The sequence below is a fragment of the Parasteatoda tepidariorum genome, chromosome 2, assembly GCF_982258835.1.
Source record: "Parasteatoda tepidariorum strain Cologne lab strain chromosome 2, Ptep-v5.0, whole genome shotgun sequence".
Lineage (NCBI taxonomy): Eukaryota > Metazoa > Arthropoda > Arachnida > Araneae > Theridiidae > Parasteatoda > Parasteatoda tepidariorum.
Window position 1 is genome coordinate 22308967 of NC_141756.1, and position 129351 is coordinate 22438317.

Below are 129351 nucleotides of genomic sequence, written 5' to 3' on the forward strand. Positions count from 1 at the left end.
TAAATTTTTTTTCTTTATCAGTTTTCTGAATTTTTTTTTTTTAGTGTTCATAATATTAGGAATAGAAAGAAGTTGTCAAGCTACTTCTCTCAGAATCTGTCTAGAAGCACTTTGTTTTTTCATGGCGTCTAAAATTTTTCTATCAAATGTTTTTTTCTGGGGGTAATTAAGGGCTGCAAAAAATATTCCACTTAGTTTGCACATATTCTGTTTTGCTGGGGAAAAAATATTTTTTAGATTAATTATATATTCCCTAAACAAATTATCAAATATAAATGTAAAAATTTTGATAAACAGCATCTACAAATTTATAAGATAAAGATAAAAATCACCAGATTCATTGAGCATATTAGAAGCGGAATTTTATGTCTAATATTCTGCAACAAGATCTTAGTATTTATAAATATTCAAACACCATCAAAAATAAATAAGTACTATGTAGTAAAATTTTTATATCACTTTTTTTAATGATGTAAAGTATTATTTTGCAAAATAAAATTTCTGAGAAGCATTTCTACTTAAATTTTCTTAATTTTATTAGAAATGCTTTCGAATGAAATAAATATCAGCTTTGATCATAAATTGATCTGAAAGAGCTTTGCTTGTTCTGCGACTTTTATAGCAGTTTTGAGCATTTCTTGATTTAGGATTTAACATTAATCTGAGAAAAATTTATCAACAACTTAATATGTTTTAAATTACAACGCTATTGTATTTTTATATTTTCACTTACAAATTAAAATTAATAATTTTCCTATAAATTTAAAAATCCACTTTTTTTTAATTTTTTCACAACATAATGCATTTTTTCTTATATGATGTCTGGCACATCACAAGTTTATAACTCTAAAACTGCTTTTTTAGTAACTTCTTCGAGCAGATCAAATTCCATATAGTCATATGAATTAATTGGTATTATAATCATCGGAATAATTGACTAAACACACAATACACGAAATAAGGTTGGATAGCACACATTACCATCCAATTATTAATTAAATGATTATATGAGACATAAATCCTATATTAATGAATAGTCTGAAAAGATGCCAGAGGAAAACATAATAATTGTTAATTTAGTTCTTTATTCTCTTGTATATTTACAAATTTTAGTTACAAATCTATCACACTTTGCTGCTCTTTGGACCACGAAACTTGTTTCGAAGATCCCAACAGGATTCTCAACTTGTTGGTTTTACAGTTTCCCTTATATGTAAATGCTTACAAGTTTTGTAACAAGCTTCTCATTATCGATATAGAAGAACTTCTATAGCCAGTACCAAAATGATTCCTACAATTGAGAAAAAAGTAGAAGTTAAATAATATACCAACATCATAAAACAGTATGTCATTTGAAAAAATATGCAATATCACTTTATTAAAAGCCATAATTCAAAAATCTGTTTTTAGAAACCTTAAGTGCACATTTTCCTTTTTTGATTTTTACTTTACTTTATGTATTTAAAAAAGATCCCTAATTATCTTATCAACTTGAGCTCACATTAACTCCTGAATAGAATAAGATTAGTTGCGCTTCTTGTACATTTTAGAGTATGAAGACTTACACTACCAAAATATAATTGAGGAAAATATAACAGAAAACCTAGGAAGTGATTGATTGAATAGCTCTGTGCCTGGTAGCACAATTTATGTAACAGATTTATGTGTATATACATACATACATATTATAAATATATATATATATATATACAGTAGAACCCGTTTAAGAAGTTTTTCAAGGGAGTGGAAAGAAACGACTTATTAAACGGGAAAACTTATTAAACGGTGAAACTTAAAAACACATTAATAAAAAACTAAAAAATTTGAAATTGTGTAACTTATATTAAATTCTCAGCCTAATGAAATAAATATTGAATTCATTTAGAAAAAAATTGCTAATAAATAAAAACAAAGTAACCTACTTTATTTTTTGTTTCATACAATGTAATATACGTTGTTACAATAATTGACTAGATTTCTGTGAGAAAAAATCGTGTAAAGTGGTTTGTTTTTGTCTTTTCTCACCTACCTTTAAGTCAAAATTGTCCAACTGCTGTAAAAATTTAAACATTTCCGGGGGTACATTTTCAACAGTGTAAATAAATTTCCTAAAAGTATCCAGCCCTTTCCTGGCATCAGAAAAGCTAGGTGGTTTAGCAATATCTTCTTCAGTTTCACTGAATTCTTCTGTATCATTTGTAACATCACAAATATCCTCTAATGTCAGCATATCACAAGGTAAAATTTCGTCGTCAACGGATACATATTCTTCAAACGATGCTGTGAAATTAAGTTTATTTTTGAATGACTTCCAATCATTAACAAAATTTACGTTTGTTTCTTCGTCTTCATCTGATATTTCATATTCAGCTTCTAAGAGATATTCTTCAGTTGTATCTCCGTCAGAGAATCCAGCTTTCCGAAAACAGTTAGCAATGGCAGATGGTGTTATTAATTCCCATGCTGATACAATTAACTCAATCGCTTCTAACATATTGACTTTTTTTAGCTCTCCAGTATTTTCAAGTCCTTCCAGCATCCGTTTCACAAGTCGCATTTTATAATGCTGCTTAAATACCTTAATAACTCCCTGATCCATTGGTTGTAGAACAGAAGTAGAATTTGGTGGTAAGAACTGCAACTTGATGTTAGTGTACTTATTCTCCTTGGAATGAGCAGCGCAGTTGTCTACGAAGATTATGATGTTTCGTTTTTCTTTTCGCATCTTACTGTCTAATTTTTTCAAATACGTTTCAAAAATTTTAATTGTCATCCAGGATTTTTTATTACTGTCATAATCACAAGGCAGTGACTTAACATTTCGAAAGCATCTTGGTTTTTTCGATTTACCGATAACTAAAATCGGTAATTTTTCTATACCATTCATACTGGCCCCAACTAAAATTGTCAAACGTTCTTTACTGTTTTTTCCGCCATGACAGGGTTCACCTTTAAAGGCAAAAGTTTTATCTGGTAAAAGATTGAAAAACAGTCCACATTCATCCATGTTAAAAATGTTCTTTGGTTGATACCCTAAAATAATTTCAGGTAATTTAGCTTTCCATTCTTCAGCTTCTTGTAAATCAACGCTGTTACAATCTCCTTTAATTGTTTTATAAACTAGACCAGCTCTTTTTTTCATCCGATCAATCCATCCATTGGAAGGCGTAAAATCAACATTCAATTTCTCCGCAATCTCTAATGCTTTTCCTCTAAGAAGAGTTCCGTTGACAGGTATGTTGGCGGATCTTGCTTGTTTAAACCATATCATCAGTTTCTCTTCAATATTTTCGTATTTTCCTTTCTTCACTTTTTTTACTTTCTGGGATGCACCGGAACAAGAAGAGTTTAAGATGATGTCTTTCTTAGCAATAATGCCATTTAACGTAGTAACAGGAAGATCTAAATTTTTTGCTATTTGAACTCGTGTTAATTGAGGATAGCTGTCAACAGCTTTTCAAATTTTTACTTTGTCATCAATAGATAGAGCTTTACGCTTAATGCCTTTACAGGACATTTTCCACAAAAATCAAACTTTTTACGATGATTTTTAAGATAACATAAGCGCCTACACTAAGAAAATTTTCAACGAAATGCTGCTAAATGTTTAGATGTATCTTTCTCTTCAGTTATTGAATGGGTGTGGACAGCAGTGAAGTTCGTGAGTCACCAGGCTATTCATTTAAGGTGGACACAATGACAAAGGTATTCCCTACATTCTTATCAGTTTCATAGTTCATCTAAAGGTTCACATTCCTTTGCTCACACCTGTTCCTGATAAGTCACCTTTTTTTGTAACAAAGGAGTGATGAAGGTCAGTGGTCAGTACCCATACATGTGTTTGTAAGGGCAAGTTAAAACTAAATAAGACATTTTAAATAAAATTTAAAAAAATTGAAATTAGGAGTAGAAACTTCTTAAACGGGAAAAAAACTTCTTATAAAAGTAAATTTAACATTATGGTAATTGGTTTTTTTTAAAAATAACTTCTTACGCAGGAAAACTTCTTAAAAGGGAACTTTTTAAGCGGGTTCCACTGTATATATATATATATATATATATATAAGCATTGAGAAATTTGAAATTAACTTGAATTTTACACATTGATGTTTAAAACAGAGGTAAATAAATCCTTTTACATTAAAAGCTTATATCCAAGTAACAGAAAAATGTCCTTTTCTTATTCTTATAATAAAGTTCTTATTTTAAATAATGTTCTTCACTTTTAAATCTGAGATGAATAATAATTAGCAGATGCTGTGGTAATCTGCATTAACTGCTGACATTCTGGAGTGTTTCTGCTGTTTAGTTTATAGCATGTAACTGTTTAATAATAGCAAGAACATTTTCATCTACTCATAAGCTTAACAATGGCAAATATAAATACAGAAAAAGTAAGTTTTTAGTGTCGTCTTTAAACATACTTTCATTGTACAAAAGATGGAATTGTTTTTATGACTTTGACATTTCAGCATTAATTTTTTGAATTTGATACACATAAGTAAAATAATGTCCCCCCCCCCAAAAAAAAACATTTAAATATAGTACCCCTCCCTGTTAATTAACAATTAAAAACCCTATCTATATCATTTCTTTATTGCTCTCTCCTGAGAATTCAGTACACTTTTATTTTCATAACAGCAAACAATCTCCAGATTTTCTTCTTTTGATGGCAGAATAATAAGTATTTAATTCTTTATAAAAACAAACGTATTAAAAAAATACGAAACATATAATGTAAATTGTAACCTGTAATAATTCTGCATCAAGATAAAAAAAAAAAAAAAAAAAAAAAACTTCAAAAATATTAATCATAAAATATATTAGATACTTGGGAAAAAAAATTATATTTTAAATATATTAATAATTTTTAACACAATTTTTTTTGTGTAATGCCTTCTCATACAAAAGTACAATGCAATTTGTCTTCTAGTTTTTGTTACTCACTTATTATATAAATGAATAAAATAAAGAGAGATGTGAAATGCTGCATACCAATGATTGAGATAATGAAACAGCTGGTACAGTTCTATTCTTTTTTCAAAATTAGGCTTTTTGGGCAAAACATTGTGATAAGCTGTGAAGAATGCCTGAGAAAAACCTCCAAACATCTTTGCTATAGCCAGATCATATTCATCGTGACCATAGAATGAAGCAGGATCGAAAATAACTGCAATACATTTAGCAAGACAAGATAGTTATGGTTATTAAAGGAGAAAAAGAATATGACATAAATTCTGGGAAATGTTACATATCACAGCAGTAAAATTAAAAAATAAATTTGCAACCTAAATAAACAGGTTTTTATTTTTTGTTTTTCATTATGAGAAAATTTATCTGTTTTTTTTTATTTTTTAGAAAAGCTTTTTTGAACTTATATTACTGATTTTGCCAAGTTTCAAAATTGTAGTTTTACACCAAATTATTTAAAAATTGAAGAAAAAATATATTTCAATTAATTAATAAATAGATCCATTTAAATATAGATGCAAATAAATTTACAACCACAATTTAGTTCACTATAATAAGAAAATGAAATCGATAAGATCAAAATAAAAATCCTATACACATGGAAATTCACAATCCTTTTTTTAAATTCTGCTTTTTTTATAATTATTATTACTTTCTCTGTTTAAACATTAATGACTTTGGATTATTCTTCACCCATTTAAAAAGACTTAATTTGTAATTTATTAGAAATATAAAAACTATAAATAGGCATTATTCCATTTTAGCGTTATTATTATTTTTTTTTAGTTCACAGAGACAAAATTCTGCAATTTAAAAGGAAATAAATTGCAGAATTTTGTTGCAACAGTTGCAAAGGAAAGTAATTTGCAAAAATGCTAATTACTAAAGTGTAGTGTTTGTTTCAAATTTAAATAAAAAATCATAATCACTACAAAAAAAAAAATAGATTTCATACATACTGGCGCCTTCTGGAGCGCTTGCAGCATTGCCAGACCATAAATCTCCATGCAAAAGGGATGGGGTTACTTCGACATCCTTGAAAAAATTTGGCACTTTGAGACTCAACTCAGACCAAAGTTCTCTTGCTTCTCTGTCGGCATAATCTGATTCAATCAGTTTCAACTGACTATCGATTTTTTGAGCAAAGAATTCCTACAACAAATTTACAACGAATCTTCACTCATATCCTACAAATTATATTCTATAATTAGCACAGAATTGTTCATTAAAAATAATATATATCAAACTAAAAGTTAATCTCAATGTTATAGTTTTTTTTCCTTGGATATATAAAAATCTAAATTTATATTGCCTAACTTAAGAATTATATATAAAAAAAATTTTTTTAAAAAACGAGATTTTTTTTTGGGAGACTGGGGCACAGCTTAACAAGCAAAATAATAAATAAATAAATTCACCCATTCTTTTGAATTAAATTTAAAGCAATTTTTTTACTCCTTAAATTACAAAATATCACATTAATCAATTGTTTTGAAACAGACTGAGTGACTCATTTAATTTTTTAAAAAATATTTTCTGAAACCACAAGTTTTTTCTAGTCTACCTACACATTTAACAAAATCTCCGAAATTTGTTTTGTTAAAGAACAAAATTAAATTTGGACTTTTTTATGGGATTAAATATTCTCTCACAGGTTGCATTGGAATGAAGCATGGTTGATACTGTAAGCCTAAACTTGGCTAATACACTGCAAGCAATACTTTTTCTGCTGTTGACTTTTACACCACTTTGTATAAACGCTATTAAAAGAATGAAAATATATTGAAATCTCTTTGCACTGTAATGCACAAAACTGAGTTTTAAGAATATGAACAAACAAGAAACTTATTTTATATCTTGAAACTGCAACAAACACAGAAAAATAATCGAAAAAAAGTTCGGTGATCAAAAAAGAAATAATTGAAGACACATTTTGAAAGAAGAAAGAAAAACAAAAACAAAACAAAAAAACAGAAAATCACCCACTGGCCAGAGGTTCTAAGACTGGATACAAAAGCAAGACAGTCAAGCTAAAAGCCTTACACTAAACAGGACCCGCACCACGAGCTTTCTGGCATGGAGGAATGAATTTCATCTGGCCAGATTCCAAATGATGCATAAAACTCTACCATGAACAAGGCTAAGGAATAGGTGATTTCTAGTTATATCAACTTGTGTTGGGTGTTAGGATGTAGTTAACAATCAGTCAATCTAAGACGGGCAGTGGTACTTTATTTTTCAATGCTAAAAGAGGCTTTTCTGCAAGTTTTCTTAACTCTATGTTAAGGTGGAAATAACTTGAAAATAATAAAGAAAAATTACTAAAAGACCATTTTGACAATTTTGAAGCATTAATAAAAATTAAAAAAAAAAAAAAACTTTTGCTATAATAATTGCTCATTACAGCGATTTTGTAATCTAAATTTCAAATTGTATCCAACAGTTAATTAGCTATATCAATTACTTTTTGTATTAATTACTTAGTATAGCATGTACTTTTTAAAGTCGAAAAACTTCAAATGGGATTTTTTTAAGCAGTTAAATCATGCAGAGAGCTAAATAAGCTCTAAATTTTCCCTTACTATTATTATTATAGCAGATTACTTTATAAATTATCTTTGTAAGATTTTTTTCATGTTTGATATTAGTAACACAGCGAAATTCGGAAAAAAAAATTTTTTTTCTTTGCTACTATGTCAGATATTTAAATGTATATTGTACGTTTTATTGAAGAAATGTATTACTTGATCAAATAAATATTTAAAAATAATAACCTTCTACGCAAAGAATTTACAAACAACTTTAATTACATTTCTTAAAATATTAATTTTTTTCACCATTTTAATACAAAGTTATTGTCAAAATGTACTATAGAAATCCCCGATCAATAACTCTTGCTAAAAAAAATTTAATTTTATATTAGGTGAGAAATGTGGAAGTTTCAATAAATTCGGCATAACATATTTTTGGCACTCTCATTACGACTAAGAATGAACTTTTTTTAAAAATTAAAGCATAATTTCATTATTTTGTTTATGTTATTTACAACTATTTTTCAAGATAGGTTTTTATCATAAAAACGGTGAAAATATGTAAATAATTAAACACATTTTAATAGTTTCTCTAATTCCTGGAAATTGCAATACAAGAAATTTATCTCGATTTTTAAAAAATGATTATTTGATATGTTTTTACTTATTTTTATAGGACAGAAATAGTGTAGTTTATAAAGAAATTGAGTACTAGATCAACCTATTGGAATACGATTTATTTAAATACTAGACTAAGATGAAACAGCCAAACTAAAACAAGTGGTAATAAATTTTTGACTAAAGATGATCGATTTTTATTTTATTTTGTCGATTAGTTACCAAATCATATTTTATACCTACTGCATTAAAAATAATATAAACCATTAAAGCTGCAATAATTTTTAACCATGCAATTTTTAATCAACCACTTTAAATTTTAATAAAATTAGGATAAAGCAAATCGCTTTATCTTAGATTTGTATCTGATAACCATAATTTCTATAATTTTTCACAATTAAAATTATGGTTCAAATCTTTCTACCCTGCAAAGTATTAATGATTTTTGTCTGATAGTTAAAACTACATATTTTTTCTTTGTTTTAAAGTAGTTACTAATGAGCACATAAATAAGTAAATATTATATCCTGATCTACTTATATTGATCTACTTATTATTGCTTTCAATTTTTAATTAATTTGAGAATCATGTTTTAAGAAATGAAGAATCATATTATAATAAAATTGTAATTCTTTTAAACAACATTGTTTTAAACAACAGAACAAAAATTGTGAATAAAATTTTTTTTTCAAGCAGAAAAATAAAATGATAAAATAATATTAAGTTTGATGAACTATAAACAAGTAATTAATAATTTGTCACCAACATTATGTTGAATATCTGTAAATAAATACCAATGATTCCATTTGGAAAGAGTGATTCTGAGAGTCAGGAGGCAACTGAAATGAAACCGGAATTCATTACTTCTAGAATCAGTTTCCAGCAAGAATTATCATCATTTATCAATTTCCAGAGGGATAAGATAAATCGTTTCTCCACGGAATGTGACGTCACTCCATCTGGAATTATCATTCCAGTGAGCTCATAGTACGGATCCGAGCCTGTACTTATATAGCTTAAGTACTTTCAATTTAACCCTTTATAAGGCAGTGGAAAGTATAACTCCCACCAACTCTTTCCCACCCATGGTCTTTCCCAAACAATCTGTTGATAATTTTGAAAAATACTCTGAAAAAAAAAAAATATGGGCTTTGTTTACATAAATTTGGGTTACAATATGGGTTAGTGTAGGGTTAAGAAGAGAGGCCAACACAAGGAAGCTATATTTTCTCTTGTGTGACATGCATTTGCTCATTTTTCACCAAGTTTATTTATAGTTATAGACGCAATTTATAAATTTGGTCATTTATAAGAACAAAAGTTCAAGTTTGTGGTTAATTCTTTATTTTATGGTTAATTCCTTACTACAGGTAAAATTTTGAATATCCCACCCACCCTGCCACCAAAAAAAATCTTAAAAAGCAAATTAGTTTTAGGTAATAAGCTATATGAATTTCTTTTTCCAATTCAAACTCAGTCTTAAAAATATTTTAACTTAACATTGCTGGAAATAAATTGCTCCATAAAAGGAAACAAGAAAAAAAGTTTATAGTAAAATATCACAAAAAGACATCAATTATTAAAATATTGCTGATAAATCTTTTACTGACCGCCCAATTTTCCTTCCAAGTGTTATCTTGAATAATACGACCACAGTAGGTAGGACAATGAAAACCGTACTGATCAATGTACTGAACACCATCATTTGTGTTTTTGTGAATAGATGCCTCATTTGATTTCAAACTGCGGTTGTGCAGATGCATTCTAAAATTTAAAGAAACATACATATATGTGGTTATATCTATTCTAGTAAATTACGACATAAACTTATATCATTCATTAAATTAAGGAGTACCATATTTTTCTGTGATTCTTGAAGCTTTTTATAATTGGCGTAAAAGTCAAATAAAAATGTTTACTTTTTTATAGAATTATGAATTTCTAAATTTCAACAATAGTTTCAAATATAAGTTTGAATCTAGTTACTGCATTAAAATATTAATAAATAATACACTAGCTAGAACTGAAGCTAAAAAGAATTCAATATATTTTATTAAATTTTTATTGTAATTTTAATTTGATGATTTTTTATTTACAGGTTTCATTATTGATTATTTGTAAATATATTTTCATGCTTGTAACACAATATAAAATTGTAGCGTATTTACCACTACAAAATTACAACTATAATTCACTAGTATACAAGACATGTTAACTCGACTCTATGTCGGGGTACTTTTTCATAGATGACGGTTGACATAGTCGATTACTCCTCTCCCCACATTGGTGACCTTCGGACGAGATGTGAACACGCCTACCTAGGCAGTAACGCCCACTTCGATATGAACACGCCTACCTAAGCAGTATCTCCTACTTCGATGGATGATCCACATTGAACAGTTGACTTGCTACTTGTGACTGCGACATTATCCACCTCCTCACACTCTTGCTACTCAGTCTCGTCTCGATCACGCACAGCGTCGACTTGCATACTTGCGATTACTCGACTGCTAACAGCAGCAGAGGAGCGACTACGACCGTGAAGTTAATACACCTCTCACATTCAGCACTAAAAAAATACGGTGATCTTAATACAGCTCTCCCGGCTTTTCACAAAACAGCAATGAATCAACTAGTGGTATTCGTTCATCGAATTCTATCACAGATAAAATTCTAGTGGGGGAGTACTGTAGCGTATCTACCACTACAATTCACTAGCATATAAGACATGTTAACTCGACTCTATGTCGGGGTACCTTTTCATAGATGACGGTTAACATAGTCGATTACTCCTCTCCCCACAAAATAATGTTTATATAATTTAGCCCAAATAAATGTTATTAATTTTTATAAAATTGTTAAGCATTAAAATTGTTATCAGTTTTTTTTTTTTTTTTTTTCGGATTTTAATATTGAAAATCATTAGTTCCTATGGCATTTAAGAAATAAAGACCCTTTACTTTCCAGGAAAATGTTAACAAAATTCTAGACTGCATTTTTTTGTTATACACAGCAATTTTTCATCAGAAATTAACCATAATAAATACAGAATATTCTTGTTTATGATGTTACATCTCCTTAAGTCTAATACTTTGATAATTTTGTAATACTTGTCTAATTTTTAATAAGGAAACCACTAATACTTTGCCAGTTCATCTCCCAATTCAATAGCGGCTTTAGTAAGACTCCTCATGTCAACATATTCCATTACTAGACAAAGACCTTTGCTTAATTCAACAATCTGAAAGTTGCAAAAATAATAATTTTAATTATAAGTGGAAATATTAAACACTCAATACATTACAAGTATAAACTATACATAGTGAAAAACATTAAGGAAGTTGTGAAATAAAAAGACATAATACCAACATTTCGAAATAATAAACGAATTCTTGCATTAGAAATTACTCTTGTCCTTTCAAAAAAGCTTGTCTCATGATTAAAAAATAAATAAATAAAAAATAAATGAAGCGATTAAAAATCTACATAATAACTACTGGATAGAAAGAATCTTTGGCTTATTAAGAGTTTCTGCCCAATCTTATTTCAAAAAAAAAAAAAAAAAAAAAATTATAAAACATAAAATTATGTAACATTGATTTGTTTAATGAAATAAGGATTTTTTGGACATGTTTTTAACAGTTATGCTTAAATTAACGAATTAAAACAACTTTAAAAAAATATTTCACTCTAAAAATTCCTTGTTATAGGGAATTTTCAGTAAAGAATGGTATATAAATATGGAATTTTCTCAAAGATATATTTTAACTTTTAAATTAACATTCATAAAAAGAGTTTAGGTTCTCTTAAAAGTTTCCTATACACTATAAAGGTTTCATAATGATTACACTTAAAAATTATACTCAGTGTTTCGTGTGGGTACTCTTGAAAAGGGTTTAAAAACTGTCATTTATGCATTAAAGATGATTCATTTTCCCTCTAGCACTCAGAAAAAATTAACTTACCTCTATAGGTGTAGGCACTCTAACTGTTTTTGTGTTATGTATTGCTCTCAAACCAGCTATTTCACCTTCAAACAATGGTCGAGCCTTTCAAAACATAAATTTAATCAGTAATCATTACTCATTAAAAATGAATTAGATAAAATAATAGAATATAAGAATAAGTTTTAAATAGAAGCTGTCATAAAAAGTTTCAAAGCTTTAAGAACTTGCATAATTATATTTAACATAAAAATCAAAATAAACTGAAATGTGACACATTTTTTTTATTAACCCTAAACAGGCCGATGTTGAGCCTTGCATGGTGGCTACTTGTTTTTACTTTTTCACCATTTTATAATTGTCATGAATAAGATAAATAACAATATAAAATATATAATTAAATGCTTATACTTTATATTATTATTAATTATTATAATTCTACCAGGTGGGAAGTAAACTTGAAATACTTCCAGACAGTTAAGAGTTAAAACATTATTTCACAATAATCATGTTTGACTTATGAAATTCCAAAGTCAAGTTTTTTTTCAGTGAAAAAAAAATTGATTTTCTCAATTATTTGTACAATATAACAAGTCAAATACAGTAGACTGTAAAATTATCTTTAAGTATATGGCCTAAATTCAAAATTACATAAAATTAAGAAATGCTGTATTATTATTCTATAAAACATTTAACTTCAAAAAGTTATAAATTTCGTTAACATAAAAATTCTAACAATATAAGAAAAATATTGTTTGCAAAATTATATGATGTTAATATTTTAAAAGCTTAAGAAATTTACAAGCACTAATTACATAAAAAAATATATTTAATAATTGTCAGAATTCATTTTTAAATTATAGAACAAATGACTGAACTATAAGAATACATTTCTACTAAAATACTACAAGTGAAAGACACACAGAATTTGAATACATTAAGCTTATAAACTATAGGAGTCTATAAATTTTAATGCACACATGCACTGATTAATTTTAATGCACTGATTATCATTAAATTACAGTCTCAAATTTAATTATATTCTCAATTTATTATCTCAAGAAATAAAATTATATACCATAGGGTCTTTGCTAATTTTAACAAATATTGGTCCATTCTCTGTAACATAGATTTTCCCTTCATGAATACAACCACCAGTCGCCGATCCTCGGAACTTAACACTAGAGAGTTTCAAAGCAGCTTTTAACTCATTCTCCATAATATTGCCTGAAACTGTTGATAAGTTATGTTTAGTATTTTCAATCAATAATATATATAGTAAAAGATGTGGTTATTAAATATCAAGACTATTGCTGTAAAATATATATTTTTATCATTTTCAGCTTACATCCCCTTCGAACCCTACAATGCTCCATGTGACTTTTCTATTACTTGAAACAGTGCTGAAACTCTTTTTCAGTAAACTTCTTTAAGAAGCACACTATTTTAATTTCACAGCTTTAATGGACTGAAATCTTGTTCTTTTTCAGGCATATTTGACCTTGGATCGTATTGCGCAATGTCAGAAGAATAAGAAGGATGATTTAACACTGGGATATTGTACTTCGATACAAACCTTTTGCATTAACTTGAAACTCATCATTTCCTCTTCCACAATTCAGGTTATTTTTTTTTATTTTCTTTCTTATTCTTTCATGGAGTAAGCAGAGGAATGTTGATTAAAAGTTTAATGTTCTTTAACCTAATAAAAGCATACAATTACATGAATATTAAAAAAATCATCATAACTTTGAATTGTGATTTTATAATTCCATCCTTTTCAAGTTCCTGTAAAAGTTCAACTCTTCCACGGCATTGATTCAGGATCATAACTCAAAAGATTTTGCATTTGATATCACTCTTTACTAGTATGGGCAATTTTCAGAGATATCTAAATTGCCAGTACAGACATTTTTGCAAGCTTCTTTTTTTTAATCATCAAAATTTTAGGCAGCACATTTGTACAGTACAGGTTTCGGATGTTAAAAGTACTGCGTAAAATTCCTACCCCTTCTTTGTAAGTTCATATACTTTCATTAAGTGCACGAATCTTCCCTCAGATTAAATAAGATTACTGTTGTTTTTTTTTTTCCAAAATTTTTTTCTGTATTTGATCTTGAAGAGCAGGCCAAGGGTGAATCATCTTTTAGACGATCTTGGAAACATTTAAATCTCTCGAAATCTTGTGCACATGATAAACATTTATTGCTATGCCATTTTGTAAATATGTTCTTAGTGCAGTAGCACTTTCTCAAAGTTTCGTGGGAAATTTCAAGTGTATTCATTGATCTAATCCATTTTTCAAGCAACAAAAGCAACAGTTCTTATGAAACTGTTTATAGATACACTAAAAACTTGTTTTTCATACACCATATGTGTAGTTTTAAGAAAGCCTCAATTTAACAGTCACACCTAGTATCTCTGTAAAGCTAATAATTAACAAATTATAATTATCATATCTATCAAAAATTATAATAAATAAAACTATTAATTAAACATAGGTCAAAATTTATTCTATATAAAAAATAATGACTGAATAAAATTTCTAAGAGAAATATCTTCATAATGTAACACAATTTTCAGGTCCAATACTTTTTGAAAAAAATACAAATAGAATTTTTTTCTTAATTTAAATAAAATTTGAAAATGCCTGAATTTCTGCAAGTTTCACTGACACATGATTGTTAAAAATATATAATTATAGACTTAAAAGAAATTTCAGTGATGGAATAATAAAGATTACATAAATCAATATGTTTCTGAGCACTAATACAACAATACTATAAGACTTTCTTTTTACAAAGTATTATTCTATTTCAAAAACATCAGTTTATTAAAATTTAGTTTCAATTAAAGCATATTTCCCACTCTGAATCCAAAAACAACTTGAGCTAAAGATTGTGCAGATGGCTACAAAGTACTTCATGTAATAGCGAGAAGGAAAAGAAAACTCACAACTTAGTTTACTTCTTACATATGTCAAAATTTTTATTTTTGAACTAATGTAACTATAAAAATATAATAAATAATCATACATAAAAAATTTTTAGCAATTAAAAAAATGAAATAACAAAAGTATGATGTAATGACATTCGAAAATTAGGATTTTTTTCAGATATTAATATTCATTTAATGAATATAAACGGTGTAACATAAAATGATTTATTTGATATAAATAGTTTATAATTAAAAAAAAAAATTATTACAGCACTTTCATACATTAAAATACTTTTATTATTAACTAATACAATATTTAATTAATAGAAGTTATAGCAAGAGAAAATTACAAACTTTCTTCATGACACGTAATAAATGGAACATGAACACTTTAAATAATTCGTGCAATCACATTTGCAATAATTCGTGCAATCACTTGTATTTTACACAAAGAACAGCATAAACATAATCATGTTGCTAGTGTAAATTCTAATAGCATCTTCAAAAGACGATGTTTTCTAAGATCTCATGAAAATTCAAAATAGTACAAGCAAAGTTAGCAACAAAAAAAAAAAAAAAGTCAAATATTACATTAAAATCACGCCTAAATTAACTGCAGATAATTTATGCTTACTTAATTTTAAAAGGACAGTATAATCAAGTGTTACAAAATCTGTTCGCGTTAGTGTTTACTTGGGAAAAATAGATTCCTTTCCAGCTACAACTTCTGCAAACTTTATTTTAGCTGCCCTAGTGAATGTACGTATCTATTATTATGTCATTGGGAAATTTTAAATAACTTTTGTAATTTTTTTTGTTTATTTACATTACAAGATCGCTCTAACTTTCTTATTTCTGTATTTGTCATCCGTTTTTGCTTGTAAATATAAAATCAATGGATACATTGGCAAAGCTTATAGCTTTAATAGAGATAGCAATACATTTAGAATTAAATGACGTCATAAGAATCCGAAGGAAAACCCTCGATTGTTGCGCTCCGTGTGGCGAATTGCCAAACCATACCATAAATCAAAGGTCGCCAAAGTGGTCTATATAGACCCCCAGGGGTCTATTTAACAGAAGTGGGGGTCGATCTGAGCCAGGGGGTCGACCGAATCGGAAGGGTCGAAGAAAAAACAGTTCATAATATGCAAATCACTCATACCTTATTGAGTATGTAAAATTTGTGAATTTTTTTATGATTGACTTAATATCAGTTTCTTTATAGAACATTAATTAATAAACGTATATTTATTCGAGTGAAACAAGTATTTACGTACCAGCGGTCAGTGGCACGAACTCTGCACTTCTGGATTATAAGTCATATGCATATGTGCTCTTGTCCAAATGTCACTTGCGACGACGACAAAACTAGCACACTTTGTATTTTTTTACGAAAATTACAAAATTTTTGAAAATATTATTATTTTAATCTGGTGTGTGTTTTTAACTGTTCTTAATAACAATTTTGTATGAAATAAGTTTAATTTAATTTCCAGTTAGTAGTAAACAGCAATACAACAACAAAGCTGCAGTAAAAAGATGTAACAATTATCGAAGCTCAAACAATACTGTTAGGCTTCCAAGTAAAATTAAATTTATTTAGATCTTCATCGCTACGTAATAATTATCAGTATTTTTCAAATCTGCGACAATTAGAAATAAAAGAAGAAGCCTTGGAAATATATACAGGCCATCTTCAGAAATTGAGCGACGGTTTTAAACTGCGCTTTGTTGATTTGGAAAACATTGACATCCCTGATTGGATTATTGTGCCATTTTCTGTTCAAATTGAAAACATGGACATCAACCTGCAAGATGAGCTTGCTGAATTATTATCGGATCTTGAAGCTTTCTAAGACGCTTTTTAAAAATTTAACAATAAGCAAATTTTGGACAAATATAAATATAATGCAAAAATATGTAAAACTTTACAAAATAACTCAGCCATTTATGCTAGCATTTCCAAGTTCTTTATGGTTGAAGCCGATTTCAGTGACATAAATTCAATCTTAACTAAGTAACTTAACTTAGTAAGTAACAGAAATAAATTAAATGTGGAGTTTCGAGGGGATTTAAGATTAAAATTGACCAATTTTGAACCCAATATAGCGAACCTTGCAAAAAAACACCAGGAACAACCATCTCCTTGATTACGAAGCAGTAAATCTGTAGTTACTTTATTTATTACTTCTACATAATTTCTTATTATTTAATAAATATTAAGGCATTTAAATTTCAACATTATATTTTTCATAAAACTATCGTTACACAATGTACTATTACTTTAATAAATGTACAAACACAGTATCTAATAGAGTTTTATTTTAATTAACAGAAAATTACTTTTATGGGGGTCGATGGAGATTTCGAAAAATTATATAGGGGTTGATGATCCAAAAAGTTTGGCGACCCCTGCCATAATTTATAAACTTGGCGATTGCAGGTGGAATTGGCGATGGATTACGCGTAAATGTGGTGGGAGAACAAAATTACAAAAATCTAAAAAGTGTAAATCGATATTCTTTTTCTTCTCCTCGACTAGCCATGATGAGTAAAAATAACTCATTAATTCTTTTTAGTAGAGACTTAAAAAAGAAAATTACCTTTTTATTGTTAGGATCACTTTACAAATACACTGTATTTATATTTTATTAAACGCAATAATTTATATTTTATAAAACGATCTAGTTTTTTGAAATAACAGATTTTATTTTTTAATTTTTTTTACAAGAATTGTGTTTGCGAAGTAATAAAAATAATTCATTAATGAACCAATGACAAAAAATAACGTAACATTTTAATACCGTGTTTTATTGGAATTTTGAAGAATTAATTCTATTTAGCTTTTATTGTAAGAAAACATAACCTGTTTCATTTTAATGATATTCTCTGTTAAATCAATCTTGATAAAAGAATAATGTAAACTTTTTTATGAACATTTTTTTTTTTAGAAATTAACAAAGACATATTATTTACAAGAAAAAAAATTAGAGTATTCAAAAATGTTATCACACTTTAAAGTAAAAATTTCCTGCAAATGAAAAAATCGATATTTTTACAATTTTAAAGTAATCGGAAATTCGCTAGTGAAAAAAGAAATATGTGAAAAAAATTACAAATGAAGGGATTTTTCTTCAATTCCCTATGTCGCGTTTGTTTTATTACTAGAAGCATTTATTGTAAAAAAAAAAAAAAAAAAAAAAATTAAATTATTTCTTTTTCAATGGGATGAGATCTTAAACTTCGTGAAAAATTGATTCAATTTCTTAATATACATAAAAGTCCGTAAATACTTCATTTATTACGGAGGTCATAGATATCTTGATACTCTTTCAATATATAAATGCAATTAATAGATAATGCTCATTTTCAAAAATATATTTTAATATTTACAAATATTGCGTGCAGGTTTATACGTAACATACATACGTATCAGTTAAATTTTTTGAGTAATTAAAAATATAACATAAATAAAAACGCTGTAGCTGTCCTTAAGGTGTGCGAGTGATTTAGTTGAATTAAAATAATTGCAGATACTCCATCCTAAATAAAAACTCTTACAATTAATAAAGTCGTTAATAGCAACAAATAAAAATTGTAAAACAATAGCATTATAGTTATACTATAAAGTAAAAAATACAAGAAAATAATGAGACATTAATATTAAATCAAGAAATATATAGTTAATTGTTAGCACAAATTCATGAACAATATTTATAAAAAAGATTAGTTCAAATTTTCTTCAAATTTACTTCAAAATTCTTAAGAAAGCCGCAAATTTTTGATAGAACGGTAATTAAGGCACTCAGCTAAAATTGATACTATCCCAGATGATAGCTTGAAACCCAAATAACACTAGAACTACACCGAAAGAAACACGGATATAAAAAAAAATCGGATATAAAAACTTTGGGAAAAAAGCACTAGAAAGAAAGCACTGGGGGAAAAAAGCACCCCAATAACAATAATAGTGATTTTCGTTAAACACGAATTTAATGCATTTAAATAATTATTCAAGCGTAATTAAATATTTTAAAAAAAATAATAATTTAGATACGAAGTTTATAGTTTATAGAACGATATATTTTTTGAACCGCTGAGTGGTTAAGGCACTGAGCTTTCATTTTAAGGAACTGTGGTTCGATCTTCAGTGGCGGCATAAGGCCCCTCCCCATTTTCAAATCAATGGGTAGACACTTGCTAAGAAAGTAAAGGCGAGCTGTGCGCACAATAATGGCGATGGTCACGAAATTGTGGAACCTTTACCCCCTAGCCCACAACGGACTGTTGCGATAATACTTTACTCTAATATATATTTTTAATTGTAAAAACAATTAAATAAAGTATATATTATTGTTATACATATTATGTATCTAATAGAGCGTGTAAATTTAATGTATTAAATAACAGCAGTCTCTCAGAAAGTTTTATCGTTTGATGATTTTAATCTTTGCATTAATCAATTTTATCTTTACATTTATATAATATTTCTTCTTCTTTCTTGTCTAACTTTTTCTTTTTTTTTTTTTGTTCACCTTGAAACCCACTCAGTTCATGTTGGATACCAGTTTGTCTGGAAAATAAAGACGGTCGATGCGCAACGCTGACTAGATTGCCACCACCGTTGGTTTCAAAACTATAACGTTTAAACTATTATGTGGCTTAAAACTTTGTGTCCTAATTCTTGGGAAGCTTAAACTTTTACACCCTTCCTGATTGACATTCTGGCGTGAAATATTTAATGGAATTTAATTTATACCTTAACACTGCTGATTAAACTTTGACAAAACGTATAATCAAGATTATTTAAATCAATGGAATCAGTTTTCTTACATTTAATGATTTAGTTGAATACAATAAATGGTACTTAACTTTTAATGTTTGTTGGTCAATTATTCACATTAAAGAGCGACCTAAATTTAATGGAATATTATTTTGTATAAGTTAGACTTGAATCTATTAGATGTTTTTTTTACATATTTTGAATTTTATATCGGTATTAAGTGTCTATTTACTAAGTATTTACTTTTTTTATATTTTTATATAAAAGCAATATACATTTTGTATTGGTTTCAAATAATAATAGTAAAATAATTTAATTTTATATAATTTAAATGAAAGGTTTTTTAAAGACAGTATTTCTGAAAAGATGATTATTACTAATTAAAACAATTTTATTCAATGCAAAGCATTTAAGAATCTATGAAATAATACCAAGCATCATTAATGATCATTTTCAATTCTTTCGAATTTCATATTTTATCAAAGGAATATAATTTAACTCCTCACTCAGTTACGGAATTCCCACCGGCATATTTATTAAATGGCATAGTTCCATATAAAAATCCTTTAAAAGAGGATATTTACACTCCACTTGAAGAAGCTAGGAAAATAACTATCAAAAACACAAAGAGATACCACGAGAAAAATAAAGTTTATTACGATTCTAGATTTGTAGATATAAACTTTTCACCAGGTGAAACAGTCATGTATGAAGAGTTTAAATATCCTAACACTATAAAACTCTCTCAAACTTTTAGTGGTCCTTATAGCATCATTCAAAAGATGTCTGGTGTCAATTATGAAATAAATAAAAAGAATAGTCACACTAAAGAAAAAGCAGAAATTGTACATGTTTCTAAACTAAGAAAATACTATGAACCAGAGAAATTATAACTTAATCATGAATAAAATTTAATAAATAAAAAATGTTAATATTAAACAGTAAAACAAATATATGTTCTGTTTTGCATTATATGATATGAAATTGTTATGTACATGATTCATTTGAACATGTTACCAGTCTTCAAAATAAATATGGGGCGAAATTTCTCATATGATCCAACCAAAAACAAATAATATTTTTCATTGTTGTATATTTTGAGATGGGATCTTCCATGTCAATATTGCTGAGATACAGAACTGTTTTCCTCTTTTTGGGGACTACAGTTTCTAGAATCTTAAATTCTAGAGTAACGACACATTTGCGTCCTTTTCTTATTTCTTTCATTCACTTTAAAGAGATATGTGAATAATGAAGTACTGTATATGTGTTAAGTTTATCATTTTTAATTTGTTTTCTTCACTTACTTTTGAATCTCCACTTACAGCATTTTGTGATGCTATTAAGCAGAATTTTTCAAAAAAAAAAAAATAAATAAATAAATAAAAAAAAAAAAAAAAAAAAAAAAAAAAAAAATACTGAATAGTATTAGACACTTTAAATCTTTTTGTTTATGGTTTTGCTATGTGTTTATGTGTGCATAAACTTTCATACATTACTTATACAACATATTTTGATGTAAACATTACATAATGTTTTACTTGATGGATATGCATGTTTTCTTGTACACAGCTTTTACTTTACATTTGTTATTTTTGTGTTACTTGAAGGCTTTTTATTTGATAATTTAATGTGTATTTTGCTAAAATTTTATTGAAAATTCTGACGGAAGGGGTTGCAAGTAATTAACCATAATTTTTCCCCTAAGTTCTAAATTTAATAATGAAATAAAATTTTCTCGGGGAGGAGAGATGTAATATAGAATTCCTCATAAAGAGTCTTTCTATATTAACTGATAAGCTTAAAACATATGTTTGTTATCAAGTTTAACATGTAGAAGTCGGTCTCTCACAAAGAGCTAAGGTGAAGGTAAATAATGCGTGTTCGTTAATATATATATATATCATTATATATATACATTAATATATAATATTATTATATTAATATATAATATTAATGCATGACATGATCCAAACGTTTAACAAAACATTTAATGATAATCAAAATCACAACATAACGAGATACAACTGCTGGGAGTCCAGAACGAAAAGGACCGTTAAAGTTGATGTACTACCATCTCCATCGGAATGTCAAAACAACAGCTGATGATAGTGGAAGTTATAGTTGGGCTTACTTACAAGGTAATAGTGCATTTTATTTGCGCTCGCAGCGTCACCTTATTACATGTACTGGGAAGATGAATCACTACAGAGCCATAAAAAGTCAAGGTGAACCAGATAAGGCCAGATAAAAGATTATTTTCTGAAGTTAATGGGCAATAATTCGTAGATGAAATCACATTAAGATAGTCTCAAAAAGTTTCCAGAATCAGAGTGGCGCTATCCTTTTAGCGAATCAAAACCTTTAAGTTTTATCAATTGAATGACGTTTCATTGAGATAAGAGGATGCTTGCAACGCCCTCCCGTTCTAAACCCCACTTTAAAAGCTCAAGACTACCAAAAATGCGTCTCTTTTTCATATTTTCCATAGATAATCTGGGCCAAATCCAAACAATCCCTGAAATGGGGAAACCATCAATGTAAATATCCTACAAACACTGTTTTTCATACTCCATATAACTTAATAAAATGCCTTTTTATCAGAAGCCGCCTAAGTCTCTTCAACTATCTAGCCTTTAAAGGCATAACATTACATATATATATACATAATTATATGTGAAAACCTACTTTAAATACTTCGCTCTTAACACCTTAATGTTCACAAATTGGTTATGATACTTTTAGTTACATGGAGAGGTAAACTGCGAAAACCTCGCCAGGATAGCACGATGAGAAAGGGATTCTGATCCGTCTGTAACTGAGTATATTTTATATCAGTAATGTGGTTGGTGCAATACGGGAGCGAAATTCGTATCAACCAGCCGTAGCTGGGACTCGAACTTGGTTCATCGCATTGGGAGATGAGTGCTCTATTCTCTGAGCCACCGATGATCGATTTTACTTAATTGGTTTCATTACAGCAGTTTAGTTTCCCAAATTCGTAATTTTCCACAGTTATTTTATTTCAAAATATTTTATTTCTACTTCCGGCCCAATCTTATGTATCATTTTTCTCACACAGCATTTTTTTTTAATCCAAATTATATGTTATCTTTAATATTATTAAAAACAAAATTTAGTTTATAGTTAACACCCCTAAACCACTTTGCTAAATCATTTTTTCCCTCTGTTCTAATTAAAGGAGGAAAAAAAAAGATTTTTTCCAGTGCTTCGGTATAGGCAAAGATTTTTTTCAGGTCTGTTTTATATATACAATTCCTTGCCAGATTATTAGAAGCAGTATAAGATTCTATGTAAAATCTTAGTTATCAGGTGATACTACGCAGCCTTATTGTATTTACGTGGATGCAACTTGCATTTGCTTACGTTCGTGTATCAATTGGTTAGCATTGCGTTAAAAATAAATACAAGTAGGAAGTACATAAAAAGTGACCTTGAAAAAAACCCTTTACATGTATGTTTAAACAAAAAAGTATAGCATATAAACACGTGCAAAACATGTAATAATTAAAAAACTACAATTCATCTAATAATTTTGTCTAATTATTATAATATACTAATATAATACCTGGTATAATAAGTATTCTATATTTATATTATATACGATCTAATTTTTCCAATCATCGAATTTATATAACCCATTGATACACGAGCGTAAACTAGTGCAAACCGGTTTCAGCAGTTTTAAATAGAATATTTTAGTGCATCTTATAATTTGGCCAGGGACAGTGTATCCTAGTGACTGTTTTTTGGGAATAGTGAGGAAAAGTAAATCACGTATAATTTTTGATTTTTCTTCAGGTTTAATGAAAATAAAAATAATAAAGTTGTGACAGTTAAATTAATTATAGAAGTTGTGATAAATAATATATAACGGATATGGTTTCATTAACTTTAAACAACTAACACTCAAAAATGGAGTCACCTATTTATTATAAGACAATTAATCGTTTGACAGTGATTGTGCATTCAACATGATTTGTCAATTGACAGAGAATATGATTTTATTCGCAAAAAATGTTCAGCTATCATCTTTCTCAACAACATTCTCCAGTAAATCAAGGAGAGATGAGATCTGTGGATTCAATTCATCTTGGAAAGAGTGACTAGTTTTTTGCTCCAGAATTAGTGACTTTATTTTCGTGACTGTCTTTAGGGTTAGAGGTGACGACCACATTATAATTTCTTTCGCATGATTCCAGTCTACATATGTTAGTGATTGATGTAAGACCAGAAACTTTTTAATTCTTTTCTCAGATAACATTATTTCGTTTTTGTACCGCCTCACTTCAATGATATTATCAAAAGATGCATTCAAAAGCAAGGTGGCACTTTCAAAAAAACCTTTACTCAGTGCATACTCTATACAACTACGACAAATAAGTCGAAATTCTGTAATGTTTTCAAGAGAAGACAAGTTGTAGTTTATAAATTTTTGTAACACATCGCCTTCTCTTTTTGATGCAATGAACGGCATTGCTATTAATTGCTTGAAAAAATCATTATCACTTACTCGCAAAAAGTCTGCTTTAAATTGTTGAATCTCCTCTCTCGTCTCGAAAAAACAATTCATAAACTGTTGCACATGTTCATAGTTGGACAAAAATATTAAGGCCAAGTAGATAACATACGGAGATACTATTTCATTCTTCAATGTTTCAATTGACACAGATTGATAAGCCCATCTCAAGAAAGATTCAGCTGCTTGGATGTTACCATCGCATATCCACTCAATACAAATATGCCAATCTCCATATCCAATAAACCACGAATTCATCAGTGTATCAAGCTCTTTTTGCTCTAAAGCATTCCTTTTATAGGGGTAACATTCTGGTGGCAAGGTAGATTTTGATAATAACATGTGGAGTGAAATCAGATTGCTTGAATAAATAGCACGCTTAAATTCAGGCCGAAAAAACATAAAGCAGGTATATAGTTTAATCTCTTCTTCGGAAGCATCATTTAATATCCAAACAGCCATGTTTAGATTTTCTAATTGCAGCAAACGAAACAGCACTTCGTAGCAAAGAAATTTATTTTTCAGATATGATCGTTTTAGTCTCAATGAACTGGCACTCCATATTTCTTTAAAAATCATCATCTCATTTCCACTTTTACTCATCTCAGAACTAATATTATGCATTATACATGAATAAATGTCTTCTTGAAGATTATCCAATAGTTCCAAAATAGTGGACAAGAATATTCTTTGATATGGCCAACTTTTGAACAAAAACACTAATACGCGAGAATGATTCCGAAAAAATTCGGTCATTTGAGTTATACGATTGACATGAGATAATAAAAAACATAAAACATCAAAAAATTCTGACGAATACTGATTATGCGAGTCATTTTCAAATTCCATACATTGTTGAGTAGCTTGCAAAAGCCACTTACTCAAATGATCGTTTTTCTCCTGCTCCGACAATTTCTTCCAAAAAAACTTTATGGCGACTATGTTACCAATTTCGATCGAACAAGCAATCATATTTACATCAATACTAAGCTTATCATCGTATATTTTATCAGGATCAATGAGTCTAGTTAGAAAACTCCCTAAATTATTCTCGAGGACACATGTCCAATATGTTATCAAATCATCATCGTAATCATTATCTGAAGCGATTCTAAATCGGTTTCTTAATTCTTCTGGAATTTTCACCCACAAATTTGTAGCATATTCCCCTAAACAGTGAGAGCAGGCTATCTCATACAAATGGCCACTATCTAAGCTTCCATTATCGAAAATTTCCGTAAGGGATTTCACTTTGTTAATTGTTCCTTCAACTGTCCAATAAATTGTACCATGTTTTATGTAATACTCCCTGAGATTTCGTTGATATCCTGTCAGTCTACCGTAACTACGAAACGCTTTCCACAACTGCCCCATAATGGGTCGAATAACGTAAGAGATTTCGGTCTTCAGCAATGAGGGCAAAGAGCTATTGGACAATTTGTCTAATATTCTTCTCTGTAACTTTTCTATACTTTCGATATCTGCATGTAAGAAATAATACGCCATTTCATTTCTTATATCAGGCACCGTCCATAGCCCTATTGCAATCGACACTACTGCAATGCGCTGCAGGGAAGGAGGTTCAGAAAAATTGTTTATTAAATTAGCTGTTTTAGTCGATTCTGTTTTTGAAATTTTGAGTGTCCAGATTTCAGATCTCTTTTCTTTGCAGACTCCATCTGTAAAATACAATTTTTAACTTTAGTTTTGAATTAAAGATTCGAATGAAAACAGTTCAAAGAACATAATGCATACGTAATTTATCACGAAACTAAGTCATATATTTAATCTACATGTTACTGGTTAAAAAGAAATCAAGTATTGTTTAGAATACTCAGGTTATGCATAATGCGATTCAGTTACTATTTACGATTTTTTGCTTTTAACGCAAATTTGTATGCTTTTTTTTTAACTTAAGGTATTTTTTAACAAATCGGTTACTGAATACATTTTTGAATACCAATTATTAACTACGTCTTCGTGGAATTGCACAGTGGTAATTTCCTGTAGTTGGATTAACTGGAAATTGCAGGGCATAAAATATGAGTTGTCGCAGATTGATATCATTGACTCTATATTTTGTTTGCAGTATGATGAAAGATTTTAGCTATGGACATTACATAAAAAGTGATACGCATTAAAAACTCTTATCAATCGTATTTAGTTATGTTATTAATACATATTAATAACTTTAAAAAAAAGAAGTCAATGAACTATGCACATTTGTGTTCAGAAGTAAATAATTTTTGTAAGAAATTCAGAGAAAATACGGTTTAGTATCTAACTTCGTTACTATAAATATAGCCTGCACTAATTGATTAGCATATTCAAGTTCACTCCCTTGAAATATTAATAAGTTATTCATTGTGATTCGTTTTACCTTCTTTTTCTGCCCAAAAAAAAAAAAAAAATCACCATGAATAACTTTTTTTCTAATGGTCGGATTTTCACGTACTAAGTGTCAAAATGGTTTCTGGGAATAACCTCAAACTTGCTTATATTTTATCAATAAAGTTATGAAATCAGACATAAAATGTAATTTCTCTGAATAAACATATATTTTTTTACATGTTTGGATCATTGACCTGCAAAATATATGGGGTAACTGCGATCTGGAAACTGTGACCCTAATAGAGTGGATGAAATTTTGGTCCCCTTAATGTTAATTTCTCTTTTTGTGTTTCTTATTGTCATATCTTATTAAATAAGCAAATAAAAAAAAAACTCCCTTATGAAACTACCAAAAGATAATTTCAATTAAAAACAATAATTTTTAATAATTATTTATTATTTAATTTAATTGTGTATGAAAAAATTTAGAATTATGAGGTATAAATTTTATTTATAACATATAACCCCACGTATATTTCAAAAGCAAAATCTAAAGCTTAAACTGTTTTTATTTAGTAGAAGCCGAGATAAATTAAAATTAATTACTTTTTAAAAAATTATTTGTAGAAATGTAGAACCATTTAAATGGGCAGATTAATATTTAAATGTGGTCAATGTACGAGGAACTTTACTTATGCACGTGAAGCGTAAAATTTCATTCATATTTTTTTCGCTGATAGCCGAATGTTAATCTTTTATTTAAATTATGAAATACAATGTTTAAGTCATCTGAAAATTTACTCGTAATTTAGCAAAGAGATTCAAATAAAACGTTATAATTAACAGATGTTGAGTTTTATAAAATCATGTTTCAAATAAAATGTGGTTATATATACGCTTTTTTATAAGCATTTTTTTAGTAAGTTCATTGAATAATTGATAAAATTTCAATATACATACGTATAAATTGATATGATATAATATATTTAAAATTGTCAAGCAATTATAATCGTGTTTTGATATTCTATATCAGTGGTGCGCAAACTTTTTTCGACTGCGACCCCTTTTGTAGAGAGAAAATTTTCGGCGACCCCTAGAGATAAATGTTCACAAATACGATGTATATTTCGCGCATTTCTTTCGTTTCATCGAATAAAAACATCATCATATTTAACTCATATTAATTTTTATTTATAATTTTAAGAAAATACTTTTTGTATAACTCAAAAATCAGTAATTGCCCTTTAATGAGATGTATGTGGCTGCAAGTTTCTAATTATCTCATCGATGTTTGGATGTATGTTACTAACTGCAATTCGCATACCATCTTCAGGGTTTAAACGCGAGCGGTATTTAGTTTTTATTGAAACTAGTTTGCTAAATCCAGTTTCACATAAATACATAGATGCAAATTGTATTAACACTCTGATGGCATTCTTGCATAAAACGGGATATTGTTTTTCCACGGATAGCCAGATAGAGAATACATTACGCATTACGGTCAAAGAAAGAGTGGACAGCATGAAATTGCAATTAAACAGTGAGTGGCGGCGCTTCACTCTTTATATGTACACTGTATGGTATGCAGCATGCAGGGATAATGCATTTCATAAAAATTTGGCGACCCCCAAAAAACTTCTGGCGACCCCCACAGGGGTCGCGACCCCTAGTTTGCGCACCACTGTTCTATATCACTACCTAGAAAATAGAATTGCCGAATCGTGCCAAGTATTTTAAAGTTAAATATATCGTCTTAATCTTAAAATAAATTTTTTAATTACCTGGCAGCGCGTGTTACACACAACCATTTGACCAAATAATTAATTACATTTTTTTCATTTTTCAAAACTTTATTTTATACGCTACCACGTAGATTTTTTTTCAATAATATACTATTTTTTTTTAACATTTTAATTTAGGTTTTATTTCAAGTTAAATGCTCGTTTTCAAATCATCACTAACCTCTTAATACAAGAAGGCTCAGAATATTTGATAATCAAACTTGTTACGAAATTAAAAAAAATATTCTGCTGCTTTTAAATTTTTCGATGCAAAACAGCTGATTATTTTTTTGCATACTATTTTTTCAAACAATGAAGATAAATTATAGTTTTTTTTTATTGTTTCATATTTAATTGTCTAGTGAAAAACAACTGTCGTAGTTGTTTCATCTTTGGGTCCAACTGCCCTCCCTCTGGACTCAAAGCCTCTTTTGATTCCTGTGCTTAGCCGGTAAACTAGCTTGGCACGATTAGGCACAGGGCTTGACACAGGGCTTATTGTCAATGAAATATATAGAACAAAATATAAAGGAAGAGCATCCTTATATTTGAGATGCAACCTTTTCAACTAATTTTTAGCCATAAACTGTCCGACTTAGAACTGTGGAAGGTATTTAAAAAAAAGAGATTACATGATCATACACTTAGGATGTTTGAAAGAGCAAGAAGAACTAGCAGTATTATATTTTCAACAATCAAAAAATTTATTCACATTTTTCTTAAAATTTTATTTTTAAAAGCAACATTTATGTTCGAAAAATAAGTATTAGTTATTTATTTAAAAAAAAAGGCATTTTTATAGGAATTTCTTGTTTTAAAACACATATGTGTTCTTTTAACAGGGATTTCTTATTTTAGATAACAGTACTTATATTTTTAAAAATTTCTTATTTTCAACAATCTTATTAAATTTTAAAATCATTACTTATTTTTTAAGGGAAATTATTATTTAGAAAAATATTCTTATTTTTTTAAAAATGGTATATATTTTAGAAACATTATTTTTTTAAGTGAATTCGTAAGTGAAATTCTCAGGGTGATAATAATATATTCAGTGATTCTAAATAACAAGGTGGTTGTCTCAATATGGGTAGGTTAAATGCAGCAGAATTTTTTTGCTTACACTTTAATCTAAACATATTTTGTTTTATTTTATAACCGTCGTTGAACAGCCGTCGCACTTTTGATCAACTCCGTAACTTAGCAATTTTGAGCCCAACACGAAACAAAAGAGCTCCTGGATCAAACTAGCTATCTTGGAAAACTTTTCGATCAAACTTACTCTCATTACCGTTATATGGAGTAGAAAACTGCGAAAACCTCTCAAGGTTAGTCTGATGGCAAGAAAACTCTAACCCATGATTCTCTACCACTGAGGATATTTTACGTCAGCAGTCAGCACTGTGGTAGGTGCGAGCTTGGTGTGGAATTCGTATAGAGTAATTACATTTAACATCACTTGAAGTGCAACTTACTATTATCAAGTAAATTTCTCGGAGACAGACAGACAGACATATATATCCGATTCAATAGTCATACTTATTTCCACAGTATCGATATTAAAACTACGTTTAGCTTTAATACTATCAATTAATATTTGGTACTTATTTAAACTACACTGACATAGCGAATAAGAAATAATGAAATATTAAAGTACGTGCAATAAACTCAAATAGAACTGTAAGCAAGTCAAATATCTCACTCATATTGGATACAAACTTTAAATGTCGATATCTCGGTTACAACTTAAATTAGGTTGAAGTGTTTTTTTACCATTTTTATTAACTTTTTAAAAGGGACTATTATATTGCATTATTGTTTTAACACTTTTTGTCTTCGGGAGCTGTACAAAAATTTAAAATTTTAATCTAAAATTTAAATTTATGCTTTTTAACTATAATGGATGTGTTAAACAATATAATTTCCTTTAATCTTGTAGAAATATAAAAAAAATACGAAAAAAAATTTTTTATAGACACTTTTTTAGCGATTAATGTGCTGACGGAAAAAAAAATTAGCAAATGTACGGTTTTAAAGCGCATAAGAATTTATTCAAATACATTACGTCTAATTAAGTGAAAAATATTCCAGAATGATGCTTTTAAAAAATATTTAGCATCTTTGTTACACATAGAACTACAAATTTGTGATTGAAAATTTATTTTTGCATAATAAAAAAGAACTCGGTTAAAATCTGATGTATTATTATCAATCAGGGACACCACATGATTTAAATAAATAACATAATTGAGAGTATAACTCTCGAGAAGAAAGCCTTCAGAAAATACACTCTATAACAACAAAATCGACGCACCAAGAACGCACTAAGACGCGCAAAATCGACGCTCGATCAGGCTGGAATGATGCCGACCGGGGACGTATAGTCTTTAGCGACGAGTCTCACTTCCAACTGTGTCCTGACGATCATCGAAGACGTGTTTGGAGACGCACAGGGCAGAGGGGGGATCCTGCATTCACTATTGCACGCCACACCGGCCCTCAACAAGGCATTATGGTCTGGGGTGCCATTTCCTTTGACAGCCGGACCCCTTTGGTCGTCATTAGAGGTACACTTACTGCACAGCGGTACGTCGACGACATCCTAAGACCTGTTTTGCTACCGTTCCTTTTGCAGCGCCCTGGGCTGGTTTTTCAGCAGGACAATGCCAGACCACATACGGCATGTGTTGCTATGAACTGTCTGCAAGCTTGTCAAACTCTTCCTTGACCTGCCAGATCACCAGATCTCTCTCCCATCGAGCATGTCTGGGATATGATGGGAAGGCGATTGCATCTGGCACGGAATGCTGATGACCTCGTTCGACAATTGGATCGAATTTGACAGGAAATACAGCAAGAGACCATCCGGGAGCTTTATCGGTCTATGCCACGCCGTGTGGCAGTTTGTATCCAGGCTAGAGGCGGGTTAACACCTTATTGAACTTATTACTGTAACTCTTCAATAAATTATTCAATTGTTCTGAAATTTTAATAATTTACTATTCTGTACATTGTCTTTCTATCCACCAATTTTCGTTTCAATTGGACAACTCTTTCTTGGTGCGTCGATTTTTTTGTTATAGAGTGTATATTAGGCTTCAGCGTTTAAATGTGAATGTATATCAAAAAAAATGTTTCCTCAAATTAGGTTTCCAAAATTTCAGTATTGAAAAATAAATAAAATAAAGGAAGAAAGATGTATAAAGAAATTTACATTACATATGAGTTATTTTCATAATTGATCTCTTATTGCTTGCATTAAAAAAGAAAAAAAAATTCATCTTCAAGCCCAAGTCAAAATTCTTGATGGTACCATCAAAGAATTATGATGGTTTATGTTGGTTTAAATAAGATTCTTGATGGTCCAACATGTGTTGATGCTTTCCCTCATACAACAATTTCCGTCTAGTTTTGATGGTTTTTGATGGCCCAACAAATTTCCATCATTACAAAATGGAAAATGTTGCTTTATGTTACGATGGTAAACCATCAAGCAATGTTTGATTTTTGATGGACCAACATAAACTTTCATATTTTGATGGCAGATGTTGTTTTACCATTATGATGGTCTACCAACAAGTTATGTTATTTTAATGTTGGACAAACAACAACCATCGAAATATGATGGAAGATGCTGTATGGCTAATTTGATGGTCCACCAACAGGATGTGTTTATTAATGTTGGACCAACAACAACCATTAAAATATGATGGAAGATATTGCTTTACTATTATAATGGTTCAACCATCATGTTATGTTTGTTGTAGTTGGACCAATAACAATCATCAAAATAAGTTGGAAGATGTTGAAAGAAAACACAAATAATTAAGATCAAAAGGATAAAACTTCTTTGAAAAAAACGCTCTAAGAAGCAGCAGAAATTTCAGAAAAAAGTATCAATACAAAACAAATGAAATAAAATAAAAATATGACCACCGAAGCCGACGTCTTCAGGGGGTACCGGCCCCGGTAGCCATTAAAAACAAAACCATTTCTATTTGAGGGAGAAGCAAAAGCTTAAAATATCTCCCTCAGTACCCCGATGGTTTTGTATAGAGGTCCAGGAAAAACAAGATACATTCAAAAGAATAAACAAATTACGAAAAGAAAATCAATAAAAATCATCAGAAAATTAAAAACTCACAGTCACAGGTCAAGAATCAACTTCAAAAGCAAGTGGAGGAAAAGAAAACACTAAAAACTGAAAAACAAAGCCCCCTATAATAATGCGCAGTAGAAGTTTAAAAATGAAATGAAAAAGGTCAGGAGAAGGAGATACGTAGATAAATTAATAGAATGCTTAACTGGGGCTGCTCAGTTAAGACTAGAATTGCGCCCTGTTAAAAGAAAAAATATATAAAAACTTAAAAACCATCAATAATTTTTTTAATTAAAAAATTAACATTACAAAAATTAAAAGGAAAATCATTTTTACTCAAATTATTTAAAAAATTATCCACAGCTTCCCGAAAACTTTCAACATTATTACAAATTTTCTTGATCCTAACTAATTGTGAAAAAACAAGATTTTTGAATATTTTACTACACAAATTAGTTTTAAAGTTGCAGAAAAAAATAACATTAAAATTAAAGGCTTTTCTTTTATCAAACACACCAATTTTAATAAAATTGTTAACAATATCAATTTTAAAATCTAAATATTCAATATTAAAGCAATTTTCATTAGTTTTTTTCAGGACCAAATCACCAGGATAAATAGTATAAATAAAATTATAATCGTCACAATTAAACAAAATCAAATCATCAATGTATCGGAAAGCATTAAGTACTTTATGTTCAAGAAATTTAGCCTCGAAAAAGTGCAAAAAAATTTTGGCAAAAGCCCCAGAAAAGGAATTACCTTGTGGAATTCCAATAATTTGTTTATAAAAATCTAAACCATTAAAAAGAACATTCTCAAAAAGATTAAACTTGCATAAATCTAACCAGTTAAACCTATCAATTTTTTCATCAAATAAATACTTGTCATAAATACCTTCACAAATCTCAATAATTTTTTCATGTGGTATGCTGGTATACAAATTTTCAAAATCAAAAGTGTTAATGCTGGAAATATCATTACTTTTAATAAAATCCAAAACTTCAACATTACTTTCAATAATAATATTTTTCTCTTTTTTAATTTTAAGCAAAATAATTTTTAAAAAACAAAAAAACCTTTTACTAATATCAGAATTATAACTATTAGTACCACATGCTATAAACCTAAATTTAATCGGATTTTTATGAAATTTAACTATTGGAAATAAATATGGAAATGTAATCCTATTTAATTTAAATTTTAATTTTTTACTAAATGCTAAATGTTGTTTACCTTTATGATGGTCAACCAGCAAGTTACGTTTTAATTGTTATACCAACAGCAACCAACAAAATATAATGGAAGATGTTGTTTATCTATTTTGATTGTTCAACCATCGTGCTATGTTTTTTATTGTTGCACCAGCAACAACCATTAAAATAAGATGAGAGTTGTTAGTTTATAATTATGATGGTAAACCAGCAAGTTACGTTTTTATTGTTGGGCCAACAACAACCAACAAAATATAATGGAAGATGTCGTTTATCCATTATGGTGGCTCAAACATCATGCTATGTTTATTATTGTTGGACCAACAACAACCATCAAAATATAATGGAAAATGTTATATGGCCATTTTGATGGTTTACCAACAAGCTTTGTTCACTAATGTTGAACCAACAACTGCCATTAAAATATGATTGAAGATGTTGTTTATCTATTATGATGGTCAAACAATCATGTAATGTTTTTTATTGTTCGACCAACAATAACCATCAAAATAAGATGAGAGGTGTTGTTTTATTATTATGATGGTAAACCAGCAAGTTATGCTTTTATTGTTCGACCAACAACAACCATCAAAATATAAGGGAAGATGTTGTATGGCTATTTTGATGGTTTACCAACAAGTTGTGTTCACTAATGTTGGACCGACAACAGCCATTAAAATATGATTGAAGATGTTGTTCATCTATTATGATGGTTTAACCATCATGCTATGTTTAATAATGTTAGACCAACAACAGCCATAAAAATAAGTTGGAATATGTTGTTAAACTAGTATGATGGTTCAACCATTATACTATGTTTTTAATTGTTGGACCAACAACAACCATCAAAATAAGATGAGAGGTGCTGTTTTATTATTATGATGGTAAACCAGCAAGTTATGTTTTTATTGTTCGACCAACAGCAACCATCAAAATATAAGGGAAGATGTTGTATGGCTATTTTGATGGTTTACCAACAAGTTGTGTTCACTAATGTTGGACCGACAACAGCCATTAAAATATGATTTAAGATGTTGTTCATCTATTGTGATGGTTTAACCACCATGCTATGTTTAATAATGTTAGACCAACAACAGCCATAAAAATAAGTTGGAATATGTTGCTTAACTAGTATGATGGTTCAACCATCATGCTATGTTTTTTATTGTTGGACCAGCAACAACCATCAAAATAAGATGAGAGTTGTTAGTTTATCATTATGATGGTAAACCAGCAAGTCACGTTTTTATTGTTGGGCCAACAACAACCAACAAAATATAATGGAAGATGTCGTTTATCCATTATGGTGGCTCAAGCATCATGCTATGTTTATTATTGTTGGACCAACAACAACCATCAAAATATAATGGAAAATGTTATATGGCCATTTTGATGGTTTACCAACAAGTTGTGTTCACTAATGTTGAACCAACAACTGCCATTAAAATATGATTGAAGATGTTGTTTATCTATTATGATGGTCAAACAATCATGTAATGTTTTTTATTGTTCGACCAACAATAACCATCAAAATAAGATGAGAGGTGTTGTTTTATTATTATGATGGTAAACCAGCAAGTTATGCTTTTATTGTTCGACCAACAACAACCATCAAAATATAAGGGAAGATGTTGTATGGCTATTTTGATGGTTTACCAACAAGTTGTGTTCACTAATGTTGGACCGACAACAGCCATTAAAATATGATTGAAGATGTTGTTCATCTATTATGATGGTTTAACCATCATGCTATGTTTAATAATGTTAGACCAACAACAGCCATAAAAATAAGTTGGAATATGTTGTTAAACTAGTATGATGGTTCAATCATTATGCTATGTTTTTTATTGTTGGACCAACAACAACCATCAAAATTTGATGAGAGGTGTTGTTTTATTATTATGATGGTAAACCAGCAAGTTATGCTTTTATTGTTCGACCAACAACAACCATCAAAATATAAGGGAAGATGTTGTATGGCTATTTTGATGGTTTACCAACAAGTTGTGTTCACTAATGTTGGACCGACAACAGCCATTAAAATATGATTGAAGATGTTGTTTAACTAGTACGATGGTTCAACCATCATGCCATGTTTTTTATTGTTGGACCAACAACAACCATCAAAATAAGATGAGAGATTTGATTTTATCGTTATGTTGGTAAACCAACAACTCATGTTTTTATTGTTGGACTCACAGCAACCATCAAAATATCATGGAAGATGCTGTATGGCTATTTTGATGGTCTACCAACAGTTTTTGTTCATTAATGTTGGGCCAACAACAACCATTAAAATATGATGGAATACGTTGTTTAATTATTATGATGGTTCAAGCATCATGCTATGTTTTTTTATTGTTGAACCAACAACAGCATCAAATTGAGACGGAAGATGTTACATGGCCATTTTGATGGTCTACCAACAAATTATGGTTATTAATATTGGACCAACAATAGCCATTAAAGTATGTTGGAAGATGTTATTTTACAATTATTACTGTCCAACTATCAAGTTATGTTTATTGTTGTTGAACTAGCACCAACCATTAAAATATGCTGGAAACAGATGTTTTGCTGTGATGATGGTCAACCAGTATATTATGTTCAATTTTAGAGCAAAAAGCAAATAAATCTATATATCATGAAATATGCTGTTTTACTATTATGTGCACATGCGTCATACATTAGTCAGGAGAAGTTTTTTCTGAAATTTTCAACGCTTTAAATTGGAAGTATATGGTAAAAATTACAATAAGAGTCTAAAAATAAATAGTTTTTGTAAATAATGGGAATAAAACAATAGACTGCTTATTACGATTGAAACAAAAAATTAAGAAAAATTCATTTTAAGTACCCAAGTGATAACATTCAAAGAAGATAAAATTATTATGCGCACTTACACTATGCTCGAGCTTTTAATTATTAAACACGAAGTGAAATTACAATAGAATTTTTAAAAAAATAAATAGTTGTTGTAAATATTGACATTAAGATGAATTTGACAAATAAAGAACAATTAGGCTTTATATCAGAACTAATAAAGTTAAAAAAGATTAATTCAAAGATTAATATGAGAGAGAGATTTTTATGTGCACGTGCATTGATTGAGCATTGTCTCGTGACATTTTACTGAAATGTTTAAAGTTATTATTTAAATTATTAAACATGTGGTGAAATTATTATGGAAGTTAAAAAATAAATGGTTATTGCAATTAATACAATTAGGGAAATTTTAGAAACACAAAACAATAAAGCACACATCAGTATTTATTTAATTAAGAAAGATTTAAATTAAATAAAAATTTTATTCGTATTCGCTACAGTCGAGTATATTCTTATGATATTTACCAATTGGGTAGAAATTTGTGCTTTTAATCGCAAAAAATATCGTTTTTTTTTCAATTCCCACTTGGAGAATGACCTTTCGTCATATAGCCATCTGAAGGGTAGATTTGTTGGCCACTTTTTCAGGGGCACCGTATTAGGTGGACCAACGTTGCTCCCACATTAAAGACAGATAATACAGAGAATTGAAGAATATCCATGCCTTGACCGGGATTCGAACTAAGAACCTTTCTGACGCAAGGCCAGTTTTCTGACCCCTACACAGGTCATTCCACCCAAAAAAATATAGTATTATGTTTTAAATGGTTAAAAATTAATAGCAACCGCAATTAATATCATTCAAAGGAATTTTAAATTCAGAAAAACAATAAAGCTACATATTAGTATTAATGTGATTAAAAAAGATCATATGGATTATGGGTATACATCATTCATATGTGTACACGACTGAGAAATTAAAATATGAGCACGTGCAGTACTTGAACATTGTCCCGCGACTTTATATTGAAAGCTCGAAAGTTGGCATTTAAATTATCAAACATGAGGTGAAATTATAACTAATGGTTTAAAATAAATGGTTATGGCAATTCATTACATAATGGTGAATTTTAGAATCACAAAACAATGAGGTTACAAAGCAGGATTACTTAAATCAAAAAGGATTTAAATAAGATTGGGATGAAAGTTGCACTTTTAAATGCAAAATATGTAATAATATGTTATTAAAGGTTAAAAATTAATAGTTACTGCAATTAATATCACAAAAGTAAATTTTGATAGATAACATTTTTATGTGCACCTGCACTACTTCAGCATTGCCTGGTTACTGAAAGGTTAAGACTTGCTTTTTAAATTATTAAACATTTGGTTATAACATTATTGCGTTTTTTAAAAATGTAAGCAATGTAGCAACATATCAAGATTATTTAGATTAATTAGAAGAAAAATTTAAATAAAAAAAAGTTAGAGATTTTGCAATATTTATAAAAGTACTATTAAAGGTCAAAATATAAATAGTTATTAAATATAATAACATTGAGGTAGGTTTTCAATTTACAAAATATTGTGCATATTCAGATTAATGAAATTAGAATGATTCGTGGATTTAGGTAAACGAGAAATAGATTAAATGACAGGGGGGAAAAGTATTTTCCTTACTCATTAGCTTAAGTCGGGCATATTCTAATAACATTTTATAATGGCGTGGAAATATGAGATAATTCAAAATTATTTTATAGATATATTGTTTTTGTTGTCATAGGTCGTTAGGGCGAGGGGCTGTGATTGTATTTTTTCAGTCGCACCATCCATGGCCAAGAATTCTACCTCAAATATTTTTTTTAAACAAAACTATATATAAATTATGATGAGATAGTGGTTAGAAACAAAAGGTTGAGTAGATACTTTAATGTAGGTAGGTACTTTTATTTATGTCGCACTAGAGCTGTACAATGATCTATTGGCAACGGTCTGGGAAACATCTCTGAGAATGATCCGAAGAAGTTTGACATCACAAATTTCGTCACGCCATCTCCTCAATTTATATATAGATATGAAGGGAAAATAAATTTTCACCAGATCCCTGTAACCATGGTACTGCTAAGCGACTGACCACAGGACTTTCCATTCCAGAGATTTTGCAGAGCACGTATAATGCATGTACTTCTCGGTGAGAGGTTAGCAGAATCAGGGATCGAACCCTGCAATTTTAATTAAGAAAAATAAATAATAACAGTTTATATTGCTTAACTTAAAATTCCAGATTATGCCTTCATTTCTCACAAAAAGTATAGCGTTTTTGTTTCATATATGAGGTAGCAGTCGGTGTGAATGCTCCTTGATATACGTTGCTTCTATACATTCGACCCCGCGTCAAGGGCAATCAGAGATGCAGTGTGAATTGCGCTTGAGTGTTCTTTTCAAACTTCATGCTTGGGTCGAGTAGCAAAATATCAGCTCAACTTCTTATTCTCAGTTGTTATCCCTCACGCCGGCGTGGTTTAGTTAAGTAAGTTTATGTAAAATTATTTCTTCTTTTAATAATTATTATTGTCTTTTTCTTCTATATAATTTATTTGCAATGTTTATTGCATTTTGTGGAGATCGAGCTATTAATTGATTGCGGCAAATCAGAAATTCCATTATTCTTCCATCAGTGTTTTCCCTAATCGTTTTTCCATGCTTTGCTTGCCATTTGATCCCAATAAATACGCTCTTTTTGTAAAGATAAAACGAAATCTCTTAAAAATTTATTCAGATTCCATTTTAAAGAAAACTAATTCACTGTTAAGAAATTAAATATTAATAGGTACACAATAGAAGGATTTATACATAAACGGTGGGGATCAAAATTATAAAAAAAAATTTAACTGTTGGTGTTATAAGATATTTGTAGCAAAGAAAGTGATAGATAAAATAATTGTTATTAATATTGTTATAAGTCTTTTGAATTCAGTCTTACTTTTGAGACTAAATTTTAAGACTAGTATCCTACAACACTAGTGATGCTTTATATATTAATAAGCAATTTTGTTTTTCTTTCATTTTATTGTTATGATCTGTTTTTCTTATCTTTTTCGTCAGTTATTTTTGATGTGAGCTTTTTTGCAATCCACTATAATCACATTCATGTTCAAGAAGTATTCCTTGCTAAATTTTGTTAATTTTGATACACCATAAAAGGATTTATACATGAACGGTGGGGATCAAAATTATAATTTTTTTTTTTAATGTTATCTAGAAGATATTTGTAGCAAGGAAAGTGATTGATAAAACAATTGTTATTAATATTGTTAAAAGTCTGTTGAATTAAGTCTTACTTTTGAGACTAGTATCCTACAACACTAGTGATGTTTTATATATTAATAAGCAATTTTGTTTTACTTTCAATTTATTGTTATGATCTGTTTTTCTTATCTTTTTCGTCAGTTATTTTTGATGTGAGCTTATTTGCAATCCATTATAATCACATTCATGTTCAAGAAGTATTTCTTGCTAAATTCAATTTAATTTTTGTTAATTTTGATTCACCATTAAAGGATTTATGCATAAACGGTGGGGATTAAAATTATAATTTTTTTATTTGATGTTATCTAAAAGATATTTGTAGCAAAGAAAGTGATTGATAAAACAATTGTTATTAATATTGTTGAAAGTCTTTTGAATTTAGTCTCTGGTGTAAGATAGTCATTCAGATGTGGATGCATTTGTCGTACGCAAACGCTCGGTGCATATGGCAAAGAACCAAAGTCCTGAACCTCCGTCACACGGAGGACAAATATCTGTGTGGCTGACTGAATCTCGCAAGATAATCTCTTCTGAGATTAAGATTCGAAATGGGGTTCAGGTAGCCCAAAGTGTTGCAATAAGGCTTTGTGTCCCGGATCTTAGAATTAAGTCGCTGAGCACGTAACTTTTGAGACTAAATTTTAAGACTAGTATCCTACAACACTAGTGATGCTTTATATATTAATTAGCAATTTTGTTTTACTTTCAATTTATTGTTATGATCTGTTTTTCTTATCTTTTTCGTCAGTTATTTTTGATGTCAGCTTTATTGCTATCCACTATAATCACATCCTTGTTCAAACAGTATTTCCTGCTAAGTTTAATTTAATTTTTGTTAATTTTGATTCACCATTAAGGGATTTATGCATAAACGGTGGGGATTAAAATTATAATTTTTTTTTAATGTTATCTAGAAGATATTTGTAGCAAAGAAAGTGATTGAAAACAATTTTTATTAATATTGTTGAAAGTCTTTTGAATTTAAACTAAATTGAAAGTCTATTATTGAAAGTCTTTTGAATTTAGACTTTTGAGACTAAATTTTAAGACTAGTATCCTACAACACTAGTGATGCTTTATATATTAACTAGGAAGCTTCGCCCCCTATACTCGCTGGCGCTCGCCAACCCCCGGAACTGCTTTTGCAGTTCATTTCGGATTGCTTCACAATCCTATGCTCGCTCATTGGATACTTTCTTAGCGTCTAGCTTTTGTATACTTTTTTGAATACTGAAGTTCCGGAAACTTTTCACTGTAGAAAATTCTAAACCTGTACATTTCAATATTAATTTGAAATTGCAATTGTTAATTTGGGCATTTGGCGATACAGCACTTATAGAATTGAAAGATTTGTTACGTCAAGCGCTCAAGTATCATAATTTTGATCTAGTTGTGCTTCTATGTCATTTTGATTTTTGTTGCTAAGTTAACTTTCAAAAAATTCTATGGCTGGCAACAGCATTTTTATTTTTTAAGTTGTTTACTTTTATTTCTTTTAGAATTCGTTTTTTAACCTAGCAGAATTCTTTGCCGACTGTTTTCTCTATAAATGAAGAAAATTGAGTAAATATTTATTTTTACTTTTAAAGTACTTCAGAAAAGCGCTTTCGACAAAATACTAAAATAGAGATCTACTACTCACTTCTGCCTAGCTTAATAGTATGAGATTGCCGCAGCTGAATTGAACAACCTGATAATGCTCACTCTGGTTATTGTTTCCGTTTTTAAAAGCGCTATATGTTGAGCCACCTCATCTAGATTTGCCATGTGACATTTTTAGCAGCAATCATTGGTCGATTTTCTAACGTTGCCATTTGGGGAGTTGTAATGAGGCTTTTTTTTTGGTGCCGTGTAAGAGAAATATATATATAGATAAGCAATTTTTTTTCTTTCATTTTATTGTTATGATCTTCTGTTTTCCCAATCTTTTCAATTGTTATATTTGATGTGAGCATTTTTGTTATCCACTATGTTCATGTCCATGTTCCTGAAGTATTCCTTGCTAAGTTTAATTTTTGTTAATTTTGCTGCACAGTAGAAGGATTTATTGGTGGGTAGAAGGTGAGCATTAAAATTATTAAAAAAAATTTGTAATCTTTTAAAGTGACTGAAAATATACTACATTTTTAACATCATTTATTCCCATTACATGAGCGCAATTAGCTTAACGCTGTTGTAAACATAAATATTATTTCCTTTAAAATGTTAATTCCTTTCTAAACAATGTATTTCTATTTAAGGGAATAAAATGCAATTTTTTTTTTCTATTGGCTTACTTTTCAGTGCATTAGTTTGGAGGAGTTGAAATGAAAATTGGAGCCTCTGAATGTTGAGTTGATCGTTTGGATGAGAAGTGATTCCGATGCCTTTGAGAGGATGAGTAAGTATTCTAATTATTTTTCTTTTCTTTTATTCTCAATCCTGATAGTTTTGTTAGTGCGAAAAACAATCCTGATTCTACCTTTTTAAAATAATTTTTTTTTTCTTCAATTGAATATGTAAACTTTTTGTAATGTCTGACTTTTATTTCCTAAATATAGTATTTACTTCAATGTCTAGAGCAGTGATTCTCAACCACTGTACCGCAGCACTTTTGTTTGCCGCTAAATTCTTAAAATGTGCCACCAAATATTAGAAATGATACAATTATAATGCTTTTTTTTGTAACGAGTAAAGTTTAAATTAAGGAAAAGTGTTTACATACATATAAGTCGGTGATTGTCTTGTCTCTGATAATCTTAAAATAAGTTAATATAAGAAGGAAGCGTTTAAATTGTCTTTGGCAATTTTAAAAAAATGTTGAAATAGGTAGAAAATTTAATGACTATTAAAATTATTAATTAACAAAAAAAAGAAAGTTAAATATTAATTTTCAAACGGATATTAAAGCTAATCATTAAAGTAAGCTATGCAATTAATAGTTATAAATGCAAATAAACAAAGGATAACTAACAAAAAAAATAAGCTGACAATTAATAATTAGCAAAAAAACTAGTTAAAAGGAAATCACAAAAAAATAACAATTTAAAAAAACTAACAGTTAATGTTATCTAGAAGATATTTGTAGCAAAGAAAGTGATTGAAAACAATTTTTATTAATATTGTTGAAAGTCTTTTGAATTTAAACTAAATTGAAAGTCTATTATTGAAAGTCTTTTGAATTTAGACTTTTGAGACTAAATTTTAAGACTAGTATCCTACAACACTAGTGATGCTTTATATATTAACTAGGAAGCTTCGCCCCCTATACTCGCTGGCGCTCGCCAACCCCCGGAACTGCTTTTGCAGTTCATTTCGGATTGCTTCACAATCCTATGCTCGCTCATTGGATACTTTCTTAGCGTCTAGCTTTTGTATACTTTTTTGAATACTGAAGTTCCGGAAACTTTTCACTGTAGAAAATTCTAAACCTGTACATTTCAATATTAATTTGAAATTGCAATTGTTAATTTGGGCATTTGGCGATACAGCACTTATAGAATTGAAAGATTTGTTACGTCAAGCGCTCAAGTATCATAATTTTGATCTAGTTGTGCTTCTATGTCATTTTGATTTTTGTTGCTAAGTTAACTTTCAAAAAATTCTATGGCTGGCAACAGCATTTTTATTTTTTAAGTTGTTTACTTTTATTTCTTTTAGAATTCGTTTTTTAACCTAGCAGAATTCTTTGCCGACTGTTTTCTCTATAAATGAAGAAAATTGAGTAAATATTTATTTTTACTTTTAAAGTACTTCAGAAAAGCGCTTTCGACAAAATACTAAAATAGAGATCTACTACTCACTTCTGCCTAGCTTAATAGTATGAGATTGCCGCAGCTGAATTGAACAACCTGATAATGCTCACTCTGGTTATTGTTTCCGTTTTTAAAAGCGCTATATGTTGAGCCACCTCATCTAGATTTGCCATGTGACATTTTTAGCAGCAATCATTGGTCGATTTTCTAACGTTGCCATTTGGGGAGTTGTAATGAGGCTTTTTTTTTGGTGCCGTGTAAGAGAAATATATATATAGATAAGCAATTTTTTTTCTTTCATTTTATTGTTATGATCTTCTGTTTTCCCAATCTTTTCAATTGTTATATTTGATGTGAGCATTTTTGTTATCCACTATGTTCATGTCCATGTTCCTGAAGTATTCCTTGCTAAGTTTAATTTTTGTTAATTTTGCTGCACAGTAGAAGGATTTATTGGTGGGTAGAAGGTGAGCATTAAAATTATTAAAAAAAATTTGTAATCTTTTAAAGTGACTGAAAATATACTACATTTTTAACATCATTTATTCCCATTACATGAGCGCAATTAGCTTAACGCTGTTGTAAACATAAATATTATTTCCTTTAAAATGTTAATTCCTTTCTAAACAATGTATTTCTATTTAAGGGAATAAAATGCAATTTTTTTTTTCTATTGGCTTACTTTTCAGTGCATTAGTTTGGAGGAGTTGAAATGAAAATTGGAGCCTCTGAATGTTGAGTTGATCGTTTGGATGAGAAGTGATTCCGATGCCTTTGAGAGGATGAGTAAGTATTCTAATTATTTTTCTTTTCTTTTATTCTCAATCCTGATAGTTTTGTTAGTGCGAAAAACAATCCTGATTCTACCTTTTTAAAATAATTTTTTTTTTCTTCAATTGAATATGTAAACTTTTTGTAATGTCTGACTTTTATTTCCTAAATATAGTATTTACTTCAATGTCTAGAGCAGTGATTCTCAACCACTGTACCGCAGCACTTTTGTTTGCCGCTAAATTCTTAAAATGTGCCACCAAATATTAGAAATGATACAATTATAATGCTTTTTTTTGTAACGAGTAAAGTTTAAATTAAGGAAAAGTGTTTACATACATATAAGTCGGTGATTGTCTTGTCTCTGATAATCTTAAAATAAGTTAATATAAGAAGGAAGCGTTTAAATTGTCTTTGGCAATTTTAAAAAAATGTTGAAATAGGTAGAAAATTTAATGACTATTAAAATTATTAATTAACAAAAAAAAGAAAGTTAAATATTAATTTTCAAACGGATATTAAAGCTAATCATTAAAGTAAGCTATGCAATTAATAGTTATAAATGCAAATAAACAAAGGATAACTAACAAAAAAAATAAGCTGACAATTAATAATTAGCAAAAAAACTAGTTAAAAGGAAATCACAAAAAAATAACAATTTAAAAAAACTAACAGTTAATAACTACGGAAAACAAGCTAACAATTAATAACTTGCAAAAAAATAAATAACTGTTACTAACTAATAAAAAATTAGTCGAAAGAAATAATTAGTCTCTTAATAAACGTGCTTTTGTAGTACATATTATTTTATTTTACATTCAAAATTATTATCACATATATTTTTTAAGTATAATATTTAACACAGTGTATTAGAGATAAATAAACAAATTTTAAACTAATTTTTTTTTCATTGTGTGCCGTCAAATTTCGAAATCGTTAAAAGTGTGCCGCCACAAAAAAAAAAGGTTGAGAATCACTGGTCTAGAGTGATGGTGCAAGGTGTCATTTCGCCAAAGCTTCGGCTGCTAGTATATATTAAGCTTTCATATTGAGGGCATAATGTTTGTATATTCAATATATATTCCAGTTTACTTTGCATTTTTGCTTTATTATTACCAATTAAGGTAAAATAGTCTACGCTCATTATTAACACCCCCATTTGTGCTCTTCTGTTATAATGGTCGTTACGTAAAGTCCCATTTGCTGTTCTATTGGTGCAATGTCCATTAGATCGTCCAAGCTGAACAAATCATTCCAGTATAATAATAAAAGAATCTTTTGTTTTTAATTTTCAGAAAATCTTTAACAGAACCAGATATTAGAAAATATATATACATTTGGAATTAACATTTTTGTGGATCGAAAAGTATTAAAATCAAAACTTGCTGAAATATACAAAATCCTGAAAAGCATTTTGTTTATAATAATTAAAAGACCTGAAGTAATTAAGGTTTAAAAATAGGGTGTTCCAATTTTATGCCATCGTGCTTGTAAAGCGAAATTTCGATATCTAAAATAAGTATTGACTTGAGTTTTCGCACAATAGTAAAAGATGTTATTTGAAAAAATTTCAATATTCAAAAGTTCCCAAATCACAGTTCTTCGATGACCAGGCCCAAGCTTCAACCTTACTAAAAGCTTGTTCCATTTATAATGTTCTTGTTTCTTAATTTTCCAAATAATTTTGAAAATAAGGTAATAAAAAAAATTTTGCATTTTGTGTAGAATTAGAAACAAGAGGAAAATTTTGTTAAAGAAAATATACGCTGAGTCAAACACTTGACATTTCTTTTGGAAATAACTGCGGTAACATTAGGGTTAAAGACAATGCTTTTTTAAGTATAATTTACTAGTGATTATTATTATTAAAAAATTTTTTTTGATAAAAATGTTAAAACTTAAGTTTGTGATGGTTATTTTTAATGAGTCATATGTTTTTCTTACAGTTGCCACTTTCAATGCTTTAGTTTTTTTACTTATATTCATTCAAGCAATAGCAATAATTATACCTATTTTCCTACATTCAACAACTGTTAAAAAATGGGTTGAACATTATATTTTGTCTGTTAAAATTCTATCTTATTTGAAGTAGGATAATTGATTTTAAATTTTTATATTAATAATTTTTAAATGATAAACTGAACTGCTTAAGTACAGTTAAATTCTTCATTATTTAGTTAATTTTTTTTACTTTTTTTATTTTAGCATATATAGTTTCAAATTGCTTTCAAGTGTAAAATATTGAAAGGTTTTGCACAGTTGTAAAGTTCCTATTACAGTTGTTTAAATCAGTTCGCATCCTGAAGCTATAGGTGTAATTTATTTCTGATATTATTAACCTTTATTTAATATAACATACTTATAAAAGTCTGTGTGTGGATTATTTTTTATGTCGCATACTAGCTTGCATATATTTTTTTCAATGCATAAAATCAATTTTCCTGCCTTTTTCTTTTGGCAACTATGAGCATTTATTTTCTAATCAAACACAAGTTTCTGACAGTTGAAAATAAAACTACAATTAAAATACATTCACTGGAACTAGAAATTTTTTGAAACTGTATTTTTTAAGTTAATAAGAAAAGAAGCTGCATTTTATTTGTTTAATTTTTTATATTTTTGCCCATCAGCATAAGCTGATGTATTCAATATTTTGTTAATGAATTATAAACAAGTCCTCCTGCTTAACTTTTAAAGAGTTGGGGGAATGTAGCAGTGTTTGCAAAAACCTGTATTATTTGTACTTATAATCAGGGTTTTGTTGATTGAACTGGTTTTTTTAAAAGAAAATCATTGATTTAAATCAACTGATTTTATATATATATTTAAAAAGTTAAAAAACTACATTTTAAAGTATTGGTACTTTTACTATTTCTTTTCTTGGTATTTGTTAAATTCCAACGAATTTGAAATTACATTTTTCAAAATCTTTTGATTCTTGAGATTGAAAGTACAGATTAAAGTATACATTAAAGTATTTTTTTTCTCATATATTTACAGTATCTTTGACATTATCAGATTTTCTATTAAGAAATTTTGCGAAAAAAAATTTCAATGGAATTTTTTTAGTTCAACTTATGTATTTTAATATAGGATTAAAAATTAATATTTTAATATAAAAAATATATAGATTAAATATTTATTTTCTGATGAATGACTACTTTTATAAATGCAATTTGTTACATTTATTTTGTCATTTTAAAACTCAGGAGGAAAAAGAAAGAAATCACAATTTTAAATTAAGATTATGGTTTGGTAATTGAAACTTTGTTTTAATTGTTAAAGCATTCTTTAAATTCTCTATTTCATCTAGTCTTTGAATTTCAATCAGGGATTTGTTTCAAAATGGTTGCTATGCATTCAAAGCTATGTTTTATAATGAAAAATTGTTTTAGGTAGCCAGAGCTTCTAAGATATTCTTATAATATACTTTTAATATTAATTTAATTTTGATTAAACATTTATGATGTTTTTTTAGTCATAAATCAAAGTTCTTTGTATTTGAATGAAAAAAATCTCAAGCCCTGCTTTAATATAAACATTAGATATAATTATTTACATATCTAATGTTTAGATTAGAAAAATATATCTTAACTAGGAGGCTTCGCCCCCTGCTCGCTGGTGCTCACCAATCCCCGGAACTGCCTCCGCATCCGATGCTCGCTTTGCTCGCTCATTGGATACGTTCTTACCGTCTAGCTTTTGTATACTTTTTTGAACACTGAAGTTCCGAAAACTTTTCACTGTAGAAGATTCTAAGCCTGTGCATTTCAATATTAATTTGAAATTGCAAACAGTTCACATATTTTTCTTAATCACACTATTCTAAATTTCAGTTGTTGAGAAAAGTAACTGTTGTAAGTTTTGTTTTAAAGTCTTTCCCACCAGAGGGCTAAAACCATGTGTTGTAAAACAATATGAAACAGTACTGAACGCCGGATGTAAAGCATCGACTTCGATGAAGATAATTTTGTGAGAAATTTTTTTTAATAATTCGGTGAGAATTCACCCGTTTAGACATGATGCTCACTACGTGCTCTTGCACGCCGAAGCCTATCAATTAAAACGTATTAGCGTTTTATATAATATTGATTAGCCATATGATGCTCACTACATGCTCTTGCGCGCTGAAGCCTATCAATTAAAAATGAAAACTGTTGCCAACGCTAGAAGAGAAATATCATCGGTTTTATTGATACATACGTATTAGCGTTTTATATAATATAGATAGATGTTATATTAGAAATCAAAATATAATTATAAATAAAATATAATTATTTCAGTCATTTTTTGTCGCCTTCTAAATGTACAATAAATTGCATAAGGATGAAGTTATTGTAAATAAATGAAGTGTGAAATATGAAGCATAATAAGTTAAAAATTATAAATTGAAACTTAATGAATGGAATTTCTAGAAGTGTTGTTAACATCCGTGAAATGAAATGCGCTATTATTGCCATTGTACATTATTTGTTTTATAGATCTCAGAATTTAGTAATAAGTTTTAATAATTTATAATTTAGTAATTTATATTAATAATTTATAATGTATTTTTTCGTGTATTTAGCTAATTTTAATTTGTTCATAATTTTGTTTGCGAATAAGGTTGTAAAAAGGCATAAAATAAAGATTGGCATAAAAGTTTATAGAACAATATATTCATAGATTATTTCAAAGAGCAACTTAATTAGGTAATTTCAAAGAAAATTGATTGGAACTAATGAAATGTTAAGAAACTCATTTGGTGTGTAAAAAGATGGGTTTTATTGGACTGAGCCCACCTTTGATAACCCTGAGATCACAAGAAAAGAGTACTTAATTTATATTGTTAAAATGTGATTGCCCGAACTTCATTAAAACTGTAATTTCATAATGCGTTTTTCTTTCGTAAAAGAAATCACTGTGTGCATAGAATTGTTTTCCCTGTCAATAATTGACCAAACAGCATAACAATTCACTAGCTGAATAGCTAAAATTATTTATGAATTTGGTATTCGTTAAAAAAAATATTTTTGAAGAAAGTAGAGTATTTACATATAATTTTCTATTAACATCAAGTAGTTCCAAAAAAATTTAATATTTGGTCTATACAAATTGTGCTAAGATGCAAAAAATCTACATAATTTGTCCAAATATTTCCAAACATCTTCATAATTTTATAACTGCCAATTTTTCTGCATTTACGTCCTTTTGTATAAACATATGCACAAATTGATACAAATATTAACCTAACATCTTTCTTAAAAGTAGGCTAATTTTAAATTTCTTTAATTTTATTTATTTTGGGTCTTGTTTGAATTTCACTTTATTACTAGTAGTAAAAATTATTATTAATTATTTAAAGAAGCTGTTAATTTGATTGCGTATTTTTTCTTCTAGCTGTGATACGAGGACATATATGGAATGAATTAGAAAAAGAAATTTGTCTATGACGAAGTTTGTAAATGAAGACTGACCATTATAATTGTGAATTATGTGTGCTTGTTGTTGGAAAGAAGTTGCTTGAATAATATGCTCTGTTTAGATAAAAGATTTTAAATAAATATCCTTGATTTTATTTTGGCATTGAATATAAATTTTTTTTAAAAAATTGTTTAATTTTTTAAATGTGTCACAAGCTTGCATTTTTTTAATATTTCTTACTAATTAGCCTGGATTGCAATTATTTTGATACTGGATTATCTACTATATTAGGGAATAATTGCCGCAATAGTATAATGTTTCATTTAAAAATATTGATATAAATTGTTCTTGGACAAAAATATAAATTGTTCTTGGACAAAATTATTTTTATAAATAATATTCTAATCAAAATTCACGCACAATTTGAGTTTTTCCTTCTTAAATTTGCTTAACGTTTTACCCAATGAAACCCGTCATGGAGATTACGTGTCAAACAGCAAGATGTAATGATAGTAAATCTGGATGATCCATAAGGATTAATCAAATCACATAAATCTGATTAAAATCATGTATTAGGTGATTGTTCCAACAAATTATTGTTGGAGCAGTGGGAATATAGCATCAAAACTTTTTGCTATTTTATGTTCGCCGATAAAATGTCAGACAAAATTCCTACATTGGGATGATGGTTCCAACATTTGAGCAGTAAGAAAATGTGATGGAAATTTCTGATGGTCCAACATGTTGCTATTCTAATGTTGGACCAACATAAATCTGTCCGAATTCCTATATTGGGATGATGGTATCTCATGTTGGTTCCAAGATTTCATTTCTAAGATAATATGATGGAAATTTCTGATGGTCCAACATGGATGAACCATCAAAACAAGTTGCTATTCTTATGTTGGACCATCAAAAATCTGTCCGAATTCCTATATTGGGATGATGGTATCTCATGTTGGTTCCAACATTTCATTTCTAACATAATATGATGGAAATTTCTGATGGTCCAACATGAGCAAACCATAAAAACAAGATGCTAATCTTATGTTGGACCAACATAAATCTGTCCAAATTCCTATATTGGGAATTGGGATGATGGTATCTCATGTTGGTTCCAACATTTCATTTCTAACATAATATGATGGAAATTTCTGATGGTCCAACATGAGCAAACCATCAAAACAAGATGCTAATCTTATGTTGGATCATCATAATTCTGTCCGAATTCCTACCTTGGGGTGATGGTTGCTTATGTTGGTTACCATCAAGGATTATGTTGGTCCATCAAAAATTTTGACTTGGGAGGTTAAGGAACTTTAAATGGTTTTTCTACAAAACATATATCTTAGTCAGGCATATGCCTTGAATACATGTTCTTGTACAAAAATATAAAATCTTAAAATATTATTTCAGAAAAAACAGTATTTTAGAATAATTAAAAGGTTTCTTAATTCCAGTTGTCTGAAAAATACCACATACCAATCAAGGAATGACTTTCCAGAAACTAAAATTTCTCTTCGACCATATTTCATATTTGTGTAAAATACAATGTCATAAGAGAACTTAATAAAAATAAAAGTTTTCGCATAGTTAATTACTGCGGCTCGAGGATTTTAACTACGTCGTTAAATTTTATGAATGATATCCATAAAGAATATTTCGGAAGGAAATGCAAGCAACCATTTATAATGTCATAGGTTTGGTTCATGAAGTACAAGCCTAGCAGATCGAACAATTTACACTTTTTTAAATACCATCTAATATATCTATTAAACGTTTTTTATTTTCACAAAACACATCATTTTTTATTTCAAACTTTGCTTTGTTTCAATATGATCGTAAAAGTGGAGTTCTGATTCCTTATATGTAAAGTACACGCATGAAAACTAAATTAATTTTTCATATTTTTAGTTCTTACTTTCTTCTTATAATAAATAAATTGCTTAAAATAAAGTACCATTTCTATATTTAAATAAAGTACTAGTAGGACCCATAACTTTTAAAAGCTGTATACTATTTATGCATTAAATCACATAACTTTAGTAATTGTAAGCAAAAATAAAAATAATAAAGGTTGCAAGCAAATAATATATATATATATACGATATTGAAATAATATATATATACGACTTAAAAGAATTGATACTTGGCGGGCTAGGCTTTCTCGAAAAAGAATGGAAAGAACAGTTGCTATCATAAATGCCTCATAATTTTTAACACATGGGATAAATACGGTTCTTGTTAACTTACTTGCTGTTGAAATTAATTACAAGATGTTGAAATTAATGCAAGTAAAATCTTTTTATCTGATCACCTTTTTTTTTTTGAACCCGGAATTAAATCAAATTTGTCTAGAAAAGGTATTTTAAGTCCTAACATAGAAAAGTTCTGAAGAAATTTTTTTATGATATTAGTTTAACTATTCGAAAATTACTCATTTGATGAAATTAAATAAAAAGATAACCCATACCTTTTTGGGAATTGGTAATATAACTAATAATAATTGGTAATATAACTAATAATAATAATTGGTATTGTAACTACCTGGATTTAAACACATATAACAACATCGTTTTCAAGATGTTGAAATTAATATAATGTTAAAGTTTTGTAGGGTACGTTTCAATCGACTATGCCAACGTTCGTCTGACTAAAGGTACCTCGAGATAAAATTGAGTTAACAAGTCTTACATACTACTGAATTGGTATTTAATATTATTAGTGATAGATAGTTACGCCACATTTTCTTATTATATATAGGTACTAGTGTACTTATATTTTAAGAAATATATTTCTAATAAATACCTGGTATACATCACTAACAAAATATACGTATGTTTTTTTAAACTTATTAGTATAATTATAATTCATTCTGCTTATTAATCCCCGTTATCAGGATACATGGGACATATTGTTGTACATAATATATAAATATACAGTAAAACCCCGCTATAATGAACCTTCAAGGGACCGAATCTTCTGTTCACTATAACCGGAAGTTCACTATATCCATATATCCATACAATTTTATCTAATTTTTTCGAACTGCTCCTTTTTATTACACGTTATTGAAATAAATGACTAATAAAAAAAAATGAAAAAATTATTAAAAAAACAATATGTAGTTACAAAAAATGTGTTAACTTTTATTTTTTATTCCTCTTCGTCTTGAGTTCAAAAAATTTAGGGATGGAAAACTGAGATAGAAGGAAAAAAAAGAAAAAATGCTTATGGCTACATTTCACTCAATAGATGGTTTTAAAAATCGGTATGTGTATATTATGTAGAAATTTCAAAATTACCAAAAAATGAAGAAGGAAAAAAATCATCCGAAGACAGAAAAAAGTTCATAATATCCAATTTCCTCTCTTCTTTTGGGTCTTCTTTTATATAATATTATTAATAATATTATATAATATTATAAAGATAATATTATATCCAAAAAAAATAATACTTCTCTATTAGCTGACTCCTTGACTAAAGCAATGCATCAAAGTAATCAGTTGAAACGGGTAACGCTCTTTTAAAATTTGTGTACTGCTTTTTTACTCGTCCAATATAAATCACGGGTAAAAAGATTCAAAAATTTTGAGGAAAAAAAAAACAAAAAACAATTGAATACTTACGGACCAGCATAAGCCATTTCATTTGAAATAAATATTAAATTTAAATGTCGAACTCTTTTCCCAAGTACTGGAAATATAAAACAACTGCATCGGAAGTTTAACAAAAGATAAAAATGCTTTTATTAAAAAACGACACGCAGCTGATGTTTGAGAATTGGAGAGATTGTTTTAGGCATTTAGTTCTCTATCTAGCGAATGTTAAAAAGTCATTTCAAAGGCTTTAAAATGTGCTAAAATATGCAATAATCGTAGCTCTTAATAAGTAATGTATTCCATTATTTTCCAAATAAGCATGGTTTTCAAAAAAAATCTTAAAAATAGCTAATATTTAAAATAAATGATAAGCTTAAGTAATTTGTGCAGTAATAATTTTCCTAAAAAAAAAAGAATTAAAACTAGATTTTCTTTTAAAAAAAATCTTTTTTTATTTCCCTAAACTCGTTGCAATCAATGATATATTCAAGTGTTAATGACGGAAATGTTATTAAATCCACAAATTTAGAATTATGAACTATTTATATCATAATTCTAATGAAATTGGACTTATATATCTTATTTATGTAACATTTAAAAATATCACTTTTGACTTTAAGTTCATATTCAATAATTAAAGGCAATTAAGTAGTTTGAATTTTACTGCTTATTAAAAAATTGAAATATTATTATAATATATTTACTTACAAAGCAATTAATCTAATTATATTTATTACAATTTTTTAAAACCTAGTCGCAATTGCTGATATATAACAATTTTGATGACGTGTTTGTAAATCAACAAATGCAGATTTGCAATGTATTCATAAAATATTAAAAAATGAATTGGCATTCCCAATTGCAATAAAATAATCACTTATTTTACTACAATTGTTTGTAAAATAATTATATAATCTGCATTATACCTGCATTTTAATAACAATTTTTAGCTTCCGTTTCTTACATTTTTTCTTAACCTGGTCTCAATAGCTAGCATATGAAAATAGGGATGGAGGGAACTTAAAGAAATTAATAATTTCAGATTTATAACCTATTCATAAACCAAGTGTGTATATATATGATATAAAGGCACGTACATGATCAGAAACATAAACCGATTTAATTTAATTTATAATTAATTTATTTTACAATCGATGTTGAACAGCCAATTTAATTCTGAGCCTACGACTATCATTGCAGAACTCCATAGCCTTCTAACTTTGTAGCTAACCCACATGTGCGTTGCATGGAGAGGAAAACCGTGAAAATCTCGCCTTGATGGCACGATGAGAAAGGGATTCTGATTCGTCTACCACTGAGATTATTTTATATCAGCACTGTGGTTGGTGCGATCAAGGGCCAGGATTCGTGTCAAACAGCAGCAGCTGGGACTCGAACTTGGTTACTTCATTGTGAGAAACAACATTTCCGATTTATAGGAAGACAAAAAAAAAAAAAAAAAAAAAACTTTTTTTTTCTTCCAAAGTTAATAAGGAAATGCTTATCTAATTCGCATTACAATTCAGTAAATTTTATTACCGAAAATAAATTTTCAAATTAAAAATTATTTATTAGTATATCATAATAATTAAACTACATATAGAATGGGTGGTATAAGTACTTACCATCATCATTTCCAATAGCATAACTTCCCATCCTTACAGTTTTAAACACTCACGTGCTTCTGAATACACTCTTGGGGAGAGTCTTGCACTCATATATTAACCCCTGTACATTTCAGAGCAGTTCAATCTGAAGTGCATATTGTTGCCCATTCATCAATGTCGACAACGAATTGTTCACTTCCTTTACAGCTTTACTAACTCTCAAACGTTTCTTATCTACCTTTTCTATTCCAAAACTACAATACCTTATGCTTACTTGTAAAATCACATTCATTCTGTTTTTTTTTTTTTTAAACACGAGAAAAATAGTAAAATAATTAAATTAATAAATCATGGAAATCAAAAAAATTAACTTTGAATAAGAAATTAGGAATCCTTTCAAAGTGAAAGTTCGTTTAATTTAAATTAATTACTTACTATTGAATTTGATTTTAATATATTTTATTTAATGACTATAAGGATTTGTATTTGACTGTATAATTTATTATTTAATCTTAAATAGAAAACAATTAATAATAGCTATCAAAACTAGTTAATTGAAAAACTATTTGCAATATGTAGAATAAAACTAAGCAGCTCATAATTGGCATCTGATTACATATAAAAATTCGAGTAATATTTATATAGAAGCCAAATTTGAAAGCAAAAAGGCGATATGCAGCTATACATTGGCGGGTTAGGTTCCAGCTCATCTGAGAAGTAAAAGTGGTCACAACACAGCATAATTTCATAAGCATCATGTCGTTGGATACAAAATTGTGGGACTTTAACTCTTATGGTACTCATCAGCCAACAACAGGCTGTGGTGGGATTACTCTATTTAATTTTTTCCCCTTATATATATTACCCCATACACAATGTTTTTAAAACAGAGCTAGCTTTTCGAAAAAAAAAAAAAAAAAACTGCTAAGCACTTTTATTTGTAAATACAATGCTTCAGATTAGGAAACTGAAAGCCACAAAGCAGCTCGTGCCTGAGTACGAATCGATCACTTTACCGCTGAATGCGGGGTCGGAGAGGATCAATTCATGTGGGGGTGGGGAAGTAACATTTTACGATTGGTTAATCAAGAGTATGAGACTAATAAATGAAAAACCGCAAGTTTACGATTCCGTTAGGAAAAACCAGGAACTATTAGCATATTTTGTCTCAGTGACAATGCTCAGTGATTGAAGACCACAAGCTCTTAGAGAAATCGCAAAGAGTAAGTCTACGAGTAAGTACGCAGAATAAGGACATCGGGAACAGCAGGATCTATGTGCAGCAGAAGCAAAGTTATGAGTTTCTGAAGGCAGACTCAATTGTCGCAAAGGCAGTTAATTGTTTTTACATTTTTCAGGAATTTCATGTGTATATTATTAAATATTAGTTTTTATTTAATTGTAAAACTCTTATTTTACAGCATAGAAACATTATAAAGTAACTATAGCTAAGAATATACAGGGGTGATTGTGAGCCCAAGTCAAAATTCCGGAAAATTTCCCGAGTTTAAAAAAAAAAAAAAAAAAAACCGTTTAAATTGAAAAAAATTTAAACAAGGTTTTTTTCTTCCTTTTTTTCAATATTTCTTAGTTTACTTAAAATGTATTTAAAATTACACATCTCTATGAGGACCAGGAGAAGTAATTAAAACTTACAAATATGTCTTTCTTTCCTGAGTTTATGATTATAATAACTAGTTATGATAAAAAATGAATATTAATCATGAATATAAGCTTATTAAGTATCTCTCTGGCTCTCCCTTACAAACAAATAAAATAAACTGCGCTTTTAAGTTCCATTTTTGCAAATTTGTTTTCCGGAAACGTCTGGACCTTCGATCTCCGGATCACTGTTAGCGAAAAATCTGGAAATCCGGATTTTTTCTGGAGCACAATCAGCCCTGAATATATATCTTTGACTCAAAGTCGAATATCAGTTATGATGCGCACATTTGAAGTGCATATTAAATGGGATATTATTACTATTGAGCTTCAGAGCGATGAGTATCAGCTTGCTTGAGACGTGCAGCGGTCTGTGCACAATGCTAACCAAAATCCTATCGCTGATCATGTAATTGTGGAGCCTTAACCTCCTGTCTCACAATGGACTATTGGGGAATGTTTAATCTTACCTTAAACGATTAAGATTGCATGTTAGTAAGTGGACATACAAAATCTGATTATTAAGAACTATTAGTTATTGAGACATTCTAGTTTTGATGCACGAATGAGTATGCATTGTTACATCAAGAGTAATTAAAATTTTTGCAATTAGAAGACAACTATGAATATGGAAATTAAAGGATATCATGAACAAAACATATTATAGACAAACAAGTTGATAAATACGTCCAAATATCTTAAATTTAAAGTAGTTTCAGAGATAGAATGATAAACGCAAGAATATAAATGAAATGAGCGGAAATAATTGACTGATTTCCTGCTAAGACTATTAAAGTCATATTTTTCAACTGCATATACTACTATATTTTGAGGGTCAGAAATACGTGGAAAAATTTTAAAGACCATATTTATTTTGAAAATCCCTTTTAAAACTTATAAGCTAAATAAATATATACATTTAGGGCCACAAATTAATGTTAAAGAGGGGAAAAAACAAAAGCGCTATGGAATAACTACAGAGAAAAGTAGAACTAAAAAATAAAAAAAAACTAATTAGATTGCCAGAAGAAATGGAGAGTAATTAAAAAGCAATTATTTCATCAAGCAATTAAACAGGTTTGGTGTTTTTTGTTCCACCCTCCCAGTATGCGCTTGTTAGATCTTCATAGAGTTTTTTGTTTTCAGGCCTAAATATTAATTTGCAAGATTAATTTTTTTGTCTTTTTCTGACAAGAAATATTATTTAGGACGGCCAATACCCGAATCACTCTGCAATGAAGAAACTTAGATTAAATATTAATAGCAACTGCAAAATAACATAAACTAATCAAGATACAATATTTAAACAAAAAATATTTTAGCGCTTGAAAGAGGAAATCAATGTTACTTCAGTACTTTTTTTTACACTAGCATAAGTTGCTAAAATTAAAAATGAAATTTGCTTAAAAATCAAGTTCACAAATTTTTGTTGACAATGTTTATAATTAAGATTAAATATTTTTTAAAAAGAATTTATTATTTTTAATTTTATATAAGCGAAAAATTTTGCTTCATTTTTAGAACAAATTTTGATTCCCAATTTCATAGGGAGGGAGGTGCAATCTGGAAAATGCAGTCCCAATAATTCAATTGGGAGAGTAGTTGTTAAAAGTTTAATTCCCATAATAATGATTTCCTTTTCGCATATTATACTATTAAAGTAAGTCAAATAGTTATCTGAAGGAATGTGATTCATACCTCTCTCATTTTGATTTCTCATTCATTGAGAAAAAAGTATGTTCAATCAGAGAAAGTGCATCTCTGTGTTGGATTTTACAACTTTAAATAATATCTGCATAAACCTTTGATTAGATAATATTATCATAGTATATGAAAATCTGATGCCTGAACCAAAAGTTATTCAAATGATTTTTTATTCTGAGTACTGTACTCTAATAAAATAGTTTTTATCAAAATCTAAAAAGCAAATCTAAATTTTGAGAAGTAAATTTTTGATTGCAAAATCCCTTTTAACTCATTGTATTTCTAAAAATAAAAACAATGAGTTCATAATAATAGAAAACAGTTCCTTTAATTATAAGACTTTTTAAACAAATTCCAACACATATCTGATACCGTAATTAACCCAACTCATATGATTTCGCAAAGCAAAGTTTATTAAGGGGTTATTTTAGCATTGAAAGATGGAGGGGGTCTGAAATTATCTCATAAAATACTAATATCAAAATTCTATTTTTTCGCATTATTCAATTTCAGATTTATATGAAACAGTAATTAGTGATCATATATAAAAGATTTGTGGGTTAAGAAAAGATAAAGCTTTTTAATGTTAATGTACATAATATATATATGTATAGATACACACACACAAATTAAGATGCACAACAACAATTTCTTTGTTTCATTAAAGTTTATTTACAAAATATGGAGAAAATGATGCCTATAAATTATATGATGTTTTCTGCCTTTTTACATAATACAATAAAGAAGTTAAAGCAGAGGCTGTTATACCAGGAATTCGTCTTGCAGCACCAAGCTAAAAATAAAATTTACATTTGAACAAAATACATATTAGATAGTTAATAAGAGTAAAGAACTATTAAAATTTGGTACTTATACATATTCTATAGTTATAATTCATATAAATGCGGTCTTCATTTGCCTATTTGCTAAAAGAGTCCATTCACACATTTCATAACTTTGCTTAGACAAGGTTTTTAATAATCACCACTCTTTATACCTCTTTTTGACTCAAAGTTTAATATATCTCCTTACGATTCAATGTTTAACAACATTTGGTACAATTTCACCATTTGAAAAACATTAATAAAAAAAAATTCTGTTTGTATGAATTTATAAAGCATTTGTCTTTGTTGAAATATAATTGGTTTCTATCTTGTCGATTAGAGTTTTTAAATTAAAATGAAAAAGGTGAGAAATTTGATTCGAGTAAAGTTTTAAAGAGTATATTCAAGTTTCGGAAATAAATATCTAATTGTTCGACACAAGTGGATTTTGTTTCATGACCAAAATCTGAAAAAAATACTATAACAAAAATATCTATTTTGGAAGATTTTACCATAAAAAACTGTTGGCACAACCTGAAAGATCATGCATGAAATTTTTAAAAATGGTTTCATTCTTTTCGCATACAAAATTCGTATAAACCAAAATGTAGAGAGAAGTTAATAGTTTTATAACCAGCAATTTTCAAATCATTCTAACAATATCAAAATATAATAGAGAAGGCATTTTTAATTATAGTGGTATAGAAAAAGGAAAGTAGCTTTCAACTTTCTTCACTCATTTTTGTCGATGCCTATTTTGAAGGGGTAAAAATCTCACAATTTCTAAAAGCTTCCGAGTATGATCTTTCAAATTCTGCTAACAGTTTTGCCGTATAAGACCTTCCAAAAAATTTACTGCTACAAGAAAAATTGTTAGCTTAGAAGGATTTCTATAATTTTGTCCAATTTCAGTACAGTGCGGCAAAAAGCATTAGAAATGTTATAACCATTTCCCCACTTAAAGATATAACTAACAATATTTCAGTTAACATTTTCTCAGTTATGATGCAAAAAATATATCGATATAATATATATATATATATATAACCAATAGCTTAATAAATTTGATTACTAATGAAATTAATTTTAAAGTTTGTTCAAATTAAAATCGATGTCTGTTAATAAATCCAAGCATAAACTGTATTCTAGAAATCAATAGCTAGAAAGAATAAATCTTTACTAAAAAATAATGCTGTCAGATTTTTACAGCTTTGCATTATTTCTAAGAAGTCAAAATTTTGAAATGTTCCTGAAGAAATTATTATACAGTTACAGTTATTTTTTGATGTAAAAAACAAAAACAATAGAAAATTTTAAAATTTCACAACCAAAATATTTGATAATTATAAATATTTAATTAAACTAAATATAAGTCATACTTTGAGATAAAGATTAACTTTATAAATATTTAAGTCATACTCCCATGCTTTATAAACTCCAAAAAAATTAATATACATGCAAAAATCAGTTTCTATAATACAATGTACAGTACAGAACCCGTTATCCGGAAATCAGAAAACCAAAAAACCAGAACAAAATTCGATAAATTTTCCCGCCATTTTTTAAAATTTTTTTTTTTTTCCTCATAAGATTTTAGGATTTTTCTTTCTTCTTTGAAAGATGTTCACCTTACTATCATTTTGGAAATAATCATTAGTGTATTACTTCATCGTTTTTTCTTCTTTTTAAGATTATTTCCAAATTTTTTTTTTTTTTAGTTGGGTTTAACAATAAAAAAAACGTCTTTTTGTAGCGATTCCGAAAACCGGAAAAATCAGTTATCAGTTATCCGGTCCCGATCGTTTCGGATAATCGGTTCCCTACTGTATAAATTTTACTAATTGTTATTTTATGATTCAATCAGTAAATAAAAAACCACTTTGAAATTCCCGATGCAATCGACAAAATACTATGTATAAATATTATAGTTGCTAGTTTATGATGCAAAAAAATAAAAAAATAAATAAAACGAATTAGTATGAGAAAAAATAATACATACACTTGAAGGGCGAGCTTCTAAAAGTTTATCTCGTACTTCATTAGATAATTGAATATTTTGCCTAAAATACATTCAACAAGTTAAATACAAAAAGAAAAAAATCAAAATATAACATTAATTTTAGGAAATGTAGTCATATGTCTTTTTTTTTCTCTCTCAAATACATAAGAAATTAAACATTTCACCTTTGAAGTGTTCCATTAGGTAACTTAACTAAATTTTATAAATGAATTTTTGAAAGTAATATAAAAAAAGGGTGATAAATTTTATTTGATGCCTTCATATCTAATAGCTGGTAATAAATCCTCGTTAAGGAATCATGTAATGTTTAATTTTTTTCAGGACATGTAAACAAACGATATTGACCTATCATTCCGTATTACTCTCTAATCACATACTTTAAGAATCTACCTTCTTTCAAAATATTTATTTTAAGTAAATAAATAATTTTAAGTGATTTTTTTTAAAAATGTACCATATTAATTTTAGTTCTCCCCATAATAGCTTAATGATACCATATTAGCTCAATGACATTGAAATTATCGATTTTTTTGAAAGATGCTAGATGTACATAATTTCATAGACTTTTGAAGCATCTGCGCTAACTTGTTTATCATACTGGATTCTAAAATTTAAATTTAAAATGTCTCTGAGAAATAAAAGCTTAAAAATATGAATTTTATACAGAGGTTAGCATATTACTATCTTTTATTCTGGTACTTTTACTGTACAAGCTGCAATCAAAAAGGTGAAGTAATAGATTTAATTACTGGAATATTCAATTTATTTCTATAAAAATGTAAAAAGCATTAAGGACTTAGATTGGTAATCCAATAAAAAGAATAACATAAAAGGCAGTTAAGCCTTGTCAAAATAAAAGTAAAAAATCTATACCTGATTCAAAAACAGGGTAGTCATAAAAGCTTGGAGAATAAATTTCCAAATTTTTCTTTACAAATTGAATTTCCTTTATTTTTTGTAAATAGTGGCATAAGTTTCATTAATAATTTTTTTTAACTATGCCATGTTCTTAAGCATAAAATATATTATAAAACATTTAAGTGAGTCATTAGAGTTAAAAATAGACATCTTTTTTTCAAAAAATAATCATTACAAAACCAATTTTATTTAAAAAATATGGGACTTTGAGGTAACTCAAACATAAATTTATTCATTTTTCCATACTTTTTTTGGGTGCTTTAGTTAAACTTCCTGTTTTGTGGACACCCAGAAAAATAAGTTATGTTAATAACTTATGTTAAAAAAATAAATATGTTATGTTAAAAAATAAGTTAAAAAATATATGACCATGTTATGTAGACCATGAATTTTCGTCAGTGTCTAAACACTAAATGTAATTTGGTATTTAGATACTGAGGAAAGTTCATCTTTATAGAATCAAAACTATAGTATATACTTTTCCATATTTTTATTTATGTCTTTTTTCCTTAGTTTAAATCATAGACAGTACTATTGTTTCCTTAAATAAATTGCACAAAATAGCTCCTGACTTGTTAATCCTTGATTGTATTCAATGTCAACTGTAGCAATGACTTAGTTTGCGTATAGAAAAATATTACTTTAAAAGATAGAAAACAATTTCTGCTTGTAAAACACTACCTAGATAAAAGAATTATAACATTTGAAAGTCAAAATATTCAAGGAAAAAAAAAGCCATAAAAAGACAAGTGCAGTTTGATATTAGTGTTATAATAATAATAATTAAATAAAATACAGCTGGTCTCTTGAATGAAAAAATCTTATGATGAAAAATAATATAAGATATTTTTTTAACCAAAATCATATGGATTCTGCTAATTTTTTTTTAAAAAAAAGCAATGGTTTTGCCAGTAATTTCAGTTAGTTTAATTCTAAACGAAATACATTACATTAAAGGATTTTATGAAGAAGGAAATCAAAATACAAATTATCTTAAAATGTAATAACAAGTATGAAGTAAGCACAGAACCCAAATTCAAGAATAAAATCCTTATAAAGTAAAATATCAAGCTAAAAAATAAAGATTATATAAAGATAGTTTAAAACTTACATCATATGATCAAAGTCATCAGGAAATTTTAGTTCCTCTTCCTCTTTAAGCTCTTTAATTTCTAACATTTGTCGCTCAACAGGTACAGCATACATAGCTGAAAGTTAGAAATATATTAAAAAAAACAACATTATATATAAAGTTTCTTACATTAGTTGTTCGTAAATAGTTTTAAAGTAGACTATAATCATCTAAATTATAATTAACACTAATGACCTTCCAATAACTTTAAATTATAATTGATATTAAATTACAATCGATCTTCAGTACCTTAAACTTTTATAAAGTAGACTATAATTTTCTAATAATGCTGAATTATAATTGACATTAATGACTTTCTATTATAATTGATACTAAATTACAACTTATTATAATTGATAACATTCTAACTTTGAATTATAATTGATACTAAATTACAAGTGAATACAAAATTATATATCAACTCCTGTTTTTTTTTTTTTTTTTTTTTTTTTTTTTTGGGCCTTTAGAATAGTTACAAAACTGTGAGCAGTGCTTTCATTAAAATATAGTTTAGTTATTTTATTACCAATTGATAAATTATAGTATATTGGATGCTAAAAATTCTTTTATTTAATTTTAGTTTGTTATACAAGTAAAATACAAAGGAGAAAAAACCTTACCTTCAACATGTAAACGAGAGAGTAAATGTGTTGACCACACAGATTCTTTAAATTGTGGGGGTAAATACTCCATAATGCAGTCTAAGTTTGCATCAGAAACTCTCAGGTACTCCAATCCACTGAAATTACATAATACATTTAGTATTTTGATACAAAACTTAGAATGACGAGCAAAACGCTGAAATTATTTGTTTTTAGTTACATTCAAAGCATATCACATACTTTAAGATTTTGAAAAACTTATATGTTGCGATTGCAAATAAAATATTATTATTTTTTAAAATATTAAATTTCAATGTTTTTTTTTTAAAGTCAGTAAAAGTTTGAGATAATTTAAGATTTGCTAGCTAAAAGCCTTTATTTTCATTTCAAACATTTTATAAGAGATTTGCTGCTTCCTGTCAAAATATTGCTTTTTAAGAATATTATTTTAAAGCTACATATGGCATCATAAAATAGTTCAAGATAAGTGTATCAATGAAAATTTCCATCTCATTAATCTTATCTTTGATCTCACATTTAATCTAATCTGATAATCTTTTGAGCCATGCTTAAAGAATTATATTTTAGGATCATAGCATAGGATGCAAAACCTTTCAAAAGTTAAGCCATTGAAGTGGGGGGAAATGTGCATGTACAGCCTGGGCAATACAGAATAGGACAAAATTAATGGTAATCATCAGCCACAGGGCAACTAAATATAAGAAGTCGAGATTAAAAATAAAATAAATTTAAGTAAATTTTTCATAATTCTGATACATGAACACATTACAAAAGGACTAAAATATCAAACTACAATATAACTTAACATTTAAAAAAGTCGTCAAGTTCAAAAAGTTAAAAATTTATTAAATAGTATGTTATATAAGAATTTAGAAACTATGCACATAATTTAAGTTATGTCGTTTAGGAAAATCAAAATTGTAACAACTAAGTTTGGAAATCTGCTGTACCATTAACCCTTCAAGCGTTGACTCCCTTAGTAAAAGTTAACAGAAATTTCCCTGCTACCCATTATTTTTCTATTAAATAATATGATGGAAACCGCTTTTTTTATGCAGAAAAACTTGTAGCTAAAAGTTCTAAGAAAAGCGGAACTACCGCTCAGAGGGTTAAAGCAGAGATGCTCCTACATCTGATTTTCAAGGCTGTTGATATAAAAAGAAAGCTGTATTTATACTAGTACCTTGGAATCAGTTAAAATAGTTGACTCTGAACTTTGCTCAGAGCTAGACTCTAACTCCAACTCTGTATTATATTTAATTAAAACTTTCACTCAAACCAAAGAAAAGAATTAAAAATATTAAGTAATTGTTATTTTCAAATTTTATATTTTTATTTAAGTACAATAAGAGTAAAAAAGTACCTTATTATTTAAAATTACATTTTATATAACAACATAACAGTTGATGAAATAAATTAAAATGTATATACTTAAACAAAATATTGAAATAGTACAGTTTACAAGAAAAAAATCTAGATATCAATACACTGGTGCAAAAACATGACTTATGACTAGGGTTTCAGCTGAGATCAAAAGTCCTTTAGCAAAAAGGCTTAGTTCAGAAAAATGATAAATTGTGATTTGATTTATGAATGGAACATTGCATACCATACTAAAGTTTACATGAGCTTCATTTTTATTTTTATGCAAATTTTAAGATTTCACTTTAAAACAAGATTTCTTACCATTCTAGAATACAGAGTTTAATATTTTTTTCCTGTTAATTTCATTATCTGTTTGTGGAGCAGAATTGTAATTTTTGATTTGTTTAAGAAGTATTTTCTATGCTTACACATGTAGAATGTATCATACCAAATCAACAGACGTTCGATATTGTGATTCTCCTCTCGATTATTTGCGAAATTATTTCTTTAAAGAATATAGTAAAATGATTTAGCAAAAAAGCTAAAATGTCTTGTTTCGGATTAGCATTTTTAGATAGTTTTATAGCATTTGGCTAAAAATTCTAGAATAGCAAAAACTCTTCTTATAACAAAAAAGTGGTTCGATTATTCATTTGAATATTCTTGAATTAACTTAGCAACCTGGCAAAATAAATTCGATTTTGCAATTTATAAATTTTCTAATAGTAATTTATTAAAGAATTTTTTTAAAATTAGTATTGATCGATCTTTAAGTGTTTTTAATGATTTTCAAAATTCTTTTTCAATAGTTAAATTCACATAGGTTCAGAAATATTAAATAGTCATCAATTAAGTTTGACAGGTAATAATTTAAATAACTATAATATTCAGACAAGTAATATTTTTGTTCATACAGTTGTAAATATTCGGCGAAATAAGTTTCATGAGATAAAATTACTTTCTTTTCTTATCTTTCACCCCACAGGACTCAACTTTTTACCAACTAAAGACAGAGTGGAACAAATTTTCAACTTCAACTCCTGCAAACCTTTTTTTAGACTTTGAATCCTTGGCCATGGTTATAACTTTAAACAAAAAATAAAAATACATATAATTTTTACTTTTTCTTTAGTGGACTCTTCTGTTGAAGTTTCCACTCTTTGGCTGTTTTGGAAACATTCTGAAGTGCTTCCTTTGCTTTATTTAAGGAGTCTTTGATGAAGGAGAAATGGTCCATTCTTTCTTGAGAAACACATCCTACTTGGTAGCCTAAAACAATTGTCCATAGGTAAGAATAAAATTCTTTTTTTATATCTATAAGTGTAATGAAATTAGACATGTGTCCAGAGCATTTAAAGCACAAAATTTCATTTTACAGATATGAAATTGAACACCAAGCTAGAAGGTGGTCATATAGAATGTTTCTCTTTTTTTTTTTTTTTTAGCTGGAAGAATATTGATCACAATTATTTTTGCCAGATTTTCCTGCACATTGAATACTTAAAAAATTGAACCCCTAAAATACCCAATGAAAAAAAGAAATTTCTTTCATTTGTGCTAAATATTAGCAAAATGACTATTCCCCCCAGTTTTTATCTTGTTTATAACTTAGCTAAATTTAAACCGATAATAGTTCATGAAACTTTTTTTATATGTCTGAAATATTAGGAAAGACTTTTTGAAATTTTAAATTGTTGAAGAGAACATACATCAATCGACTACCATGCCAATTGAGTCTATCCATTAAAGCCCATCATGTGCAAGTCAAACATCCTAGAATTATTTTCCAATGTGAAGTTTTTAATATTTTCCTTTAAAACAAAGCCTCTTATTTTAATAGGATCTTCTTTTTTTTTGATATAGGCAAAATAAATTAGAAGAATACATTCCATATGAATGATTTATTCCAACCTATTCAAAAGAAAACCATTTTCAATGAATAGAAATAATTGAAATTCCATGAGAAAATTTTTATAGTTTCAGGGACTTTTAAATTCTCACAATAAAGGACATGGTATGATAAATGACATACACTAATAGCAAGTATAACTCTTCATCATTTCATTTAACTTCGCACAATAATATATAAAATGTATTTCAAAATATTATTATCTTTTTTTGTTATTTATAAAAACTCTCTAAATTTGGAAAGAAAATAAATAGATAAAAACTACAGCAATGTTCTTAGAGTGCTGGGATAAGTTATTTTTATCGACACATAAAATAATTAAAAATGCAAATGTTTTCATAAAAATATGGATGTCTTATAATGATAAAGATAAAACAATTTGATCAAAAGTTCAAAATAAAAAAAGTTTAAATAAAAATGTCAGAAATATTTGTAATTGGTATTTAAAGAGGCTACCTTTATCAGTTAGCCTTAAGTCTGCATTGTCAGGCCTTAGGTAAAGTCTGAATTCAGCTCTACTTGTGAACATACGGTAGGGCTCAGAAACTCCAAGAGTTGTGAGGTCATCAATCATAACGCCAATATAGCTTTCAGTCCTGCTCAGCACAAAAGGATCTTTTTCTTGAACTTTGCAGGCAGCATTAATCCCTGCAATAATACCCTAAGATAAAGAAAAGAAAAATAATGAAACAAATTACATATAAAAGGTAATTGAAATACAAGGTGAGGCTATTAATTTACAGGACTGATTTAACAACACCTGAAAATAATATGGGAGTTACACACCCATTTAACATATTTCAAATTAGCCTTTTGTACTAGGATGTAAACATTTCAGAAACAATACTTAAAGTCCTCTATCAGAATAATCTTTAATTCTGATGTTATGGCTTTGAGAAAGACCTTGCCATCCTCAACCCTAGTTCTTGGAGCAAAACTTTTTGATTAAAGACTGGAGAGGAATTATTCATCATACTCTTTTGACAAATCCTTTGCAGACTTTGTTTTTGAGATAAAAAAAAATGCTAAATACCAAGGTTTAAGGATGTCGAAGACATTAAGAATGGCAGAATTGAAGAGGACTTTAAAAGTTGTTTTCTGATGCACAGAAGTACATGATGGCAGATGGAGGTTACTTTGAAACCCATCAACTGGGAATTGAATTAACACAATATTGTTAAGAGCTATTAGATCAATCGTAGAAATTAAAGCCACACCTCACAATTAAAGAAATATTTTTTTAAAGAAAGAGAGGTACTTTTTTAAATCAAAAGATATGGACCTTTTATCAATTCTTAAAAAAATAGAACAAAAATGTTATTTTATACATAAAAAAAAATTATACCCTATGAACCTGAGTGAAAAGTGCAGAAAATTCTAAACCAAAGAAATCCATGTTGATAACAGATATTTTCATAAAATAAATATTTATCGTTAGTAGAAATTAAAAATTTAAATAATGGATAAAATAAGCATTGGAAAAAGTAAAGCATTGACTCAACAACCCATTGTTCCATAACTTCAAAAAGTTCAGCATGGCTAACATTGCCCACAAGCTGGTATCCATTGATTTGAAGCAGAGTAGACATTAAGCTTCCATGGAGGATTCAAACCCAGTTCTTCAGTATAAGTTCCCAATGATAACTGATTGCCTAAGTAAGCAGAAAAATTGCAAGTTGTATATCCGCAACTTCCAGTTAAATCATTTGAATTTTTGAAGCCCAGGCAAGACAAATTCGTATTTATATTATTAACCACATTGCATTAGCATTGAAAAACATGGAAGAGAAAACATGGCAAGAAAACAGTGGAGTAAAAAGCGCAGAAATTCTAGATAATTATTTAGAGGCATAACTAGAAATACATGATGATAACATATATTTTAATAAAATAATTATTTTAAGTTATAAAATAAAAATTTCATAATTAAAGACAAAAATATATATGCAATATAACATTTTATAGTATTTAAAAATTAAATGAAATATTTAATAAAAATAATGATGAACTTTATATTAAAAATAAAAAATATATTTGAACTTAGTAGACATTTTCCTATAATCCCACTATGGAATAACATTTTATTATTGCATTATTTAAGAACAGGGGTTATCAATAAAAAATTATTAGGAAGATTTTAAAATATTTTTGATTCTCTAAAATTTAAAAATAATTATGAGAAAGCTACTGTTCTGTGATTAAGGATGTCAATTAATTCACATTACCTGAGCAGCTGCTTCTTCATATCCTGTGGTCCCATTTATTTGACCAGCTAAGAATAAGTTTTCAATTTTATAAGTTTCAAGAGAAGGCTTCAGCTGCCTTGGATCAATAAAGTCATAATGAACGCCATATCCTAAAAATTACAATAAATATTGATTTAAAGAAATAGAACAAAGATAAATGTTAATCTCTTTAAAAATTTATTATATATTTATAAATTATTTTATATTTATAAATATTAAATTATTATGATATATTGATTTTAAAAAAATGTTAGTTTTTCTCTGTTACAGGATGGGTACTTTTTTGTGTGTTATTGGTAAGAAAATAACTAGCAATTAAATTTCTGTTTAAATAACGATGATTAAATAAGGAATTATAAATGAATAGTAAATTATAATAATATTAATTTATAATAATATTAATTTATAATAATATTAAATTATGATATATTGATATTAAAAATGTTAGCTTTTCTCTGTTATATGATGGTTACATTTGATACTGAAATTTTTTCTCTTGTTATTGGTCATAAAATAAGTAACAATTAAATTTCAGTTAAAATAATGATGATTAAATAAGGAATTATAAAAGAACTAAGGTTATCACAGTTTTCTAAAATTTTCCTTTCGTATCTTCTGATTGTTGAAGTGTGGAAATGTTAGTCAGCTACATTAGAAACGATAGCCTTCAATTTCATAGTATGAGGCACCAATTATGCTAAAACTTTTTTTACTAAAAAAGTGTTAAGATTATAAAGTGAAATATGTTAAAATTTTATAACCAGGTTCTGCTTCTCCAAATCGTATCCCAACTCTCTAGCCTCACAACAACTCTGGTATTGAAATATTTATTCTCTTCATTTTATTGTGAATATTATTCTTTCATATTATTTATTCCAACACACTTGAGTGCTGAATCCCACTGATTGCAAAGTTGCAATAACACAAAACCTGGATGCAACTATGCCGGGTTAAGTAAAAAGTAACAAAAATTATGATCGGAACAAAATTAAATAGAGCTACATATTAAAGTTATCTTTCAAAATACAATTCCCAAAATAATGGTGTGATTGATAGATTTATAAATATGTGCAAAAATTCGTGTACAGACTTACATAATTTCCTTAAAAATATCAAACAAAAAGCACTTAAATACCTATAACGTAACAAATATGAAGTATTACCTGGACGCACCATAGTCACATTACGGAGGCCTGGCAAAAATCTTAACATTATTTGTTGCAAATTGGCTGGAAGAGTACATGTTAGCCCTTGAGGATAAACAAGATCTGAATTTAAACCTAAACTTATAAAAGAAAAAAATTAGATTGATTATTCAGAAAAATTATAGAATAAATAATAAACACACTTTCTACTCAGTTGACAATTAATACAATGGATATGCTTTAGGCATAAATAAAATTTGTAAAACTATAAACTCTGAAATTGGGTATGATTTTCTGCTTGAGAAAATATCTGGTTATTTTCTCAAACAGAAAATCAGTAATTAACAAAGAAACTGTGGTTGATGAGACAATCCTTGTACAGATTCGTATCATTGGTGAAATAGTTAAGCAGATAATTAGATTTGTTGATGATGCAGTACAGCGGATCTACCAAAGCAGTCAAAGTAGCATGCATATGGACAAACTTTGAATGCCCTTACAGTTTATATTATATCCATTTGAAAATAAAATTAATATCTCTCCATTTGAAAATAAAATTCATTACTAAAGAATGATTATTCTAGTCTTTAGAATTAATCAAGAAAACCACAAATATTTCTGATGGAACTGATGTTCATTAAAAGCTCAAACAAACACTGCAATAATAATTCAAATATTGATTACAGAAATGAAAGATATGATTGTTTTAATATCATATTTAAGAACAATAAAAACCACTTACAGGATAACAAGTAGCAACAACTGCTCAAAAAAGTGACACATAAAACAAAATATCAAATTATTTTTATGAATTATCGTAATTCCAGTGTGTCAAAAAGTAATTCTTTAAATTTGTATCCTAAAAATGCATTGCAATGTAGTATCAAAAATGTAATGAATAGACAAAACTACATAGATTTGCTGAGAGATATACCGTTAATTAAATGTATAATCCATGTTGCTTAGAAATGCACTGTAATATTTTGTTAACAAATGATTTGTTTTTCTAAACATAAATTAAAAATTGCATAGTTGGTAAATTTTTAAAGTATATTGTATCTCATAATATAGTAGAGTTTGAAAACTACAAAGAAATGCAAAGTAATAAAGTGACAGAAATACAATAGACAAAACTCCTCTCAGTTTGATGGATTCAGTGGAAATATTGCTCCAATAGTGGAAATATTGCTTGAAGTTCAAAATTGCTCCATTGTGGATGTAATAGTGTACAAATCACATAGATAGAAAATTTGATCAAAAGGAAAAAAAAATTGAGTGAGTTTATATTCAGAAATTAAATAAAGAAAAATTATTTTAAATTTTAATAAAAATTTGAACTTTGTAGTCAATTATTTAAATTTGCTTAACTCAACTTTAGCAAATGTCTAGATTTTTAAATCTTAAAATGCAATGTCGTTTTTTTATAGTGTTTTTAATCACATTAAATTTAAGAAAAGATGATGGAAAGATTTAAAAGATGACAGAGTTATTTACTTTGAATCTCTACTTATTGTTAAAACTATTTCTAAATGTCATTATTTTTTAGGTTTTGGCAAAAATAAATTTCTTAAATCTTCAAAAATCAAATTTCTTAATAATTCTAGTTTCTAATAGATTGTTCAATGATATTTTACAGACAATAAACTAGCCACAAAACTAATAGTGATTAGTAAAATTAACAAAATGTTAATTACAAATTTTAAAAAATAGTACTTATGTTATAAACCTTCAGGTTCCAGCCAAACTTGATGAGGATGACCACCAAACCTTAGCACTTTTGATTCAATTGATGGGCAATACCTACAATTATAATTTTACACAATTTTTATAATTTTGAAAATAATTGCTTAGTAATTTAAACATAACATAGCCATACATTATAACGTGACATGAAATTAATCAATGAATGACACAATATTACCAACAGAAAATTTTTTATGTCTGCTTGGAAGTTTGGGTATTCATTTTCACGACTTTATGTTACTGTATTTGCTTATCTGATTTAGAATTAAAATTTTCAAATTTTTAGCAAACTCACAAAGGCAATGAGTGAGAAATAAGCATTGGTGGTAGAAAAATTTTGAAATATATAATATAATTTAGACACCTTTCAACATAAATCAAAAACTTTTGAACTGTTTTTGTAATGACATTATAATGAATTCTATGGTTTCTTTTGATAACAATTTTAGAAAGCTTTGCATTGAAAGTATGCTAAAAGAAATGCATCTGAGTATGCAAGTTAAGTTAAATTAATAACTTAATGGGCAGATTTCCGTATCGTGATCTGTGGCAGAATAATCGCCAAGTCTTGGAAACTTCTGGGCAGTGGCCCGCGAGAAACTAAAAAAAACATCAAAACGAACTCGAAAGGTATAACTCGTACCCACTCCCAGGCAAACATCTATATGTTGTTTTTTTTTTTTAAATTTTGCACGTTTAAAATCTATTTGGCACCTTGGCGATTGTAGTTGGCGCTACAGATAACAATACGGAAATATCCCCAACTTAACTCAAAATAAAAAGAAGATGGTTTTAACTTTAAAAAAAAAATAATAATTTGATTAAAATGATCAAATATAAAATTTAGGCAAGTAGTCATAATGTACATATAATAAAATAAAAATTAAAACAAAATTATAATAATAATTAAATTGTTTTTAAGGAAATAAATTATACAAGCCAAATTATGATTTAATAACACATTTTTCAGTTAGCTTATATTTAGAACAAGTTTTAAAAATTAATACTTGAATTTTTCTTAGAAATTTTAACAAATAATTCATTAAAATTTTAAATTTTAATAAGTTATAAACACGAGTCTCAAGTAACATATAATTACATTTTCCCCTTCAAGTACCTTAACCAGAATTTTTAAAAACAATAAATAATTTAATACACATCAAAATTTTTTCTAAAAACAAATATGTATACACACCTCGGGCCTTGTACTTCTTCTATGACATGTTTGTTCAAATGTTGATTTTCTAAAATTATTTCATTTACTTGAGAGTTAGTAAAAGTCAAATAAGTAAGAAGTTGGTCTTCAGGCTATAAAAAAGGAGGATATTAGCTTCAATTTGCATTAAGTTTTTGATGTAAGCATTTAGAAACTTACAATTTTATTAAAATATTACATTAAGATATAACCTAGTCAATCTTTGTCTTATTAACATACAAATAAAAAATTTTTTAAACATAAAATTAATATTTTACTATTTTTTAAATTAAAACTGAAGGGATAAGAAATTTGTTAACTGTCATTTGAAGCAAAAGTATAATTAGGAGTAAAAATATAAAAAAAAATTTCAGTAAGACAAAGATCTTTTTAGCTTTCATATTTATTCTCTCTTTCTTTCTCTCTCTCTCTCTCTATATATATATATATACACACATATATATATATATATATAAATTTCTTCTGACTGCTATCTTCTGCTTCTGGATTGATTTAAAAAAAAATATTTTGTAAAGCAAAAGAAGAAACCGATTTCTTGCTTCCTTTATAAAACAAATGCAAATTCTATAAATAACATACATTTTTTTCACAAAGAGAGCAATATAATTCTTATCCTCAGTTTTTCTATGGTATTGTAACTGTAGGTATATATTTTATGTAGAAACAAAATTATTCAACTGAAATACAATTGTTTTACATAGAAATATAATTGCTACATATAGGAATACAATTGTTTTCTGCAGAAATATAATTCTTATCTGAGGATATAATTAATTATTTTGTTAAAATATATGATTTTTATTTTTTATATTGTAATCTAATCTTTCAAATTATTTCATAAACAAAATAATTTACATAGTTTCCTTATAAAATGATTTGATTTCATACAATTCAATTTATATTGAACAAAAACTTTCCACACATGCTTTTGCACAATTTTTAATAAAACAAGAAAAACTAAAAATTCATTAAAAAAAAATTATTTCTTCTTAAAAAAAGCACATTTCTTTCAATTTTTAAAAGATTTTGTATGAATAATTCTATTTGATAACTATTAGAGCAGGTACTGTTGAATTCAGTTAGAGATAATATGTAAGAAGTTATTGAGGGGAGTAAATAAGGTAATAAATGATCATCTAACCCACAAGTTAAGTGATATGACCCAAGTTGAGACTCACAGTTTAAAACACTGTACACTAATAAACACATAGAATAACGGTATAAATATTCTGATGATTTAGAAAATTCAGAGCATTTACTTTTATCCACACTTTGGTATTCATATAGGAGAAAGGAACTGGAGGATTATCAGGAGCAGTTGACTGAACTTCTGAAAAATCAATTGTTGTTGCTTTAAGTCTGGGAGGTGTTCCTAAAAAATAAAAGGAAAAATTAATGAAATATTAAACCAATAATATTAAATAAATGGTAAAGGAGTTGCAAGCAGCTGTACAGTGATAACAAATAATAATATTATTAAGTATTCAAATTAGAGAAAAAAATATTAAATATTCAAATTAATGAAATCAAATAATGTTACAATGAAACCTGATTAACAGAACAAAGGTTTTACAAAGATTCAAAGTTTTTTTTTTTTTAAATTTCCCCAGGATTAAATTAATTCTTCCCTGAAGCACAAAAAGACCCTTGATGCAAAATTGCAGTTTTTATAAAGATATAAAGAAATTCTCACCAATTTTCATTAAAAAACTAATTGATAAACACTATACTTTTGTAGAGAATTTTAGTCGGGCCCTAGCACAGATGTCCCTGTTATCCCTTGACTACTTCCTTGTGTAAGTGTCTTAGAAATTAGTATTTAATAGAATTCAATAGCATAGATAAACATATGTAATTAAGCATTTTTTACCATGATTTTAAAATTTCATTCAGAAAATATCTCGTGTATTTTAAGAAATGATAATTTATTGCCATAATGAAGTAAAATCTGTTGCATAAATTTAACTATAAACTGATTAGTTTAAAAAACAAATAAATATACATTGTTAGTGATGCAAGCCAAATTATTTATGACTAATATTTTGTTTAAGACTATCAACAATTTATGAACTAAGTATTTCATTCATTTTTACATTTTAAAATTTATTTTACACAAAATTATTTCACACCATTTTATGGGAAAGGTTAATTCAAATATACTCTCATATGATCAACTCAGAAAGAGGTTTATATTAGTTCTTATTGCTATTTTTAAAAGTTATTGAAGCTGTAATATAAAACAAAAAATAAATAAGCAGAGAATTTGATCAACTTATGAGGGATTTTGAATGGTAGTAAGTAACAATTCTAGACAAATTTTATTTTATTTAATGGTCAACATACAAAATTAATGGGTAGTCAGGTTACAAATGTTTTGCCTCCTTTTATTTTAAAGGACAAATTTCGTTCTTTGTAATAGGGGTTCATTTAGGTTCAGTTTCACTTCATTCAAGTTTAAGTTTTCTGGTTAAGTTCTAATTAATATTATTTACATAAGCAAAGTCAAGGTGGTAAATACTGAAAAAAAAAACGTTTTTTAAATGTATTATTCTTTTTATGCTATAATTAGAAGTAAAGGATATTAAAGCTAAATAGTAGATACATAAAATTTGTATAAACAAATACAATATAGATAAACTATGAAAGTCGACATGCATAAATAAAACCATAACAAAATATAATGCTTTCAAATTTGTACTTTCAACCTGCATAAAAAGTACATGAACTATTGCGTCAAGTTTGAAATTAAAAAAGAAAGTAAATAATATAAATGTACAATAAAATTTTAAATAGCAAAACACTTAAATTATAAAAACAGACACAGGATTTTAAAAAGGGTAAATCAATTTTATTTAATTATTATGTGATGATGGAATTGGAGAGAGTGACACAAAATCAGTGTGCTCCTCAATAAAAGTTAGGGAAAATCTTGCAAAAAAAATCCGTAAAATGTCTCGTTTTTTAAAATTTCAGTAACTCGGGAAAATTCAGTAACTGTAATTGGTTTATTATATAGGTTGCACGATTCCCACAAAGAGCAAAGGGAAAAATGTATTACTTTTAATTAATGCATACTTGAACCAAAAATTGATTAGAAGATGCGAATTTAAATGTGTCAGAAAGGGTTTTGTTTTGAATAATAAATTAAGAAAAGGATTTACAGAAAAGGAATAACATAAAAAAGATTAATTGAAGCTTTTTATGTTAATATATATAGAATCATATATCAGTTCAGAATGGGTATAAGTGTCAGCTTTTGAATATCACTTGAATGTTGGGCACCCCTGAGTTAAACTATAGTAAGATATGTTATAAATTTTATATGCCAATATATAACAAACTATGAAAGAACAACAGTTTAAAAGACAGCAATATGATGATAATACCATTTTAAAGAATATTTTTAATGTGTCAATATATATTTTTGTGATTCTTCCAATATTTAGAACTAGGGCACAGAGAAAAATATACAAACAAATAATTAGCTACAATATCATGTAAATAAATAAAGTATTAATGCCACAAAAAAATGTATCCTGGCAGAACTAAAACAAAATTTTAGAAAATATTGAAAATAGGTGCATGGTTACAGCTTCTTACCAGTTTTTAATCTACCTAACTTAAAACCGGCCTTTTCTAAAGTAAGAGCCAAGCCAATGGCTGGTTCATCATCTATACGACCAGCAGGCCTACTTTCTAACCCAATGTTAATGCTCGCTCTTAAAAATGTTCCAGTAGTTATGATTACAGTTCTACTAAAAATTTCTTTACCATTGCCTGAAATATAAAATACAGTTTTTATTGCTTATTTTACTGACAATAAGTTAAAACAATTAAAGTTTAAATTTAAAATTTTCTCAAAATATGTTCAGGCAATTAATGCTTAGAAATTATTTGCAAAATTAAAATAAATGAAATATTAATAATCATGAGAATTACTATTATGCAAAAGATTAATTAGTAACTAAAATGGTCAATATGAAACTAATGAAAAAGTATAACATGTTGTAAAAAATAAAAGTAAACAAAAGTAAAATAATGAGAAATGTGAAAATGCAAATTAAAATAGATTATCATTAATAATATAAACATTTCTAACTGAAGATAATATCCCTAATACATTTTACAGCATTTCAATAATTTACATTAGCAAATAAACAGAAATATAAAGCACAGATTTTTTTTTTTATAATATATCTAATTTTACAAGTCATGAAAACTACCAAATAACCTTAAGAAATTCTTATTCTGTAAAATTTACCCAATTTCACTCCCTTGCAAATTAAAAATTTTTTCTCCTTTTCACTTTTTTCTTTAAGAACTAAATCTTCTACAGTGCCACTCATAATATTCAAATTTTCGGTTCTTTTGAGCTCCTCTTGCAAAAACTTTTTATATAATGAGCGATCTATCTGAGCTCTTGGTCCCTTAGGAAGAGAAAGATTTATATTAGATAAAAAAGGACATTAACAAAACTTAAATTTAAAATAAACTATTATGATGAGTAAATGTAAGCTAGAATGATATAGAAAAAATAAAATTTTAAAGTGTGAATAATAATAAATGAAAAATAAAAGAAACTCTCACCCATACAGCAGGTCCTTTGGCTTTATTAAGCATTTTATAATGAATTCCACTCTTATCTATATAAAGAACAATAAATATAAAATATCATTACAATTTGTTAAAATAACATTCTAACAAGAACAGGCAGTGAGTGAAAAAAAAATACAAAGCACATAAATATTAATAAAAAATAATATACTTTAAAAAATGATAAAAAAAATATTCACAACAATCTTTTCAAGCGTTCAGGTTGATATTGCCTGATCTATAAAAAATAAATAAATAATAATAATAAAAAAAAATTTGTGTTTTAAACACAAATTTTTTCCCCTCAAGTGTAATTATTATGTGCAATGTGTAGTGCTTAATGTACAGACATAAAATGTTTCATTATGATGCTCCATATGTAAAAGAAGTATGAAATGACACACGATATGTTATCACTATCATCTTCAACGATTATCAGTCTACAGCTAGATGGTGTTCAGCAAAAAATTTGATCTGCTGTTCTGCAAGTACCATTCTGCTATGAATTACAGATGCAAGTTTGCAACAGGTAAAAAAATTAAAATTTGCAAGGGATTTTGAAAGTTTTGCAATAACACAAATACTCTGAAAGACATGGACATGTTACAAATGATAAAATGAAAGTATATAAAAAATTTTAAAACATTTTTCGCTTTTAATCTATTGCAATACTAAGACTTTTATTCCAATGAACAGATTTTTGACACAAAGTATTATACTTTGTTTCATAACTCCTAATATTTCAAAATTTATCAAATATTCATTAGTTTCCACTTTAGGGGGGCATGGTACCTAATTAATTTATCATCCAAGCCAGGCTAATTTGTCAGGATTTAGATAACCTCTGACCTACTGTCTTGCCCTTTTTCTAAAGATCTATTCTCCTAAATGTCTCATCAATCATACAGAATGTATTTCGAAACTTCAAAAAAGTGCTAATTACTATTAAAATGTAAGTTAATAATAAAAAACTGAAACTGTAAACAACTATTGTGCAAATCATATGATTTTGGATTCACAGATTTGAGAAAAAACAAAAATAATTCTGCCACAATGATCTTACAACCCTAATTATATAGAATCACGATTCAAAAATTCCAAAGAATGTCTGTGTTTAAAAATAAAAAGACCACAACAGTTTTCTACCTATTTATGTTATTTACAGATTCATGCTAAAGGACAAAGGTAACAAACCACAAATTCGTCCACAAACACCATCAAGTGCATCAATTTCTTTCATTAGATGTCCTTTTCCGATTCCTCCGAATGATGGATTACATGACATTTCTCCTAAAAAAAAAGAGAAATAAAAAAGCAGTTAATGTATTTTAAGGGAACTACAATAAATCCAACATGTGAGACCTGGACAATGACCCGTGGAGATGAAAATATGATAGCTAGTTTTGAGAGAAAAATACTGCGAAGCATTTTTGGTGGAATAAGTAAAAACGGTACCTGGTTTAGAAGATCAAATACGGAACTCTACAAAGCATATAAAGAACCTGATGTCATTAAATTTATCAAAATTCAAAGGATTAAATGGGCAGGCCACATTATAAGAATGGAGGATAGCAGGACAACCAAAAAAGTTTTCTGTGCCAGGCCAACAGGTACAAGAAAAAGAGGACGACCAAACCTAAGATTTTTAGACTGCCTTGAAAAGGACCTACAAATTTTAAAGATAGTTAACTGGAGAACCTTGGCTAAGGGAAGAATGTCTTGGTATAGGCTTGTTGAGAAGGCCAAGGCCCATCCTGGGCTGTCATGCCAATGAGAAGAAGAAGAACAATAAATCCAACACTTTCAATAGGTAAGATAAAGCAAAAAATGCATAGTACATAATATTTTATTATAACGTGTACACTTTGGGCCAATCAGGAAAGAAAGTTGCGAATTTCTCACAATTAAAAATTATTCAATAAAAAAAGAGTGTGTCTGAAGCCTTTAATGAAGAAATATAACAAAATAGAGTAGTTCTTTTTAAAATGAAATTGATCAATAAAGTTAGATTAAAAGTAGATATAAACTAGTGTATTGAAGAGTCACAATGATTACATTAGAAATATTATAATAAAAAATTTCACTTCATTTCTGAATCTAGTCATTCATTATTAGACTATGAAGAATAGTTTTCTTTTTAAATTAAATATGTAAATTGACTGATCACAATACAGAAAAAATCTCATCTTAGGTTCCCGCCTTTTAAGGTTATTTTTTTCACTTTTCAGAATAAAGTTATTACTTAATGCTTGTAGAAAAAAGTATTACGTACCAATTGTTTCTAACTTTTGAGTGAGAAGAAGAGTTTTACACCCCATACGTGATGCTGCTGCGGCTGCTTCAGTTCCCGCATGCCCTCCACCCACAATTATCACATCATAATTAGAATTCCCTGAGCTTGAAAAATATGAAGAAATGTTGAAATATTTTAAAAATCTTCGCCGACAGCAATAGCTGAGACGGCGGAAATCCATAGCCTTAACACAGCGTTATAGTCAGTAAAAAAAATTAATGCACAAAATCCAGTTTATACAACAAAAATTCGAGATATAAACTAGATTTGTCACTAATTGTATATAGTCCTAGATAGAAATTAGAACTTAATTTATGTTATGATCAGACTCTGATTAAGATCTTGCATAGATTGAGTATTGAGTAAAGTAAAGTGCGGCGTGCTCTCTGCTTTCGCTTATAGCACTGCGTTTCAATAGGTAAGGCTTAATTTAGCCTATCAAGATTTATTTGAGCTCTGAGGCTCTTCTTCAAATACAACATGCTACCACGGAATCCAACAGGGAACTCATCATAGATTGATGTTGATATTTGATTGATTGATGATCGAGGACCACTTGTTGTAAAGCTGGTGTAAATCATGAGTGATCCAAAAGTGAAAACAGTCTTCAAAGGGTTATTTACACTGAAATCATTTGCCTTCATGCGCATGCCCTTGTTGTTCTTGCTGCTTTGATCCAAGAGTGACCATTCTTGCTGCTTGTGAATCTGAAGGCAAAATAATTGGGGGGAAATCGTATGCAGTGAGGGTGATCCTTAAAATAATAATGAATATGCTCACACAAACACACACAGAAAAATAAATAAATAAAAGCGAGTATTTTAAAAAACTAATGAGTGAATTTTCGCATACCTGAACTCAATTTAATGGATTCGATTAATACGATAAATAATGTTATGAAATCATATGCAAAAACAAGCTTTCTTTGAATCGACGGATTTTTATTTTCGACCCTCAAAAATCATGGGAAAACATCGATATTTAGGAAATATGGTCCGAATGGTTTAGGCAGTAAGCTGTCAAAAACTTTTGAATTATTAATTACACAAATTTTTCATCAATTTTTTTTTAATTCTTGAGAAATAAAAATTTAAATATACGACTTCTTTGAGATGGTGAAATGCGCAAAAAGTGAAGTTGACAAAGAGTCCAAAGTCTAAATACTTAGAAGAGTTAAGAGTCCGTTTTTAAGAAAGACCGCAATTCGTTTTTAATAAGCAAAAAATTTTATTAATGAAATAATTTTACTTGTGCTTTTTATATTTTTGTATGTGTACCGTGCGTACAACTATTACTTATTTCAATGAAAAAAAAAAGCAAAGTTTTATATTTAAAAGCATTTTTAAAATAATCAAATCTTTCTATGGATGGCTGAACTGAAAAGATGTAATTTTTCTGCCTTTTTAAAAATTTCATTTGCATATTATTTATATTTTGAATACAAACAAATTAAATGATAAAATGACTTAAAAAAATTATAAAACAACACAACAACGTTTCGATGGGTTAGCCCGAAAAAATAATTCGACGTTAGCCCATCACGCGATCGGTTTGTTTATAAATTGAAATCCTTACAACTCTGTATCGCAAGGTCTGATTTCAAAAATTTTTTTGCATATGAAACAGAAATGTAGAAATATTTTAAAAATATGAAAAATCGAAATTTTGAAGGATTTTCCTCATTTTAAACGTCCAGTGTCCCCTTAAAAACAGCAGATGAAAAGTAGGGGAATTATTATTGTGATTCGAAAAAACCAACGACATTTCATCATTTTGTACTGTTGTTTCTTAAGCAACTTGCCAATGCCAGCAAGTCTGTTTAGGAAAATCAAGAGAATTTAAGGCAGAAGATGCGTTTCTTATTTTTCAGTGGTGCCGTCTATGGCCAAGAACATGACTTTAGCCACTCACACCCCGTTTATAGAGTGGACCCATTCATACATCCATTGACAGATCGTAATTTTTATCTGGACCGGAGAACGATCAGTCTAGCATTTAGTACCTTCAGAAGTATGTTATGTTATAGGAACATGGAGGGCTTTGTTACCCAACAGATTCAACGTACACCAGTCACCATTTACTATACGAGTAAGTTTTCGGCCGGTGGGGATCAAACCTACGACCTCTTGGACATGGGCCCTACCCACCAGGAGATCCCGGCCATTATTTTGTACTATTAAACAATATTAGTTAAAAATGACACTAGTATTAAGCGGATCATCGCCCATAAAAATATGTTTTCTTTCCCTATACCATCACATTTTTGTGTACGAAGGATTACTGTAAGATATTATCATTTGTTATTAAATATTGTCTAAAGTTACAAATTGAGATTTGCGGTAACACCCTTACCAATTAGATCTTTCTTTCAAAATTTTCAAGAACTATTTAGAAAATTACTAGAAGCTTTTTTAATTTTAAAAACATTCAAATCGAACTTTTTAAATAGTTAAAAAGTACGATTCATTAAAAGTTTTAAATTTAATTCAAAAAATGTTTCCCACGCATTCGCAGTATGAATAAACTACTTTAAGTGCTCATATCTTGCGTATTTAATAATAAAAAAAAATTCTAACTTTAAAACGATAATTTTGTTATTAATTCAAAAGTGTTCCATCTTTTCTTAAATTTTATTAAATATTTTTTAAATCCTAAATCAGATCTTTCTTTCAAAAACTACTTCGAAAATTACTTGAAGCTTTTTTAATTTTCAAAACATTCAAATCGAACTCTTTTCAATAATTAAGAAGTACGATTCACCAAAAAGTTATGATTTTTTTAAAAAAATGTTTCTCGCGCATTCGCAGTATGCATAAACTACTTTAAGTGCTCATATCTTGTGCATTTATAAAATTTTTTTTTTAATTATTTCTTTGTAATGGCAATTTTGTTATTAATTCAAAAGTGCTCCATTTTTTTAAAAAAAAATTAAATATTTTTGAAATTCAACATTCTACAACCTATGAGCAATTCGTTTTTTTTCTTAATACTACAATTTTAAAAATAACTAAAATAAAAGTCCTGATGGAAATTTTTTTTGACTCAAAATTTCAGGAATGTCAATAAACTATAAAAAAGTACTAAGCTTCAGGAATTAAAAACGAGAAAATATTACGAGTGTAATTACTACAATATTATGATAGCTGCCGTTTATTTATTTTTTTGGTATTTAGATATTTCTTCGTAGTTGTAACGATAAAAAGTGATTTCACGATTGTAAGAATGAGTATTTTTAACTGTACAAATATTTAATAGTTTTAAATCTATACCGTCCTTAAAAAACTTCCAACGCTTTTTGAGAAAATTTCTTCTGATGGTAGCTAAGTTTCTGTTTAAATGTCTTAGCTTTGTTAATTTGAGTTAAATTTATTTTTCACACCACTGCATGTTACTAGTTCGAAATTTTATACGAATACCATTTTATTCGAGCCCTCTTTAAATGTTAACAAAATAACAAGAAATTCTGAAAGCTTTAGTTTTTGATTGTCTACGGCTCTTTAAAATATTTCTTGAAAAGCGTAGTAATTTGCAGCATGGAGAATATTGTTAGGGCTTTTATGTATTTATTAGAATTATTTATATCTAGTGGCGGTCAAAGTCATTATAAATCAACAAGATATAAATATTTATATATTTTTTTTACCACTTAAGAAATAAAAAGAAAATCTTTAGTGAAAATGAAGAGATTTGGCAGCTAAGTATTACACTGGGGAACACATTTCTTGTTGTATTTATTCAACTACTTGTTCTTACCTTGTTCGGAAAGCAACAGATTTCTTTTTCTTTCTTTCAAATATTCTCAGTTCAGTTTATTCCTTTGTCTGAATGTTCTAGTTCAGAGGTTACCAACTGGCGGCCCACGAAGTCTTTTTTTGTGGCCTGTGAACTGAAATACATTATTTGTTGTTTTCTAGCGAACAATTTTAGTAAAAAATCTATATGGGCGTAAAATACTTTTCTTTCGTTTAAAAAAACCTAATTTCTTCGTTTCCGTAAAATTTAACATACCAACGGCGCAAAAAAATTTCTTTCTCAGATTTTGCATCCTGGAAAATATTTATTCAAATCTAAAAATAATCGTGTATGTTGCTCTATTTTTTTTTTTTTTTGTATTTTGTGAATATAATTTAGCATGTGTGCATCCGAAATTTTCTCGAAGAAATTCCCCCAATTTAACTTTTTCAAACCACTCAAATTATTTACATTTTTAAATTTTAAAACGCATAAAATAGGGAGCGAATATCATGTTTTATTTAAATTTCTTGAATATGAGCGGAAAAGAAAAAAAAATTAATTTCAGATGCTCGAGAAATTTTTTTTGGGTTGCTATAATTCCTAATAAGTCGGAAAAAATGTTAATTTATCACAGAATTAAATTTAAAAGAAAAAAAAAATCTTGTCACCAAGTTTCTGACTAAGAGATGATAAAATGATACCTCTAACAAGCATTATTTGTAATGTTTGTTATTTTTTTTTACATTAAAAAAACCTTGATAAAAATATGACAGTAATATTTAATGTTATTTCAAACATAAATGAGTCCTATATAAAATTTTGATAAAGTTGCCATTTGACTGGTGTTTTTAATTGCGGCCCCGGCCATTAAATTGGAAACCCCTGTTCTAGTTCATAAAGAACGTATAGTTTTACTTTGAAAATTAACACTTAACACAGAAATATGTGACTTTAACGTATCGCATCATAAACTGAAACCAGGGCAGTAGCGAACGATACATTTTTGGGTTGGCAAAATCACCAGACTCTAATACACTTTAAACCCAACTAAGTTTTCAGTTTAAAAACAAAATCTTTGAGATTTTTCATTTTTTTAACCTTTTATTATTAATTAATATTTTTTTATAATTTATTTCAAACAATATATTACTATTAGTAATAAAAAAATATTTGGTTTGAAACTCCCGGTCCCTTGTAATCACGTAAAAACTTCCGAGCATTTTTGCGTAAAACTAATACATCAATAAGTAAATAGTAAAAAAATTTTTTTTATATATTTATTTAAATAAATACTTTGTGTTTTCAATAAATTAAAAATCAATGTGATCTGAAGAATTAAATTTTAATAGGGGGGGGGGGGAGAAAGAACTTCTTGCCCTCTGAGCGGGATTTGAACCCACAGTCATTGGTTTCGCAGCCAGGCATGCTCACCGTTCGGCCACCTGGCCTGCGATGGGGGTAAAAATGATCAGAAACAAAGTTCGACAGAAAAAAAAAATTACCTATTTACCTGTTACCAGGCGGACTATCGTTTTTTTTTTTTTTTTTTTTTTTTTTTCATACAGCTTTGACCGGGAAAAGTGAAAAGAAATTCGTCCGTAGGCAAAATATTTTTTTAATCGGTCTCCCTGCTAATTAAACAAAATTTCAGAAACAAAAGCTGGCTGGAAAAAAAATCAAGAGGTTCATCTGCCTATAGGCCGAATAGAGTATTCCTCCGTAACTTTGGATGGGCAGACTAACTTCTCTGCCCCCTCCCTCGATACGCCTCCGACTGAATTGTATTATCGCCTTCATTCTACCACTCCCTACGTAGCAGAGAAGTGAGGACGCGTAATATTCAATCAAGGGAATTTTTAAAAAAATCCTCCTTAGGAATAAATTATTAAATTGCATGAAAACTGTAGCTTGTAGAGAAAAATTCGAAAATATATGAGATCCGTTGAAAAACCTCACGAAACAAAAAATTCGAGTGTTATTGTTGAATGAAAGTTTGATGCATCGAGCAAAAGCCTACAATTTTTTCTTTTCTATTTGGAGACAGAAATTTGCACTATGTTCGATACGCTGATTTCAAACTTTCGAAGTTTTCTACTATCAACTATCATATGCATTAGGAGATTTGTAATAATTAACTGTATGTTAACAAAAAAAAGTGTTTTCTACATGATATTTTCAAAAAGATTTTGTCAATATTGGCACTTCAAAGTCTTTTCAAATACAGAAATTATTTTTCTTTATTGTTCTAATTTTTGGTTTTATCGTAGCTACGAGCTAATTATACTAGCGATCTCATTGTAAATACGTCTTTTTGTATAATATATGTGACTTTGAACATTCCTCTGCAATAATTATTTATCATATTTAGTTAGATATATGAGCCCGCATGTTTAATTAAATTGTTTTATTAAAAATTATTAAGGTCTTCCGTTTTTTATTTTGCGCATTCTCCCAGTTTCTCTGTATAAAAACACTGAAAAAAGAAAGGACTATCATTCTTAAACACAAATATTTGAGTCTTTGCGATTTAAAAAAAAAAGCAAAACAAACAAACAAAGAATTGCTATAAGTGGGGAGAGATAGCTCGCTGATTGGAAAATTCTCTAGCCAAATTCACAGGAAATTCTCTAAAATTTTTATATTTTCTCTAAAAATATAAATTTTTTTCTGTTTAGGAAAAAAAAAAACCATAAACATGGAGGAAAATACAAAAAACTAAATTGAGAGTTGGACTGTAAATTACAGAGGCATTAAGCTTAGGTTAAGTATAGTTCTTACATTGCAGGAATAACACCATAAAAAACTATATTCACATTGAGAAATATATCAAACAAAAAATTTAGGGGGAAAAATTAAAATTTTTAGATGATTTAGAAAGTTCTAAACATACCCTTAGAAGTTTCGATATTCTTTACCTAATGCGTTACAGAATTGCTAAAAAAACAGGAAAAGGTAACAATTTATTCTAAATTATCACATTCTTTTTTTGTGCTCATACGTAGAAGAAAGGAACATTCATAAATTATCCACTTAGTAAGCTTTCCTCCAATTCATCCATTTTGTATAAACTATTTTGGAATTGTTTGAGAACTATATATGCTCTTATATTCTTCTTGTTTTTCAAAACAAATTAGTTTTGTTCTTCAACATTATGATCACGTGCTCTCAGCTGAGTACCGGAGTTGGGAAGAATGAAAGTTGTTCACACAAAGAGAGGTTTACCTGATTTATAAAAAAAATGTGAACAGTGTTTTTCATTCTACTTCATCAGGGTCGGTAGTAATTACCAGCTTGAATGAGAATCGCAAGTTATAAATAGGATGCTTTTGAAATTCGAAACCAAACTGAAATCGAAGCAGACGAATTTAATGGAAAAAATCGTTTCTTTCCCGAATTGATTTCTTGTCTCGGATGAAAATGCCTTGGGAGATTCAAGTAGTAACTTCGGTTACTCTTTTGGCTTTTCTTCAAGGTCAGAGGGTATCAGGTTCGAATCTCAATTTTTCCTTTCTACTCTTTTTTTTTTAATTGAAGCTTTTTTATATGAGGATAAAGCTATGAGTTTTATTTTGGTCTTAACAACAGAAATAAAATTCTCGAATGAAAGCCATTTTTTAATAACTACTCTGCAAATTTTTGTTAAAGTAAATTTTAAATCGAACGTCATGACTGTTTATTAACTGGGATGTTTCCACATTGGCACCTTTTAGCGCCAACTACAATTGGCAAAAAACCAAAGAGATTCATAATTTTCAAAATTAAAAAAGAAAAATTGTAGAGAATTTCCCGAGGAGCTAATTTAAAATCCAGCGATCTTTAAAGACTAGTTCTTTTTTTCGGAGATTTTCCTCTTGGTCGTAGTTAGTCGCAATTATAATGTTAACTTTTATTTCTTTTGAAATTTATTGCTTGAACTAAAAAAGAATAAGTTTTTTCCCCCTTCATTTCAGGAAATACCAAACATGAGGACGAGTCGTTAAAGGCGGCGGGATTGGAAAATCGCGATTAGACGGACCTGGGCTCTCGTTCACAGGGAAAAAAAAAAAAAAAACAGTATCTGGTTCATGCGAGCTCGCATTCATAACATTTTTATTAACTTTTTTACAAGTTTTAAACAAAGGTTTCGTTCTATTATTAAATATAAAATTTATAAGGTTTAAAAATTTAAACGATCTGCTTCCTTTGTTCGATGCATTTGCTTTGTGAGTGTAATGTTGGAGTTACTGTTGATTTTGCTTTTCTCACAGGTTGGCGATAGAAATGTTTTAATTTTCTAATTCTCTTGTTTAGACACCAAAGGCCGAGTACGAGAATGCAACATTTGGCCTTTTTGCAACGCATATTTTAGACAGACTCGGTCTCCAAGTAACCAACTGTAGCAGAATTCATACCAACCATCCACTGTTGAGATTCAAGCCTGTATCACACCGTTGGGATGCGAACGCTCTATCCCCTAAATCACCATTAGGTTCTCAACTAAATTTTGAAGAAAAGAAATGAAATTATCATTTACTTTTAAAGTTTTCTTAAGTGTTTTATAAATTTTTTTTCTCCTTTTCTCAATTTTAATTTCAGGTGTTAGCCAGGAATCAACCTACGTGATAGAATGCATACGAGATATGATTCCAACACAGGTGAGTTATAAAATTTTTTAGATCACTTTTTATGAAAGGAAAAGATTAAATAATTATGGGAATTTATTAGTCCTTAATGCCTGGGGAAGTAATTCAAGTTTTCTTCCCACCAAACTTAAGCTTTTATTTTCATGCAAAGAAAAACTGTTGAATTTTTATATCAAGTATAAAAAGAAAATATAAATTTTTTTAGAGTAAATTTATTAATATATTATTATTTGTTGATTGTAATTAAAATATTTTTATGAAAAGAAAATATTACATGATGATTGGAATCCTTAATGGTTTAGAAGTATTTCAAGTTTTATTTCCACCTGGATTAAGCTATTTTTTTATGCAAAGAAAAATTTGCATTTTTATATCTAGTATAGAAAAGAAAATATTAATTTCTTTAGGGAAAATTTATTATTTTTTATAATTAAGTAAAAATATTATTTGTCAAATAAGCTATAATTAAATTCCATTGTAAATATGACAACAAAAAGAGAGTTAAAATTAGTCAAATGAGCTTTTTCCTAACATTACGTGAAATTAGATCTTCGCCATCTTGGATTTCGCGTAAAATTTCTAATTTTTGTTTCTCGATATTTTTTTGTATTTAAAATTTTGATGATACAGTATTATTAGACAGTACAATACCTTTCTAAAAAGTAGGAAATAAAGAGTTCGCTTTAGTGGATTAGAACTAATAGCGCTTCATAATTTTTAGATAAAATTTATCTCTAAAGTCTGCGATATGTGATTTTGAATGTCTTTTAAAACCACATAGTTTCTCAGTATTTAGATTTCTTAAAATCTATTTTTATTACAGTTTAAAATGATGAAAAATTCCATTAACCTTAACATTACAAAAAAGATCTAAAAACAGGCAACTGTATGCTATTTAACTACTTGTCAAAAACTGCTGATTGTAGAATTGTATTGACATAATTTTCTCAAAAAATGAAAAAATAAAATAACATCTAAAATTCCGCACTCTTTATATTTTAAATTGTGATTAGGCGGCCTTGTATTCAACAAGTATCGACATGCCGACTTGTATTACATCAAAAAATAGAGTAACTATCCATCATCAGTTTATTTGTAAAAATTAAATAAAGAGTATTAAAAGCATATTTAGAATATCCCCCTCTCTCCTTTCCTTTGACTGTCGAGTTCGATAGGGTAAGGAAGGGCCTCTTAACATATCATGCCACATATTTGGCGACATTAGTCGTTAACGGTTAATGTATTATACAATAATGTAATTGATTGTGACTGAAATAGAATAGTAACAGAAATGAAAAAAATTATAACGATGGACATATTAGAATTTCTTTTAAGAAATTCGAAAAGTTGCTGGTTTACTTGATATTATTGTTGTTGTTCGTAAAGTGACGACTTTTTAACTGATTTCTTTAAAACTTTTAACAGCTATTCATGGAACATATTTAAAAGATTAACTTAATGCGAAATGAACATAACATCTGGAATTATATTAACTAGATTCTTATATTTGTTACATTTATCACTAATCGCTTACTTTTTCATATTAAGTATTTTTTTAATCTTCTAAAATTATTTTAAAGTTATTTAATTCTCTATTCTAAAAAGAAGTATCGCTAGTTAAGACTATCTTCTTTGCAGGTATACAATGAATGTTGCCACCGGGAAAATAATTGCACAATAGTCAGACAGCAAAACAGAGTATGTATTGTTTTCACTCTCTATTATCTATATTTTATTATTCTGAAAATAAATTAACTAGAAACACTTAATGAGAAAAAAAACTAGTCTCAAATATAAAGGATTTAAAACATTTGTTTAAATATGCTATTATAAGCAAAGGAAACTATTATAAGTGTTTCTACTATAATGTTATATGTTTCTAATATAAGCAGAAATCACTGAACGTTTACTTAAAAGGTGAGATGAAGCATCTAGTAATTAATTAAATGCGCAAAAAGGTGAAATGAAGCAATTAGTAATTAATTAAATGCGTGTTTAAAATTCGTATTTCCTACCAAAATATCGGAATTTTTATAATCACGTGGGAATGCATAGCAATAACTTCCAAAAAGATGGTTGAAAAGTAACTTAAAAATAAGGAAACTCAAAAAGTGATGAATTATATGAACGATTAACTCACAAGTCGTATGCATCAGGAAAAATAACATAGAAACAACTTAGCTTTGCTATAGAATCTGTGCAAATTTAGCGTGATAAAAAGTGATGACTCAAATGTGCGGTTCAAAATTTTCCACTAATAAAAAATAGTCCCCTCAAAAAACCATTTATTTTGTGTGTTTAGAACATTACATCAACAGTCAGGGGGGCTGCAGGCAATACACCCCTAATTTAAATCAACAGGACACTTCAGAAATTTCAGTTTATAATAATTAAAATATTATTACAAATAAATCAAAACAATTCATTTCTAGCTATATTATTGCATTAAAAAGTTTTAATACAAGCAAATGTATGATACAAATGGTAGGACTGAAAAACAAGGTAAGAAAAACCACAAATATTTCAACACTATTTTTTCTGTAAAATTTAAAAAAAGTCTTTTTTCAATAACTACAATGAACTTTCGCTTTGTTTCTAGTTTATAATTTGAATAATTCCTAAGAAATATGAGATTTTTAATATGCAATTTCGGAAAATCAAAACTTATCAACAATATATAATAAATGCTTCAAAAATTTTTTAATCAATTATTTCTTTACCAAAACGTGATTAATCGATGAGTAATTATCATTATTATTTTTGAAAAGAAATTAGTAGAATATAAAGAATAAAATATAATAATTTTAAAATATAAAACAATATATTTATAATAAAATATTTATAATAAATTTGAAAATGCTTTGAAAATTTTTAAAAAAATTTTTTCTTTAAAAACACGTGATTAATCAATGAGAAATTATTATTATTTTTGAAAAGAAATTAGTTGAATGTAAAGAATAAAATATGATTTTATAATTCAACAATATATTTATAACAAATTTGAAATGCTTTGAAAAATTTTTAAGCAATTATTTCTTCATAAAAAAAACGTGATTAATCAATGAGTAATTATAATTATTATTTTTGAAAAGAAGTTAGCGATCGCGACTTAAGCAGTTTTTAATCAACGAACTGCAGTTTTTAATTACCTGTTACAACTGTAAATGAAATTTTAGTTTCGTAATTCCTTAATTACTAGAAATTGACAGTTTGATTTATGTTAAAGGAAAAAGTAAAACTTACAAAAATTTATTTGTATTTTGTTATCAAGTTAGTAGACAACTTGGTAAAGATATCAGTTGCTAATTCAACATTTTCTTTGATCCACGGTCTCCAGTTAGGATTGATCAAAATTTTAGCAGCGTTAGATACTATAAAATCAAGCGCATAGGACTTCAAACGCTCGCAGTTAACAGAATCGGCAATGGTGATAATTTCACACGCGTTTTCAACAGACAAAACAGATATCAAATAGGAAACACACTCGTTTACCAACGATGACACTTGGTATTTATCAGCAGCAAACAATAACTTTTTGGCACTTTCATATTCCATTCTATCCACAGTTTCAGTGTATAGAAATTTGAGAAAGGTTTTCATAGTTTTTGCATCTATATCAGTTACATTGACTATGCCAGTTTCGTTTTCCAACAAGTTTTGATCAAGCATAGCTTCGAATACCGGTGATCGCACTCTTAAGACGAGTTTATGGGCAGGAAATTCCTCTTCTTGCACTAGAATAGTTACATCAAAATATTTTTTATTTATATAGATACTTCGAAAATCATTCTGCATGGCAGAAATAGGGCTGACTTTAGGTATTGCAATTGCACAAGGACAGGTAAAAGAGGATTCGAGATGTAATTTTTGAATACCGTTAAAAGATATCCTTTTGTTTGAGACGTAAATTTCGAACATCAATTTGAATTCTGCTTTAATTGAATCGAGTTTACAAGTTTCTAAAAGATTCTTTGTTACGAAATCTGGAAACTTCCATGTTTCCGCATCTTTAAACAAATGTCCGGCACGCTTAGAAGTGATTTTACATCCTTTTTTATCCCAAAGAGTTATTTTAAACATTACTGGCTGAGATAAATCAGACTGGTGTTCTTTTAGATGAATTAAAAATTGTAAACCGCCCAACAAAGAAGTCAAAGTGATTTCAAATTTGAATAAATCGTTGATTGGGAAAAACACACTTTCAGAATATTCCAATAATAAAGGCGCTGTAATATCCCATTCAAACAGGCGTCGTTCTACGTCAAGTAAAGTACACGCTTCTGTTTTAAATATTCCTTGTTTTTTGAACTTATCGCACTTAATTTTGCATTGTAGAGTTAAGACATCTTCGTCCCAACCGTCCATTTCCGTATTCAATTCATCTATTGTCATATATCTGCGCATTCCCATCCATGGTGTTTCTTCAGAAAACACATTATTTTCAAATCTGTAACTCTTTAATTTGTTACCCACCATGTCCACTATATCTAAACTGAAATCAATGGGGGGAGTTTCAGTTATTTTAACATCTGTTTGCCGCCAATCTAAATAATACGACACAAAGTGTTCATTTTTCTGCAGTAAAGCGCTACCTTTAGGACAAAATGCTAGATTCCATTTACATCCAACTAAATTTTCCACAGCAAAAAAAGGACTGTCGATATACGCACCTCTTTTTAGATAGCAGGACGAATAATTTTTAATTCTCCAGGTAAAAATATATTCACCTTTATCTTCAATCGACATTCTCAGTTGCACTAACTAACTGAATTAAGAGAATTATCTGTAACTCTTTTTTAAACGCGAAAGAGAAATAACCTTTTCCTTGATAATCAAATGTTTTCTCGAGTCACGTGACAGCCAAAGTCAACCTTGGCTGTCACTGACTTCGTCACTGACTTTAAAGATATACCGTTATCTAAAATTTGTTTTCGATAGAATATTAAAAAGAGACTAACCCGTCTACATATCTACGAAGAATCGAACAAAAGACATTGAATATTTTTCAATTTTTTTTCTTCTTCATACATATTTTGAACAATGTTCATAATAATTTGTTGAAATTAAATTAAAAAAATACCATTCATTAATATATTAAACTAGGAGGCTGCGCCCCCTGCTCGCTGGTGCTCACCAATCCCCGGAACTGCCTCCGCATCCGATGCTCGCTTTGCTCGCTCATTGGATACGTTCGTACCGTCTAGCTTTTGTATACTTTTTTGAACACTGAAGTTCCGAAAACTTTTCACTGTAGAAGATTCTAAGCCTGTGCATTTCAATATTAATTTGAAATTGCAAACAGTTCACATATTTTACTTAATCACACTATTCTAAATTTCAGTTGTTGAGAAAAGTAACTGTTGTAAGTTTTGTTTTAAAGTCTTTCCCACCAGAGGGCTAAGCCATGTGTTGTAAAACAATATGAAATAGTAGTCTGCCACTGAACGCCGGATGTAAAGCATCGGCTTTAATGAAGATAATTTTGAATTTTTAATTCTCAGAAGGGCGCCATCCTAATAATATGGAATTTGTAAAATAAATGTATATATTTTTGATTGTTGATGAAGCCCATCATTTTGCTTTTTCATCTGTGTTCAGAAGCAGAACAACTTTAAGTTTTTTATTTTATCACAAAAATATAAAATGTATAAAAAACAAAGAAAAGAGTAAGAAAATGAGTATGGTCATAGAAAAAGTTAAAATTATAATATAGTATTTGTCAGTTAAAATAAAACTTTTCGCTTAAGTCATTGCTAACAATTCAAATTTCTCCGAGGCAATTCTAAAGTATAAATTAAGGTAGTATTGTCAAGTTGAAACACAATATTTTTAGTTTTGATGTCAACAATACAATTCAATTTTTCACAAAAACGGTTGTTTCCATTGCTAAATTCAATGTCAACAATTGTTTTCTGAGGCAACTCTTAACCTCTAAATATTATTTTTTTTTATGTACACATTTCTAAATGTCAGTATTCAACCACAAAACAACTTAAAGTCCTCAAATTTAGCATGAAGTTGTAAAATGTACTGAAAGAGGGTCATAGCAATAATGAAAGTAGAAGTAAAGTTAGTACTGTAAAATTAAAACAGTATTTTTAATCAATGAGCCGAGCTCTTCAAGAAGCAGTTGTAGAAGTAGGTTGTTTATTTAAAACTGTTTATAGAATTTCTTTAAAAACTCAATTGTTAATTTGGGCATTTGGCGATACAACACCTATAGAATTGAAGGATTTGTTACGTCAAGCGCTCAGGTATCATAATTTTGATCTAGTTGCGCTTCTATGTCACTTTGATTTATGTTGATAAGTTAACTTTCAAAAAATGCTATGGCTGGCAACAGCAGTTTTATTTTTTAAATTGTTTATTTTTTATTTCTTTTAGAATTCGTTATTTTCTTAGCGAAATGTTTTTTAACCTAACAGAATTCTTTGCCTGCTGATATATGAAGAAAATAAAGTAAATATTTAAGTGTTGTGAAAAGAATCTTATTTAGTTGAACAAAGTACTTCAGCCAAAATTTGGGAGCCACGTAAGAGAATTATATATATTAGATCAGAAACACATCATTAAAAGGCAGAATGCTTTGGTGTTTTCAAAACGTAAACAAAACAAAGCAAATGTTGCCACCGGCGGAAAAGAAATACAGCCAAAATTTGGGAGTCACGTAAGAGAATTATATATAAATAGATTATTGATTTCGGAAACTCGAGAATCACAATTAAATTCATTTAAATGGATTATTTTAAACATTGCTCTCTAAAAATCGGAATTGTGTTGCTATGCGAAATAGAGTCCATTAATTTAGTTGTTAGGTAAGTTAATTGATTTGGGGTCATAAATAAGGAAATTGTATATCAGGTGATCCGATATCACCGCCCCTAATATTGCATTTTTAGAACCATTGTCAAAAATAAAGAATCAAAAATGAACTTAATAGAGTTGCAAATTACAGTGAAGAAAGAGTAAAAAAAAAAAAAAAATCTCTTTACTTGAAACAGTGGCATCATGTGTGAGGGGAGGTTGTCATACAACCTAATATTTTTAGGAAAGAAATTCCAGACTGATTAATTTATTCTGTGAAGAAGTTAAAAAATAATTATTATCATGATTCTTTTAGAAGATTACAATGCTCGAAAATAAGGACATTATAAGAGTAATATCGTTGGAAGAGGAGTTACGACTTTCGCGTCTGAACTTTTTCTTGTTAAGGGCCACACTTAATAATTTGTTTTTATTTTTTTTATGTTACCACAGTCGTTGTACAGATAACCCAATTTTGAATTTAAGTCGACCCATGTTCAACTTCATAGCCTTGTAATTTTGAATCCGATCCAGAAGACAAGTGAACTCTAGGATTGGGAGAAATTTGGGTTCGTAAAAGACTTTTTTGATGGATCTAGCCCGTATTGCGTTACATGGAGAGGGAAACCACGAAAATATAACCACCCATGGTTAGCTTGGCGGCAAGGGGACTCTAATTCATAATTCGTCTACCACTGAGGATATTTTACGTCTGCACTGCGTTCGTTGCGAGCCGGGTGCGAAATTCGTGTCGCTCAGCCATTGCTGAGATTCTAACCCGGGTCATCTCATTGGGAGACGGGCGCTCTACCCCCGAGCCACCACGACTATCAATCATTTATTTATTGAAACTCAAAACATTTCTCTTTAAAGTTTTTTTTTAATGCTAGCACCGGCATAGTATTTTCATTTGATATTAAAATTGAACAGTAGACTGAAAAACCTTGTAGCGGGGCTTTGCGGGCCTCGTTCAACATAAAGGCTGCGAATTTTAAATGTATCAGTTCCTTCTAACGAAATATTTTGCTCTCAGGAATTTATTAAAAATTAGAAGGGTATCACAGCTATTTTTTTTTAAAATAGAAGAAAAGGGATACGAAATATCGTGATAGAAGTCATTGCAATTGTTTAATAAATAAAACTAGGAGGCTCCGCCCCCTGCTCGCTAACGCTCGCCAACCCCCGAGAATTGCTACGCAATCCTATGTGGTTCACGCCGTGAACCATGGCTCGCTGCGCTCGCTCGCCAATGAACACAATGCTCTAGCACAAAGACATAATATATTATCATCAAAGACATAGTATTTTATCATCAAAGACATAGTATTTTATCATCAAAGACATAGTATTTTATCATCAAAGACATAGTATTTTACTTATGTAGAAGAATTCTACCAATGTTCTTATTGGCTTTTAAAAAAGTATATTAGCTATTTAGAGTGTACATGGTGAAAAAATCAAAACATTAGCTAAATAAGAAACATATTAGCAAAATAAATTATCAAATATTGCTTCACTAATATTCTGCACTTTAAAGCGTGAAAATTCAATGCATAAGTAAACGCGAAATATAAAAAAATTCAATGCATTCAATACAAACACTTAAACGTTTTTTAGACGTTTAGGTAGCTCCCAGTAGAAAAATATCAATTCAACAGCGGCCTTTTAAAGCATTCTCATTTCAATTAATTAATTAATTCCTAATTGAGTTTAAATTAAATATTGTCATGTTTTTAGTGCATGAATCTGAATTGAACAACCTGATAATGCTCACTCTGGTTATTGTTATCTGGTTGCTCACTACGTGCTCTTGCGCACCGAATCCAATCAATTAAAACTGCTGCCAGCGCGAGAAAAGAAATATCATCGGTTTTATTGATACATACATACATACGTACGTATTAGCGTTTTATATAATATAGATTATATATAATTATGGGTCCTAATTTATTCAGTAAAAGAAAAACTCACATATATATAGCTAAATTATTATGTTAGAAACAAACGTTATGCAACATCGGTTACTTTAAAATATTGAAATGAAAATCATATTTTTATAGGCTATTTTTAACTATTATTTTTATTTAATTCTTCTTTTATTTACTTTTTACGGACTGTGAAGTTTTTAGGTATATAAAGATTAAAAAAAATTACTTAAACTTTTGGGATAGATAATTTACGTAAGTGGTTTCCGTTGTCAAAAAATTTAATGCGATAAATTACAAAATGTTTATTCTATTTAATATTATTACCCCGGTTTTGTAAATTATGCATCAATATTTTTAATATTCTAAGATTTAAAAATTTAATTTTATTTAAATTTATTTAAAAATTTAAAGTTTTCAAAAATTACAAGGACTGATTGTTATTAGACCAAGAAAACAAGTGAAGCAGAAACGCAATTTGAAAAAAAAAAAAAATGTTCAAATTGCGGTTATTATAAGGCATTACATTTCTTTATTATTTATTAACAATTTTTCATTTATCACAGCAAAGACTTTAGTTTAGTTACTTAATATCTATATCCAAAATCTATTATTATAAAGTGAATTTAGTCATAAAAATGAACATTCCTCCAAACTTAATCCTTGTTGTGAAAATTCGGCCATAACAGGAGCCAGCTCTTTCATACCCAATTTGAATAGCTAAAGAATGTTTGCCTTCAGGGCTAAAGAGAATTAAATTAAAGAGAATTAAATTAAATTGAAGAGAATAGAAGGGCTAGTTCACTCCGGTCTTAGAGCTGAAGCTACGATTTTCCTCCTCATGACGTCACTGTGTCCACAGATCTCGGATATCGCAAGCTAAGATATTATGATAACTTTGCATCTTTCTCTTTGTAAAAATAAGTTAGACTTTTTCTGGTTATTAGCTTTCAAAATTTACGTAATTAACACAGTATTTCCGTTCATAAACATAGTTCAAAAACACTTTCTTGGTCATTACATTAAAAAAAATACTATTTTAAAATTATAAAATTGCTTTACTAGCTGGCGAAAATGACACTGTAAATACTTTATTTTAAAAAGTTCAGTTTTAATTTTAATTATTAAGAAAAATGAAAGCATATATCGACACTTTTTTTATCTACATATTCTTTTATAACAATAAGTTGAGTTGAATTTAGAATCCCTGATTTTAAAATATGCCGTTAATAGCAATTTGTTCATACTTAATCATTAGGAAACATCAACCTTAAACGCTAATTACTGAAACAAAATAATAATTTAGGTTCATAATGACATTAGAAATTTTACAATTGTTTATATATATTTAAATTTACGATGATATAATTTATAGATATTTAAATTTAAGAGAATATAATTTTTAAAAAAAATCATAAATATTTAGATATCTGCATTAAAAAATATGTTATGAAATTAGGAGAATTTCATCTATATACTATATACTTTATTTATACTTTTTATTTACATTTTAATTTTCTTTGACTTTATCCATTTTTTAATTTTTTTCACCTGCCTTTCTTTTTGAAGTAACGATGCGGTTTCTATTTAGATAATGAATTTTTATAAAAGTTCTTAACGACAGAATAAACGTATTGCTGTTTCATATTAACCGTGTCATTTCGGAATCCATTCTTTACATAGTTGTTCATTTACTTTAGGGAACACGCGGAAAATTATACTTCTTCCTTTTGTTTTTCTATTAGAATTTTTGGAAGTTGCAATCGCGCAAACTGACATTTCGATAATAGTTTTAAATTCTTGAAAATTCACTGCAAAAACTGAAGAAAGTCGTTATAGAAAATAACAAATGTCTTAGAATATCTCGCAAAAAGAAATGCTTCACTATTAGTTAGAGCCCCGTTCTTAAAGTAAAAGTGCGAGCTTTGCGCCAAAGCGACGTCACTAGAGAAAATCGGAGGATTGGCGCGGCGAGAGTTTCTTCAAAGGAGTGAACCAACCCTTCTATTCTCTTTAGCCCTGGTTTGCCTTGCTTTTCTTGAAGAAAATCTGAGACTGCCTTTGAATACCGGCAAATGATGTTACCGGAAGTGTAGGATATACATCTTCGATTCTTTTCGAATATCACATGGCGAGAGACATATATCGCGTGCTGCAGGTTTAGAATTTGTCAGCTGTACTTAACAGTTTGTTCGGGAGTGTCACAATATGCAATTCTATTTAAATTTACCCAATAAATTTTTTTTCTCAACTGTGCTGCGCGAAAATGGAGGAGCAAGCTGTTGTGTTGAAGAAGGAGTCATTGTCTATAGACATGAAACAACTTTACCGAATTGCTGTCTCATGTTGTGAAGAATTGTTTAAAATTCGATTTAATGCTTCCAAAAGCATAGTTTCTTCTTAACCGATATTACTTACCAGAAATTAAAAATGATGTACAAAAAGCCAAAATTACTACAAAAACCGTACCCAGGGACTATTGGTTTCTATGGTGTAATGATTGTGGAAAACAAAAGTAAACTTATACATCCCTGTTAAAGAAGGCGTCAGTACCAGGGCTCGAAAAAACTCAGAAATTTTACCCGTCCCCGAGGACGGCTTGTCCAACAATGCACCCGTCCTCCGTTGAAACTAACCCGTCGCTTTTAAATAAATAAAAATATAATTTTCTCCTATTTATAACAAACATTTATATAAATTGTACAATGAATTAGTCGTTACTCGGATTACATTATACAGTAATAAAAGAAATACTAGGTTACTGATAGTAACCCAGTATTTCTTTTATGAAATAATTTAAATGACAAGGGTCAAGTTATCTGGAATGTCAAGTCATCCGAGTGTACTGCATTTTTTAAATGAACCGAATATGACGTTTAACAGTTCCACAATCAAGCCAATGATTTACAGAGGTTTCTGAACAGAAATCTGAAAGAGGTTTTCCATTTAGGTAGATGTTCATAAATGCTTTTAAAGCTTCTTGCTTCAGACCAGTACGTATTGTGTTTTTTTGTAAGTTTATTGCTGCAAAGCCCCTTTCAACCGCTGCAGTTCTCCCAGACAGAGAAAACATCAATATATGCGCAGTATGTTGCTGTATTGTGGGTCATTTTGCTGCCTTGTAACTTACAAGACTCTTGTAAGATAACAAAAATTGAAAATGTATCACGAACATTAGCGGGAAAATGGCCGTCCGCGCGGACGTCGGATTCGAGAAATTCGTTGTCCGCGGAGAATTCCTGACCGTCGAGGACGGGAGGACGGGCTGTTTTTCGAGCCCTGGTCAGTACTATACAGTATTACGTCACGGACTCTGAGTTATTTCTTATACTTTATGAAAGCTCATTTGGCTATTGGACAGGAAATGGAGGACGTGATAGACTATTGAAAGAACTTTCAATAAAGCATAAAAACGTTACATGTCATGGCATTAAACTGTGTACATCCACCATAGTGAATTTTCTCAGACGAAAAGAAAGGTATTAAAAGCGGTATTGATATGAAACTTATGATTTTTTCCAGAATTTCATTCCCGTTGTCAGTTAGATTTCATTGTCTTTCAACCTCAGCCAGATAGAGAATACAACATCGCACAAAATTTGTCATTCTCAAGTTTCTAACTTCAAAAGTAAATAAAAAAACAGCTCATAACCTAGTGGACATATTCTCGTTGCGTGGAGCGTCATTTCTACTACAATCTGACAATGGTAGGGGAATGTGAAAATAATATGATCAGCATGAAGGAGTTTTAGCCAGCACCGAAGATCATCTATGGGAAGTCTCGCCATTCACAAAGCCAGGGTAGTGTTGAGAGATCTGATCAAGATTCTTGGACGCGGGATAACAAATTTGTCCTCCAGAGATTAGGACTGCATTTCCTTCTATTTATGAAAAATAGAGATCATCATGCTTGGATAAAAAGACAACAACATACGAAGCTCTTTATGTCTACAAACCTAAAGTAGGGTGGACAACGTCTATTCTACCCGAATATGTTTTAGAAGACATAAATGCAGAGAAGCAGCTTTAAAATAGATAGCCTTAAAAAAATGCAGGACGATGAAACTAATAAGATTGTGCAAGAGAAGGAACCTGTTGCGAAAAACATGGATGAGGTTATAGTCCATAGTGTATTAAACCAACATGATGAAGACATGCCTTCTGAAAAGATTTCCGTTTCTGATACTTTACCTTATTCATGGATTAAATACGATTGAAAATAAGTCTTGGTAGTCATTGATATCTTTCCGAAAACAGCTTAAATTTTATTAAGCTTTGCAACCTGATTTCACTCTTTTTCCGGAGAATGCATAGTCCTGAATAGTACAAAACTGAATGAATCATAACTGTTTTCGTATAATTTCAGTTATTAAAATTTAAATAAAATGTATTTCAAATTTGTATATGTTTTCAATCATTATAATGGGGTTGTACTTTTCCTAAAAAGGGGAAATCTAAGTATTTAATCATTGTAGAATTTTATCTGCATCGTTGAACTAAAACATGATTTTATATTTTCTTTTTTAATTCCTAAATTTATTTTTTGATTTTGTTACACATATATAAATTAAGTATCTATATAAATACAAAACAAAATAAAAACATTTCTTCCTGCAATCGGATACTTAAAATCGACAGCACACTTGAGTCAATTAATCAGGTACGACGCACACGAGTGACGTTGCTTCTAAGAATTCGATTAAATCTTATCCAAAAATTAATTCAGCATGATTATAAACCTAAGTTTTAAATCTGTGACGTTATCACGCTATGCACGACCACGTGATTAGACACAATTATGTGATTTGTTTCAGGTACCCAATTAGAATTCAACTTCCATTTTACAGATCCTCGGAAAACCTTCTTAAAAAGTGAAAAAAATTACCAGGAACATGTCAGATGTTCTATTGCTAAAACTTTCGGAAAAAAAAAATAAAATACTGGTAATAAAAATATTTAGCTCCAACTTTTATTTCGAATGAAGTAAACTATCCATTATTACTACTACTTAATAATAGTTAAAATATGCATATTTTATGGATGATTAAAAAAATGTTTTTAGCTGGGTACCTGAGAGCGGGGGTCACCTGAGGGGAGGACTTTTACCCATTCATCATTAATGTCTGGAACGTTGAGGCTAGTACCTAGTACATGAGTTAGCTGTATGTTAATGGTGTAGCTGATGATAAAATATTACCTTAATCGATAGATATAAGTTCTAAAGAAATGCAAGTTAAGTTCAAATGAGAATTATGTACAAATATATTTGTGAAATTGGTTAAACATAATAACTATTTACGTTATATATATAATATTGAATGGTGTTAAATTTAAAGTCATGTTTAAGTAACAGGTTAATAATAAATATTTGAAGTATGTACACAGTATCCTATTTGTAAATAAAATTTGGTAAAATGCAATTATTGTTTATGAAAGTTGACACTATGCATAATTATAACTGTTAGTAAACAGTGTTAGTTATTTATAGTTTTATTCCTTCCAAAAAAGGGTAAAAATGAAGCTAATGCTAGCTTTTTTTCTAAAATTTGCAGCCTTAGTCGCGTTTTGTTTCAATATTTTTATAGCAAAATATTACTTTTTTATTATATTTATGTATTTTTATAATCAGAAAGAATATTTGATACTTAAAGGTACATTAAATGCAACTATAACTTGTAATACAAAAATAAAATCAACGTTAACATTAGATGAATAAGAGTGTGGACAAAGCTATCAACAGATTAGAATTCCGAAAAAAAAGCAGTTTCTGTACTCAATTTATGCAATTAGTGAAAGGGGCTAATGTGATGTTTATTTATTTTTTCAGGCCATTGATTGTATGAGCAGAATTATAATGGTAAGCATTTCATTATTAACAATGGTTACCCAACAGTTGGCTCTTTTATGTTCATGTCCTACTTTTGTTTTACGTGCCAATCTCAGAAAATTGATTTTTGTTTTACTTCTCTTCTTTTTCCAAGTCTGATTTTGTGTCACAAGGTGAATGTATTGTTTTTATGGTAATTCAAATCTAAAAATTTATTTACTTCTCCATTCTACACTAATTATTATTCGTGATTATATTGATTTTAATTTTTATCAACCTGGAGTATTATTTATGATACCGTAAACAAATTCAAGGATATTAAAGCTGATAGTTTTGTTTAAACAAAGTTGATGTTTTATTTTGTAAGTTATAAATAAAACTAAAAAGAATAAGCAACCCAAAGTTAATTAAAATCATGAAAAATAGTGTACTAGTTATGATGAGATAGTATTAATAGCAAAGTGTGTATTAGTCATAGAAGAACGACAGATATGCCTATCTGGGTGGTTTCTATCAGAAACAATTTAAAAAATGGTAATAAATATTTCATGAAGCTGTTGGAAAAAGTATAAGTTTTAATTTTACAAATTAAATTTGTCTATTTTAGACAAATTTAAATTTGCAATAATATTTTTGGTAGACCAACTGTTTGCCTTGGAGTATTTTACCCATATTTTTCTGGAGGATAAGCAATTCTGATTTCTGAGCATTTACTTGCAAATTCCATTTTAAACACCGGACTTCAATGCTGCATTTTTTATCTGTGATTTTTGAATTTCGAGTTTGGGGCTGTTCGATTTGACAATTTTATTTGTGCCATCAGCGTAATACATGGTTTCACTCTTGTAATCTTCTCCTATTAATAGAAAAATCGTATGTGAATAGGATATGGAGTATAAGGCTGAGTATACTTCCTTGGGGTATCCTTGTTAAAATCTGGCGTAAAGATTATACGATACTTTTGCAGTCTATGCGGAAGTTTCTATTTGAGAGATAAAGAGGAATGAATTTTATTTTTATAGATGAAAGTTTTACTTAATTTAATTTGTATATTGTTTCTGTATGTTATACTCAGTCGAAAGCCTTTTAGATATCAATATTAAGAAGTGCAGAGCTTTCTTATTGCGTCCGATGAAATCGACGATCCTTTAGCTTAGCGATGACTCCTTAGCTCTAAAACCGTAATTCTGATTTGAAAAGTTGTAAAACAGAGGTTTTATTCTGTTATGAATCACTCGTTGCAATTTTTCAATCAGACTGAAGAGTCTAATAAACCTATTACAGGATGGCAGGGTATGATCTTTATAAGATTTTGGAATTGCAATTATGTTTCTCCGTCTTTGAATTAATACGTAGTAGTACATACGTAGTAATACGTTGTTCATTAATACGAAAGTAGTTTAGGCATGAGAATTCATAAAAAAATAAGTGATTAAGGCAATAATTAAGACCAAATATTTTACTTTTTTTCATACCCCAATTTGCTTTCTAGTCACTAGAAAGTATCCCACTATCTTCAAAATGGATATGAAAAAAACAGTAAAACAGTCTCAGGGAGATGATGATTTTTATTATCTGTTAGTGATGATGCCGTGCTTAATTTATAAAATGTAAGTAAAAATTGAAACCTTTGGAATTTCCGACAGCCTTATGAATTTTCCCTGGTTACGGCTACCTTATTGATGCGTTGTCTGAATCATCATTTTTCGAGTTATAAAATTAAAATAGTAGCTAACTACGAAGTTTAAGTTTAATACTACACTTTTACCTTTACGAGATATTTTAAACAATGTTAAGATAGATATCAGTCAAGATGAATGTCTAAAATTAACTACAAGCAGTCTGAAAAAGAGTTAATCAATTTCAGGCCAACTATTCGTCTCTGTTTTCCGATTCTCGCGAAGGTGGTCAAGGAACGACGGAAATGAGTCACTCCTACAACAGAAACAGCAACAATCATCAACAGTGGTACGATTTGCTGGACAATTTAGTGGATGCTTGTCGGAAGCAACCTAGAGCAGTAAGTTTTCGTGTTTTTCTTGTCTAATAAATGATCAATGTTTATGAAGGATCAATGAAAGAAAGTTTTATGCTTGTAGCTGACGATTGCAAAGCTTACATGTTTAATAAAAAATTGTAGTTGTTGTAAATTTACATTAACGCTATCGATATTTTTTTTTTTTTTGAGATACTACTTTAATGTGTTTAGTTCTGGTAGTACAGAGTTTCCATGTAGATTTATTTTGCTTAATAAATGCATAATAAATAACGATGATCACAATTGTATTAAATAATTAAGGTTTTTCTCCTTTTGGTTTCTTTTACTGAAAATCTTGTTCTGTATATCCTGCCCTGTAAATCCTATACATAGTTTATGTTTTAACCCATATTTTCTTAGAATATCATATGATAGATTCGAACCTAAGTTACGTCATTGGGATGCGAACGTTCCTTGAGCCACTTCGGCTCTAACTAGGTTCTTATTTTATTTTATAACCGTCATTGGACAGCTGATCCAATTTCAAGTTTATGACTGTCAATACGGGTCATAGCCTTATAATTTTAAACCCAGCCTTGAAGACAAGAGAACTCCTGGATAGAGCACTGGGATAAATTAGTCTTCCTGGAGGACTTTTTTTTATGGAACTTGCCCGCATTTGTGCTCATGCTGAGGAAAACCACGAAAACGTCTACTACTGAGAATATTTTACGTCAATACTGTGGCTGGTGCGAGTCGGGCATAGCATTCGTATCGACCAGATACCTCTGGGATTCGAAACAGGGATCATTTCATTGGGCGGCGAACGCTTTATCACCTGAGCCACCGCGACTCAATCTATGCTCTTATGAAAAATGTGGAGATTTCCTGTGAAAAATGAACAATGTACTTATTGATTTTTAGCCCAATGGACAATGCTTAGTCCGTATTGCAAAAAATAATAAAAAATATTGCTAATTATTGCATTTTCAACGTTTAACTTTAAAAAAAAATCAATTACATTTACTACTGAAAAATATTACTTAACGTGGCCTGAAATAACTTAATAGCGACATATTCCAAAAGAATTTTTTTCAATATTTTTTACTGAAAAAAAGAACCACTTTTGTTTCTATAAATGTCGTCATTTATCCGGTAACTAAAGCTTTAAAATGTCAACAAATTCTGAGACACGGTTCAAACCGATTAGCCCACCTCATTTACTTGGAATATAAATATAAAAGCTGAAAATAAATGAATCATTTTAAGGTATTGCTAGGTTTAATGTCTCTTTTATCTATTAATAGAGATCTCGAGAGAGAAGAAAAACTGACCCAACATGAATAAATTTTTATTCGATTTGCTTTTATTTCTAAAGAAAAGGTGAAAGTCAGTACAGCTTTATTATGGCAAAGATTCAAAAAGCAGACTTTAACCCGAGCATTGATTTTTCTCATTTTAGTAGTTCATTAATTTTTATTAGTTTTATGAATTGTAGGTCGAAAAGAGTAACATTTAACTAACCTTAAACTACGTTTTTAATCACGTTTTTTAATGTGCTACTAAAAAGTGATATAAATATATTAACTTGTAAGTTAACATGGAACATAATTAGATTTGCGAAAAAAGTTGCTTTCAATCCATTAATAAAAGTTATGCATTTTCAAACATTTGATTTTTTCTTTTCACCGAACTTTTTACTTAATAACTAAATTGAACTATAAAGAAATATGAGTACTTTACGGTTAGCTGGCTAAGGAAAATTCACAATCTTTTTTAAAAATTTAATTTATTTAATTTTATTGTGTTTGAAAAGCAAATAAAATAAGAATAAAAGTTGGCGGAGGTCTGTATGTTATGGAAACTTTTTGCTTGAGTCCGGCTAATAAAAAATACCGATATATGTTTCCCCTATCATCATTCTTAACGTTCATAAAAATTCCTTCGCAATTTTCTTTCAACAAAAATCATAATTTAGATTGTTTTATTCATTTCAGCTTATGTATATACCAAAAAAGCAGTTTACTGTACTCTGTTACAAGTTAAGAAAAAACTATTATCCATATGGAGAGAGCCTGTTTACATCTAAGTGCACGTTAAATGGATGCCAAGCTCCTAGCGCGAACGAATATCAACATCACCAACTCTTGAAACGACGTAGGACGGCCTTCTTTTTGCTAATAAAAAATAGCACGAATTAAATTTCTATCAGACGAGTTTGACTTTTAAAAGCTTTTATATTGTTTTGAAAGCGTAATTATATAATTTGATAGCTAAATAAAACGGATGCAGTCGCGATTGAATACTTAAATCCTATTCCGCAATGGTCTTTTGTTAGCTTGCAACGGAATATATAATAGAAGCCGCTCCAGACGTCTGAATTAAACCATATTTTAAGATTATTATTTTCATTCTTAATATTAAATATTATATAGCTGTCATAAATATGTTGTATTAAAATAACTATATGTTGTTTTAGTTAATTTACGTCGCACTAGAGCTGCACAATGGGCTATTGGCGACGGTCTAGGAAACATCCCTGAGGATGATCCGAAGACAAGCCATCACAGTTTTGATCCTCTGCAGAGGGGATGGCACCCCCGCTTCGGTAGCCCAACGACCTGCACGCGAAGTCGAGCACTTTACGGTAGAACAGATTAACGAGGACCCATACAGCACACCCTCGGTCCCTACGCAAACTGATCCAAGCGGTCTCCCACCCGCACACTGACCGCAGCCAGTGATGCTTGACTTCGGTGATCTTCTGGAAACGGTGTCTTAACGATCAGTTCACTGCGGGACCTTTATAACTATATATAACTATATATTCTTAACATCAAATATTTTCAAAATAATTATTGTTCTAATTATAATTAAGAAACAATAATTAAACGAAAAAGATAATGATGATTGATCACAAGAGAGAAAAAATTGTGATCGCACCATTGCGATCACTGGTTACCAATTGGTCAAATAATTTTTTCTTTTTATTTATGGATGGTCTTTCATAAATTCCGTAATAATATCAAGGGAAAAAAAATCAACTGATGTTTCTTTTTCGGTCTTCCAATAGACTGCATTGGTTTTCAATTCCAGTTTAATATCTAATTATTTACTTCGGACTTCTACTAACTCCAAATATATGTTTAAGACGTTACAAAGTTCTTTTCTATCTTCACTATTCCTATTTATAAAGAAATCACCACCAATGATTGAATAAGATTGAAGGGTAAGGATAAAATAACTTACCTTCTATTGTATTTACTTATAAATGGATAAAAATTGCCGTACAAAAACACAGGGAAAAGTAACTATATTTATATCTGTACTTCGCACCAGAGAAGAAAAACTAAAAACTAAAGAAGTTGCCATCCAGTGGTACAATAATAAAATAATAAAAATAAAATAATATAAAAAATTAATTACAGGTGGTGCTGTATTTTGGCACATATTGGCTACCGCTACAAGATGAATGAAAACCTGATTATAAATAGGAATATGAATAAGTTAATCATAAAAAAATCATAAAATACTTTTAATCACTATTATGCAAAAACATTAAAAATGCACGCTAGTGGGAAAAAAATGACTTAGGTTTGAAAATTTGAACCTTCAGGAATTCCAGAATTATCGTCTGCTTATTTATTTGAACTTCTTGCTCTACGTTTTTATTAAAGCTTATGCTAACCGGATTTTTTATGACTCTTTATTTGTAACTTAATTCGTAAAAACTATTTATTTGGGATTATGGTGAAGTTGATCTATTCAAAAAGTGTGCGCAGTAATGAAAAACCTAGACTACCTTTTTTTTCCGAATGAATTAACAAATAATTAATGATTGATTATGAATTAAAGATAGTCTTTCTTTGGTTAATGTGTTCACAATTGTTAATTAACTTTAATTTAACGCCTGTATTCCGAAAAGTCGACTATTTAGAATTATCAAGTCGAAAAAAAATTACAAACCGATGCCATAGTATTTGTCATAATGACATTTCTTTCTATTCACTAGATATTTGCTTGTAAATATGAAGGGAAATCGCTTATAACATCTCATGTTTAGTTTTTTTTGCTGTATTTTCTCATGTGCGATCTATTAGTTATATACGTGGACAAATCGAATTTTTGTGAACTTATTTTAACATATTGAAAACTTTTTCGCTTGTCTTTACTTTTTACTTTAACATGCTTTTCAAATGTTTCAAACACAATGGCTATTAAAAGAGGTTTGATTATATCGTATCAAATCTAGAATATTGACACAAACACCCGTCAAAGAAGAAATCGACAACAGTGGAAACTGGAAAAAAAAAACTCTTTACAAAATACGCAGAAAAAGGACTAATAAACAAACAAAAAGGTGAATAATCGAATTGTCTGCAGATAGTTGTTCAGTTTACTGATTCAGATTGAATTCATTTAACAATCTTAATTCAGGCTTGTTATTTTTCATCAGTAAATATTTCATTTTATTTAGGGGCATTATTTTATTTGTCTGTTCATTTTTTTTACGCCAAAGCTTTTGAAGGAAGGAGGTTTGATCATGGCCGCCTCGGAAGTTGGAGTTGACGGTTGAAGAGGCTGCCCTGTTTTGATCCATCCTACCAAAGGGAAATATTGGAATTTAATTGTTGATTAAGTTACAGCTCTTTTAATTCTTGTAATAGCTTTTCAAACGAAGTTGGAAGATTCGCATCACCTTTTACACTATAAAATCCTTAAAAAAGTCTGTTCAGAGTTGCAGAAAATAAAAATATAAACCTACATTATAAGCTACCAAGCAATGTTTCCTTGAAAATTTAATTATGTTTACAGGAAAAAAATCAGCTTCAAACATTTCTCTTGCTATATATAAATAAATATTACGTTGAAAATTGCATTTCTATTTTCAGAGGTTGCAAACTTGCATAAGAAGTGAGCTGATTAAAGTAAGTAACTAAAATAGTTTTACTATATACTATATTTTTAATAACAGATACTACAAGTTTTTTTCAAAAATATGGAAGCAATTTTATACTATTTCTATGAAAACATTCTTTCCTTTAGCAATATACATATTTACATGGCTAAACGCCTGATACAATTCAAAAGATTATGCTTAATTATATTAATATAATTGGAGTATAATAATTATATATTTAAACGTTATTATAACTGATTTTAAATAATTTCATTACTGTGATTTTTTATACTGAGAAGCAAAATTTAAAACTATTAGGTCATCATTATTTATAATTATTATTTAGTTCATTTTATATAATATAAGATCGCCAAGCTCAAAAAGACGTATCTTTTTAAACGTACTCAGTAAAAATCGTCATAGCAACGAAATAAGCGCAGTTACACATTTAGAGTAACAAAGATAAATTAAAATAATAAATTGTTGGCAAAATGAATCTCCATAGCCTTGCAATTTTGAAGTCAAGGGCACTTCTGGATATAGCATTAAAACAAACTAGCCTTCGTGGAGGAATATTTGAGGAAATTAACCCGTATATATTAAAAAAAAAATTAATGGTACTAATAAGTGGTTTTGATTTTCAAATTAATTGAAACAAAGTAAGAAAAGATTGCATCACTCGCTTAAGTAATCTTTTTTTGTCTATAGACAAATTATAATTTGGAAAATATTTTCACAATAAGCAGCGTATTTTTATGAATTATTAAATTTTTAGACTTAGTGATTAGAATATGATTATACTTTTAATTAAATTCATAGAATTAACCCGGATTAACAGTGATCCTGTAATTAATTTTATCGAAGACATGCTATCTTAATTTTGATTTAATGATCAAATTTTTAGCGTTGTAGATACAGTATGCTACAGGACCGCTTCACCAGTTATCCCGGTCGGTGGACGTCACAGAGACGTACGGATTATGACTCCGGATACAACGATAACTATGGACGGATGGATCCGAGGAGGCGTTATCCGTACATGGGAAGTGGACGCAGAGGTCAAGACGAGCTGATGCTTGTGGCTCGACCAACAAATTACGGATTTAACTCAGATTCCAGGTAAGTTTATTATTAAATATTGTGAATCTAAATACTCTAAAAAGATACTTTTATCAAAGATTTTTTAAGTTGGTAGAAATGTTATTCTAAGTGAGTAACTGCCAGCACGTAACTATTGCTTTTCGCACTGCTTAAAGTGATAGAGTACTAACCATTAAATAAACAAATACTTTTGAAATTTTTGTCAAATTTTTAAAAACATTGTATAATGCTTATCAGTTTTTTAGAGATTATTCTTTGAATTATTTAAATGTCTCAGCGGTTAAAACGTTAAACATAAAACTTTGCTACTTATTTAAGTGCTTGGGAAGAATCTCTTATTGTAGTAATCTATACACATTTATATATATATATATATATATATATATAAGATCAAAATGAAGAATAAAACAAAGAAAAATTATAGACATATGAAAAAAAGGGGGTGGGAAATAATAAGTAAAAAAAAAAACAACAAACATTTTATTTAGATAAAAAAAAAAAAAAAAAAAAAAAAAAAGTGAAATGTTAATTAAAAAACCGGAAAAAAAGCCGGAAAAAAAAGATATAATCTTTTCTTCAGCCCACACGATTATATCCGCAAAACAGAGTGCTTTCTGATATTGTATCAATAAAGCCAAAGCAAAATATATTAATACAATAGTGTGAGGAGCACTCAAAAAAATTTTTTTATAAAATAACTACAAAAAATAGATCAAAAAGTAAATATAACATGTAAAAACAGATAATAAAATAAAATAAAAAGAAAAAATAAAATAAAAAGCAATAATATGCAAATCCATTTCGGGCAAATCCGTGTTAAAAATTATCTATTAAAATTTTTTCTTTGATAATTTAAATAATTTTTCTATGTGCTAATCCATATCGTGCAAATCCGCGGCTAAAATTATTTGCAAAGCAGGCAATTTATGTTTCTCTTTTCTATTTTATATTTTTTCTTAAATAAACATCTATCTTCTAAAACTATTTATGATCAATTTTTAAAATTATCCAGTATAATATTACCTTGTGCACATCCATTTCGGGCCCATCCTTGGTAACTAACAAATCAAAACTCAGAATAACAAATCACTTCAGCAGTGCAGTAAGAACGACACTTTAGAACCCTTTTGTTACACTCAATTTGCGCTTTTGTTTTCATCTTTTGTTTTCATATTTTGTAATCTGGCAATCTTTCTGCGAAAACATTTTTAAATCATTCTTGAAAAATAACTGTCCATGTAAGTTGTTATGATTTTGCTACTCGCTTTATAGTCCCCCCTTTTTAATGTTTTTTCTTTTTATTTTCTTTTTTCTTTTTATTTTATTTTATTATCTGTTTTTACATGTTATATTTACTTTTTGATCTATTTTTTGTAGTTATTTTATAAAAAAATTTTTTTGAGTGCTCCTCACACTATTGTATTAATATATTTTGCTTTGGCTTTATTGATACAATATCAGAAAGCACTCTGTTTTGCGGATATAATCGTGTGGGCTGAAGAAAAGATTATATCTTTTTTTTCCGGCTTTTTTTCCGGTTTTTTAATTAACATTTCACTTTTTTTTTTTTTTTTTTTTTCTAAATAAAATGTTTGTTGTTTTTTTTTACTTATTATTTCCCACCCCCTTTTTTTCATATGTCTATAATTTTTCTTTGTTTTATTCTTCATTTTGAACTTATCTAATGAGTGCTGTTTACTTGCAGCTTAAGCGCAATAAATGTTACTTATTGTTTTTCTTAATTTTCTTAGTGTTTTCTTGTATTTATTATATATATATATATATATATATATATATATATATATATATATATATATATATATATATATATATATATATATATATATATATATATATATATATATACAATAGAATAAAGAATTTGCGTGTGTGAGTCTGTTTGTATACCGGATTGTGAGGATAAATCGTAGACTCTAAAAATACGATATTCAACATGAAGCTAAATGTAAACAAATGACGAAGTTCGATTTTTTTAATTTTATTTTATATTGAGAGACATTAAAAAATTGGTATTTTCTCATTGGTTTTACCGGAGTGATTGTTTTAAATCAACTATAGATGATTTAATTTTTTTAAATGTTTTAAAGATAGCATCAGTAATATTTACTCGCTAATAGATAGAATCAAAAAATTATTTATTGTGCGTTCTGTAATAGTTATTTTCTAATTTTATATATATATATATATATATATATATATATATATATATATATATATATATATATATATATATATATATATATATATATATATATATATATATATATATATATATATATATATATATATATATATATAAATACGCTGATGACCAAATAAAGCTATTAAAGATCTAAATAAAAACTGTCGAGTCATTAAAAATGGTGAAGTAAATGGAAAATTAAGAATAATGTTGAAAAATCGCAATTATTAATTATTGGAAGACATAAGACCAGCATTCCGATCACGGAAGTTATTCAAGCTAAGTTATTCTAGACGATTGTTCCCAGAAGTAAATAAAACAAAATATTTAGAGGTGATTATCAATGATAAACTCACTTGGAGAGAACGTGTATACAGTACTGCGATAAAATCTAATAGTGCATTCTTCGCGATAAAGCATTTTGTCAACTATTACTCAAATCTTTCCCTTTTCAACAATAGACTCATCTGTCTGATGTGTTTATAACCTATTATTACATATGGCTCAATTGTGTGTGTACAGCCCACAAAACTTTCATTAAATAATTACAAATTTGTGAAAACAAATTTCTCAGAAAGATGACAAGAGCACTCTGGTGCATAAGAAATGAGGAGCTACGCAAGGACTTAAACAATTAACAGGTAACATTAAAAGAATGGGAGGCCAAATTTTATAGCAAAGCCATGGACTGCGATAATGCAAATTTTAATAGCATTTTCAATATAGAATATGTTTATCAGCAACATTAGATTAAGTCCTGCTACTAGCTTTCTGCAATCCGACGGCACTCTTTCGAGGTATTTTTAAATAGTGTACATGTTAAGGTGAGACACCGAAATCTGGAGAATGCTGACATTCACCGGTGAATGTCAACATTCACGTAGTCGTTTGGTGTATGTCCGAAATATTTGCTAAATACCCTTATTTCTGACTCTCACCGGTGAATGTCAACAATCACATAGTCACTTCGGTGATTGTCCGAAATATTTGTTATATCCAATTTTATATTAATTTATTCGTTAATATTATTATATTTATTTGATATATTTATATTTATTCTATATTTTAATACTTACAGACGGATAGATTAGAAGAAACATCAGTGTTTGGATTATCGGGTAAATATATACCGGGCAATGGCACTTGACCTTAAAAAAACATCAGTGTAGGGTTAAAATATCGAATAAATGTAATTGTATCCACGAATAAATTCATATCAAATCGAATGTAATAAATATTTCGGACATTCACCGAAGCATATCTGTGATTGTCGACAGACACCGGTGAGGGACCGAATGTAATGAAATATTCGATCTTTCACCGACGTATTTGGTGTTTGTTGTACCGGTGAGAGTCAACAACCACCGATTTCGGTCCTTCGCCGTGACATACACATTCATTGCTCTACTACGTCTTTATTTTTAATTTCAATCTGCTTTGACAAGTCATCCCTCTGTGCACCAATGAAGTCCAATCGGGAGGTGGCGAGCCAGAGGGAGGACGAGCTTAACTTGGTTTGTCGACCCAGATATTTTCGATTGTAAATAGTTGCTCATTGTCTTTTGTAATTTTAGTATATATCTCAGGTATTTATTGTTATTTCACCGATTAATTTTTTCATGGTTACATGGCATTCAATTTTAGATGAATAGGCAGGTGCCGTAAGGTAAATGCCTAGTTCAAAACATTCATATTAAAGCATTAAGATATAATATATTTTGGTTGACGCAAGTATTCTGTAGAAATGAAATTATTTTGTTAGTCTTTATTTTGAAGAAGATTCCTGGGAGCTTTAGTCCTTTTACGGGTTAAGGGTAGTCGGCAGGGCACATACCAATAATGCTAAAACTGATTTTTTTCGATGTACGTTTATTCAGCATTTAAACAAGATGTTGCTTCCGTTTTTTTCCCGCAGAATATTTATATGTACATGTTTACATTGCGATAACTGTTAATACATATCTTTGGCAGAAAATGTTTAAAAAATTTATTAACAAAAATTATTCTTGTTTACGTTAAAACATTATCGCAGCATGCAACAGATACGTTCTCAAATATACCCCAAAAACTTCAAAGTTATATCATTAGGAGACATAGTTTCTTAGAAAAGATGCCTCGAAAAGGCTTGTCTCCATTTTAGTTCATTTCTGATTTCATCCTGATGAAGAGCTAGCTGATACAACGAAACATTAGGATTATATTTAACACGTTGAGTGCCATAGGGGTCACAGGTGAACGGCGAAGCCAAGATTATTAGAAACACATAATTTGAATAATTTTTTAATGATTTTAATTTTTATATATTATTGTCGTTACTAAAATGGTTAGAAGAAATTAATGCAATATAGAACAATCATCATCATCATCATCAAAATATATCTAAACGCCTGGGGCCGTTATCGGCCTTTTTCCCATTCGCCTTGAATTGTGATCTTTAAGATGGTTCTTTCTGGTAATTGGAATGCAATTGGTGTAAAAGGAAATTAAATATTTGTATTCTAGTTAAAATTACGTCACTAAAAAAATGACCTGCCATCGGCCTGAGGTTTATGTCTTCTCTTAAGTTTTCAAAAGTAAAAATTTCATTGAATCCTGTGGTGTCGCAATTTATGGTTTTTTCAAAAAATCTGAAATTTAGCTTTGCAATATGATGATTTAAAAAATCTATGTTGAGGTCGCGATGTATGTTTTTATTTCGGATGAACCGTCTCGCTTTTGTTATTTTCCTGAGGATTTTATTCTGGCATATTTCGTAGATTTCAATTTAGTAGATTTTTATCCACCATTACTTCTAAGCAATTTATAGGCTTATATAGTTTACCCCTTTTTTCCGATATGTCATGCTAAACCTTTTAAAAAAGTAGCAAAATCTGTCTAGTAATTGCAAATTTAGTTTGTAGTTATTTACCGTTTGTCCAGACGGGCAAGCCATGTAAAATTAGCGTGGCATTCAACGTGTTAATACTTATAAAGACTTTGTCACAAAAAATGTATAGATGCATATCACATTTTACTGGCATGATAAATAACAATTGTTCTGTGTATGTTGACAGGTATTATTCAAGAAGGGATGGAGGAGGTGGATATGATGATGCGGATGATGAAGATTTCGGTTATTCTTCTGATAGCGACAGCTCCTTCCGGTATCAGTGAAGTATAATGATTTAAATACCTTTTTTTAAAAAAACGTTTTTCTCATTAAAACGAAATGAGTTTTCTGAATTTTATTTCAGTCAAATTTTCTTCTCTTGTTCCAGAATTTTTAGGTTTTTTTTTGATAAAAAAAATCTCGTTTCCATTTTTGAATTTTACAATTATGAGTAAAACATAGGTAAAAATTAAAGTTAAAAATAATCTAATATAAAAATGTCATAAGTTTGAGAAATATTGATAATTAAGTCTTTTTAAATTTTTATTAGCAAATCTTTTAAATTTTTATCTTTTTAAATTTTTATTATTTAAGACGCACGTAAAGGAATTTTTTTCTCCATTTCCTCTTTCGTTCAAGGAAGAAAAGAACAAAAAGGGTTTTCCACCCACTTAATGTTCTCTGGTGCATGCTACAATATTTAATATAATTTTAATATTAGTTTTTGTTTTTATTTTACAGGATCCACCCTTAAAGACATGATTTTGAAAAATGGACTATGAATGTGGACATACTTTTTAAAATTTATATTTTAACTGCACTTGCAATAATCACACTGGATTTTATACTCTTTTTTGGCACTTTTGTAAATTGAATAAAGTATTTAAAAATTGTTTTTCTTTTTTCTTGAAATATATCTATTTGCATATGTCATTAGGTGGTATGGGCATGGTTAGAGAGATACTATAAAGGCTATATTAAAAATACTATATTAAAATGAACTCTTACCGTTCCGAGCTTTCGATTTCAGCTTATGACGTTACCGCGTCATTTATCTTAAATCCACATCGTTTAAGGCTCGTTTTTTTCCGCAGTTATTTGTTGTTTCTCGTCTATTTAAATTTCTTTTTTTTTTTAAATTTCAATTCCGATATATTTTTAATACGATGTTACGGCTAGTGAATTTGCATTCTACTAAACACTTTTTTACTTGCCCAATTCAGGATGATTCCTTCGTAAATGCACATAAATTTTTGAAGGCTTTTTCCGGCAGTTATTACAGTTACTTTTCGATTTTTAAACCATTTCGATATCGTTTTTAAAATTCCGATAATTTTAATGAATTGCTACGGCTCACAATACTTTAAAATTCGTGACTTACGCTAATTTTAAAACCGATTTATGCGCAAATTTAACTGTGTAGTTATTTTTAAAAATTATATTTCACTTGGGGGGGAAAAAGGATTTTTTTTGGACAGATTTAAGAACTTTGTATATTTTGAGTTTCTGAAAAGCTATGCAAATGTTTATGAAATGCAATGCCCTTTTTTGTGAAGAGTGCCGCTTTTTTGAAGAACTTATTTTATTTTATAACCGTCGTCAAATAACCGACCCAAGTTAGAGATAACGACTACTTATGTTCAACTCCGAAGTCTTTTACTTTTGAACTCAATCCAAAAGACAAGGCAACTCCTGGATCAAGTATTGGGAGAAATTTGTCATTGCGGAGTTTTTTTTTTATGAAACTGACCCACATTTACGGTGGTGAGAAAAACCACGAAGACCTCCCACTGTTAGCCTAGAGGCAAAGGGACTCTAACCCATGACCCACTGAGGATATTTTTTCCATCAGAACTGTGGTCGTTGCAAGCCTGGTGCGGAATTCATATCGACCAACCATTGCTGGGATTGGAACCCGGTTAACCTTATTGGAAAACGGACGCTCTATCCCTTGAGCCACTACAGCTCTTTGAGAGATATAGTGTCTTTTCAGTTTTTTGCATCTTTCCTTTTTTTAAGATCTAGAATGAACTCTAAATTTTCTTTTTGCTATGAAAATTAGGCCTAGCTGATTTTAGGCCTAGCTAGCTTTTGGCAACTAAGAAAAAATAATTAGGTTCCATTGCTTTGCTCCCAAGGGAATAAGTATTTCTTTCAATTTCCTACCACTTTAATTTAAAGAAAGTGTTATGATCTACAGAGATGCCAACTGCTTCGTATTTGACAAAATATCTTAAAAAACGGTAGAGATGTACAAACTAAAATTTGCAGATTTTTGAATAATTTTAACAAATTTTAAAAAATCTTAACATGAGTAAGTTGTAGCAAATTTGCGTATCACATAAATATATAATTTGAAGTAGTGATGAGTAAAAGCCCCATACATCGAATTTAGTTGTCACTTTCCAATCCAGAAAACCTGCTGAAACCAAGCGTATGTAAGACAGTTGGGGAATTTCTTGTTTTTCAGTGGCGCCATCTATGATTAAGGATACGATTTCAGCCACACTCCCGTTTATAGGAGGATCCATTCATACATCTATTTATTCATTCACAGATCATAATTTTGACCATAACCACAGAACGATCAATATCCAATTTAATTCCCCCAGAGGTATGATTTGTTACAGGAACATGGAGGACTTTGACCCAACAGATTTAACGTGTCCAGACTACACAGGGATTCTTCGGGTGGCGGGAATCGAACTCATGATCTATTAAGTAAATCAAGAATCTTACACTCAAAGACTACCACTCGAAAACATTTATCAGCTGTCCGCAGCAAGTTTGCATCTCTAGATTTATCATCAGATCTAATTCCAAATATTTATATTACTGATATATTTTGTCACACATAATTTTCTGGTTTCTGAAAAATAATACTCAAATCGATACTTGTCCTGCCACTTTTTTCTTTTTTGACAAATGCAGCTATATTTGAATAGAACGTTAGGCAAAAAGGCGTTTGTACATTCGACATAAAGAAATACATAGAAATTTTAAATTAAAGACCCTCACTGAAACATAAATGTCACTTAATATACAATTTTATGAAAAAGCCCAAAATTGCTCTGTTGCAAATTATAACAATATTTTTTAAAGCAGAAATGCTAATTGAAGATTCTAAAATCTGACTCCTTGCTCACTTTTTTACTAGAGATGCTATTTTATCGGAAAACTTAAATAAATCTACACTAATTTAATTGGTACTTATATTTTTAATTTATAATAGTGCACGCGATTGGCGCTGCAGTCTGTCCTCTTACTTATTAACTATCTCCTTATTGGTTCGAACGCAGCGAATCGCGCTGCAATTGTAGCAAATGGTTTATCATTATTCTATCTCACGATTGCAATAATTTTTCTTTATTTTTCTTTTATTTTATACTTTTTCTCAAAACTCATGCTGAAAAATACTACATGATTTCTCCATCAATCCGGAAAGGTAAAAGGCCGTTTCGGGGACTAAAAGTCTTATGCAATGATATGATTATGACTACGAAGCATTTGTGCCTGTTTTTCGGAGCATTTTATTTAATTATTTAGAAAAGAGTAAAGCAAAAGTATTCCCACGACTATCCGTTTAAGATCAAGTGGGTCACGTAGGTTAAGGTTCCACAATTTCATGATCAACTGCATAATTGTGGCTATGTTGTCAACATTGCGCGCAGGCCGCCTTTACTTCCCAGACAAGCTAGTACTCATATATATGGGTGGGGTTCAAGTTATACTGGAAATTCACATTGACAGTTTTCTGTGCTTTAGCCACTGTCTCACTGTAAAACTGTAAGATGATTGAACATTCTTTTCAAACTAAAAATTTGTTTCCTCAAAAGTGGAATGCAAAGCTTCCATTCAGATGATTAAAACTAACAATATTTGCAGTAATTATTTAATAAAATAATTTTTTGCTACTTTAGTTACCAACTTTACCTTTAGATAAAAGCTTTTATATAAATTTAAATTTTATATTCTCAATGCATCCAAGTTAAGAGCTGGAATTAATTGAGGAATGTGAGAACAGCTAATGCAAATGTTCTTGCAATGATATATTAATGATTAAATTATCTACAACAAAATTAAATTATAATGTTTTGGACCATCAATGCATGTAGCTTAAATAAACACATAAAAACTCCAACAAAATTCTGTATGAGTATTAAGCATGATTAAGAAATGTCTGTTTAAAACTGTAAAATCAATTGTTTTATCTCTACCACTACAAAGAATATTAATCACGTTAAAGGTGTAAAAAAACTGTACCAATAATGTTCATGGCTAAAAGCTAGGCGGAAAAGAAGAAAAACTGGTTGTAAAACCATTTCAGTTTCAACTAGTTTTCGAGAGCAGTAATTCTATTCTCTTCTTTAATCTATTCAACAATATCTACTTTTTCTCGGGAAAAAAGCAGTTTCATATATACACTGAAGTGCCAAAAAACTGGTATACCTGCCTAATATCGTGTAGGGTACCCGCGAGCACGCAGAAGTGTCGCAACACGACGTGGCATGGATTCGATCAATGTGTGAAGTAGTGCTGGAGATAATTGACACCATGAATCCTGCAGGGCTGTCCATAAGTGGGAGTAAGAGGGGGTGGGGATATCTTCTACATAGTAGCACATAAAATGTTTTATGAGAAAATTGAGGTTTGTCTGCTGCAACCATCAGAGAATAGATATTTACATTTTAAAATTGAAATTTGCAAATGTGTGTGTAAATATTTTTGACCAAAACGAGTGGTTTCAAAAAGTTAAAGCGGAGAATTTCTTCGAAAAAAATTCTGATACACACATGCTAAATTATATTCACAAAATACAAAAAAGTGAAATAAAAAAGAGCAACGTACACGATTATTTTTTTATTTGAATAAATATTTTCTTGGGTGCAAAACCAGAAAAAAAAATTTTTTTGCCCTGCTGATATGTTAAATTTCACAGAAAAGAAAAAATTAGATTTTTATAAACGAGAAAAGAATTGCAGATTTTTTACTAAAATTGTCGGCAAAAAAGTGACAACTAATATATTTTAGTTCACGGGCCACAAAAAAAGCTTCGTGGGCCGGATGCGTCTCCGGCACCGCCTGTTGGAAACCACTGTTCTATACGGATTCGTGCCTGTCTTTGTGTTAAGTAAAAAATATATCGTGAAAGAATTGAAATCTTAGTGAAAGAATATAGAATGAGTCACTTAAACGAATTGATAATTGACGGGTTTGGCTTACTCGAAATAGAATGGAAAGTACTGTTGCTAACGTAAACAAATAACACGTTTCAACAACCAATCGAGATACTCACTCTGCGTCACTTGCACGTACGCCATTGTGTACGTGAATTTGAAATTGTAGATTGTATGAAATTTGCGTCTGAAATGCCAAACTCTGCTCTGCCTTGCTAGATCTGCTGCTTAGATATTGCTAGAAAATATCTAAATACTTAATAGATATTTAACTTAATACTGAATATACTAAATGCTTAATACACTAAATACTTAAATAACTGAATGTTCTGAATCTCTTTTCATATTAGCACTTTTAACTTTTCGCATCATAGTTAAGTAAAAAATTGGGTGCCAATGGGCTAAAACGTCACACAAATATTATAATTTTGAAAAGTCTTGTCGGTCGCCAAATATTGTCTCGTACGTCTATGACTAGTGGGTAGCAAGTTTGTCACCACCATTTGATATCCAGTTGGCGCTAATTGGCAAAACACACATTTCCATGTCTTATTAACCAAAGATACGTCGTTACTTTTGAGAGACATTCTTGACAAAATGAGTCTTTTCTTGTTATTACAAATTGGTCTCTCTCTCTCTTTTGGCAGTTTAAGTCAAATATTGCGTGCCAAACCCCAAACCCTTTCGAAGCGTCTTCATGGCTAGCAAATCAAGCGCTTTTAGATTCCTTAGAAAGAATCAATAGAACAAAAAAAAATTATTCGGAAGTATCGCGTGACCAATGACCGCGGCGGCGGACGGCACAGTAAGTGAGATCTTACTAGTAGTAAAGAATAAGCAGCACGCAATCGTTCACCCCACTTTCTTATTTTACAAATAAGGAAAAAAAAAGAACGAATGGCTTGTCTATAAATATGGCGATAATGCTCACGCCCGCTTATTTGGGTGAATAAACTCCAGAAAAACTGCGCCAGAAATATCAATTGGCGATCTGTTAATCGTTCCCGGATGTATAAACGAGTGTGAGTTAATTGCGGACTAATAGGGTAGAAAGTGAACTAGATTAACTGATTTGATTATGAAAATGTACAACTCTTGGGAGTTTGAAAAAGTACGAGTAGATGGTATTGTTAATCATTTAATGTCAACTGAGTTGCAAGGAAGAGGATAATTCATCTAAAGAGTATTTAACTCTAATAAATGATTTCTCTGTGAAGTTTAAAATAACTATATAAACGGGAGGTAATACTAAATCCCTTAAACAAGATAATAAATAGGGTTTAATAAATGGACTAAGTGCACCATCTGCAGGTATTAGGTTGATTCCCAGAGAAATACATAAACAGTGATTACTTTAATGTTAAAGCATGTAAAAAAGTCACGCGTATTTCTTTCAATGCGTGGCCAAATGGCAGCACTCTCTCAAACAGTTGCAGCACCATGCAACGGCAGAAAGCGCAACTACTGGTTAGGTTGAGGAGATTATCGTTTTTTTAAAATTACTTTTAATTCGTAAACGCAACAACCTATAGGGGGCCTTGTTATTTGAGACAAATGACTGCTAGTAGAATAACACGATACGATCATTCTGCTGCACTGGAGATTTCTTCAGTGTAGCATGGTAACGTCCCTTCCTTATTGTGGTTTATTAAATTTAAAAAAGAAAAATTTTGATGCTCTTTCTTATCCAAGCGATTGCAAAAAGAAAGAGTTTTTTTTTAGAGAAGGTAGATAAAAAATACACCGGAAAAATATTTGTAAATAAACAGAAAAAAAATATGTATATTATCTTCTGATTAGAGTTAAAACCTGATGCCTGCGAAATCTCTCTATTAAATTTAATTTTAACTTTAAATTTAAATCTATTAAATTTAATTTCAACATTAAATTTAAATCTTTTAAATTTAATTTTATATTTCTATACTTTTCTGAATCATATTACTTCAAATATTAAAATATGCAAAAAGTACATAAAAGCACATATTGTTATATCATTTAATTTTGAAAAAATATTTTTTTGACAACAATTTTTATCAAAAAAATTAAAGTTTCAATTAAAAATCATTATTTATAAACCAAACAACGCAAAATAAAGAATGCTTACGATAAAAAAAAAACGATTCTAAAAATTCCTCATATCGAAATAAAAAGTTTTCATATTTGTTATTTTAGTCTTAAAGTTCTTAATCATGAAGTATGAAGAGAACTGTCATCAAATTAGGAAAAAAAAATTCTTTACAAGTAAATTTTTTATTATAAAATTCATAACACTTACCTGCCTTATAAATCTGGAGAATTCTAAAATGAAATGCTCTTTGCTTGAAAATTTTTACCTAGATTATCCTTTCACTACTTTAAGATGACATGCCACACAATACAATTTTATAATTGTAAGATCTCGATATGAATTTCATTAGGTAATTTAAAAACAGAATTGCTGAATTCTAGTTGAAATTAATCATTCAAAATTATAAAATACTTATCAAGAAAACGATAAAAATTTATTAATAATCAACACAAATGATACTATTTCAAGTAAATCGGATGATTCCAAGAAAATGGTCGTACAAGTGCTTCATTTAGATTTATTTCGCAGAATCAAGATAGTTCTGTTTACCATAACATTAATAATATAACAGTTTTTTTATTTGAATGTGATGTCATGTAATACTTATTTTAAAGATAAAACGTTAGGCGAAAGAAAGAAATATGCATTTGGTATGAACTATTACGTAGTACAACTACTTTTATCTACATATGAAAAAAACATACATATTTAGATCACTTTTTTAAATCTGCACAACTAAAGAATAAAATCGATTATCCTTATGTTTTAATTGTCACATAAGAAATCAAATTTATAAATTTGTAAATACGATAAGTTTCAATAGCGTATTTTATAATCGAAGTTAATTTGTGCATATAATGATTTACATAAGTGCCCTGAGCATGAGCACGCAACTTTTATGACGCGGTGGCGAATGTAGGTTGTCAGTTCTATGAAGCAGCGATCACGGAGTAACAATTTACAATAAAGCTGAATTATTTTTAACCTTTTTTTTAAGTCAATTCTTTATCTGGATCTAAAAGAAATGTCTTGAAACAAAACTTATTCAAGATAAAACTGTTTTACAAAGTTTAATTTTTGCAAGAATTTCGATTAATTTTGTAGTTATTTTCTGGCTTTTTGCCATGTAACATTGAAATAAATTATTGCTCTTAATTAGACAAACTAAAATCGATGTAACTTTCGTATGGAATAAATCTGAACTAAAATTCGTCAAAATGCTTCAAATGAAAGGCTTATAAACAGCAAATTGGTTAAAATTAGGACGTGTATAGTTCCAGTTGCAGTGCACGTGAATATTCTTTCATTTCCTCTTGTTCTATTTCTGTCTAAATGACGCATTTTCCAATGTTTCATCGAGAAACAAAACATTTGTTCTTGTTCCTAAAAACGGCGGCGATAGCAGTTTTGTTGCATTCGGTTTTTTATTTTTTTCATTCTTAGGAAAAGAATAAGAACTCACGCGATTGCGTTTTCGTGCCCTATACATTGCAATTTGGGTGGAGCACTTGAAGTGGAAGTCTGTGTCACTCGCTTGCAGTATCATAAAACAAATGTTCCACAACGGCTTACAATGCTCCGTTCTATTAGAAATCAGATAGTATTCTTTCTTTTTATTCATACAATTTAGTACTGAAAGAACGATACACATTTCACCTACTATAGAATTTCTGTGTTTTTTGAAAAGAATATTTCTAGTGGTAGCAAACATAATGAATTAGGATTTTATAAACTGGAATTAAATTCATTTAATTAAATTATTAATAATTTAAACATATGCATAAATAGTCTGATGAACAAATAGTCCTTCTCTTTTGTCCAATCGAAAATTCAATTAAAATTTTAAATTTTATATTCAAATAAATTTTATTTTAGTTTACTACCAGTCGAAAAATTATTTCGCACAATGTTAAATGTTGGAGTGCGTGATGATGCTATCACAATACCCTCAAGTTTTAACCTTTCGGCATTCGTCTAAATTTATGATGTCACTTTTGTAACTGTACCTTGCTCCTAGTTTTTTTTTTTTAACTGCCACCGTGAGCTTTGCTAGGCCGGTCACCCGGATGGGCGCTCACATTCGATTTGTGTTGGTGCTCGAAGTAGGTTCGTTTTCCTTCTCAGCATGCTCAGGAGATAAAAGTTTATTCTCTATTTTTATTATTTATGTGTTACTGAAATTGCGCATTAATGCGAATTGAGTAATTCGAATAGATTTACCAATTTTTATATATTGATTTGTGGAGATTAACGGCAGAGAAAGGGGACACGTATTATCTTGGAAGCTGCAGAGTGCTTTTATGGAGTAGTTCCAGTTCTTCATGAGCTATCATAGTGCCTTTAATTTGTGATGTTTCCATAAATAAAAGAAAAATGACCCAGAAGATGTTAGTCATTATTTCCATTTATGTCCAGTGAGCCTGAAGTGTCAACGGAAGCAAACAACAAATGCTGCACGATGAATGGGATAAGGCCGCTTCGCGTCCCAGATCCAAAAGCAAGACAAGTAAAAAAATAATAATGAACGGCAACAGGGATACCAACTTGCTCCGCTTTGTGGAAATAGTTATGCCAGTGGTCGAAATATTCCTGTTGATTATTTGGAACGTAAATTTCATACAAGCTTTAGTTGCCCATCACTATATTTAAATAATTCAAATAATATGCTACTTTGTTGGAATAAATTCTTAGTTATTTTTTTTTAAAGCATTGGCAGAATTTAACGAGATTAAGTAAATTTTAATTTTAATCTGCTATCACTTTATAAAAATCTTTTTTCCAAAACTAAGCGGTTGGCATCCCTACGTCACCTTGATTAACCCTTCCGGGAAGGGTGAGTCATAAATGTATTCGTAAGGAATTAGTATCAGGATGGTAAAAATTAAAAAGCAGTAGCTTAAGTTTGGACATAGCTAATTTAACAGATTTATTTCTGCATTCACTTTAAATCTAACACATCCAATCCATGAGCGTTAAAAGTGTAACTATACAACTTTTAATTCGAACTAAGTAGTGGTGAATTAAAAGGCGCAAACTATCATTACCCCGCCCGCAAATAAATTGCTATTAAAATAATTTTGCTACCAGTTTTATCTTCTTTTTACCTTGATTATCGCCATCCTGAGAATGCATATAACTATGACTTGCCCGTTTCGAAGAGGTTAAGGTTGCAGTGAATTCAACTGCTCCGCTTTATGCAAAAATTTTTAAAATGTGATAAATTACTCAGGTACTACAACGGATTCTCCGTAGTTACAGAAAATATTTTTCTTAGTTTAACCCCTTGGGGACGGGTGATTCAGAAAAGCATTCGTACAAAATCAGAATCAAGTTGCAATTAAATAAAAAACGGTAACTTAAATGTAGTCGTTACTAATTTGACAGACTTACTTTGCTTTTATTTTAATTATTATTAGTTTAATCATATATATAATCAATGTTAATTCAAAGTATAACTAAATAGTTTTATTTTGAACAAAGTAATGGTGAATTAAATAAATCAAAAAATTATAACTCCGCCCGCAAATAAACTGCTAAAGAAATACTTTGATTACCAGTTTTATCTTCTTACCCTGATTGATACGGTTTTTTGCTGTCACGTATTTGTGACAGTCGGCGCGAAAGGGTTAAGCAAGGGTAATGTATTAGATCTACCGGAAAAGTCTACCAATTTAGCGGTTTAAACAAAGGATACGGAGTACTGCTATATGCTTTCTTCATCGAAATTAAATATAAAGACGGCTGGGGTGAGAAGCTAACGTAAGTAAATTAACCCCTTAACCAGAGATGTCAACTGCTCCGGACACGCCAAAATAATTAAAAAAACGGTAAATAACTTCAAAGTAAAATTTGCAAATATCTGACTATTTTTGCTTTCTTTTTAACAGGTATAGAGTAATATAATACCATACCCTCCAACTGCTACGGAATTTCCGTAGTTTCAGAAATCTTCTTTTCAGACGGTAGCAAAATTAATGTCTTAATATTTAAAAAAAATTAATTTTAGCGTAACTTGTCCACTATTACTTATAAAAGTACAGGCCATATGGCTAGATTCTTAAGTTCTGATAAAAGTTTTATGAGAGATCCATTTGCTTTAAAAATTTCTACTTTGGTTCGCTACCACTAGAAAGAATTATTTTCAAAATCTTCATAAGTTGGAGAGTATGTAATACTATAAAATGGTGAATTATCTAAGCCTACGAATTGTTTAGAAATAGTGGTGGATAAAATTCTACTAAATTGAATTTATGAAACCAAGAATCACAATTGATAAACTACCACTTTAAAATATATATTTGCTGTCCGGAGCAAGTTGGCATCTCTGCTTTACTTGTGCGCTCGAGTTAATTCGAGCGCGCTAAATAGGCCAAATTGTGCACACTCGAGATAATTCGAGCTGCGTTGTATTTTATGCAGTCATAATTTTTCACACTTGAATGTAATCGAGAATTGAAAATAACAATGTGAAAGCTAAGAAGAAAAAAAATCGTTTTATTGATATTTATCATTTACATAGGATTGTAAGCTATGACACTTTCAAGAATAAAATAAACAGAGATGCCAACTTGCCCACACAGCAAATAAATATTTTAAAGTGGTAGTTAATCAATTGTGACTCTTAGTTTAATAAATTCAATTTAGTAGATTTTTATACACCACTATTCCTAAATAATTCGTAGGCTTATATAATTCACCACTTTATAGTTTTTAAGTCACATATAATCAGAATATGTCACTTAAACTAAAGAAGCTACTATATACAGCAATGATCCGCCCAATACTTACCTATGCCTCAACATCCACTGAAGAAATTAAACCAATGCCAAAACAAGATCCTTAGAAAAATAACCTGTGCAAGATGGTTCATCCGGAATGCCAATATACATGCAGACCTCAAAATACCAACTCTATCACAGCATATATACAAGCTAAACGCAGATTTTTTCGATAAAGCCATAGAATGTAAAACAGCAAATTTTAATGAAATCTTTAAATTTGAAAATTATATCAAAGATAAAAACTACAGACCAATAGCTGCGCATTTCACCTCCGACGCCTCATATCATAACTATCAAAACAAATAATTTCATCAACCTTTCTGAAAATAACGTTTACTCATGCTGATAAAATTCTGAACAACTCCAAAATCAAACAAACACAGTTTAGAGCAAGCTGCTCAATTTATTTTTGATTCCTTTTTAGTTATTCAAGCAAAGAGCTTGAAACATTCATAAAAGCAACTCCATTGCCTGCTTACCTCATTGCTCAACCAAAACTTTTCAAAAATTCCAGATGAATGGGATAGGGGCCGCTTCGCGTCCCAGGTGCCCAATAAAATCTAAACACTAGGACTAGGACGAGTTTTTAAGTCACAGAACTCCATTTGCTCCCCAAATTTTAATTTTGTCATGTATGTTTCTTAGTTTAATTTCAGGATGAATAGGAAAAGGGCCGTAAGGCCTCAGACGCTCAGTTCCACTACAACGAACGAACGAGTACTTATGTCATGCTATACCTTTTAAAAAGCAAGCAAAAATAGTCAAATATTTGCAAAATTTATTTTGTAGTTATTAACCGTTTTTTTAATAATTGTTTTGGCTTGTCCGGCGCAGTTGGCATCTCTGAATATAGCCTTTTTCCATTGAACAAAAGCGCAGTGTATCAAAATTGTCCACCAAAAGAAAAGTCTACGTTCTAAAGTGTGTTTTTTACATTAAAAAAAAATTTTTTTTTTGGCCTGTT

The 129351-nt window shown here is 29.0% G+C and overlaps 5 protein-coding genes and 1 long non-coding RNA gene across 16 annotated transcripts; 2 read left to right on the top strand and 4 right to left on the bottom strand.

Moving 5' to 3' along the window:
* Positions 1-1065: 1065 nt before the first annotated feature.
* On the bottom strand, positions 1066-15892 carry LOC107439424 (ketosamine-3-kinase). 3 transcript variants are annotated; one of them, XM_016052019.4, is made up of 8 exons: positions 15636-15892; positions 13143-13297; positions 12086-12169; positions 11264-11361; positions 9731-9884; positions 5931-6123; positions 4996-5170; positions 1066-1291 (listed from the first exon to the last, which is right to left on the bottom strand). In XM_016052019.4, the coding sequence occupies exons 2-8, from the start codon at positions 13281-13283 to the stop codon at positions 1222-1224; spliced, it is 915 nt and encodes a 304-aa protein (XP_015907505.1). In that variant the 5' UTR covers positions 13284-13297; positions 15636-15892; the 3' UTR covers positions 1066-1221. The 3 variants fall into 3 exon arrangements, with proteins under 3 accessions (XP_015907505.1, XP_042901158.1, XP_087013096.1); XM_043045224.3 differs by having other exon boundaries at positions 15356-15852; XM_087156970.1 differs by having other exon boundaries at positions 15695-15834.
* A 7832-nt stretch (positions 15893-23724) lies between these two features.
* Positions 23725-55116, bottom strand: LOC107445201 (uncharacterized). The gene is made up of 2 exons (XM_087156971.1): positions 55023-55116; positions 23725-26006 (listed from the first exon to the last, which is right to left on the bottom strand). Exons 1-2 carry the CDS (start codon positions 55051-55053, stop codon positions 23830-23832), a joined length of 2208 nt encoding a protein of 735 aa, XP_087013097.1. The 5' UTR covers positions 55054-55116; the 3' UTR covers positions 23725-23829.
* On the top strand, positions 38910-49949 carry LOC147814834 (uncharacterized). 3 transcript variants are annotated; one of them, XR_015431299.1, is made up of 4 exons: positions 38910-39108; positions 42171-44088; positions 44311-44407; positions 49772-49949. It is a non-coding gene; the product is annotated as an uncharacterized LOC147814834 (long non-coding RNA). The 3 variants fall into 3 exon arrangements; XR_015431298.1 differs by having other exon boundaries at positions 38964-39108; positions 42171-42267; XR_015431300.1 differs by lacking the exon at positions 38910-39108 and adding an exon at positions 39116-41948 and having other exon boundaries at positions 42171-42267.
* A 3902-nt stretch (positions 55117-59018) lies between the features above and the next one.
* LOC107438478 (5-taurinomethyluridine-[tRNA] synthase subunit MTO1, mitochondrial) lies at positions 59019-87196 on the bottom strand. 2 transcript variants are annotated; one of them, XM_043054205.3, is made up of 17 exons: positions 87023-87196; positions 84151-84283; positions 79299-79394; positions 78099-78154; positions 77773-77938; positions 77112-77288; positions 74771-74883; positions 73491-73603; positions 72279-72352; positions 70571-70687; positions 69387-69517; positions 67618-67822; positions 66374-66521; positions 63885-64003; positions 63244-63340; positions 61194-61254; positions 59019-59163 (listed from the first exon to the last, which is right to left on the bottom strand). In XM_043054205.3, the coding sequence occupies exons 3-17, from the start codon at positions 79387-79389 to the stop codon at positions 59068-59070; spliced, it is 1764 nt and encodes a 587-aa protein (XP_042910139.2). In that variant the 5' UTR covers positions 79390-79394; positions 84151-84283; positions 87023-87196; the 3' UTR covers positions 59019-59067. The 2 variants fall into 2 exon arrangements, with proteins under 2 accessions (XP_042910139.2, XP_042910138.2); XM_043054204.3 differs by lacking the exons at positions 84151-84283; positions 87023-87196 and adding an exon at positions 80377-81080.
* Positions 82377-117254, top strand: LOC107438488 (uncharacterized). Of its 6 annotated transcripts, XM_043054210.3 has the most exons (10): positions 88216-88334; positions 88423-88600; positions 88708-88766; positions 90393-90452; positions 103311-103340; positions 105178-105330; positions 110181-110216; positions 111093-111307; positions 116546-116635; positions 117103-117254. In XM_043054210.3, the coding sequence occupies exons 3-10, from the start codon at positions 88752-88754 to the stop codon at positions 117113-117115; spliced, it is 612 nt and encodes a 203-aa protein (XP_042910144.2). In that variant the 5' UTR covers positions 88216-88334; positions 88423-88600; positions 88708-88751; the 3' UTR covers positions 117116-117254. The 6 variants fall into 6 exon arrangements, with proteins under 6 accessions (XP_087013100.1, XP_087013101.1, XP_071033364.2 ...); XM_087156974.1 differs by lacking the exons at positions 88216-88334; positions 88423-88600 and adding an exon at positions 82377-82485; XM_087156975.1 differs by lacking the exons at positions 88216-88334; positions 88423-88600 and adding an exon at positions 82399-82485 and having other exon boundaries at positions 116546-116646.
* Positions 91647-93560, bottom strand: LOC147814835 (speckle-type POZ protein-like). Its single transcript, XM_087156972.1, has one exon. It carries the CDS (start codon positions 93498-93500, stop codon positions 92004-92006), a length of 1497 nt encoding a protein of 498 aa, XP_087013098.1. The 5' UTR covers positions 93501-93560; the 3' UTR covers positions 91647-92003.
* Positions 117255-129351: the final 12097 nt, after the last annotated feature.

What these genes read in the sequence shown, in the direction of transcription:
- LOC107438488 (XM_087156974.1), top strand. Translation starts at nt 82,410, where the DNA reads ATGTTATGTTATAGGAACATGGAGGGCTTTGTTACCCAACAGATTCAA. An exon ending in AGTCACCATTTACTATACGA is followed by an intron (nt 82,486 to 88,707) that starts GTAAGTTTTCGG and finishes TTTTAATTTCAG; the next exon opens with GTGTTAGCCAGGAATCAACC. An exon ending in TAGTCAGACAGCAAAACAGA is followed by an intron (nt 90,453 to 103,310) that starts GTATGTATTGTT and finishes TTATTTTTTCAG; the next exon opens with GCCATTGATTGTATGAGCAG.
- LOC107445201 (XM_087156971.1), bottom strand. Translation starts at nt 55,053, where the DNA reads ATGGGAAGTTATGCTATTGGAAATGATGATG. An exon ending in TGCTATTGGAAATGATGATG is followed by an intron (nt 26,007 to 55,022) that starts GTAAGTACTTAT and finishes TGTATTTTACAG; the next exon opens with ATGGAGTCTGCAAAGAAAAG.
- LOC107438478 (XM_043054204.3), bottom strand. Translation starts at nt 80,578, where the DNA reads ATGGATTTCCGCCGTCTCAGCTATTGCTGTCGGCGAAGATTTTTAAAA. An exon ending in GTTAGGTAGATTAAAAACTG is followed by an intron (nt 74,884 to 77,111) that starts GTAAGAAGCTGT and finishes TTTATTTTTTAG; the next exon opens with GAACACCTCCCAGACTTAAA. An exon ending in CTCTCGTTTACATGTTGAAG is followed by an intron (nt 63,341 to 63,884) that starts GTAAGGTTTTTT and finishes TCTAACTTTCAG; the next exon opens with CTATGTATGCTGTACCTGTT.
- LOC107439424 (XM_016052019.4), bottom strand. Translation starts at nt 13,283, where the DNA reads ATGGAGAATGAGTTAAAAGCTGCTTTGAAACTCTCTAGTGTTAAGTTC. An exon ending in AAGCGCTCCAGAAGGCGCCA is followed by an intron (nt 5,171 to 5,930) that starts GTATGTATGAAA and finishes AATGTATTGCAG; the next exon opens with TTATTTTCGATCCTGCTTCA. An exon ending in TTTCATTATCTCAATCATTG is followed by an intron (nt 1,292 to 4,995) that starts GTATGCAGCATT and finishes TCTCAATTGTAG; the next exon opens with GAATCATTTTGGTACTGGCT.
- LOC147814835 (XM_087156972.1), bottom strand. Translation starts at nt 93,500, where the DNA reads ATGTCGATTGAAGATAAAGGTGAATATATTTTTACCTGGAGAATTAAA.